The 144,179-nt window shown below is 31.5% G+C and overlaps 10 protein-coding genes, 1 long non-coding RNA gene and 1 pseudogene across 17 annotated transcripts in view; 6 read left to right on the top strand and 6 right to left on the bottom strand.

Moving 5' to 3' along the window:
* The window catches only part of LOC103500287 (homeobox-leucine zipper protein HOX11-like), a 2,621-nt gene extending 1,942 nt beyond the window's left edge, over positions 1-679 (top strand). The window contains exon 4 of the mRNA XM_008463538.3: positions 158-679. Coding sequence (XP_008461760.2) covers positions 158-365 — 208 coding nt within the window. The 3' untranslated portion in view covers positions 366-679. The remainder of the gene's footprint in view (positions 1-157) is intronic.
* Positions 680-12,369: 11,690 nt separating this feature from the next.
* On the top strand, positions 12,370-17,689 carry LOC103500288 (metal transporter Nramp6-like). The gene is made up of 13 exons (XM_051083128.1): positions 12,370-12,554; positions 12,764-12,842; positions 12,956-12,996; positions 13,429-13,507; positions 13,623-13,727; positions 14,430-14,539; positions 14,687-14,868; positions 14,958-15,027; positions 15,238-15,411; positions 15,524-15,628; positions 15,880-16,011; positions 16,394-16,489; positions 16,936-17,689. The coding sequence occupies exons 1-13, from the start codon at positions 12,435-12,437 to the stop codon at positions 17,278-17,280; spliced, it is 1,638 nt and encodes a 545-aa protein (XP_050939085.1). The 5' UTR covers positions 12,370-12,434; the 3' UTR covers positions 17,281-17,689.
* Positions 17,690-33,981: 16,292 nt separating this feature from the next.
* LOC103500289 (cinnamoyl-CoA reductase 1-like) lies at positions 33,982-42,871 on the bottom strand. 2 transcript variants are annotated; one of them, XM_008463540.3, is made up of 5 exons: positions 42,814-42,871; positions 42,284-42,561; positions 41,806-41,988; positions 41,332-41,684; positions 40,996-41,234 (listed from the first exon to the last, which is right to left on the bottom strand). In XM_008463540.3, the coding sequence occupies exons 1-5, from the start codon at positions 42,854-42,856 to the stop codon at positions 41,069-41,071; spliced, it is 1,023 nt and encodes a 340-aa protein (XP_008461762.2). In that variant the 5' UTR covers positions 42,857-42,871; the 3' UTR covers positions 40,996-41,068. The 2 variants fall into 2 exon arrangements, with proteins under 2 accessions (XP_050939235.1, XP_008461762.2); XM_051083278.1 differs by lacking the exons at positions 40,996-41,234; positions 42,814-42,871 and adding an exon at positions 33,982-34,151 and having other exon boundaries at positions 42,284-42,711.
* On the bottom strand, positions 34,261-35,332 carry LOC103500290 (cinnamoyl-CoA reductase 1-like; annotated as a pseudogene).
* Positions 42,872-56,777: 13,906 nt separating the features above from the next.
* On the bottom strand, positions 56,778-62,221 carry LOC103500291 (uncharacterized). Of its 3 annotated transcripts, XM_008463542.3 has the most exons (7): positions 61,515-62,217; positions 60,973-61,022; positions 60,850-60,889; positions 60,222-60,299; positions 58,120-58,236; positions 57,390-57,469; positions 56,778-57,195 (listed from the first exon to the last, which is right to left on the bottom strand). In XM_008463542.3, the coding sequence occupies exons 1-7, from the start codon at positions 62,112-62,114 to the stop codon at positions 57,087-57,089; spliced, it is 1,074 nt and encodes a 357-aa protein (XP_008461764.2). In that variant the 5' UTR covers positions 62,115-62,217; the 3' UTR covers positions 56,778-57,086. The 3 variants fall into 3 exon arrangements, with proteins under 3 accessions (XP_008461764.2, XP_008461766.2, XP_050939228.1); XM_008463544.3 differs by lacking the exon at positions 60,222-60,299 and having other exon boundaries at positions 61,515-62,219; XM_051083271.1 differs by lacking the exon at positions 57,390-57,469 and having other exon boundaries at positions 57,017-57,195; positions 61,515-62,221.
* A 2,005-nt stretch (positions 62,222-64,226) lies between these two features.
* On the top strand, positions 64,227-67,945 carry LOC103500294 (protein N-terminal asparagine amidohydrolase). 2 transcript variants are annotated; one of them, XM_008463547.3, is made up of 9 exons: positions 64,227-64,448; positions 65,098-65,283; positions 65,952-66,016; positions 66,122-66,221; positions 66,313-66,351; positions 66,447-66,638; positions 67,052-67,230; positions 67,356-67,475; positions 67,673-67,945. In XM_008463547.3, exons 1-9 carry the CDS (start codon positions 64,395-64,397, stop codon positions 67,782-67,784), a joined length of 1,047 nt encoding a protein of 348 aa, XP_008461769.2. In that variant the 5' UTR covers positions 64,227-64,394; the 3' UTR covers positions 67,785-67,945. The 2 variants fall into 2 exon arrangements, with proteins under 2 accessions (XP_008461769.2, XP_008461770.2); XM_008463548.3 differs by lacking the exon at positions 65,098-65,283 and having other exon boundaries at positions 64,251-64,448.
* Positions 67,946-73,302: 5,357 nt separating this feature from the next.
* On the top strand, positions 73,303-74,226 carry LOC103500380 (uncharacterized). Its single transcript, XM_008463666.2, has one exon. It carries the CDS (start codon positions 73,303-73,305, stop codon positions 74,224-74,226), a length of 924 nt encoding a protein of 307 aa, XP_008461888.2.
* A 493-nt stretch (positions 74,227-74,719) lies between these two features.
* Positions 74,720-77,500, top strand: LOC103500293 (myb family transcription factor PHL5-like). Of its 2 annotated transcripts, none has more exons than XM_051083036.1 (7): positions 74,720-75,069; positions 75,511-75,607; positions 75,690-75,766; positions 75,861-75,900; positions 76,001-76,058; positions 76,137-76,206; positions 77,347-77,500. In XM_051083036.1, the coding sequence occupies exons 1-7, from the start codon at positions 74,782-74,784 to the stop codon at positions 77,443-77,445; spliced, it is 729 nt and encodes a 242-aa protein (XP_050938993.1). In that variant the 5' UTR covers positions 74,720-74,781; the 3' UTR covers positions 77,446-77,500. The 2 variants fall into 2 exon arrangements, with proteins under 2 accessions (XP_050938993.1, XP_050938994.1); XM_051083037.1 differs by having other exon boundaries at positions 74,723-75,069; positions 76,004-76,058.
* Positions 77,501-77,702: 202 nt separating this feature from the next.
* Positions 77,703-82,234, bottom strand: LOC103500292 (uncharacterized). The gene is made up of 8 exons (XM_008463546.3): positions 82,016-82,234; positions 80,935-81,420; positions 80,321-80,486; positions 80,175-80,225; positions 79,633-79,815; positions 79,404-79,497; positions 78,426-79,138; positions 77,703-78,315 (listed from the first exon to the last, which is right to left on the bottom strand). Exons 2-8 carry the CDS (start codon positions 81,396-81,398, stop codon positions 77,989-77,991), a joined length of 1,998 nt encoding a protein of 665 aa, XP_008461768.2. The 5' UTR covers positions 81,399-81,420; positions 82,016-82,234; the 3' UTR covers positions 77,703-77,988.
* Positions 82,235-86,532: 4,298 nt separating this feature from the next.
* On the bottom strand, positions 86,533-87,939 carry LOC127148875 (uncharacterized). The gene is made up of 3 exons (XR_007820069.1): positions 87,879-87,939; positions 87,561-87,657; positions 86,533-86,801 (listed from the first exon to the last, which is right to left on the bottom strand). It is a non-coding gene; the product is annotated as an uncharacterized LOC127148875 (long non-coding RNA).
* A 21-nt stretch (positions 87,940-87,960) lies between these two features.
* On the bottom strand, positions 87,961-90,853 carry LOC103500295 (cell division cycle 20.2, cofactor of APC complex-like). 2 transcript variants are annotated; one of them, XM_051083264.1, is made up of 6 exons: positions 90,370-90,853; positions 89,963-90,235; positions 89,574-89,843; positions 88,903-89,484; positions 88,569-88,716; positions 87,961-88,008 (listed from the first exon to the last, which is right to left on the bottom strand). In XM_051083264.1, the coding sequence occupies exons 1-5, from the start codon at positions 90,460-90,462 to the stop codon at positions 88,573-88,575; spliced, it is 1,362 nt and encodes a 453-aa protein (XP_050939221.1). In that variant the 5' UTR covers positions 90,463-90,853; the 3' UTR covers positions 87,961-88,008; positions 88,569-88,572. The 2 variants fall into 2 exon arrangements, with proteins under 2 accessions (XP_050939221.1, XP_008461771.2); XM_008463549.3 differs by lacking the exon at positions 87,961-88,008 and having other exon boundaries at positions 88,304-88,716; positions 90,370-90,852.
* A 16,620-nt stretch (positions 90,854-107,473) lies between these two features.
* LOC103500296 (O-fucosyltransferase 20) lies at positions 107,474-111,313 on the top strand. Its single transcript, XM_008463550.3, has 6 exons — positions 107,474-108,375; positions 108,516-108,684; positions 109,425-109,514; positions 109,767-110,050; positions 110,135-110,393; positions 110,509-111,313. Exons 1-6 carry the CDS (start codon positions 107,696-107,698, stop codon positions 110,743-110,745), a joined length of 1,719 nt encoding a protein of 572 aa, XP_008461772.1. The 5' UTR covers positions 107,474-107,695; the 3' UTR covers positions 110,746-111,313.
* The last annotated feature ends 32,866 nt before the right edge of the window (positions 111,314-144,179 follow it).

The following is a 144,179-nucleotide window of genomic DNA, read 5'->3' as shown; positions in this document are numbered from 1 at the left end:
CCACAACTATTTGTTCTTTCTCGGTGTTCATTCTAGCTAAGATACCGACAGAAATAAAAAAAAGGTGACAGGTCTTTTTTTTAGAAAAAAAAAAAAAAAAAAGAAGTTATTTGTGTTGTTTTCTTATTAGGATTTGTGTTTGATATTTGACACACAGAACGAAGTTGAAACAAAATGAAGTAGAATGTGAATACTTGAAGAAATGTTGTGCAACACTTACTCAACAAAACACGAAGCTTCAAAAGGAACTTCAAGACTTGAGAGCTCTCAAAACTACTCATTCTCTCTTCATCAACTCTCCCCCTACTACTCTCACCTTGTGCGCCTCTTGTGAACGCGCCGTCGCAACCCCAATCTCCCGCTGAACAACAATTATAATCATAATACTCCATCCCCCTCCCCCCTCTTCCATTTTCACTATTTAATTCATTACTATCCCATTTTCAATTTTTTTTTCCATATTATAATTTCTCTAAGCTCTAAATTAATCCCAAGGAAGGAAGGTTTGATTCTTTTTCTTTTTTCTTTTAAAAAAATTATTAGGTACTTTTTAGTTTAATGTCAAGGGAGAATGAGAAATTGTAATTTTTCAAGAGATTTTACCTTCCCACGTCAGGTGGCCATGTTGTTTGTTTTCCTATGAGCCCTCGGAAAGTAATAAGAAAGGTTAGCAAACTAATCCCACTTCCAGTAAACCAATCCCATTCCTCCAAACATTTATAAAATCAATCTTAGTATACGTTTTTTAAAACGTTAAGAACAGTAATATTTGACAATATAAAAACGTCCAGAGAGTTTTTCTTTTGGTAAATACATATTTAATCTCTTACACCATCTTTCAAAAACTAGCAAGTTTTCCTTTAGACGATTAAGAGGCACGAATAAATAATTTTTTTTGATGACAAGTGCTTTTTATGATGACTATTTCTTTCTTATCCCTATTAGGGGTGACCATTAATATTGGTGGGTCATAATCAATTTTCTAATCTAATCAATTATGATCGATTTAAATGTTTGAATCGATTCTAACCATGAAGAAATACAAACCGGTCATCACTTGGTCAATTTAAGTGGGTTTAAGCCTTTGATTTCTTTTTAGAAATTGTTTTTAAAAATATGTTCAGTTTGGATTTTTAAATTTTTATCTTAGGTGTTAAATTTTTGTCTTCGGTGTTAAAGAACTTCTGGTTCTTAATTTCGACTAGAGGGCAATGTGTTTTAGATTTGAAATTTATTGAGAGTTTGTATGACTAAAACTAAAACATTAGAAATTAATCAAAATCAAATGATAACATAGGAAGAAAATATTACAAGGTGGCAATATATCTGCTACAATTTCCAAGTAATGTCTTAGAATTTCATCATTTTGCCCCTTTGAGAACATGCAATTTATGCAAAAAGGGTACCATATGATTCATGGTTATTAATGTATTGTCAAATAGTACAAACAATTATTCACTATACACATAGCCCTACTCATTTTGATATTTTCTTGCTAAACCTTGGAAGAATTGAACATTTTGCTATTCCATTTCAACGAAAATAAAAGAATCTATCATAATTTAGATTTGTCTTAAAAAGTACACGTTGTGATAGAAAACTCATTCAAACTAAATCTACTCTCTTTTTTCTTTTTCTAAGTTCAATTATTACAATATTACAAGATTCAACCAAACCAATCTTTTAAGATGGCAATTAATACCTTTGTTGATAAGCTTTTTCAATATGAGAAATACACATATATGTTTGTTTGAGTCTTTTAAAACTAAATATAAAATTTTAAAAAGTAAAATTATAAAATTTATCCATTCTATCCATTTTTTTTTTAGTATAACAATATATAGTTGAGAATGAACAATAATATTTATTTAGATTTGGACATTTAAAATTAAAACTAGAGATGATGTTAATGTTGGAAACGTAATAGACCCTTACAATACAAATCAAGAAACAAGAGAAGAAGATTGTTCTCTTATTCACACAATTGAGAAGAAAGAACTTGAATAATATTTCTTAAACTTGAATTTCTTACTTTCTTTCTTATTTACAAATGAGAAACCTTACACATATTTATACTAGTAGAAAAGTATATTAACAATAAATATCAATACATGTGACTATTCATATATCAATGTATTTAGTGATTATTAACTATTCCATGTATCTCACATATTCATGCATATTTAATAATGCAAATTCATGTATTAAGTTTAGATTAATTTAACTTCAACATCCTCCCTTAATCTAAACTTGAGCAACTCCAAGTTTTCCTCTGAATTTAACAAATAAGTCAAACTTGAGCGCCTTTGTAAAAATATCAGCCACTTGATCTTGAGTCTTGCAATATTTTACTATCACTTCTCCATCTTTAACCAAGTCTCTGATAAAATGATATTTGATTCTAATATGCTTGCTTCTTCCATGGAAAACTGGATTCTTTGATAATGCTATGGCAGATCCATTATCACAAAATAAAACAGTTTCACATTTTTGAATACACTTCAATTCTTTTAACATCCACCGAAGCCATAAAGCTTGACATCCAGCTGCAGCTAACGAGATATATTCTGCTTCGGTTGTAGAAAGGGCAACAACAAATTGTTTCTTTGAAGTCCATGAAAAAACACCTGAACCCATACTAAAAACATAACCAGATGTACTTTTATGATCATCCACATTACCACCCCAGTCACTATCACAAAAACCAAACATCACTGATTCTGAAACTTTCTTGTAATAAATTCCAAAATTAATGGTGCCAAGAATATAACGAAGAACTCTTTTTCCTGCTTCCCAATGACTTCTTTTCGGGTTTGTCATAAATCTGCTTAACATACTTACGGCAAATAAAATATCAGGTCTTGTTGCTGTCAAATACATTAAGCTTCCAACTAAGCTTCGATATAAACTTGGATCGACTGCTTCTCCAATATCATCCTTGCACAATTTCAAATTTGCATCCATGGGAGTGTTGCAAGGTGAAGCATTTTCCATCCGAAATTTTTTTAGTAAATCATGAGCATACTTTTGCTGTGAAATGACAATTTCTCCTTCATTTTGATTAACTTCAATTCCGAGAAAGTAATGGATGAGACCCATATCACTCATCTCGAATTCATTTTTCATGGAATTCTTAAAATCATCACACAAAAATTTATCATTTCCAGTAAAAAGTAAATCATCAACGTAAAGAGAAACGATGAGAAATTTGCCATACTTGTCTTCTTTGACATAGAGTGCATGCTCATATGGACACCTTCGAAATCCTGTCTTTAGAAAAAAACTGTCAATACGACTGTACCAAGCTCGCGGAGCTTGCTTCAATCCATACAAAGCTTTTTTCAACTTGTACACTTTTTCTTCTTCTCCCCTTTGCACATAGCCCAAAGGTTGTGCAACAAATATCTCTTCCTTCAAGTGTCCATTCAAAAAAGCGGATTTTACATCCATTTGATAAACTTTCCATCCATTTTGAGCAGCTAATGACAAAATCAATCGAATGGTCTCAATTCTTGTCACAGGGGCAAATATTTCTTCATAATCCACACCATATTCCTGCTTGTAGCCTTTTACAACAAGTCTTGCCTTGTATTTTTCAACATTACCATCTGACTTCAACTTTGTTCTGTACACCCATTTTACTCCAAGAGCTTGTTTGTTTGTCGGAAGCTCCATCAACTCCCATGTTTCATTTCTTCTTATCGCATCAATCTCTTGATCCATTGCAATCTTCCATTTCTCATCTTGGATGGCTTCATCAAAAGTTACAGGATCAACACCAGCAAATAATGCAAAATTAGCAAAATGATCATCATTAATCCTGTTAGTGGTATTATAAATTTCTTGAATACTCCTCATTCTCCTTGGTGAGATTTCATCATTACTTGTGGAAGATGACGTTGAGGACGAAGATGACTCCATCGCTTGAATTTCTGCTTGCTCTAATTCTTGAGCAACTTCATTTTCATCAATATTAACATGAAATGGACTTTTAGCTTCATCAACGTCGTCATTCCAGTTCCATGATTCATCTTCACTGAAAATCACATCTCTGCTGATAATAATTTTTCTTGACACAGGATTATACAATCGATAAGCTTTAGAATTTTCACTATAACCTACCATAATGCATTTTTCAGATTTATCATCAAGCTTGCCTCTTAGCTGATTTGGAATATGAGAATAAGCTATACTCCCAAACACTCTCAAATGACTAACAGATGGTTTCTCACCACCCCATGCTTCATAAGGAGTCATACCTGGAACACTCTTTGTTGGAGCTCGATTTAAAATGTAAACAGTACATGCAACAGCATCTCCCCAAAATTCGTTTGGCAGATTTTTTGCTTTTAGCATACTTCTCGCCATTTCCATGATTGTTCTATTTTTTCTCTCTGCAACTCCATTTTGCTGTGGAGTCATTCGAGCTGTCATTTGATGATGAATTCCTTGCTCCTTGAAAAAATTACCAAAAGCTATATATTCTCCACCACGGTCAGATCTTAAAGTTTTTATCTTGTAACCACTTTGATTTTCAGTAAAAGCTTTGAAGGATTTAAAACATACAAGTGCTTCACTCTTTTCTTTCAAAAAATAAATCCACAACTTTCTACTGAAATCATCGATGAAGGTTATGAAATATCGATTACCTCCATTTATTGTTGTTCGCATAGGACCACACAAATCTGTATGAATCAACTCGAGAGGTTTAGAGGCTCTCCAAGCTTTCCCAGTTGGAAATGAATCTCGATGATGTTTTGCAAGAATACACACTTCACAAATATTTGTCTCATGGTTGATATTTTGTATACCTCTCACCATATGATTTTTGCACAAATAAGATAGTGATTTGAAGTTTAAGTGACCATATCTAAAATGCCAAAGCCAGGATGGATCCTTCAATATGCTGCTGAAGCAAGATATTTGACCATATGTAAAGTTAAGAGGAAACATCTTATTAGCAGTCATTTTTACCTTGGCAATAAGAACACCGGCCTGATCTTTGATTGCACATATGTCACCTTCAAATGAAACTTTTAAACCTCGTTGAAGCAGTTGGCCAATACTCAAAAGATTATGCTTTAGACCTGGAACATAGAACACATTTGTAACTCGTTTTGTCCCTTTCTTTGTCTTCACAAGAATATCACCTTGGCCTTTGACTTGTAGTCTGGTATTATCACCAGTCTTCACTTCACTTTGGAAAGATTCATCCAAAGTAACAAATATACTTCTATTTCCTGTCATGTGGTTGCTACAACCACTATCAAGATACCATGTAGGCTCTACAACATTGTCTTGAACACTACATGCGAGGAATAGAATGCCTTCATCAATTTTCTTTTGTTCTTTATGCATATTCATGGTGGTATTTCCAACTCCATTTTTTAGTGCCCAACAATTTGCTTGAAAATGACCATACTTTCCGCAATTAAAGCATTGAATTTGAGAGAAATTACCACGACCACCTCCTTGGTTTCTGCCAAAGCCTCTTCCTCTTCCGCTTCCTCTTCCTCGAGATAAAGAAGAGCTTTCTTGTGAATTTTCAGAATTTGCACCGCTTCTATTATCATAGTTTCTTCCACCTCCTCGTCTTCCATGACCACCACGTCTTCCACGTGAACCGCCTCTAAATGAAGTTTGCATTTGAAAAGCTTCCTCGGGGTTATCATCAAATTGTTTTAATCTTAGCTCATGGGATTGAAGAGAACCCATCAAGCTATTTATAGACAACGTAGATAAGTCTTTCGATTCTTCAATTGCAACGACGATATGCTCAAATTTTCTTGGCATACTTCTAAGAATCTTTTCAACAACTCTTTGATCGCCTACTTCTTCACCATTTGATCTTAAACTATTGACAATTACAAGAATACGATTGAAAAATTCTTCAATAGTTTCAGTTTCTTTCATTTTAATGCAATCAAATTCGGATCTGAGAGCTTGTAACCTTATCATCTTTACCTTATCTTCTCCTTGATAGGTAGATCTTAGAATATCCCAAGCCGCCTTTGCAGAAGTAGCTGTTGAAATTCTCTCGAAAATAAATTCATCAACAGCTTGATAAATGAAGAATAAAGCCTTTTTGTCTTTCTTACGATTTTCTCTTAACTCAACAAGTTGTTGATTTGTGAGCTCACTCTGATTCTCAACTTCAGTGTATCCTCTTTCAACAATATCCCACAATTCTTGAGAGCCATATAACACTTTCATTTGAATACTCCATTGATTAAAATTCTTTCCGCTGAACCTTGGAAGTTGGGGTTGCAACATGTTACCATTCGAAGCCATATCTAACCGGAGCTCTGATACCACTTGTTGGAAACGTAATAGACCCTTACAATACAAATCAAGAAACAAGAGAAGAAGATTGTTCTCTTATTCACACAATTGAGAAGAAAGAACTTGAATAATATTTCTTAAACTTGAATTTCTTACTTTCTTTCTTATTTACAAATGAGAAACCTTACACATATTTATACTAGTAGAAAAGTATATTAACAATAAATATCAATACATGTGACTATTCATATATCAATGTATTTAGTGATTATTAACTATTCCATGTATCTCACATATTCATGCATATTTAATAATGCAAATTCATGTATTAAGTTTAGATTAATTTAACTTCAACAGTTAAATGAAACTTTTGACAACATGAGTTGAACTACAAGGAAATCTATAATGAAGATGTGGAATCAATTGTACAACTAAATGATTGCCAACAATAGAAAACCTTTCAATTTTGAAGAAGACATCAAATCAAAAGAACATGCTTCTTACCAATATGATTTTGCATTTATAGATGTCCGAGCTTAATCCAAGAGTGCAAACTAGTACTAATTTGGCACTGTAATTTTTATTCATTAATTTGTTTGGTTTCAAAACCAAAATTTAAATAATCTGAACAAAAACCAACCTTTATCTTCCTCATCAACTTCTTCTTTGACAATTTCCTTCTTCTGTGATGGAGCAGCACCAGCCACAACGACGGGCAGTGGTCTCAGAAGTGACCTCAAAAAGCTTCCATACTGTGGCTGCCAATAGAAAAAATTATCAGCAAGCATTTTAAAAATAGAATAGAACCGCAAGCGTACGTTCCTTTGGGTGAATATAATACTAAGAGCAACACCGGGAAAAGGAGGAAATATCTTTTCAACTAATACTGCCTTTTAAGAAGGGAAAATAGGAGGGGTGTAATAAAAATAGAAGTGTAGCTTGTAAGGAGGAAAGGTTTTAAAGTTTGTTCGATGGTGTTGTTTCAGTTTCCAATTCAATCTCTAGCATAGCATCGACATAAAAAGTTGTAAACGTAAGAGAAGTATGCAATCTCTGAGCCTCCCTTCTTTAACATCCAATACTCATTTGCCCTCCATGTTTTCTCATTCCAAGTAATGGTCATATTAGTCCGGTAGTAAAAAGATTAAAAGATTAAGAGTTCAATCCATAGTGACCATACCGACTTAAGAAATTAATTTTTTAGGAGTTTTTTCACACCTAAATGTTATAAAATACGGATTGTCTCGTGAGATTAGTCAAAATATGTGCAAGTTAATTAGATATTCACGGTTTAAATACCAGTCACCATTTCTCACTTTTTTACTCCAGGAGGTGGATACACCTACTCTCAAATATATTCGTACTTTTTAGTAATTATTACTATTGTTATTAACATTGCTTTATTTTTGGCTTGTTTTTCCAAAATATTTACTCATCTTTTATCTTTTATTGGGACAAATTAGGTTTTTTTAATTATGAGTGTAATAAGTCTAATTTTAGTACTAGTCTAATGAATTCTAAGTTTGATAACCATATATATCTAATAGTTGCGTTGATTTAGTTTAATGTACTCTAAAACTATTGAACGAGTTATTAAACTATAGTTAAAGAGAAATAATTTAACGAGTGAGATCAATAATTTATGAGATAAATTTAGGAGAGATTTTAAAAAGTGAACCATTCTTATGGGTGAATAAGAAAACATACCAAAAGTGCTAATATTTTGATTTTAAGACATTATTTTGTACCTATATATAAAAAAATTTCATAAGATTAGTTGCAAAATGAGCCACCCAGGTTATTATTATTAGATTTGCAGTTGAAACTTTTTTATTTTTAAAAAATAGCAAAAGAAAAAAAAAAAAAAAAAAAAAACAAGTCTAACTCAAGATTTAAAATAGGAGGTGTAGAAAACGTATGGATACATATGTTCCATATGTATACTACTTGATGATCTCAATAACGTACAAGATATACATTTGATATGATACACATTTAGATTACAAATATATATATATAAAGGAGTTATTCTTCACAGCAACAAATCCTCTCCCAACATCACTCTTTCACAACAATGCTCCTACACATGATCTGTCTCTGGCCACTACTTCACCTCTTAACCAATTAACTCTATCGATCGCCCCTGCTCAATCCATAATCGTGGCCCCTTGTTCACAACTTTTTTTCTCTCACTTTTTAATTTTTTTTCCGTCAACATCTCTCTACACCAATCAGTACTATTCCACCATCTCTTGTTGGCCACTGCTCCACCTTCTGACACTTATCATTGTTGATCGTCATGCATCTGTTCCTCCATCGTCACTTTTCTTTTTCCATATTCATTTCTCTCTATCAATTGATTGTTCAAGCAAGTACTTATAGATCTTGAAATTTTTGTCATATTTATAAAAAATATCAAATATAAGTGACACACCTACAAAATAGCATATTCAAATTGCTACTTGTTGTAACTCCCCACCCTCCTAAAAATATATTTCAAGAATTGATGAAAGGAAAAAAAAAAAAAAAAAAGAAATGCAAACTATAAATTTTAAAAATCCATTATAATATTCTCTTTGATCTCACAACTCCCTTTTCACCCTTTTATTAGGCTGTTTTTCACTCTAGCTATAGAAAGTTAGGGTTAAATTTTTACATGATATTGTATTAATTAGTAACCAAAATCAAGGATGGATGTGTGTCTAATTGTTTTGAGATTATGTTTATGATTCATCTCTCCAATGCGGCATTGGATACCTTTAAATTGGTTTTGTATATTTTAATTATTATGAATTCTCTAATATTTGATTTTTTTTTTTTAAAAAAAAAAGGCAACTCCAGAGGCACAAATTTCACAAATCGAGTCAACCTTATAACTCACTTGACTTTTTTCTTTCTTTGCATAATGTCAAATAAAAGAAGTAGAGAAACCATTAAATCCACTATCAACTCTTCATATAATATCAAAAAACGTGTAACAAATCTTTAATCTTAGAACATTCGATCAATAACTTCCAGTAAGAATGAGAATAAAAATTTGGATTTCGGTAACACTTCAACATTCCTTTTCAATCCGTCAAAATCCCAACCAATAGATTTCAAATATTTAAAACAATTAGTTGAAAACAAATCACAGTATGTAACGACCCAACTCTTTATACTAAGCTGAGGTCATTAATAAAAATAAACAATAACAATAGATACTTCCTTGAAACGAAGGAAACTAAATTTTCATTAAAAACAGAATATTAAAACACCATAGAGGCGGAAGCAAAACTAAGTCCCATATGGCATATCACGGATCCTTTTCTGTCACTCGCCAGCTTTCCTCTACTTTTACATTTGCCTAAAATATTAAACACAGAAAGAGTGAGTATAAACATATGGACCTACTTCTAATTCCGCTAGGTGTCTGTTAACTTCACATTAGAGTCCTGTAAAAAAAGTATCCCTGAACTGGCACGTTCCCGAACACTCTGTGATCCCGTAGGAACATATCTAGTCTTCACTGAACCCAAAGGAACAGCTAGGACAATCTGGTTTTTAGTGTATCCGAAGGAAACACTAAGACAATCGAGCTGCAAATGACCCCGTTGAATCACTCGTAATCATGTCTATGTCAATGTCAATGTCATAATGGACTAGTAATCCCGTCAGACTACACGATCATAAAAAAGATGGTGATCGCGAGGGACACCCATGTGGGTACGACTCTAATAGACAAAGTTAACAGAACGTCCATCCATAACATGTAACATATTATAAACATAATAAACAAGACATGAATATTAATCTGAACGTCCTTAATCATGTGATTAATATATCATGCATCAACATCAACATCAACATAATATCAGTCATCGTCATCAATCATTCATATAATGACAGTCATTATCAATAGCATCAAGTTATGCATTTTAGCTACCATCAATGCATAATCATAATTACATGCGGTCTCTTAAATTCAGTTCGAAGGTCTAATAGAAGAATCTCTTAACCGTATTTTAGACAAACAAATTACTCCCTAGCTGATGGTAAAAATTCTTCAATTAACTTGATCCTAATCATAAAAGAAAAATTCAGTATCTTAATTAATAAAATTAACAATTGGCTAACATCCAAAATTCTCCCAAATTAATTAACTTTCTAAAAATTAGAGTTAAAACCTGATTGAAAAAATGCAAGATTTAAATCTTAAAAAAATTGACCAATTACAAATAGACCCAAAGTTAAATTAATAAAATATTGATTTAATTTCATTGTCTTATCAAGTTACTCGTAGGTTGAAAAATACTCTTATCTTTGGTAAAATTCATCACTTTAAATCCTCAAGCTACAAAGAGATCAATCTTAACTAAAACTAATGAGGTGGTAGCGACAGAGGAGAAGAAAAGGAATAACTTTTTTCGTTTTCTTTTCTTTTCAACTTAAACATATGATATTTATAAACCCAAATAATAATAATAATATTTATTATTATTATTTTCTTTTCCTTTTAGAATATATATATAATACCAAAAATATACGTATATCTTTATTCTCATTATCTTTCTTCAATAAATACCAAAATTAGGCATTTATAACCATTAATAATAATAATAATAATACTTCTTTATTATTATTATTTTTCTCTCACCAAAATCTACGATAAACATATATATTTATTTAATCCATCATTCTCTCTTTTAAATAAATATATATATTTTTTCGTCCAATCAAATCAATCATCTCTCCTCGTAGATTATCTTCTTTTTCGAATAAATATAACTATATTTCATCGTATAATTAACTTCACTTTTTCAAATTATTAATTAAATATATATATCCATAAATATATACTTAATTAAATCCATTTCCACCAAAACCAACTTTTCCCTCCAAAATTTCAAATTAACTTAAATCCTCAATTAATTTAATCAATCAAATCTTTTCCAATAAATCATTAACTTCCAATTATCTTAACCCAACCATAACAATTTCACTCAATAATCAAAATTTATCTTTCTTCCAAGATAATTAATTATCTTCCACAATAACTAATTATTATTTATCTTTCCCAAAATAATTAATTATCTTCTACAATAATTAATTATTATTTATCCTTTTCCGAAATAATTAATTATCCTCCCAACAATTAATTATTATTTATCTTTCTCCAAAGTAATTAATTATCTCTCTTTAAATAATTATATTTCAACAAATATAATTATCTTTTTCTTTAACATAATAATTATATATACATATTTCTACGTATACATATAATTATCAAATCTCCAACCAACTTTCTATCCACAATTCAAACTTTCCACCCACAATTTAATTAAATAACATTCATAATTATTTAATTTAATTCAACTTAAACAACACAAAAAATCTATCTTAATTAATTAAAATAAAGTTAAGATAATTAATTCCAAAATTATCTATCTTAATTTTTGGACGTGTAATTTGGACGTTACACGGTATATACAATTAACCTTAATTTTTTCCAACCTGATTGACCGACGGATGGACCATTCTATATATTATTCAATTCCAATTACATGGATTACATCAACCAATTACTCCCCTATCTTTTTCTTTTTCTTGGTATGAAGAGACATATGAGTTGTTACCAAAACTAATATTAATTAACCATCATAACTAATGATTAACAGATAGAGATAAATTTGGAATATAATGTATAATTTATGTAACAAAGTAGAGTAAAGTTTTGAGGGGAGAGATGGTGGTGAAGAGGAAAAAGGGAGGAGAGAGAAGTTTGAAAGAGTAAGCAAAGCGGGAGCTCTGACCACCGTCTTATGGAATCTGTTAAGAGAATAAAGGAAAATGTGATAATGCAGCCCACGTCAGCAAATAGTGCCAAGCCGCCGGATCTAAGTCAATTAATATCCCTCACCTTTGAAGAAAGTTTGTTATTACGAATACTGGTTAACCCAATTATTCTTGGCCATCTGTCTCTCGTCATACAAAATAATGAAACGCTTTAATTCTTTGTTTTTTATTTGCATTCCCAAAATTAGTGACTGTATCTCTATAAATTCACCAACGGCTCTTCTTTAATGGCAAACGGGTTGTGTTTGTTTGTTTACTTAGAGTATCTAACCTTTTTGGATTTAACTAAACAAGGGAAAAATAAGAGCAACCATAAAATGGCTGCTGGAGGATCTGGTTCTGGGCAGCCACAATTCCTTGTGAGGGCTGGGGATGAGAATTTTTCACATGCTTCGTTGATCGAGAACCCGGAAACTGATCAGATTATTGTTCCTGATGTGAGGCCTTTTAGTCTCTTTTTAATGTTTTGATGGTTAATCCTTGTGAGTTTTCAAATGATAGGATAATTAGTCATTAAATTGCATTTTGAATGAGATTATGTTACAGTTTAAGCAACTTGTGTAAGCTATATAAGGACTATTTGGTATGGACAAAAGTGTTGAAAGAATTTTTTTGATTGAGAGCTACTGTTGTGTGTTATGTGCAGAAGGAAAGCTGGAAGAACCTTTTTGCATACATGGGCCCGGGATTTCTTGTTTCTATTGCATATATTGATCCTGGGAATTGTAAGATTTCTAGTTTATCTCTTTTGTACACTACTTTTTGATCAGTGGTTTGCCTCTTTTATTCCATTGTTAATGGGATTCTGAAGATTTTGTTTTTGTTTGGTTATTCCCAGTTGAGACTGATCTACAATCTGGTGCACAGTACAAGTATGGGGTACGTGGCTGGTCCTTTAGATATAGTTGCTTTACTTTTAACAATCATCAAACACATGATTTTGTGGTCATAGGCTAAAGTTTATTATCATCTTTCAGTCTCTTATCCCCACACCCTTCTATGTGGATGGAAGTAATAAAATAAGTATACTGCGAGCTGACATGACCCATTCACCATAGGCCTCTTCGTTTATAAACATATGTATGGTGCTGCCCTCCAACCTCCAGCCTAATCATAAATCGACTCAAGACAAGTTTCAGAACTAGAAATTTTTTACAAGTTTTCAATTATGTAATGTACTGAACGTTTTGAATAGACTCCTATTTTATTTATATTTATCTTTTCTTGTTGAAGCTAGTAAGTCCTGACACATATCACTAGAATTTACTTGCTTGTTATATTCCTAGTGGACCTGACAATTAATACCTACAGTTGCTTTGGATCATATTAGTGGCTTCCTTTGCTGCACTTATCATTCAGTCTTTAGCAGCCAATCTAGGTGTTGTCACTGGTAAATGACTTCTGCATAAGGTTTTTTCTTTTTTTGACTTATCAAAGTTGTGATATTTTCATAGTTTCAAGTGTTGTTTGACATCTTTGTCTTCTTGTTTTTATGGTATGTGTAGGAAAACATTTAGCAGAGCACTGTAAAGCTGAGTACCCTAAGGCGCAAAATTTCATCCTCTGGGTCCTTGCTGAAATTGCGATTGTTGCGTGTGATATTCCTGAAGGTAAAGTGAAGTAATTCCATTCATTAGAAACTTAATCGTTGAGTGAAATATACTCTTGGTCATAGAAGAAGTAAGCACAATTATTGCATGTTTAGTCTTTTGCATTCGGTGTACTCATGTCGGATGGCTCGTTTAAAACGAGATTTGTACGAATAAAAGTTATCCAATTGAAAAGTTTGTGCGTGGACATTTATAGTAGTTGCTAATAGGCCCATACGAATGCATTGTTAAAGCTATAGTATTTTAAGCTGATTAGATGTCCACTGACCAACTGTAGTGTTTGACATTTCTATGATCAGTGTACAAACCATACCAAAAGCATATTTCCAGTTAAGCTAAATTACAAATTCAGTTCCCGAAGATGTTTGGGACCGATTAGAGAAAAAATTGAATGTTCAGCAACCTATTATACTCAAAATTGAAAATTTAGTGACCTATTAAACATATTTGAAAATTCATAAATCAAATAAAGACAAATTTCAAAGTTTAAGGGACTAAACATGTAGTTAACATTCTGAGTTAAAATATGTAAACACAGGATCGTGACTTCCATGAGGAGAATAAAATTATCATTATTATTATTATTTTTCTCTGTAATATTAGCTTTCAGATTGTATTATGTATTTGCTACACGATTTCCATTGCTATATAGTTCTTGTTTACTGTTGAAGTCATTCTTATATTTCCTCCTTTTCGTTCCAGTTATAGGAACTGCTTTTGCATTGAATATGCTCTTCCGCATTCCTGTTTGGTGTGGCGTTCTTCTGACAGGGCTTAGTACACTATTACTTCTTGCACTGCAGCAATATGGGGTATTTTGAGATTTTTTTTTTTGGGATTTTCCTTATCTTGCATCAAATAATTCTCCCGTTTATCCTTGTATAGTCAATGGGATAGCATAATTTTAGAGCTGAACTTTAGCTATGCTCTCCATGACTGAGTTTCAATCCAAAATGCAGATTAGAAAGCTTGAATTCTTGATTGCCTTTCTTGTGTTGACAATTGCGGTTTGCTTCTTCCTGGAGCTGGGCTATGCAAAGCCGGACGTTGGAGAAATTTTTTATGGGCTGTTTGTCCCTCAATTGAAAGGAAGTGGTGCTACTGGTCTTGCAATTTCACTTCTTGGTGCTATGGTTATGCCGTATGTCGTTGATATCCTTTAATAACATTCATAGACCTTTATTCCTTATACTTGTCAATATTCTAAGTCCAATTTTTTACCTTCTGCAGACACAATCTCTTTCTTCATTCAGCACTGGTGCTCTCTAGGAAAATACCCCGTTCCCTTTCTGGCATCAAGGTGATGTTTTGTCTTCATCAATGTTAACCTTTGTTCTCCTTATTGCCTAAAAGTATCCAGGTTTGGTTATAATCTATTTAATAATTTACCCAATATGTTAGTATCTCATAGGTTCACGCAAGCATGCATCAGCTTTGGTTGCTGCTTCATCATTTAAATTGAAAGTCTACATTCTATCATACTAACATTAGACTTTTTTTTTTTTTACAGGAAGCTTGCAGATTTTATATGATCGAGAGTGGCTTTGCTCTTATGGTGGCCTTCCTCATTAATGTGTCAGTCATTTCAGTTAGTGGTGCAGTTTGCAATTCCCCAGATCTAAATAAGGAGGACCAAATGAGCTGTAATGACTTGGACTTGAATAAAGCTTCATTTTTATTGAGAGTATGTATGATCTAGCAACTCTTTCCTGTATCCTTTTTGTTTACCTCGTGGGATTTTGTTTCTAGTTAAGGGTGCTCCAGTTTTATTTAGAAGTCTTCTATACTTTTTTCAGAATGTATTGGGTAAATGGAGTTCAAAACTTTTTGCTATTGCTTTGTTGGCATCGGGGCAGAGTTCTACCATAACAGGAACCTACGCAGGACAGTATGTTATGCAGGTATTGTTCTGGTTCTTTTTCCATGTTAAAGATCTGCTTCTTTTCAATTTTCTGAATTCTGGCTCTCATCCATAGACATTATTTTCTGAAATAAATTGGTAATAACATGTTAGAGGTTTCATAATTTTCTGAATGGTCATGGTCATAAAACCGCTACCTGTGGGTACTTCATAAATCTTAATTTCAAGTAACCTCTTCATACTTGTGTTTCTTTGAACTTTGCTCCTTTTTTGACACATTCGTGTTTGTAGGGGTTTCTCGATTTGAAACTGACGCCATGGATCAGAAACTTTTTAACTCGGAGCTTAGCAATTGTTCCTAGTTTGATTGTTGCAATCATTGGTGGGTCTTCTGGGGCTGGGAAGCTGATCATTATTGCGTCGGTAAGAGATATAGTTTCCATATGCTTCCGGCAAGTGTAATTAAGGACTAACTGCCAATCAGCTATGCATTGCCCATACCTCTTGTCTTTGTTCTAAACATGCTATCGAACAAATTCAATTAAGGTAGAAGTTAGCAAATAGTCGTTGTAGAATTCACTTTGAAACATGCACCGTTGTTTGTTGAAGCGGTAGACCTTAACCGGTCAACAACCCTAGGATTGATTTCTTATTTCACATGCTTCAGATTGAATGTTGATCCACCATTTTTATTCACTGGGGGGCCCAAGTTTCCTAGCATAGTTGAATTGTAGTGTGCTGACCAACCCTCTTAAGATTGAAGGCCAAATAATTTTTGACTCCTTGCAATGTTCTTTTTTGGCAGATGATTTTGTCATTTGAACTCCCTTTTGCTCTAGTCCCCCTTCTGAAGTTTACAAGCAGTAAGGCCAAGATGGGACCACATGTCAACTCTACTGCGGTAAGATATATAGCACGACTCCCATTTTTTTCTCAAGGAACGTTCAAGTTGTTAGCCATGTTTCAAAAACAAAAACACTTTTCTTAATATGTGACCCTTTTCTTTTTAGTGTACGTAATCGATTTGTAGTTTGAAAACTTTTCTAAAATCTAGATCAACGAAACAAAGAAAACCATATATGAAAGTACATTACCCACCAACATCATGAAAAAAATAGCTGCTGAAGTGGTTCTCATCTTGAATGGTACTCATTGTAGAGTTGAATATGAAGCTTTTTGTAATTTTACCTCTTTTATTATACCAAAAATGAATGGCTGATTAGCCTTTTAGTTTTTATCTCAAGGATGAACTGATGAATGCTATGAAATAGTTCTCACACTCTTGAAAACTCCAAGCCGATCATCATAATTTTCTGACATTCTTCGTTAAATATTTTTGAAATGCAGATTACAGTTTTGACATGGATTATTGGATTGCTCATCATGGCTATCAATATATACTACCTCATGAGCCGTTTTATCCACGTGCTCCTTCATAACGATCTCCATCTTGCAGCAGTCGTCTCCATAGGGATACTTGGATTTTCAGGCGTGGCACTATATTTATCTGGAATTGCTTATCTAGTTTTCAGAAAGACCAAGGAGATAAGTCATCTCTTAGCACTAACAACAGTAGATAATCGAAGACTGAGCAACGAGCCGAGTAACAGATCAAGATATGATCCCCCGAACGAAGATACAGTAAGTATGCAGTTGCCTCAAAGAATTAGAAGTACCAATGATGTAAACTGACAGAGTACATTATAATTAAAAACTTGAACCCCATAGAAGGAAGGTAGATCCTTGGGTGCTGGTTTCATTTTTTTGTTTTGGAAATGGAACAAACAGATGAAACTTAAAAGCACAGAAAAATGGAAAAGAAAGAGTTTATAAAAATCAGCAGTAAAGGGAAGAACAAGGTGACTAATGGCAAGAAGGATGGGCAGGCAAACCATGGGACCCGAGCAGCTACCGCATTTAGAGGCATTTTTACTAGAATTTAACTTTAGGTTCCTTGTTTAGTTTTTATTTCTTTTAAATTGATTTCTTTAGATTTTATTTAAATTTTGGTAGGGTACCCCAAACGAAATCCAATCATTTTAATGTTTGATTTATTATTTCATTAAATGAATTTTACAAATTTTTATTTTATTAGAAAAAATCAACTATATTTCTTTTCAGTAGTTCATCTTGTGGCAGCATGTTGGAAATGTTTAGAATTTCTCAATTTATATGTTAATGTTCAACAATTTAACTCAGAAGCTTTAACGTGTAATAATAGTTTAAACCTATCTAATGATATCATCTCAGTTGCTTTTCATTTAAGTAATAATGATATTTTTTAGGGTTAGACAAGTTATTACATAAAATTAGTTGAGGTACACATAAGTTAGCCTCTGGACTTACGAATACAAAAAGAAAATTACTAAACTATGAATCCAGAAAACTAGTAGTAGGATAACTTTATTTTTTAATTGATCTTTTATACAAATATTTACTCAATGCTTCAAACAACCCTAATATTTATGTATCTGATGTTTAAGGAGTATCTAGTGCAATTTTTTGAATTTTAAATAATCTTTTTTTATACCTATTTTTGTTTTTAATTTTTTGTTAATAATTCTATTCTTTGCTTAAATAAAATATTGATTGCATTTTTAAATGGGATCTTTTCAAAAATATAAAAAAACAGCGAAGCCCGAAAATGAAAAAAGTCTAGAGGCCCAGCGTGTAAAATATCAAAAATGTCCGTCACTTGCAAATTTTTAGATTTTTTTTTTCCAAATTTGGTATAGTCTGGATTTGGATTTTTTTTCAAAATTTGATATAGCCAAATCTAAACGATTTTTTTTTTTCAAAATTTGGTATAAACTATTTTTTTGAATATTCTTTATACACAATCTTTTAGTTTTTGTTACCCTAATTTAAATTTAAATAGGTAACCAATTTTTTTAGATTCTTTTTACACCTTTAGTTACCTAAAAAAAGAAAAGAAGAAAGACATAAAATGCATCAATGAAAAAAGAAAAGAAGAAAGACATGCACGCATCTAAAAAAGAGAAAAAAAAAACGATAAAAAGAAATAGATTTAGTTACCCAAATCTAAAAAAAAAAAATCGCTTCTAAAAAAACTTTACGAGCTTGCAGTAAATATTTGAATATTGTTATATTTAGGAAAGTTTCCCTTTTTTAATTTTCATTTGTTTTTTTCTTTTTTTTCTTGGTAATACCCGCTGCACTTTTTGAACGTAAATAAATAAAATTTAAAACAAAAGAGATAAAAACTTTTGATTCCTAATTTTGCTCCCAGAATTTCATCCTTTCTTCCTTCTCATGATAACTAAAATGCCACTACATTTATTCAACAATTCTACATTCAATACCTCCAATTTGATGCATACTAAAAAAAATTATTATTTAAAATAGTTAAGTTGGGTTAGTCCTACTAAGCAAGCACATATAATACATTTCATTAATTATATGGTGATGTTAGGAAACAATCGATCTTCTAGAAGCTTGTGACGGATAAGTCTATAAAGGATAACTTGATCATCCTTAGACATAAAAAATGACCACGAAGCATTATAAACAAATCATTTCAACTTTATGTTTAAAAGCACTTCTGCTAGCCAAGTTCTTTTTTCTTTTTATGTATGAGTTAGTTGATGAAAATGAACAATAAAGTTGATGGTTGGAGTTAGTTGCACAGGCCGTCAAATGTGATCGTTGTTGAAGTTGACCGTTAAGGGTAGTCTTTGTCGTTCTTGGTTGCCTATAGGTGATTGTCACTTAGCTAAGGTGATGTAGGTATTGATTGTTAGAGGTGATTGTCACTTGTCATTGAAGTTGATGGTCAAAGGTGATTTTCGTTGAAGTTTATCGTAGAGGTAGTTGTTAGAGCTTGAAGTTGAAGGTGGTTGTCAAAGTTGATTAACAAAGGTGATTTTCACTAAAGTTTGTAATCGTAGGTGGTTGTTGGAGACAGAAGTTGATTGTACGAAAGTGATTTTGGAGTTGGTTGCAAGAGTTTGTTGTTAGAGCTTAGAATTCATCGTGCGAAGGTGATCATTGATGTTGATTTTCGTCGAAAATCAGAGGTGGTTACCAAAGTCCAAAATTGGTTGTCCAAGTTGGTCACACAACAAAGGTGGTTGCCAAAGTTTGTTGTTTGAGGTGGTTAATTGCTAGAGTCTACACTACAAGAAATCTGGCCTTTAATGTCACTTGGCAACCGACATCTTTGCGAGCGTTATTAAAGGGCTTTAATGTCGGTTGGGCTTCAATGTCAGTTTATAACCGACATCTTTGAAGGTGTTATTGAAGGCATTTAATGTCGGTTCATCTTTAATGTCGGTGGATAACCGACATTAAATATGTCTTTAATGTCACTTATGATACATCTTTAATGTCATTTTTCCACCGACATTAAAGATGTCTTTAATTTTTTTTAACCGACATTAAAGCTGTCTTTAATATCGTTTTTTCAAATTTATTTTTATTAAATCCTTGCATTATTGTTCATTTTGTATGACACCAAATAGTTAAAGATGAAATCTTTTACTTGTACATATACAAAATGAAATCTTAATAATGTGTACATTTATATACAACTTGGCTCCAAACACAAAGAAATTATGAAGCTTAATTATTATACACTGATCATCCTTTGGAAAAAAAGAAAGAAAGAAAGAAAAAGAATATATTGAGAGAGCAATAACTAAAACTGCAACTAATAGCAAACTAGAACGCTTCACAAATGACCATCTTCAAGATCTTGTCACAAAGATGAGGGTCTGGCTAATTGTACTCACTTGTAACCATTTCTTCTATTGCAGTCATTTGTTTGGTGATGGCTCCCTGTAAAAGACATCAAGATGGTTGAATTGATAAGCACTTGGATGATGGAACCCATAAATTTGAACTACCAGTGTCAAAAACAACAGTAACTTCCCATGAACAAATTCTCCTTTAGTTACTTGAAAAATATAAGTGCATAAAAAAATCCAAGCATCTAATAAGTGACCACATCTACATTTCTTGTTTTGTTATCAACTTTCTATTCATGTTTTTCAAAAACCAAGTCAAGTTTTGAGAAATAGTCACCACCATAATAGTCTTTTCATTGTCAAACAAAAGAACCAAACATAAAGTCACCACCAAAATAGTTTTTTCTTCACATAATTAAACTTCCCGCTTTTCTAAATTGTTAAACTAAGTATTAGAAACAACACCACCAAAAAAAATTTCTAAACCAAGTGCAACCACATAACAGTCTTACTAAGATAATATTGTAACTTGTTCATTCAAGTCCTCCTAAAAAACAAATTGAGAAACATGGTAAGATAAACTTTTTTGTATAATACCTTCAATTCCAAATAGTTGACTGAAGCTTGAACTTGAACCATCAATTTCCTACATATTATTTGGTGCTTGTGATTTGCTTGATTACACAAATAAGAGAACAATATATCTCTTGGTTGTTCTTATGGCTAAACAACAATTATTACAATAGAACCATAAAAAATAAGAATCTGATTTGAACATGCAAATCACATTTCCTATCATCTTAACACTTTGGTTCTTTACTAGTGATTATCAATATGGCTCCATGAGTTTATGGAAATTGATATTTCATTGTGGGGTGAGGGGAGGGGGCGTATATTTCCAAAATAAAGAATACAAGATTCATCATACTTGTACATAAAGCCCTGAAATTTTTTGCAGAGAAGAACACAGGTCAGAATTTAAACAAAAATCCGATCATAATGTCATAGAAACATATTGCAAGTTTAGTAACATATGGAAGTTATATTATCTAATTGCTAGAATCAGATACGATAGAGGAATAGCATAAATTCGCTTCATTCTCTAAGATAATAGGAAGGAATTCCTAAACAAGATGTGCGTCATTCTTGTTGTGTCTGAACTTCACTCATAACAAAACTATACATTCAGGGGTAGTAGTTGGCAGAGGACATTGTCATCACCCTGAAGAAGGAAGGACAACCAATACATAGCGAAAGGTTGGAAGAAGGAACACACCCCCACCCTAGTATATAGAAGCATCCTTGTAATTCAAAGAACTAGCACTCAAATTTGTGGAGAGATGAAAATAAAGATAAGGCCATTCCATTTCAACAAGAGAATCACACTCAAGTTCCATAGCTCTGGGTCTATATCGTCACTATCATCTATAAACATCAAAGTCAACTAGTTACAAGTTTGAGAAGCTCTTGACAACCAAAGAATACTAAATACAGCTTATGAAGAACAAAAGAATACTAAATACAGCTTATGAAGGTGTAACGTAATAAGCTAGACCAGTCAAACAGCATAATCTATCCCTTCACAAATTAAACACTAACGCATCAAACCCAAAACGAGATCCCCTGTCAAGCTCTATACATTACAAGCACAGAAAACAGATCAAAATTTCATAAACAAGGCCACGACATTGACTCATTCAAACTCTTACAAACAGAATCACATAACATAATATTTCTCCATAGAAACTCAACAAAATGTCTTGCCCTTCTATACAATGACTCGAAGCTAACATAATTATCAAGCCTCCCAATGCATGTCGTACCGTCAAATCTTTCTACACACCAGATAAAAAGTCAACTAAGTTCAAATCATTTGTTCCAAACAGTCGATAGTCAAACAGAACCGATCTTACAATCGAAGAACTTCAATTAGAAGTAAAGAGAAAATCAAGATATTAAAAAGAAAAAAAGATAGAAATACCATTGGTTCGTTTGGAGAAATCATCCCACCAATCTATAGTGTCATCCTTTTCAGAAGAATCAGAAGCAGTACCATTGGAATCGAGCTTCCTCTCTAATTTCTTCTTCTTTCTCAAACCTCTGATTGGACCCATTAGCCACAACGAGTGAGTGATTAAAACCCAAAAATAAAGAAAATATTATTGATGAAGAGGATACATAATATTCCACAAAATCGCACACAGATTCTTTAAATTTTGGTAAAAACAGGAATTGAGTTTTTTAGAACATGCAGTGGAGAAAGATCAGGGGCCGCCCTTTGAAACATAACGTTTAAATAAATGAAACATAAGTTTTTCTTTGATAATTTTATGGACTAGGACAAAAAATCGGTGTGGGGATAAAAGCACGCAAAATAAAACATCCCTTCTTATTTGTTACTAAAGATGGTTTCCACGTAAGAAACGCACTCTCCCTCCACTTTCCTTTTGTTAATCGTTCAACATAAGCCTTTGCAAACATAATAGCTATAAGTGAAAGTAACTAACCTCATGTTTGTTGTACTCTTTTAGGACTAGCAAAAGCAATTCATCTGCCTTCGAGTTCTCCCGCCCAAACTTTTTTCAACATAATCTGCAGCATATGAAGCAAGTTTAGTAGGGGGTTATTCAATTTTCTTAAGTATATTGTAGATCTGGCTCGCCGATGTAGTAAAGTGCAAAAAACATCATATATCAAAAGTTGAATTTTTTTTGTGTTTTGATCAGATGGAATTTTTTTTGTGTTTCTCTTCTGATGTTGATGTCGTTAGTGTGTGAAGATGATACTATAACAAAAGTTGCAATCCAAAAAATGAAGGCAGATCTCGATACTTCCTTCCACATTATTAAATCCACTAACCAAAACGTAAAAAAAAAAATTGAGTGAGGAATTTTTGAACACCTATAAGCTTACCCCTAAACAGTATTCAAGCCTGGCTACTTTTGCCACCCATCAAAAGAATTCCCATGGTAGGAAAGAACTATATCTTAAAAGAATCGCCGAACAACAGCTAATTGACGCTTCTACAACAGATCTGGCCACAGCCAACCAGATCGGAGCTTGTGAGATAGACACAGACGTGCGACGGTGGTGGCGAGGGTTGGACATGAACATGATTGAACAAAAAGACTCTCGACGGTGGTGGCAAGCATAACAGTGTTTGAAGAAAGGGAGGAGTGACGACGGTGGTGGCGGGCACGGGCTGGGTAGGAGGAATGATGGTGGTGGTGGTGGCAGCGACTATTCAGAGAAGAAAGGGAAGATTGTTAGATGAGAATGAGGAGTGAAGAAGAAATTAGAAGGAAGAAATCGTGTGGGTGATTGAGAAAGAGTAAAGTAAGAGAGAGAAAGTCATTTTTTTACAAAATTAAAATTAAAAAGGAGCTTTAATGTCGCTTTTCAAAACAAGGATGTTTAATGTCAGTTTTAAACCGACATTAAAGCTCCTTTTTTAATGTCGGTTTAAAACCGACATTAAACATCCGCCTTTTCAAAAACGACATTAAAGCTCATTTTTCATTTTTTCCAACCGACATTAAAGGCCAGATTTGTTCTAGCTAGAATTGATTGTTGGAGCTAGACGTGTGAAAGTGGTCATTGAAGTTGATTTCAGAGTGACAATGATAATCGTCAATGGTGGTTGATGGGTAAACTCATTGGAAACATTGGAGAGGAGGGAGAGTTGGAGTGAGTTGGTATAATATACTAACTCAACTCCACCTGCATGGAAAGTTGGTAGGACAAATCAATGAGTTGACATCTCTTGTTGGTGTGTCAAACACCTCCTTAGTTCTTTTTTAATATCCATAAGTATTTAAATCAACCTACACTTTGACCACTTAATTTTTTTTTTTCAAACACAAATCTTTGATTTTTATAACCCATGGACAAAAATCTTATACAAATCAAAGCTTCCTAGCTAACCTTTAAACTTGTTAGTTAATTAAAGGAGGGCATATGATTAGCTGTCCATAATGGAAACAACACACACAGATATCTATTAGCTGTCCATAACCAATTTTTATAACCCATTATTCCACAAAGGGATAAATATATATACTCTTATAACAATATTTATGTTGATAGTCATAAAATGTTCTATTATTAAAATCCTCAAAATACTAATAATAAAATATGCATTTAGATCTGACCAGTTTCTCATAATGGGTCGAGAAAAGCAATCAAAAGGAACTAACTTTAATTTGAACCAGCTTCTAGCAAAAGCTATATATATATATATCTTATTCATTATTCTATGAAACACTTGATCATCGTGTTACAAATCTACTAAACATTATTATTTAATATAGACTATAGTATAAGTGTTGTGGATTTGTAAATTATAAAACTTGGATGTTTAAAACAACTTATCCACAATTAAGTTTGTGGGAAGAAACCTAATAATAAATAAGGTTTTATTTGCATCACTACACTACTAGAAAAAGACACTTTCTTGACGGTTGATTTTTTCTTTTCTTGACGGTTTCTTGAAAAACCGTCCAGAAAGGGGCGGTTTAATGAAAAAACCGTCAAGAATTTTGATTAAAAGACGGAAGGGAGGCAATTTACAGAATTCTTGACGGTTTTGAAACGTCAAGTAATATGCAATTTTTTCTTGACGTTTTGGGACCGTCAAGTTTTTTATTTTACATTCTTGACATTTTTAAAACGTCAAGAATATTTATGAGTTCGATATTCTTGACGTTTTTTAAAACGTCAAATGTATATATTTATCCTTGACGTTTTAAAACTGTCAAGAAATGTCGATAAATTCTTGACGTTTTAAAACGTCAAAAATTTTCATTTTCAAATTTATTGACGTTTCTTGACGTTTTAAAAACATCAAGAATGTTTTATAAAAAAAAACCTTTTTTAAAAAAATATATTATTATTTTTTATTTTTTTTATTGTTTTATTATTATTATTAAAATTTCTTCTTGAAAAAAAAACCCTAAAATTTCATCTCACAGCCGCACGCCTCTCGCATCTTCTTCTTCTTCTTCCTCAACCAATTGCCGCCACCTCACCCCATCTCCTCACTTCTCCACCGAATGTCGTCGTCAGCCCCTCATCTTCGACGACCACCCACCGCAGCCAATCGTGCGTTCTAGTCGTTCGTCGACAGCCACCGAATGCGCCGCACCGACGGCCACCCACCATTTGCCTAAGCCGAGCGTCGAGCATCGCATCATTCTTCTCCCTGTGTGTCGTCTGACGAAGCCCAGCCACTGCCACTGCAGTTCTTCAAGTCACACACCAAACCTCAGCCAACCCGAGCCGAGATCTCTGTTGTCCAAGCTGATTTTCTGTCTTCTTCAGCTGCGTGCATCGAGCTACCTCCCAAGCCGAGCCGCTCGCGAGCCACCCTTCCTTGCAGCTACTTGAGCCAGTGAAGAGAGAAAATTTGATCCTTGTAGTTGTTTCCTTAGCCGATTTCAATATTATTGTTGGAATAAATTGTCGGATTGATTGGGTTCATGACCAATGATTTTTCTTGATGGGTTAATTTCTTATTATTGCTTTGAAAACTATCACCCAAAACTTTACCTTTCGTTATATTTTTGTGCATATATTTTTTACACTACATTCATTAAATGATATCTATAAATCTACAAAAATACATTTATTTAATATCACCACCTTGCAATTATTAGATAGAAAAACATACCACTCTAATGAATTCATGTGGCAGTTTTGTATGCATTTTTATGTGACTTTTAGCCATTTCCAATAAGCCCACCATTGACATGTGCTCTAAAGTTGTCTATATTTTAGGGAAAATTTATAATACTTTTGCTTAAGAAAACTTTGTATACCTTTTTATTTTCTTAAGGTCCCTCTCTCTATGTTTAATTGTAGAGAAGGGCCTTCATTTAAAGGGATAAAATAGTTGGTAATGAGGACCAATGACAATGTTACAAGTTGATATTAGCAAAAATAACAAGGTTGAAAGTAACTTAAACCTTATAGTATCCCAAACTTTCTTTGTCACTTTTTTTTCCCTTTTTGTGTTGCCATCAAATTTTCTAAGTTGATTCAACCATCCATAGACTTAGGCAAGGAGATTGAGGGGATATGAAGTTTCTTGATGTTGGAGATTTAGTGTTCACTTTAACCCACTGTGTGTATTGGCCAATACGACTTTGTTATTGTATTATTTTCAATTAAGTTTATAGGGGAAATCATGGACCACCAAGCTTTTCTATTTGGGATATATTGAAGTTATCTTATATTGAAGTACTCACTAGAAACATTTAGGAATTGTTTTGAATGTACTTTATAGTTGATTTCATCCACTTAAAAAACCTAAAAAACCAATCAAAATAAGCACTTATAGTATGTATTTTGATATTCCTTTGTGAAGAAGGTAGAGTACCCATTTAGACTTTGTTTTAATAATTGCATTTGTTTGCATGCAAGTTCTTATTCCTTTGTATTTTGATTGTTGGATTTTAATGTTATAGATTTTGTTATGGCCTCTAGTAACTTGTATTCTTTTTGTTAGTAGGAGTTGCTAAAATCTTGTATTTCTTTTATTCTTTCATATGAATTTCTTTCATATTATGAATTTCTTGTATTCTTTCATATATTATAATTCAAATTGATAACCATTACTCAATAAATTCTCTTAGGACTTACACTTATGGATAGATCATGGATAGGAATTTATTTTCTTTATATGGTTAGTTAGTGGAAAGTTAGTCTTATTAAGCGAATGTTTGTTCAATATCCATATTTCTTTTCTCTTTTTATTATCTCAACAAGACTTTTTGAACTAATTTAATTTACTTTATTTGTCAATAGATTTACAATTATGGATAAATCATGGATGCATAAAAGTAGATTATCCAAAGAATATGAGTTGGGTGTGGAAAATTTCATCAAATTTGGATTTTCGAATACAAGTACCTCTTACATTCGTTGTCCTTGTTTGAAATGTGGGAATTGTGAAAAGCATAGTAGAAAGGATGTTAGAGATCATTTATATGTTAATGGTATTGATGAAAGTTATAAAATTTGGTTTTGGCATGGTGAAGCATTTCCTAACTCATCTTTCTATGGAGAATGTTCAAAGTTTGACACACATACATGTGAAGAGAATGATGTTGGAAGTGTAAAAGAAATGATTGAAGTTGCTCACGAGGAGTATTCAAAAGACCCAAATGGATTTGAGAAGTTGCTTATTGATGCTGAAAAACCATTGTATGAAGGATGTAAAAAGTACACCAAGTTGTCTACTCTAGTTAAATTGTATAATTTAAAAGTTAGATATGGATGGAGTGATATCAGTTTTTCAGAATTACTTAAAACTTTGAAGGAAATTCTGCCAACTACCAATGAACTCCCAAATTCATTGTACGAAGCAAAGAAAATATTAGGTGCATTAGGAATGGAATATGAAAAGATTCATGCATGTTCTAATAATTGTTGTCTCTATAGGAAAGAATTTGCTAATGCAACAGAATGTCCTAAATGTGGTCAATCGAGGTGGAAAAACGTTAAGGATAGAAATGAAGAGAGAAAGCAAATTCCCTCAAAAGTGATATGGTACTTCCCACCCATTCCACGATTCAAAAGGCTATTTAGAAGTATTGAATGTGCTGAAAACCTAACTTGGCATGCTAGTGAAAGAATTGAGGATGGTAAGTTACGACATCCAGCGGACTCTCCAGCATGGAAGTTAAAGTCTTTCATAGGGTCTGCAACCCATTATCATGTCCCTATCACATATACGCCTTGGAAAAGTGTGCCTGCAGAACTGAAAGATAAGATATTCACTACATTTGAGGTATATATAACTTTAATCCTTGTTATATTTGATAATGTTCTTGTTGTATGAACACTTGATTAAGTACTTTTAATTATTTAGGCTGCATTCGTCATTGATCCAAGATCTAGGAAAAACGTTCTCTAAACTGTAGGTATTTCGTTTCGTCAGTTTAAGAACTGGCCAACAACGAAATACATCATCCCGCATAAAGATGAACCACAATTGCTTCAAGTTCCACCTGAAAAGTATTCCTTCATTGAGCAAAATCACTGGGAAGAGTTTGTAAGGTCAAGGTTATCAGAGACCTTTCAGGTATGAATAACTTTTATACATGAAAATCATTCGGAATAATATTTGCTACTTTCTCATTAACAAATAAATTTGGATATAGGAAAAAAGAAAATTACAACAAGATAGACGATCGAAGAACAAATACAATCATAGAATCTCAAGGAAAGGGTATGCCAATCTTAAGGAGGAAATGGTAAGATGTTTAGATGTCTAAGGAGGAAACTCACATTTTTGTAGTTTGTTCTTTCTTTGTTGCCGAAGAAACCTTATAGAATTTGGGATGTCTGGTTTGATATCTGGTGTAATGCTCCTCTTTGCTTGTGTGGTGTAAGTTTGTTTGTTTCTTGTAAAGGGTTGCATAAAAAGTTGTAAGTATGATTATTATATGACTTTGTCATTTGGGGGGAGAGGGGGGTTGCATAAAAAGTTGTAAGTAGGATTTTTCTAAAGCTTTGTCATTGGGGGGGGGGGGGGGGGGGGGGGGGGGGGGGGGAGGGTTGTTTGTTTCTTGTAAAGGGTTGCATAAAAAGTTGTAAGTTTGTTGTTTGTTTCTTGTAAATGGTTGCATAAAAAGTTGTAAGTAGGATTATTGTATGACTTTGCAATTTGGGGGGGGAGGGGGGGTAGTTTGTTTCTTGTAAATGGTTGCATAAAAAGTTGTAAGTTTGTTGTTTGTTTCTTGTAAAGGGTTGCATAAAAAGTTGTAAGTAGGAATATTGTTTGACTTTGTCATTTTGGAGGGGGGTGTTGCATAAAAAGTTGTAAGTAGGATTCTTCTAAAGCTTTGTCATTTGGAGGGGGGGTTGTTTGTTTCTTGTAAATGGTTGCATAAAAAGTTGTAACTACGATTATTGTATGACTTTGTCATTGAGGGGGGGGGGGGGGGTTGTTTGTTTCTTGTAAGTTTGCTTTATACCAAAAATGGAATACAAGCTAATATGTTTACCACTTGAACTCCATGTTCTCGAATGAAGAAGGAGGGTTCAAATGAAGTTTATGTTGATCGAGCTAAAATGTGGAAGAAAGCTCGAGTTAACAAATAAGGACAGTACGACAACGACGACATTCAGCAAGTCATCCATAAAATAGTAAGTCATTACATGTAAATCACACATTTCAATTATCCATTACATAAGCAATCATTTCTATAACTTACATTAATTTTGCTATCTTTTTAGGATGAGATATCAATGAATACAGATTCATCGTCTGTGAATAGACACTGTTCGAATGATGTATTAACCCAATCATTGGGTACAAAAGAGCACAATGGTCGTGTGCGTGGGGTTGGTGGATACGTTACTCCAACAACGTACTTTCATATTTAGTTAAGAAAACATCAAAAGATGAGGCGAACATTCTAGTTGAGAATGAAGAACTCCGTAGGCGAGTTAGTGAATTAGAGGCACAAATTCGCTCAAACTTATCTACACCATTGTCTGCACACGGGAGTTGTTCAAGGCCGATAGTGTTAGAGGGGATTGAAGAGAAGGGTAAGAGAATAGAAGTGGAATCGTTGGACAAACCAAAGCAGAAGGAAAAGAAAGGGAAGGAGGTGATGAAGATTAATGAACCAGAGTTAGACGTCTTGAAGGTATGTAATCCACATTAAACTCGAATGTCTAATATTGTACGTCTTACTGAATTTGGATGTTCTTGAATTAGGAGAAGGACTTAATAAAAATGCCTACAAAAAAGGAAGTTGTATGTGAATCGACATCAACTTTGCCATTAGCATTGAAGTCGATTCTTAGATATGCTGAGAAGGTAATGGAGAAAGATTCCAGCATCACTTTTTCACTACCCGCTGACCTTTTTGGCGTTAGTCGAAAGACTTCTGTGCTTCGAGAGGATATCGTTGATCTTTGTAACATGAACGAAGTGAAAACATTTACATTGGTGGCCTATATGATGTAAGTCAATTTCATTCCTTTGCATCTAAATTTATGTATCTTCTTTACGAGTTTATATATTTTGTAGGTACTTGTATTCATCTGTTAGTGGTTCAAAAGAAAATATGCAGTATGTCTTTGTAGATCCGTCCCTAATCTCTTCTGGAAACACACAAGAATCTCGAATTCGAAACTTGTGTAGTAGATTGATGGTGTCCAAACCCGACCAAGTAGTTCTTGCTCCTTTTAATCCCAAGTAAGTTTAGTTAGGGTATTGGTTGCATTGACAATAAAATAGTACTTACATTTTTGTATAATTAGGGGTCATTGGGCACTGCTTGCTATAAATGCGTATGAGGATACAGTGTTTTACCTTGACTCGCTAAGGACGACATCAAAAGCAACTACACAATATGTAACCGACACGTAAGTTTAATCTTTTATATCATGTAGTGCTCTTAATTCTAATGCATGTACAATATTCTAAGATATGTGCAATCTTATCTTGGCAAAACAGAGCAATAGCGATATTTCACTCGCAAAAGAACATTAATAATAGCAGGAAACAAACTTTATGGCGAACAGTAAAGGCAAGTATAAATATTTAAATTCAATTGTATTTTGTAGATTACTAGCAATTAAGACTAGTCCGTTATTCTAATTTATTGTTTTTATAGTGTCCACTACAAGTCGGGAGCACTACGTGTGGATACTATGTCATGAAGTATATGAGAGAAATTGTAAATAGGGGAAGCATTGTCATCTCGGATTTGGTATGTTATATATCAAACTATTTCTTTTGTACGTATATAATTTTTATGAATACTAATTCATTTATTTTGCATGTCTACAGATTGATACATGAAAATCATACTCACAAGCCGAGTTAGATGAGGTACGCGTTGAGTTGGTAGAGTTTTTGGGTTCGTACATATGATTTAGGACTTATGGCGTCATCTCTGAAAAAGCAAATTAACTTTATTTTTTGTGGCTGATTTTTTGAAATGTTCATATGGAGGGGAGGGGTTGATTGATATACTTTTGAGACTTTGGAGGATTAGAGTTTAGGTGAATTGTTGATAGGTGAACTGTTCATATGTAGGGGGTTGCCATTATGAAAGTTTATGTATTGGGGACGATATACTTTTGGGCTAGGTTAGTTAATTAGATGATGTTTAGTTCAATTCTTGGAAATCTGTTGAAATTGTTTATATATATATTGGTTTTGTAAATGATATATGAATATGATGCAAAGTTTTGGAAATGATATTGAATGGATGATGTTTAGTTGCCATTTGATGTATATTTGTCGTTTATATGTAGTTGAATTTTTGGACCAATGAGAGCATAATACAGGAAGAATAATATAAAATAAATTACAATTAAAAAAATGAAAAATTGCTTGACGGTTTTGAAATGTCATTAACAATACATTTCTTGATTGTTTGCAAACGTCATAAATAACAAAATTCTTGACGGTTCTAAAATGTCATTAAAAAGCACTCTTGACGATTTCCAAATGTCATGAAAAAGAGTACTCTTGACGGTTATTAAATGTCATGAAAAATGAACTCTTGACGGTTTGTAAATGTCATGAAAAATGCACTCTTGACGGTTTTAAAATGTCATGAAAAATACACTCTTGACGGTTTTAAAATGTCATGAATAGTCGTATTCTTGACGGTTTTCGGACTTCATCATCTCATTCTTGACGGTTCTAAACGGTCATAAAAACGTATCCTCTTGACGGTTCTCATGAAAGTGTCAACGATACCAATTCTTGACATTTTTTACAATCATCAAGAAAATGGCCTTTCTTGATACTGGATTCAACGACGGTTTTGAAACCGTCAAGAATACTGTTTAAAACCGTCAAGAGAGTCAGTTTTTGTAGTAGTGCTATTTGATTTTTTCTAAGTTTAATATTATGATCGTTTTTCAACATTTTTCATTTTAAATCAATTTATTTTCAGATTATATCTCTTTTTTTAGTTTTTTTTTTTTTTACTTTTCTAAAAAAGAACTCAATTAATACGAATTCTTTTAGAGAATTATACCTAGAGTCTATTAAAGGAAATTATCGTAAAAGATAACAATTTCATATATTTTAAATATAGTAAAATTTCAGATTTTATCATCGATAAATATATAGAAAGTAAAATTTTGCTATATTTTATAAATAAATTACCTCAATATACTATATTTAAAAACACGGTTACAAATTAAGATAAATAATTCATATAAAAATTAAAACTAAAACGTATATTTAAAATACTCCAATAGAAATTTCACGTCTAAAACCACTATTAATTCATTTGATTGATATACATCTCATAAAACCATCCATGTTTTACTTGTTGAGTCTAAGCAAATGACTAATTTGGTTGTTTTACCCATTTGTTTTCTTAGTTGTGTTAGTCTCATCTGGACCAAATAATAGATCACATAAGAACAAAATATAAAAATAAAATGAAGGAAGATAATAGTAGATGAATGAACAAAACAGTTAAACCAAAGTTGAGGCACAATGTAAAGGCAGGCACACAGCTTATGTAAGATTTACTTCAAGATATATCCATTTGGAGAGGGAAAAAAAACCTAGAAAGTATAATATATTATCCATCCACTATGGCTTTAACTTCAATGGTGGAATATAAAATTAAAAAGGAAAACGGGGCCAAATAAAATTGGAACTTAGAACGTATAGGACACTATGAATTAATAATAATATAATTATTAAACAAGGTGGTAAAATTACAAATAGTTTTTAAATTATTGTGATTATATTATTTTTATTCTCCAATGTTTGGTTGACAATCACATTAAAATTGACACACTTGTGTCTTAAGAAATATATACACACCACAAAACGAAGCAATGATTTTTCAAAACGACCGATACTAAAAGTTAAAGTACAATAGCTTCTTAGATATGCACACAGTAGAATAGGAGAAAATAAAAACCCAAAGAAGGAAATTTTTCAAATGATATCCTAAAAGACATGTCAATAGGACAAGTTAAAAAACATTTCCAAGAGACAATTGTCACAACACCCTTAAATTATTATTTTTTTTTTCTTGCCAATACTTCAAAACATATATGCATTATTATTCATTTAGGAGGGTATGTCTTTATTTTTTATGCAATACTAGAAAAAGAGTTGGATTTTAAAAGTAAATTTTCGATTATAAAAATAGAAGTCAATTTCTTTGTTGGGTGATGGATTATTGTGTCTTATTGGGATTTTCTTTACAAGTCAAAAATGTCGCAACACAATATTTCAAAGAAATTTTATTTTTTCTTTATTTGGGTCAAAATAATACAACCCTATATGAACCAATACTATAATGTCTAGGAATTTCCCACTAAAATATAAATTTTTTTTTTATTTTACTTTATTTTTAATGTGTAATTAAAAGATGAGTTAAATCCAAATAACTAAATAAGGTTAGTTAACATATTCTTACAATTTTTAAAATACTTTTTAAGTTTGAGAGAGAATAAAGTAGGAATAATTAATATTTTTTTAAAGCATATGTAAGGTGGGTAAATCAAACTTTTAGGTTTGATACTACAAACTTCTAGAGCTACATGTTGTTCATTTTAATTCAAAATAATATGTTAATATGTACCTATAAGGTTAACTATCATATAATTTGTTTAAGGAATGACATGAGTTTGAAAGCAATTAAATATTTCAAAAAATTACAAATCAAAGAGTGGGGATACAATAATTAATGTTGAATTTGGGAGGTGGGAAGTGGAAGATGGCCCTTTTCTTGCAGGCTCTTCACAGTTTCATAAATACATTGTTTAATTGGTGTGAATTCCATTCCCAATGACTTCACCTTCTCAACTGTGTATTTGTAAGGTTTCTTTCTTGGGTTTACCTCATCAGAACACCTTTATATATATATATATCAAAATTAACTCAATCAAATTAAATAAAACTCATTATTATAATTAATTATCCACATGTGTATATATATATATATAATTGGAATAATGAAACTTACTTGGTAGGAAGAGGATATTGAGGGAAGAAATCAGCAAGAATATCCAACTAATTCACCACGATGAAGCATACTTTCAACACAAATATATCTTCCTGAGGCTGAGGAAGTTTCATAGACCAAAAGATGAGCTTTAGCAACATCCTTAACATCAACATAACCTTGTACTGCATTTACATATGTCTTTGTTGATCCTGTCAAATATTTCATTATATGAACAACACTTGCATTCACTCCTTCCTGCAACATTGGTCCCAATACCAACATTGGATTCACTACTACAAGATCGATTCCTCTTTCTTTTGCTACTTCCCATGCTGCTTGTTCTGCCTTTGTCTTTGCATAGCAATACCAATTCTGTACATATTTAAGTTCCATAATTTAGGGTCATGTCTCTAAGTTAGACTATCCGTTCATTAGTTGCAACAAAATATCTCGAAAACTTATGTTATTATATATACCTTTGTGTTTTTGCAAAACTCAAGGTCACTCCAACAAGACTCGTCCACCACCATGTCCGGACTACGATTAGGGTTCATATAGACGGTGCCGATCGATGACGTGAACACCACTCGTCGAACATTTGCTTCAGCAGCGGCGATCATGACATTCTTTGTCCCAATTATGGCTTGTTCCACCTTTTCCTGTAAATTGTAGTGTGAATTAGTTAATTATTTTTGTCTTCCATGAAAAAAATGAAAAAGTAATTTTACCATATAAACTCATCAACTTAATATTAAAGCTTAAGAAAAAAAAAAGAAAATAACGAAATAACGTTCTCACGGGATCATCGGTGACAGGAGACGCGGTGTGGAAAACACCATGACAACCCATAATGGCTGCTTTAAGGCTTTCAAAATCAAGAAGATCAGCACTAAACAAAGAAAGTCTCTCTTTGGCTCCTTGTAAGTTTCTCAAATGAGCATTCTTTTGGTCACGTGGGTTTCTAACAGTTCCTCTAACAATGTATCCTTTCTCAAGAAGGAGCTTTACAAGCCATGAAGCAATGAATCCTCCGGCGCCGGTGACACACACAATTTGACCTGAAACTGCAGTTGTATCGATCGGCATAGTAGTGGATAGGATAAAAAAGGATTTTATTTTTGTGAGGGATTATATTTAAATTTGGAAGAGAAAGGGAATGTGAGAATTAAGTTGAAAGAAGAGAATGTAGGTTTGGATAGAAGTTTGGAGTGATTATATAATGAAGAGGAATTGAAAAAATTATGAGGACATGGGGTTATTAATGTTGAGTTAATTTAATTTAAAGAGCAGTTAATATATATGTATATATAAGTATGTATATGTAAATATGTATATAGAGAGTTAGTATATTTATTTGGTTGGGTCAAAGTGAGACCTCAACAACACTACCATATGGATTGTTCTGACCAAAGTTAGCTTAATTTTATCATTTTTCTCTTAACCTCATCTTCCCCGAATATTCTGTCTCCTGCAGCCGACCCATCCACTGCCTGCCCTACTCTTTATTTTCTTATATTCATTAATATGATAATAAGTTTATAAGTATAGATCTAAACAATGTTTTTCTTTTTTAAAATTTTTAACCTACACTGTTGCTTCTGTTTGTTGTCATCTGGATTTTTTTATTAAAATATTTTATAGTTTTGTAAATGATTTTGGGTTTAGTTACTTTTTGTCTCATGTTTTTTAATCAACTGAGATTTATCCCTTGTTATTTGTGTTGTGATCTATTAAGTTTTGGGTTATTGTTTAAATTTTCCATTTTGTACTCTTTTTTTCTAATTTATGTTTCATTTTTGGACTTTTAAGTATTTGATTTTTTAAAAAAAAAAATGGCTTGATATGGAAATGCTTAGTTGGATTATCTTTTGTAAAAAATTAATTTGGATTTTATTTGATCTATTTTGGACTATTCTTTAGATTTCTTTTTAGAGTTTTTACAATGAGTTATTTTTTTTGGCTTTAATTTTAGATGAAAAATACATGGTCCCTTTTGACGATGGTCTTCTCCTCAATCTCTAATATCATCTTCTTCATTCTCTCAAACCTAGACAATTTTCTCTTTTTTTCATGATTCGTCCTCTCTCTTTTCTTTTTGTGATTTTGTCTCCGTCTCCAACTAGTCAATTTTTCATTTAATTCTCTCCTCCAACCATTCGTCTTACGTTCAACAATTTTGGGTGTTCTAACAATTTTCGGTATTCAACAATTTTTCATTTGCTTCTACTTGAATTTTGATATCAATTTTATTGGTATGTAATCAAATTTTCTTTTTAAAAAACTTAAATTTGTTTCTTAGTTTTTCATCCAATTTATGTTAATCATCTCAATTTCATATTTGTTTTCAAATGTGATTTGTCCCTAAATTTTTCATTTGACTTCATCCCATTATTTTTACAATTCGATTTTCATCTCCGTAGGTTGATTTTGTTCAATTCAATTTGATGATTTTACTAGAATTTTATAGAAAAAAAATGTGTTTATTTTTCTTGCGTGGGACTTCGTCGAAATTGAGCATATTATGAATTTTTCTATCAATTTTACGTTTTTAGGTTAAAAGAAATTGAGTTTTTTTTTATATTTTCTAAAATCTATCATATGGGCATAGTGATATTAGTCTATCAGTGATAGACTTGTATCCTAGTCCATCACTGATATGAGTCAATCAGTGATAGTCTCTATCTTCTATTAATGCTATGAGTGTAACACTAGGATGATAACTTATGAGTTAACCAGTGATAGTCTCTATCTTCTATCAATGCTATGAGTGTAACACTAGGATGATAATTGTATATTTTTCTTTTGAGTAATTCAGAATTATGATTAATCAATGTTATAATTGTAACAGTAAATGTCAAAATGGAGTTTAATTTTTAGCTGATAGTTTTTATCGAATATTGACTTTACTATGAAGTTTATCGTTGATAGCTTCTATCACTTATATTAGTCAACCATTGTCGATAGCTACTGTCAATGATAGACTTTACATGTATATTAACATAACTTTTTTCTCAATAAAATGCACCAATTAATCTAATTTGCAATTATTCAACATGTATAATACTAACTTCTCAATGGAAACACAAAAGCACATAACTAAATGTGAAGAGGTAATGTCACCATGAAGTTTTTCACCGTTATCATTAATAAACTTCAACATATATTGAAGAGTCACGACTATTTAAGAATACAAAGGGGAATAATGTGCAATATTCAACCTGTGGTCCAACACTTTTCTGTATCAATAGAACAAAATCAAATAAAATGTGAAGTCTATCATTGATCTTTTCTATTATGAAATATCCACAAAACTAATATAGTACACTATAAATTTACTCAATGAGAGTTGCAAATCAAAACTAGGGACAAATCAATTAGTCTCTTGCAATATTCTAGTCTTTTGCGTTCTCCAACATTTTTTTTGATCGGTTAAGTTGTCTCTTTGGCCTAACATTTTTAACATTCTTCGCTATTCCCATCGTTTTCACTTTGTTTCTTTTTTTGAACAACCTGAAATGAAAATATTGAATTAGACTTTATAAAAAGTGCATATTAAACTAAAACATCTAATAACAATCCAACACAAACAAGTAAAACATCCTTCAAGTTGATAGAAACATATCATTTATAGAACATAAACAACATCACATAAAAATATACATTAAACTAAATTATCTACTAACATCCCAATGCAAACAAACTAAACACCCCTCAAGACTATCAATGATACAAACATATCACTAATAGACTCTAACCCTAAGCACTAACACACAAAACCTAAAACAGATCAGCATGCCAAACAAACAAGTTAAACATCCCAACATAAACCAGTTAAACATCCTCCAAATTTGTCAATAAGTGATAGAAACATATCACTGATATACCCTAAGCAACATAACACATAAAATCCAAATTAAACTAGAGCTTCTACTAACTTCCCAAGTCAAACGAGCTAAACATCTTCCAAGACTATCAAGGATTGAAACATATCATCGATAGACCCTAGGCAACAACATATAAAAAGTGCACATTAAACTAAAATATCTAATAACAGTCAAACATAAACAAGTAAAACATCCTTCAAGTTGATAAAAGCATACCACTGATAGAACATAAACAACATCACATAAAAATATACATTAAACTAGATTATCTACTAACATCCTAATGCAAAGAAACTAAATAATCATCAAGACTATCAACGATACAAACATATCACTGATAGACCCTAACCCTAAGCAACACACAAACCTTATATAGATCAACATGCCAAAAAAACAAGTTAAACATCCCAACATAAACCAGTTAAATAGATCAGTGATATATAAACATATTATTGATAGACCTTAACCCTAAGTAACAACACACAAATTGAAAAACAAAGCACAACCAAATAGAAAATGAAGGAATTAATTTCAAACAAATAGAAAAAGAAGAAATTCTACTTCAAACAGCGACCAAACGAAAACAAAGATACCTTACGAAAGTAAACTTATTATTTCAAACGAAAAGCAAATAACTTATGATTGTACAGATGGAGTGGAGAACATAGTGAAGCGGAGAACATAGCGAAGTGGAGAACGTAGCGAAGTGGAGAACGTAGCAAAGTGGAGAACGTAGCGAAGTGAATAACGCAAAGCAAAGAAGTCTGTAAGATGAAGTGGAGAACGTAGCGCAACGAAAGACACCGGTATCCGCACTGGAAACCAAAATGGAATATGAAGAAAGTAGAAAATGGAAGGAAAACATGAAGAAGTCTGCTTGAAATCGGAATACAAAGCGGAAAAAGTTTAAAGTGTATATGTAGGGACATTTTCGTCTTTATTGTTAAAATTTACCATATTTGCAAATTTCTTTTATTTGGACAAATTTTAGATTGGTATCTTTTAACAGTTTACTTTTGGAATCTGGTCTGATATTAAGTAACATGAAAAATGAGTAACCTTCAAACATATTCATACAAATAAACTAGAAAATTAGGAATTCAATTTATTGTAAATGAAACATGAGTCGGTACCAACTCATTCCTTAACTGCTTCTTGAAGGTTATGGATGAATAATTTCAATGTTATTAAAATTGGTTAATTAGTGACCATTTTTTTTCTCTTTTGTTATTGTAATGGCTTTTCTCAATAGTGATGTGTAACTATTTTTATTTATTTACTTATTTATTTATTTATTTATTTATTATTCAGTGTAGTGGAAAACTTTTGTTTTGCTAATTAATTTACTGAATTTTGTTAATTATGATAATACTGACTTCCTTCTAATATATGGTTTTCCAAATTTTATTTGATTTCATTATTTCATTTGGTAGTTCTAAGGAATTCAATTCGATTTGATCTTAAATGATTTTTTTAAATGGAAATTTGATTTTTTTTTCTAATTTGAAGCTAAAAAACATGCATTTCAATTTAACTTTAATTTGATTTTTTCCGAAATAAAGTTGTAACTTATTGAATCTCAATTTTCATTCAATTTTTTCACTTTAATTTATAAAATGAATTGCATTTTTATTTATTCATAAAAATTAATTTACGAAAAAATTATTTTAAATGATAAAATTGTTAAAAATATTTACAAATATAACAAAAATTTACTTCCTATAACTATTATAATAAACAAGCATTCATCAATGTATATCACTAATATGATATTAAATTGTCTAATCTTATAAAGACTATCTAGGTCTATCATGGATAAAAATTAAAATCATATTGCTATATTTGTAAATAATATGATATATTTGAAAACATGCACTAATTCATGTTTTATTTCTAAAATATGATTTGATCGATGTGAGTTTTCTTTTAAAATCACGTAAATCATTTGACTGTGTTTAAGATTTTCTTCTATCGATCTACAATTTTCGAAGTAAATATCAACAACATGATAATAAATATGTAAGGAGTGAAATTCAGTGAGAAATGATTAGAATTAAAATTTGACATTTAGATGGTAATTAAGTTTTAAGACAATTAGAACAAAATTGATGACAATGAATTGTGTTTATATTTTATTTAATATGATGAAGAATTTGTTTGAATAAACATTTTGGGATTAAATTAACTTTTTTTTGGTTTACAAATAAAGATCATTTTTAATAAATAAATAAATAAAATATTTTCAAACCGATATTGTAGGGTTTGCTAATACTTTTTTTACATTTCAACAACTTCCAAATCTAACTTTTTTGGTTAAGTAGAGACTACAGTTATCTTTCTTTTAAAATATGTCACCAATCACATCCACCAAAACATTGAAATTTTCTTGATAATGTTGATTATTCATAAACTCTCAGTAAGTTCACTGTTGAATTAAGATAATAAGTTATCATATGACAAAGATCAATGTGAATATATCTCCAAAATTGATCATATTTAGTTTGATGAGTTTGAGAGTAAAACGGATACTTAGACATATTTTTAGGTTGTTTTGAGAATCAAAATGCTAACCAAATAGTTTTTAGTGTTTTTAGAGTCAAAGTGTCACACTAGACCTCAAATTGAATGAGTACAATATATATGTATAAGCCACCTATTTCTTCTTTTTGGTTCGATATAATACGTACATATATCATTCTATATTACCTTTTAATCCATGAATTATTATTGTAAGATTCCACGCACAACGCACAAGTATTTTATATTATCTACAGAGAAATTCCTTAATATTTTCACCATTTTTTTTGTCATGATTTCGATACCCTCTTTGTTTCTATAAATTTAAAATCAAGAAGAATCCCAAACTTTGGAATATAATTATTTTTTTCATTACCCAAATAATACTGTGAGCACATAAAAAAAGTAGAGTGGAATAAAATTAATGTTGGAGTTGGGAAGGAAGTGGAAGATGACCCTTTTCTTGTAGGCTCTTCACGGTTTCATAAATGCATTGTTTGATTGGTGCGAATTCCATTCCCAATGACTTTAGCTTCTCAACTGTGTATTTGTAAGGTTTCTTCCTTGGGTTTACTTCATCTGAACACCTATATATCAAAATTCATTTCATTAGATTAAATAAAACTCATTATATATTATAATTTAATATACTTGAATCAATATAATTTATTATATGAAACTTACTTGGTGGGAAGCGGATATTGAGGGAAGAAATTGGCAAGAATTTCAACCAATTCACCACGATGAAGCATACTCTCAACGCAAATATATCTTCCTGAGGCTGAGGGAGTTTCATAGACCAAAAGATGAGCTTTAGCAACATCCTTAACATCAACATAACCTTGTACTGCATTCACATATGTCTTTGCTGATCCTGTCAAATATTTCATTATATGAACAACACTTGCATTCACTCCTTCTTGCAACATTGGTCCCAATACCAACATTGGGTTCACCACCACAAGATCAATTCCTCTTTCTTTCGCCACTTCCCATGCTGCTTGTTCTGCCTTTGTCTTTGCATAACAATACCAATTCTGTATGCATATAAACTAATTTAATCTCCACACCTTCAATATTCCTTTCACTTATGTTCCTAAAGTATGTCATAGATCATTAGTAGATATATCAAAGCATCTCAAAGTGTTGTGTTGTTACCTTTGTGTTCTTGCAAAACTCAAGGTCACTCCAACAAGACTCGTCCACCACCGTGTCCGGGCTTCTGTTTGGGTTCATGTAGACAGTGCCAATCGACGACGTGAACACAACTCGTCGAATGTTTGCTTCAGCAGCGGCGGTCATGACGTTCTTTGTTCCGATTATGGCTTGTTCCACCTTGTCCTGTAAAACATTGATCCAAGCTATTAATATAGCATTATTTTGGGCATCAAATAAAAAGTTAGAAAAGTAATAAAACATTGATCCAAACTATTAATAAAACATTGCTCCAACAAGTGACGGTTTTAGAAATTTGGTTGAAATACATTATAACTCTGTAAAAAGTAATATGAAAGAAAAATTTAAGGAGTAGGCTTGAACCTTGTTTGGAGGAGTATATTTTGCAAGGTAGCTTTGAAGGGAGAAAAAAAAACACAACAAAAAAACAGAGCATAGATTATTGGTAAGAAGTTCTTACAGGATCATCGGTGACCGGAGATGCGGTGTGGAAAACGCCATGACAACCCATGATGGCTGCTTGAAGGCTTTCAAAATCAAGAAGATCAGCACTAAACAAATAAAGCCTCTCTTTGGCTCCTTGTAAGTTTCTCAAATGAGCATTCTTTTGGTCATCTGGGTTTCTAACAGTTCCTCTAACCATGTATCCCTTTTCAAGAAGAAGCTTTACAAGCCAGGAAGCAATGAAACCTCCGGCTCCGGTGACACACACAATTTGGCCGGAAACTGCAGAGGTATCTATCGGCATAGTGGTAAAATATAATAAGGAAAGGATGGGGGGAAGAAATTAGAAGAGGAAAGTTTGAAGAAGAAAAAAGTGAAATATGATGAGTGGCCATTTGGGGCTGCTTTTATAGGAAAGGCAAAAGGCCAGCTTGCCACTAACCTTATAAAATTTTAATGAATGAATAGATAAAGAAACTTAATTAATTTTGGGTACAGATGAGAACAACTTTGATTACTATAAGCTTCAACAAGGAAGATTCGTACCTACCTTCAACGAAAGTGTGAACTCACTTTCTCTCTCTCTCATCTTTGTGATTAGTGAAAGAGATGATATCTTAAAGATTATCCCAAGTCATCGGTGTTTTGATGTAGAGACAAAATAAGAGGTAGAGATAACAGAAAATCCATCTAAACTTTGCTAGAAACAGTGGAAAATGGTATTTCATTCCCAAGGTATCAAAAACTTCCATCCATTTTGGTGTACAAAGTGGATCATGGGCTAAGAAAGCAAAATAAGGCCCTCAAAACAAACAACTAAACAAAATGGAATCCAAAAAGTATCAACCCTATCTTATCTTAGATCTTCATGTGTTTGGATTATTATTACGAAATTTGTTTGTGGGTAGCTTTCTTGAAATACTATGTACTGTCTCGCACATTCTTGTTATGTTGTAAATTTAAAAATATCTAAAATTTTATATAGAGTCAGAAGATAATCAAATAAATTATCATAATTTGACAGAACAAAAGGTTATAATCATACAACAATCAAATATTAATCATAGTCATATAATAATCAGATGACAATCTATATCGTATAGATAATTAATATCGGATAGTAATAAAAGAAAAATTAAATAGTATTGTAAATATAATGATATATTATAAATGTAGATATCTATAACCTACATACGTTACAATTTTCATATTACTCTCACATTCAATTTCGTATTGTAACATCCATCCCATTGAATTCCATAATGTAACCTATACCATAATATGTCCTATAAATAGAGGAGTGTGGTGCCTTTGTAAGACATACCACAATTGAGTTCAATTGTCTTCTCTTCTTCCTCTCTTCTCTATTCTTCTCTTTGTTCGTTTCATTATCCTTTATTTCATAACACGTTATCAGCACGACACTCTACAATTTTATTATTTGCAAAAGGTAGATTATAATATTAGTTTGTTTTTATGGTATTTGTGAATATTGCATGAAACAATCAATGTATACATCATGCATAGTTTAAATGTTTGAGAATGTAATATTTTATACCTATTGCATGTTGTAATTTTACAATTATGTTTACATGGTTATTGTTTGTTAAAAAATATTTTTAGTTCATGATAAGATTATGATTTAGTTCATATTTAATTTTTTTATGATTTATGTGATTGTTTATGTTTGGTTCTTATATCAATTATTTTAAGATCTATGTATAGTTTATGGGTTCTTTATAATTTGTGTTTATAATTTAGTTGTTTTGTAATTGTTTTTATGATCTAAATGCTTTTATCAATTTACTTAAGTATGTTGTAAAATTAACATTTTTGGTGTGTATTGTTGTTAATTTTCCATAATATGTATATGTAATTTTACATTAACATGCCTGTTTTGAATTATTATATATGGGTTCCATTGATTTTTGTATCATGTGCATAGTATGATATTTATCTAAGTTGTCTTAGAATGCATGTTTGACATGTTTATTAAATTTCTAATATAAGTTAGTTTCTTTGTTCTTTGTTATAGTTTTACTATGTCAAGTCTTTCCAAATTAGAATTTCTAGTTCTTGATATCAATAGTGATAATTATTTATCATGGGTGCTTGATGGTGAAATTCATTTGGATGTCATGAATCTTGGAGAAACGATTAAAGAAGGAAACACGACTTCAAGTCAAGAAAAGGCAAAAGTCGTGATTTTCCTTTGACATCATCTTCATGAGGGACTAAAAATTGAATACCGTACGATAAAAGATCCTTATGAACTATGGAAAAGTTTAAAAAAAAGGTATGATCATCAAAAAAATGTGATTCTTCCTAAAGCTCGATATGATTGGATGCACTTAAGGTTGCAAGATTTTAAATCAGTAAGTGATTATAATTCCGCATTATTTAAAATTTGTTCAAAATTATTGTTATGCGGAGAAAAAGTTACTAATGAAAATATGTTAGAGAAAATATTTTCAACATTTCATGTCTCGAATATGCTTCTGCAGCAGCAATATCGAGAAAGAAGTTTTAAAAAGTATTCCGAACTCATATCATGTCTTCTTGTGGCTGAACAAAATAATGAGTTATTAATGAAAAACCATGAATCTCGACCAACTGGAGCAACACCATTCCCTGAAGCGAATGTTGTATTTTTAAATAATATTAATGGTCGAGGTCGTGGTCATAATCGTGACCGAGGTCGTGACCGTGGTAGAGGAAGAAATAATTATACTTTATGTGATAATAATCATTTAGATTTCGAGAAAACTACAAATGATGATCATAGAAGGAAGACTCCACAAAATAAGAAAATTAAAAGTGGTGAAAATCAATGCTTCCGTTGTGGTATTAATGGTCATTGGACTCGTACTTGTTGTAATCCAAGCACTTAGTCGACCTCTATCAAGCCTCATTGAAGGAAAAAGGGAAGAATATGGAAGTAAACTTTGCCTATTAAGATGATGTATTTGACCCTTCCAACATGACCCATTTGGATGTGGCGAACTTCTTTGAGTCTCCTGAAGAGAAAAATGATGTTAATGAAACTTATTGAGTTTAAAAGATATACGTCAAAATAGTTATCGTGTTGAAACTAACAAAAAAAATAATATAGAATATCTTTATATTACATTTATTGTTTCACATGAGAAGCGTATATTGGAAACATTGTATGCCTTTTCTTCTAGATTATATTATACTCATATACAAGTAATTGAAACATATGCCACCATGAACCCGAAGTTCATGAATTTAAATATGTTTACTGTTTGGCATGATCGATTGGGTCATCCCGGGTCAATAATGATGAGAAGAATTATTAAAAATTCTCACGGACATCCAATAAAGAACCAGAAGATTCTTCAATCCAAAGAATTAACATGTATTGCTTGCTCTCAAGCAAAATTAATTATTAGGCCATCACCAGCCAAAGTGGGAGTTGAGTCACCTACATTTTTAGAATGGTGACATATATGGACCAATCAATCCGCCAAGTGGACCATTTAGATATTTCATGGTTTTAATTGACGCATCAAGTAGATGGTCACGTGTGTGTTTATTATCAAGTCGAAACCTTGCATTTGCACAATTACTTGCTCAAATAATCAAATTAAGAGCACAGTTTTTGGATTATATAATAAAAAAAACATTCGACTTAACAATGTTGGTGAATTTACATCCCAAGCATTTAATAATTATTGCATGTCAATTGGGATAAATATTGAACATTCTGTAGCTCATGTTCATACACAAAATGGTATGGCAGAATCATTTATTACGCATTTACAATCGATTGCCAGACCATTACTTATGAGAGCAAAACTTCCATTATCTATATGAGGTCATGTTATTTTGCATGCAGCGTCACTTATACGCATAAGACCGACATCTTATCATAAGTATTCCTCAACACAATTAGCTTATGGCCAGGAACCAAATATTTCTCATTTGCGAATTTTTGGTTGTGCAGTATATGTTCCAATTTTCCCACCACAACGTACTAAAATGGGACCTCAAAGAAGGTTAGAAATATATGTCGGATTTGAATCCCCATCAATTATTAGATATCTTGAACCCTTGATGGGAGATGTATTTACTGCACGATTCGCTGATTGTTATTTTAATGAGACAAATTTTCCAACATTAAAGGGAGGAACTAAGAAGTTGGAAAATGAAATTGCCTGGAATGTATCGTTATTGTCTCATTTAGATCCTCGTACAAAGTAATGTGAACTAGAAGTTCAAAAGATAATTCATTTATAAGCAAACCAAATGCCAGATGCATTTACAGATACTAAGAATGTGACCAAGTCATATATTCTAGCTACAAATGCTCCATCTAGAATTGAAATCCCAACTCAGCAAGTTGATACAATTAATGAATCAGCGCTGCGCCAAAAGCGTGGTAAACCGATGGGTTCAAAGGATAAAATTTCTCGAAAAAGAAAAGTGACCAATAGTCGAAATGACTTAATTGACAATAGAAACATTCAAAAAAAAGTCATGGACACGACTAGTGGTAAAAATGTAGAAGAGACTCAAGTATATGAAGATAACTATGAGATCTCGATAAATTATACCATGACAGGAGAAAGGTGAAATAGAATTAATGTAGTTGTGGACAACATTTTTGTGTATAATGTTGCACATAATATCATTCATGAAAATGAGGATTATGAACCTAAATCTGTTGACGAATGTCGTAATAGAAAGGATTGGCCCAAGTAGAAAGAAGACATCTAAGCAGAACTAAACTCATTCACGAAACATGAAGTTTTTGGATCTGTAGTTTATACACCTAAAGGTGTAAAACCTGTGGGATTTAAATGGGTATTTGTGCGTAAACGAAATGAAAATAATGAGGTCACTAGATATAAAGCACGACTTGTTGCACAAGGATTTTCTCAAAGACCAGACATTGATTATGAGAAAACATATTCTCTTGTGGTAGATGCTATTACATTAAGATATTTAATTAGTTTGACTGTATGATTTTCATCTTATGGATGTAGTTACAACATACTTGTATGGATCTTTGGAAAATGAAATCTATATGAAAATCCCTGAAGGATTTAAGATACCTGAATCATATAATTCAAACTCTAGAGAATTATGTTCAATCAAATTACAAAGATCATTATATGGATTGAAACAATCAGAACGAATGTGGTACAATCGCTTAAGTGAATATTTATTGAAAGAAGGTTATCAAAATAATTCAATTTGTCCATTTGTTTTTATTAAGAAATCACAGTCAGGATTTGTGATTATAACTGTATATATGTTGATGATTTAAATATAATTGAAACTCCTGAAGAGCTTTCAAAGGCAATAGAATATCTCAAAAAGGAATTTGAAATGAAAGATTTTGGTAAGACAAAATTTTGCCTTGGCTTACAAATCGAGCATTTAGCCGGTGGAATTTTTATTCATCAATCGACATATACAGAAAAGATTTTAAAAAGATTCTACATGGACAAAGCACACCCATTGAACATTCCAATGGTGGTTCGATCACATGTACTTCGTTATCTTCGAGGGACAATTGATATGAGTTTGTTTTATTCAAATAAATCAAATTTTGATCTAGTTGGTTATGCGGATGCTGGATATTTATCTGATCCACACAAAGTAAGTCTCAAACAGATTATCTGTTTACATGTGGAGGAACTGCCATATCTTGGCGGTTTGTAAAGCAAACCATGACGGCCACTTCATCGAATCACGCAGAAATTTTTGCAATTCATAAAGCTAGTAGAGAATGTGCATGGTTGAGGTCAATGACTCATCATATTCGAGAAACATGTGGTTTGTCTTTCAGTAAAAATTACCAACAATATTATTTGAAGATAATACTACATGTATAACACAAATCAAAGGAGAGTATATAAAAGGAGATAGAACAAAGCATATCTCACCAAAACTCTTCTATACACATGACAAACCACATCAACATTTGAAAAGCTAGTGCACAACATTGGAATGCGACGACTCAGAGAACTTAAGTGATGTATCCATAAGAGAGAGTAGAAATATTGTCCTCAAGGAATAAGAGTACTACACTTTTTTCCTTGACTATGATTTTTCTCATTGAATTTTCCTAGCAAGGATTTTAATGAGGCAGTTATTAATGTATAAAAATGATGTACTCTTTTTACTTCATTAGGATTTTTTTTCCATCGGGTTTTTTCCTAGTAAGGTTTTAACTAGGCATTTATTTTTATATAATATGGATATCTAAGGGGGAGTATTGTAAATATAATGATATATTATAAATGTAGATATCCATAACCTACATAGGTTACAATTTTCATATAACTCTCACATTCAATTTCATATTGTAACATCCATCACATTGAATTCCATAATGTAACCTGTACCATAATATGTCTTATAAATAGAGGAGTGTGGTGCCTTTGTAAGACTCACCACAATTGAGTTCAATTGTCTTCTCTTCTTCCTCTCTTCTCTATTCTTCTCTTTGTTTGTTTCATTATCCTTTATTTCATAACAGATAGCAATTTGTTTCATTAACAACCAATATTAGATAAGTCCCCTAACAACAATTAGACAATAACTAGTATTATTGGCGATCGAATAATAACCAATATCAAATAGTAATAAAACAACATTTAGATAGCAAATTAATATCATTATCAATTATATTATAATAAATATCAAATAACAATTACTGAATATTTATCAAATAAGAATCAATATCATTTGATAATCCATTTTAATTAGATATCAATAAAACAACAATCATATTATAATAATAAGTATAAGATAATTATTGGTATCATTGATTAATAGTAATTAGACAATAATTGGTATCATTAACAATCAATTGGCTAGCAATCAAGCAATAATTAGATAAAAATTAGTATAATGGAGAATTATATGGTAATCAGATAATAATCTTTGGATGGTAAAATATTGCAAAACTACCCTCGTCTCTTCAAATGTGAAAAACTCCTAAAACATATCCATATTTTGGTTAAAGTAATGTGCTTTTTCATGATCTTATTCGACATTCTCCAAGTTTCTGCCACCAACTACTTCCATATTCACCCAATAATCTCCAAAGTTCTTCGATTTTCTTCACGATTTGAAGTTAAAAGATTTCTTTTGACGCTCAACTTTTTTTTCTTTTTTTTTTTCTTTTTTTGGTTTTATTGATTTGTTTAGCTGAAGATTTCTTAAAACAATGGTTTTTGTTCATTTTCTGTTTGAATTTCATCCTCAACAATGGTTTTTATTTTTTTTTTATATATTAGAATTTTACTGGTTTTAATTTCGTCAACAAAGTTAAAAATAGAAAAGAAAGAGAAATGGAGAAGAATGAAGAGGAAGAGAATTTGGCAAGAGAAAACTCTAGCTTCCATTATATTTTTTGTATTCTACAAATCTCAAATATATAAAGGGAAGCTGAGACTAAAAACTCTTACCTACTCACACACACATCATATAATTCCTCATATAACAAACTGTTTCTAGAATATGTAATTAGGCCATAATACAGTGGGCCAAAAGGGAAAATAATTAGTGGGCTATCTTAACACCCCCCCTGCAAACCAATGGTTGTTGAATCAATGACAGTAAGTTTATTCTTCAGCGTGTGAAAACTTTGAGCAGACAATGGTTTGGTGAGTATATCTGCAATTTGTTCAGTTGCGGGAAGATGTCTGATAGCTAATTTTCCCTTTTGTATAAGATCTCTAACAAAGTAGATGTCAAATTCAACACACTTTGTCTTGGAATGTAATATAGGATTTGCACTAAGATGCACTGCACTTAGATTATCACACCACAAAATAGGAGGAAAAGGTAGATCAATATATAAGTCATTCAAGAGAGAACAAATCCATACCAGTTCAGTTGCCAAAAGAGCAAGGCAACGATATTCAGCTTCAGTACTAGATCTGGAAATAATAGAATGTTTCTTGGAACCCCAAGGTACTAAGTTATTTCCAAAATAAACACAGAAACCAGAAGTAGACTTCCTATCATCTGGATCAGAAGCCCAATCCGCATCAGCAAAACCAACTAAGGACATATTATCAGACTTACGAAACCATAAACCATGATATAGTACACCTTTAAGATATCTTAGAATTCTCTTCACAAGTTGCCAATGTGTATGTTTTGGAGTATGCATAAATTGACAAGCTTTATTAACACTATAGGATATCTCAGGATGAGTAAGTGTGGCATACTGTAATGCACCAACAACACTTCTATACAGATGCACATCATGAAATGGTTCCCCTTGAAAAGCAGAAAGTAACGGACCACTTACCATAGGTGTAGAAATAGGTTTAGCTTCCAGCATTTTTGTTCTCTGTAATAAATCAGTAATATACTTTGATTGAGATAAAAACAAACCTCCATTAGTTGGGTATGACACCTCAACTCCAAGAAAGTAGCTCAGCTTTCCCAAATCCTTAAGTGCAAATTGACTGTTTAAAGAATGAACTAAAGAATTCACATCTTTCTCAGAGCTGTCCATGATAATCAAGTCATCAACGCAAATCAAGACATAGCAACAAGGTGTAGGAGTAACATGTATTAATAAAGATGTATCAGCTTTAGAAGTTCTAAATCCAAGGGAATGTAAACTTGAGCTCAACTTTTCATACCATGCTCGAGGGGCTTGTTTAAGACCATACAGAGCCTTTTTCAAATGACAAACCATAGGATAAGAACTTTTAACTTCAAAACCAAATGGTTGTTTCATGTAAACATTTTCATCTAAATTTCCATGAAGAAAAGCATTATTAACATCTAATTGACGTATACTCCATCCTTTCATAATTGCTATAGTTAAGTGCATGCGAATAGTAACGGGTTTCACAACAGGGCTAAATGTTTCATTGTAATCAATATTAGGTGTTTGATGAAACCCTTTAGCAACTAAGCGTGCTTTATATCTACTAATAGACCCATCTGAATTCCTTTTTATCTTAAAAACCCATTTGCAACCAACAATTTTCTGATTAGGATTTTGTGGAGTAAGGCTCCAAGTGCCATTTTTTTGTAAGGCTTCAAACTCTTCTTCCATGACCTTTTTCCAATGAGGATGGTTAAAAGCTTCCTTGGCATTGCAAGGTTCAGTTTGAGTATAATCAATCAAGAATACTTTTGGTTTAAAAATACCAGCTTACTCCGTGTTATCATGGGATGAATAGAGGTAGATTGAAGTTGAGTATTCATACCAGAATCAGTTTGATGCAGTGGTTCCATAGGACTTGGAGATTGAGTAATACCACCACTGTTACCATCATCCCTAGGGCTCTCTTGAGTACCTGTCTCTAAAGGATACACAATAGTAGGGTTTAGATGATCAGTGTTATCAAAAACTGTGTCAGTGTGTCGCCTATCCTCATTATGGTTCATAAGAGATGATGGAATTATTGAGTGAAGTGGTGGGGATAGAACATTATTGGATTTGGGTATGCTAGAATGAGATGCAAATGATGCATATGGAAATGAATTTTCATCAAACAATACATGTCTAGAAATGAAAAGACGCCCATCTGAAGCTAGACATTTGTACCCTTTATGGGAGGTACTGTATCCTAGGAAAGTACATGGTGTGGATCGGAGAGATAGTTTATGTGATTGGTAGGGTCGAAGGTAGGGATAACACTTGCAACCAAAAACTCTAAGAGAAGGAAAGTTAGGTTTCCGGCAAAATAGCTTCTCCAACGGGCTTATATTATCAAGAACTGGGGTAGGCAAACGATTTATGAGATAGACACTAGTGGAGAAGGCTTCATCCCAGAATGATAGAGGTAAAGTGGCTTGAGATAGCAATGTAAGACCCATTTCCATGATATGCCTATGTTTTCTCTCAACTATGCCATTCTGCTTTGAAGTGTAAGGACATGTTATCCTATGTTCAATGCCATGTTGATCAAGAAAAGGTTTGAATGGTTTAAATTCAGTACCACCATCAGTTTGAAGACTTTTAATTGATTGACCAAGAGACTTTTCAACACAGGTTTTGAATTTTTGAAAAGCTAAAAAGGCATCAGACTTGAAATTTAAGAAATATATCCAGGTGTATCTACTATAGGCATCAACAAAACTTATGTAATATCTAAAACCATTATGAGATACATTTACGGCAGGACCCCATAAATCACAAGTAATAAGTTGTAAAGGATGTGTATAAAGAGTAAGGGAGTGAGAGAAAGGAAGGGCATGATGTTTGCCCAATGCACATGCTTCACAAAAATTCAGTTTATTTATAGTACCAGAAGAATGGTCAATGTGATTCAAAAAAGCTTTAACAATAGGTAAATGGGGATGACCTAGTCTTCTATGCCATAAATCAAGTAAGGGAGTATTAGATTTAGGTACGACGGTATTGAAAACAGACTTGGTGTTGGAGTCAGAATGGTGAAGTCTTTTATGTGATGGTTGAATGGTAAATTTGTAGAGCCCATCATTAAGTAGTCCTTGAAGAAGTACTTGGCCAGTATCCAGATCCTTCACATAACACAAAGTGGGGTGAAATTCAAAGAAAACATGATTATCTTTGGCAAATTGTGAAACACTGATTAAGTTTTTGGTAATAGATGGAACTTAGAGTAAGTTATTGAGTGTAAATGATTTAAATGGTAATGTAGAGGAGTTAAATGACATGGAACCATAATGAGTGATTGGCAAACCTGACCCATTTGCTGCATATATTTGATTTCCTCCCCCGTACTAAAATCCAGTAGATAGGTTGCTCAAGCTATGAGTTAAATGATTTGTAGCTCCCGAATCAAGATACCAATTGCTGTCAATATTCAGGTCGGGGGCAGCCACCATAGCAGACATCTATGGATGATTATTCATATTAGTATATGAAGTATTATGTGAGTTCGGTGAGTAACCTGATGAATTTGATCTTAGAGTATATCGAAAGAAGCAGCGATCAGCACTATGTCCAAGCTTTGTACAGATTTGGCATTGTGGTTTATTACGATTTCCTCTTCCTCCCCTGTTTGATCTTCCATTGCCACGGCCACCCCTTTGATTGTAGGAATGATTGTTGTGATAGTTGTTTTGGTTGGTCCTTATGTAAGATTCTGCTCCTTTTTCAGTTGTTTGGGTGACAATATTAACAGAAGGTAGAGCAGTTTCGCTGATTAATTTGCTCTCATTTTGAGATTCCTGAGTAAGTAATAAAGACATAACTTCTTGTACAGAAGGAGAGTTAGTTCTGGCGGAAATAACAGATATCATGGATTGATAATCAGATCCTAAACCAGCCAATATGTACAGAATATGATCATCAGATGAAACTGGTTTGTTAATTGAAGCCAAGGCATCAACACACTGCAGTATTTTGAGAAAGTATTCTTTTAATGGCATGGATTCTTTCTTTATATTGTGAAGTTTGTTTTTGAATTGCATAGCTTGTGCCAAGTAACGGGAAGAGAAAATACCTTGAAGAGTTCCCCAAATTTCTTTTGCAGATTTGCAATGAAGCATCTGATTCAATATTTCTTCACTCATAGATCCTAAAAGCCATGAGGAGATAAGGCGATCTTGGCGTTTCCATACCTTATATGCCGGATTTGGTGTTCTAGTAGCGGATGCTGATGAACTCCCAGTGGATATGAGATATTTTGATGGTGGTTTTGATTCAGATTCAAGAAAATTTTCCAGATCATAAGCTTCTAATGCTGTAAGAATTTGGAACTTCCATAAGAGAAAATTATCATCGCTGAGCTTCACTAACGATATTTTGTTGCCCGATCCAAATATTTGATTAATCGGTGAAGATGCTTCAGTGTTCTCAACACCGAGTAGGGATGAGGTTGAACTCATTTTGTGAGTGATTTTGTTGTTGAAGTCTTATGCTCAATGAAAAAAATAATAATAAAGGAGGACAGAACTTACTCTGTACGTTCTGTGAGATGAAGATGGTGAGAAAAAAATTGATGAAGACGTTGATGAGATGAAGATGGTGAAGAAAACAAAAAAAAAAGAGAATTAATAATGATGGGATGGGTTACTGTGTAGACATGAGTTTAAAAAAAAAAGAAGATGGGATGGGTTGCTTAGAAAAGAAGATGGGTTGGGTTGTTGCAAAAGAAGGGAAAGAAGGAAAAAAAAAATAAGATGATATGATGTGCTACTGCCGTATGGAAGGAGAGTAGGTTGAAAAGAAAAAAAAATTAAAAGTATATTGGTCACCGTATGGAAGGAGAGAAGGTTGAAAAGAAAAAAAAATTGCAAATATATTGGTCAGTTAGACTCTCATAGCTCTGATACCAAGTTAAAAATAGAAAAGAAAGAGAAATGGAGAAGAATGAAGAGGAAGAGAATTTGGCAAGAGAAAACTCTAGCTTCCATTATATTTTTGATATTCTACAAATCTCAAATATATAAAGGGAAGCTGAGACTAAAAACTCTTACCTACTCACACACACATCATATAATTCCTCATATAACAAACTGTTTCTAGAATATGTAATTGGGTCATAATACAGTGGGCCAAAAGGGAAAATAATTAGTGGGCTATCTTAACAAACAACAGACCGATTTCTTTGTTTGCAATTGTAAGTATGTTCGATTTTGCTCGAACTTTGTCCTCGTCTTCGATTTCTATCTTTTTTTTCTTTTGGAGAGTTTTTTAGTTTCATTTTGTTCCTTGCAAGTGAGATTGAAAGTGAATATACCAACAACAAAAGACAAAACTAAAGAGTTCAGACATATCCCAAACCACAACATTTCTTTCCAGGCTAATAAATGCCTATATTTTATACTTTATATCAGCATATCTTTTAAACATGTTAGACACGTCTTATCTTTTAAACATGTTCAAAACGTCTTAATGAATCCATCAACGTAACTTTTATATATATCAATGGTTTAGACTATTAGATACGAGACAATTCATGTAGTCCATCTACATGTCCTTTTATTAGTCAAGAAATGAAATAATTAACCGTCCTCAATCGACATCTCTTGGATGGTTCACTCAAGGCAACAAGACCGGTAAGGTCTAACCATATGGTTTGGGTGAATTGTTTTGAAGGTAGGTTTGGTGCTTAAAAATAGAAACTACACCCATTTAAATACTTTATCGAGGAGTTGTTTGGATGTCCACCTGGTTTTTTTTTTTTTTTTAGTTTCTAATTTTAAAAAAAAAAACTTTTTTTTTGTTTTATATGTTTTACAATTTGAACGGATGGTTTTAAAATTGTTAAGCACGTTGAAAATCAAGAAAAACAAATCGTTGATTTTAAACACGATTGCTGTCTAAAGTTTCAAAAGTAGTGGCTTTAGTGTTATTTTTATATTTATTTTAATTTAAAAACCTTTCATATTTCTCAACAATGACATTATCATAAATTTAGCATCATTGTGGTGCTCCAAAACTACGGTTTTTTTAGCAAAGTATACGATCTCTTAATTAATTGAAAAGTTTTTCTCTAGCTTTATTTGTTTGTATTGAATGTTGTATTTGAGCTTCTCTCTAGATCTCATTTTTATATTGTTGTTTTTCTATCAAGACAATACTTTTGATCTTGGAACATAATGAGAACGTAAAGATGTATCAACTTTAGTTGAGAAAAGTAAAGCTAAATAGCACATTTTCAGTGCTACCAGCCAAATATTACAATGAGTATACTAGAAAGATGAACCAAATTAAAGGCAATTGTAGAGGGACTACAGTCTTTGAAAAGTTTTGATCTACGAGTCCCGCAGCCCCAAGCGAGTGGAGATATCTTCCCAAAAAAGTTGGGTAGTACTATTGAATGTGTCCTTGAAAGTGTGATTGATCCACCGTTTGTCCATAATACAACAATCAAGGTGTTGAAAAGAATGATATTTTTCGAGAAAAAAAATTATCCATAAATAAAATTAATAAAAATACACAAATTATGTTTTGAGACTCATGCTTAGCCACCTAAAGCGAATAACATATTCAAGACATTCTAATATTATTTTAAGTGTCCAATAAATCTGTCAGAGCTTTCAATCTTGTGATGTGATATAATCAACTTTTTAATTTCAATCTAATACAATTTTTTGATCTCTTTAATATTTTAAAATATTTATAAACCTATTTTAGATAAAAATACAAAACAAAAGTTTAATACGTCCTTGGTAGGTCATTTAGTTTTAGTTTTTAATCCTTCAAAATTAATTCAATGAACACTTGTTTTACAACCTTTATACTCTCTAGGTTTTGATATACTTTTTTTAAATTTTTTACAATGGTTTTAAAAAATCAGGTCAACCTTTCGAAAATTAAAAGAAAAAAGTAATTCTTAATTTTTAATTTTTTTTTTTTTTAGATCTCAGCTAAGTGTCTAATTTTTTTTAGATGAAGATGCAAATTATTGAAAAATTAAGATAGAAATAAGCTTGAAATCAAAATTATTAGTAGATAATTAATATATATTATTAAACACATCAGACAGTTTTATATTTATTAGTTTGGTTAATTTAATAGATCACAACAAATAACAAGAAAAAGCAAAGGAGATATGTACAAAAACAAGAAAAGAAAGGAAAAATATGTGATTTACTTCTCAATGTTTTCCATTTCTAACCTCAGTAAATGGCTTCATTTTTTTTTTTTTTTCTTAACCTGATTCATAGCATATTATACAATTACAAACTGTCAAAAAGGAACTGATAGGAAGACAAGAATTACCAATATCTAATCAAATATATATCTATCTGGTGCATCTACATATAATCCTCGGCGCTTCCGTTGAATGTTTCTCGAGCTCATCTGTAGTTGGGGAAGAATGGTTTGGACAGAAGTCCACAGTGAATTTTAAGGGCGAGGATTTCGGTATGCGTATTCAGCTTCCAGTAACGTTATCTGTCCTCAACTGCTCAATTGGAGGAGGGAGGAGAAGAGCGAGCCTCGTTTTGTATCTCTCAATGCGTTGCAACCGTTCTTCTCTCAATCTGGATGAATACAAACAGAAAGCAACAAATTAATATTCGAAGTTAGAATGTACAGATAACCAACATCATAGTTGACTAAGAGACCAAGAGGATATCAATTAACCAAACGGTTGTTAAAACCAAATGTCAATCGGATTTGCTGAACTACAAAGATGAAAGAACTATAGAAATTAAACTGGGAAAAGAAAACGCACCGTGATCGGACTTTCTTTGCGCGTCTAACATGTCTTTTTAATAACTCTTGCGTTGACAAGTGCTCAATGGATCCCTCATCCTAAAAAGCAGAAACACAAGTAAAGGTATGCCCAATAGTTCTTGCAGAACAACCTTATGGACAAGAAACACTTCTGAGAAGAATTCAGTTTGTTGATAAACTAAAGAACTGGTTAAGAGTGCAAACAAGAAATAACCCAGAGAAGAAACCAATAACAAATGTCAATATTTAAGTTTGATTTAGGTCGAGGGTTTGAGGTCATACATTTATGCTACCAAGCAAGCACACCCACCCCTCTCGACAAGGGTACAAAGTGGATGTGGGCTTTCTCCTTTCAACAAAATGTACGGATCTTCTAGTAAATATGTTGCATTGCATCAAATTCATTGTCCAAGAAAGAATTATCGAAATTTATCAAAACCTTATTGCGTCACCTCGGCCTCCATCATATCCAAATCTATAAATCTATAATGAAGATCTGGAATCAATTATACAACTAAATGATTGCCAACAATAGAAAACCTTTCAATTTTGAAGAAGGCATCAAATGAAAAGGACAAGCTTCTCATCAATATGATTTTGCATTTATAGATGTCCGAGCTTAATCCATGAGTGCAAACTATACTGTACTAATTTGGCACTGTAATTTTTATTCATTAATTTGTTTTGATTTCCAAACCAAATTTTAAATAATCTGAACAAAAACCAACCTTATCTTCCTCATCAACTTCTTCTTTGACAACTTCCTTTTTCTGTGATGGAGCAGCACCAGCCACGGCGATGGGCAGTGGTCTCGGAAGTGACCTCAAAAAGCTTCCATATTGTGGCTGCCAATAGAAAAAATTATCAGCAAGCATTTTAAAAATAGAATAGGACAGCAAGCATACATTCCTTCGGGTGAATATATTACAAAGACCAACAGCGGGAAAAGGAGATGATATCTGATCAGCTAATATTGCCTTTTAAGAATTGAAAATAGGAGAGTGTATACAGAAAAGAGTAATAGCAATGATTTTTAAAATACTTAAAATTTCTATTGGAATGGGAAGTCTCCACAAAAAGGAAATGCACCATATGATAAAGAAAGGAACTTTGCCTAGCAGAAAAGAATGTATTTAAGCATACTAGTTAAGCAGGAGTAGCTTAAGTAACCATTGAAAGTAAGGGGACAAAATAGACATGGGACTTGATGAATAAGTTTGCATGCATGAAACTAATGAAAGAATAAGGGAAAAAGACCAAAGCAGTGCTGATGTACACTCTTCACCAAGATTGAATTGCCTTTCAAAACCAAAGATAAAGTTTCCTAGTTTACATTTATTCAAGTTATTGGTTTATACCGGCGGTGATAAAGTGTTTTTTCTTTTTTTTTTTTTTTCTTTTGGGGGGGAGGGGGAAGGGGGGATAAAAGACCAACTTTCATTGATAAAAAAAGAATTATGATACGGAAGAACAAAAAACAAGCGCACGAAAGGGAGCACTCAATCAAGCAACACATGTACAAAAGGAACTCGTCATCGACCTCTAAGGAAGAGGTTAGATCTCAGAAGGGGCCATACATCAAAAGATTCCCTCTCAATCCCCAAACTCTATTATCCTTCGTAACGGCAGATGGAGAAACTCCTGAACATAGCATTAAAAAATTTGTGATAAGCTATCTCAAGGCTAAACATGCTGAAGAAGTGGTCTCAAACGGACTGGGCATAGTCACAACTCCAAAATAAAAGATCTAGATCTTCCTCAACCCTCCAACACAAGATACAATAGAAAGGCCTAACCAAAGATGGTAACTTCCTCAATATTCTATCTGAAGTACATGAATAATCTGCCAGACAATTTACTTTACCTTTTTTGGGATTTTCATCTTCCAAAGACATAAAAGAAAAAAAAACAAGAATAAAAAAAAAAGACACCCCCTGGAAAGGGAGTGGTCTGCCAAATAAAAAAGGATCCGCAAGAAAAGCCCTTGGAGGTGCTAAGACTACATAGTTGAAGGTCCCTTCTCCCCTTCCTAAATTCAAAATCATCCAATAGAGAAAGGAGATCCACAATCTCCATCGGACAATGGAGCTTGAACAAATGAGTGAATGAGCTTTGTGACCGAATCATAACATCAGGAACATAACAATTTTTTGTAGCATATAAATGGTAAATGTTAGGGAACATGCTGCACATCGGTCCCGGAACCACCTACCTTCCCAAAAGAGAGTACCATTTACATCACCCATCACACACTGAATCAGATAAAAAAGAATCGAAGCTTAATAGAAATTTCTTTCTACATGTTTATGGGTATGCCTTTAACCCCACTTGAAATCCAGTCAAAAGGATGAGATCGTACATGCTCATGATAATCCTATACCACATGGAGGAAGGAGCGAGTGAAAAGCATCATAACCATTTTGCCCATAATGCTTTGTTATGAGAACTTAAATTCTGTAAATCCAATCCTCCCAAGTACACAGTCTTCCCAAGAATTGCTCAACGCACAAAATGTGCACCTTTACCTTCCTCCACTCCCCAAGGGAAGTCCCTTATAAGTTTCTCCAATCTTTTACACACCAAACACAGGGCTTAAAGAATTTAAATAAACCACATTTTGCATCAATCATGATGAAGAATCCAATATTGATATGTACAAAATATGAATGAGAAAGATACAACAGAAAGACCAATCTGCTGTAGTGCTGACACTTAATCAAAAATCTAATCCTATAAGGATCTAACAAATAGTGTGGTGTTAAAACAACAGGACCAAAGTGCAGTTAAAATCCACCAAAGGAAAGATGTTGAAATCAGAACTAACAAAGACCTGGCTTTCTTCTTGAGAACCATTCCTCAACCATGATCGACAAAGCGCATAAAGAGAAGCCCCATCAGTTATCCGAACCTAACAATAGTTACTATATTAGTATGTCATAAAATGGTATTTGCTACATTTATAAAAACAAAGTACTCATCCTAAGCAAGTATTTATTAAACAGAATTGAAAATCTGATCCCACAGAGTGCAAAGGCATCGTTCAGCAATAAAGGACGTGAATATTAAATAAAAACGAAGAAGACACCCTTCATTTATCCAAAAGACATAAAACATCTAAGACCACAGTCAATTTGATCCATCCCTCCGTTTGTAAGTCACGTATTCCCTAACTCATAAGTCAAATGAATCACTAGGTTCTTGGTAGAAGAACAAACATGTCACAATTTTCAATTTTATAAACAGAAGGGCAAACTATTTTGCACATCATACTCGAAATGTAAGTTCAAGAACCTGAAATTTGCAGTAAAACAAGGGGTGGAAAATTTGCAAATATCAAAATTGCATATATAAGTGAATCAGTGATCATCATTCAAACAGAAAGGGATCTAGGAACTTTTCCATGCCAGAAATCTTCTAAAGAAAAGAAAAGGGCACAAACTTCAGAATTTAGAGCTTACTTTTCGATCTCTAACCACACAAAGAGTGTCGTCTCTAACTCTGTCCCCAGACAAAAAAACACAATGTCACAAGTTTAGAAAAATCATGAATGAAATATATGTAACATAAGGAGCAACAATTACCTCATTTCTTTACACCCATTGGACTCGCAGATTGTTGATGGAGGAAAAGCCTAGAAAGAGTGGTAAAGTCAATTTAAACTATGCAAGAAAATCTAGGAAAGAGCGTGGGGGACATAACAAACTCATGGGGTTCAATAAAAGGGCAACAGGATTAGTTAAAAGAGACTTGGGAATTCAAAAAATGATATGAAAGAACCGACCAATTGAAAAAAACAGTAACTCCACAAAGCATAATTGACAAACCACATGTTGGTTAAACTAATAACATGTAATTACTATCCCAATCGTTAGAACAGAAACAAGTCTACAACTATAAGCATCCAACGGTCACACAAACTCAGGTTCAAATGTTAACTCAGGTGGTCAAGACTTCAAGTCACTATTGAGCAAAAGAAATGGAATTTTTTGGGTAAAAGCCAAAGAACCAACTCACAATCAGACATCAATCTTGCAATTCTTGTAACTAAGGAGCGAAAACCTGAACTCTTTTAACCCATCAAACTAACGCCTCAAGAACTAAATCAAATTACTACCCAACTAACCTTTGGATCAGAGGAATTGGGGGCACCTTTAATCGAGCCCGAAATGGAAGACCCAGAAAAGGGAATAAGCTGCTGCTGCAAATTGGGAGGTCGAGTCATATGCATTGGATGGCTCATGGAGTCCAAATGAGGCGACCCAATCGGGCGATGGGGGAAAGTGACAAGGGGGCGATGTGGGTAGCCGCCAGGGTTAGCTAGGGTGACGGCCTGATCGACGGGAAGAGGACGAATGGGGCGAGGAACGAAGCCGCGGCCAGAGGAGGCGACAGGGTAAAGAATTGCCTGAGATGCATCCTGATGAAGCTTGGGCAATTGGGTGTTGGGAGTTCGAACGGGGATGGACTGAGGCTGGTAGAGGGCTTGAGAAGGGTAATGGAGATGGTGGGTTTGAGGAATTGAAGAAATGGGTCTGGATGGTGCTTGATTCGCAAGCGGACGAGCAATGGCGGCAGTGGCAGCGGCGGCGGTAGTGGGGGCGGTAGCAGCTGCAGTTAGAGTGAAGGAAATAGGAGTGACGGTGGTAGTGGTGGTGGTGGTGGTAAGGGCGGAGGTGGCGGCGGAGGTGGTGTTGGTGGGGATGAGGGGAGAGTCGACGGGCATGGTGGCGGGGAATTTGGGAGTTTGTGGTTTGATTTGTTTGAATATCAAATTTGCAAAATAAAAACTTGAATTTCTATGAATTGACAGGATTGGGGCTTTGGACCCCGGGGGGGTGAGGGGGGCCGTTGAACTTTGAAATGAATCATCTTCCATTTTTTTTTTATTTTTTATTATTATTATCTTTTCTTTTCAACCTATTTTTATTTTCATAATTTCAAATATATACTTTTTGGGTTTTGTACTTTATTATTGCTTTAATTCTTTTCTTTTCTGAAATTTGTATTTTAGTTTATGTATATTGTGATTTTGTGTTTAGGAAAGACAAAGACTTGAAGAAGGTATTTATTTTTAATGCTTTATCTTTGTTGGTACATTTGTGATGGAAATTTTGTTGGTTCATAAGTAAGTATAGAGGAGTTTAGTGGATATTTTCTTTATCTTGTTTTTCCTTTTTCCAATTAAGGTATTACTTCTTTTTTTTCCTTTTCCATTTATCAAGGAAAGGAGTGATTAAGGGTGTTAGAGATATCTCAAATGATAGTAAAGTTCTTATTATTGATTTAAATTATAATATTGAAAATGATGAATCCATGGTAGAAACTTTTTTAACTAAATTTTTATATATAAAATATAAATAATGGTTTTTCGAGGTATATTTAATGATTCAATATAAAACAAGATAGAAATTGATAATATGTACTAGTTTAATTATACTAGATGTGAAATAACAAGAAAGAGAAATCTAAAAGGCAAGAATAATGAAAATTTAAGACATCATGGGTTGCTTATATATGTATTGAAAAAGAGATGTGAGTGACAAGAAATTCTTGGTTTATTTTTTGAATCCAAATAGATACAAAAATGGAACAGATATTTCTACAAGAGGAAAAAAGTTAGAAAATAATTAGAAGTTTTGTGTAAAAATTTAAAATTAAGCCATAGATATTGTTGATAAGATGGAAATTAAGTTGTAGACATGAAATAATTTAATTGAAGATTTTAGAGTTTGGGATAAGAGGGAATGGTGAAACATAGTTGAAGGTAAAAGAAGCATATAAGTTGAGTTGTGATATAAAGAATAGAGTTGAGATGTTTATATTTCCATCGAAAGGTCATCACCACCACATATTATGTGGAGCAACATCCTTCAAAATCAAAGGCCAAAACTCTAATTTTAGAGTACACTATCAAAGACATTTTAACCAAGTAAAATAGGTTGATGGAGTGATGTTAAAAAAAAATGTACTAATGACCCATTTAACCTTTGCTCATTTTTTTCCATTTCCATCTTTATAACATTTGCTCGGGTCATCACAAAGTGAAATTACAAAATTGATTTATTGTATACATGTGTTTATTTTCAGCCTTTACTCGCTTTTGTTACTCATTATCGTCACTAGTTGAGTTTTTTTCGTTGCGTTTTTTAAGTTTATTTCTTCAAATGTAGGACGATAATTAGGTATATTATTGGTTGTAACTATCTTCATATAGTCCCATTGTATACAATAGCAATAGGATGACAAGAAAATAATAATTTTAACTTTTTTGTTGCATAACAAATTTTAATTACACAATTAATAAGGTTATATCCAAATATTATTTTAAAAGGTATTGATAATATGGTTAAAAAAGAAAAGGTTGAAGTAAGATAAAACTATACTAATGAAGCAGAAAAGGAGAAAAATAAAATTAAAAAACAAGAAGTAGTGAGTAAAAGGAATGGAGAGCGAGCGGTGTGTACGTGAAGGCCAATTCTATAATTTTCTGTTTCATAATGATGTAAACAAAAGACTAGTCACAAACTTACATATCGAATTTCCTTTGTAATTGATTGCACTGATGTTATTCTTTTAACAATAAATGAAAAGAAATCGAAATTCAAACCTCAACGTTGATGCTACGTTTTTCTTTTCTTTTTTTTTTTTTTTAAGAAAAGGTAGATAGTCAAATTAACACTTGACATAGGGATTTTGCATTTTCCTGGTGATGTTAATTTGTGTTTTTGAGTCATAATTTTATTAGTTATTTATGTTTGGGTCTAAGATGAAACTATAATTTTAATGCAAAATTTGGACAGATTCTCCTTTGCTATAATATGAACATGAATAAAGAAAAGAAAAACCCCATGAAAACCCGTTTTTTTTCCTCAAACAATTCATTACAAAGTTTCCACTGATTGGTTCTTTCTCCTTGCACAAATTTCTTCTCTTCTTCTCTTCTTCCCTCTCCCATTTGTTCTTCCTTCGTCTATCATCTCCTTCAAGCTTCCATACCAGAACCATGATTTTCGTCGATGGCGCACCCTTCACCCTCCAATCATCTTCGTCAAATAAGGTATTTTCCCGCCCCGAATCTTCCCAATTTTTACTTGAAACCTCCATTTCAAACGTTCTAATGAACCCCTCTAGCTTATCTTTAAAGTCTCCTCCCGTTTTTCTATCTCAATGTTTGGTTTTTTGTGAAAAAGATTCAGATTTCCACCCACTTTCTTGTTTAAAGATGTGGGTGTTTTCAATCTCCTCATTGGAAAATCCCATTAGCAAAAGAAAACGAGTTTGGATGGATTTTGAGTTGTGAAATAATAGAAGTTTATTATTGTCTTTTCTTGATTGTATTTTCCATGATCAAGTCTTTGTACTCATTGTTTGACTGTCGGTAGATTGTTATGATTCATATGGTAATATTTGAACTTATCTTGAGGAAAATTCTTGAAACTTAAAAGTTTGTTTGCTCTTGATCATTATGATTGTTCTTGATCTTTTGACCTTGTAAACGGCATTGTTTACTGATTAATTTTCTGGATACTACTATATGAGTAGCTTAGAGTAGAAATATATATGTGACACATTAGCATTTGATGGGAAATTTTTTCGAATAATTAAATTAGATCAGAAGTGTTTAGGTATCCGATATCCCATGCTTGGAAAAAGCTATATGTCTTTGTTTGATCATTCAGAAAGAAATGTCCTTTTTTCCTGAACAGGGCGCTGATGTCTTGTATGCTTTAATGGAGTGCCCTTATCTTGTTGATGCGACAAATTTGTTCAAGGGTACTCCTGAGATAAGGTTCACAGTTTCTGAAGAGTCTGGTGTCGAGAGATCAACTATGAGTAAATGGGTTTATGTATTTCAGAAAGAATATGCCACTGTAGATCCTGCATTAGTGGATGTAATCTTTCCCCTCTCCCTTTCTTTCTTTGGTTAAGCTGCTCACTTATGAATTTTAATGATGTCCTTTGCTAATTCTCTTACTGGATAAGTGATATGAATAGCTGCAGAGTGACTAAAATATCTTTCAACAGCTATACTGAAGTTAGCTATTGGATTAAAGAGCTCAAAGATTGAATAATCTGTTTTCCTGTATTTCAATGCTTCAAAAAGTAGTTGTCTTTCCAAGACTTCGTGGTGGCCAAATTCTAATTGCTCGTGTCATAACCACGACCTTGCTTTAACAAGATCAACTTTATAGATTGTAAACTGTGTCCTTGAGTTCTAAATATATAATGCTTATGTGTCCCGTGAGATGTCAATAATACTCTTTAAGGTTAAGTTTTTGAGATCATGGATGTCCTCTAAAAGATGCCAAAAGATTATGATATTTATCCTTAGGACTTCAACAAAGAACCAAAAGCAAGTTTTTCCCTTATTCAACCATAAGTATGTTGCAGTTGCATTCTGAACAAAATTTTATGCTTAGCCGAGTAGAAAGGTATTAGACCCTCGTGAAATGTACACTTCCTAATGAATCTATTAAAGTAAATAGTCTGCTTCTCTAAGATGCAGATTGCTGTTCTTTTCTAACTTTGTGTCTTTATACCCCATAATGCATAACTAAAGTTTGTTGGCACTGATGAAGCAACAACTTGTGTGGGCATAGCTATTCGGAATCGAAAAAATGGAATGTAAGAATTAATTCTGAAAAGTTATGTATATTGCTTCTGCAAATCATGCCATTAGGTTACACTTATTGTCAACTTATGCACCTGACCTCATTTCCTGGATTTCAGGACATCTGTTGCACATATGGATTTCCCAGACATCATCAATATTGCCCTCTCACAGATGTTATCCCTAGTTGTCGATCCCACTGCTGATGCTGAGTTAGATGTAACTTCATGATGTCACTCCCCCTTATCTTACAAACTAATTGCTCTAAACAAATGCTTGAGGACTGATTTTGAATCTGTTACCAGTACAGGTTCATTTAGTTGGAGGTTTTGAAGATGTTCTACTCAAAGTCTGGCCCAGGACCCCTTACTTTGTGATTGCTTTCCAAGGATGCTATCCACAAAATCAGAATAGTTGAATTGAATAAATTGGGGTTTGATGCAGGAAAATAATAATATTACTCGGACAGGAGATCGTAAAAAGATGGAGGGCTATTCGTTACCGCTGTGTAATAAAATTATAAGGAGTTTGTGGACAAGACCCGAGAAATTTCATCTTCAGACTCTTTGTATTCTTCTGCATAACACTCGGAGAGACTCTCACGGAAATTCTTACCCTATCTTTAATGGATTCGCGGTCAGCCTTCACTTCATCCAGTTTCATGTTCTGTTTATTTCTGTTACTCTTTTCAGATTCAGTTTTCATTATCGTCGCAATTTATGAGCAGATTTACAAACTATACTATTAACATCAAACATGCCAAGAAAATCACCATTGTTTGAGCGTGTTTGGGAAAACAATTTTCTACCTTTAGAATAAAAATTTAATCAAAATATGCTCGAGTAACTACAACTATGTTTTATTTCTTTTATACTGTTTTACTGATTATTTTTCTTCGTTCCAAAATATTGTGATTGTGAATAGTCATTTCAAGTCATCTTTGAGATGAAAACTGTACTCTTGTGGATATAATGCAGAAAGTGATTGTTATTCTTATCCTAGTGCTACATTTTATTTTGCATAATCTAGTTTTCTTTTTGCTAATTCAGGTGAAAACATCTGACGGATCTGTGTTCCCCGCTAGCTTTGATAGTACTTCAAGATGCCCAGATGAAGTTGTTCGGAGAATTCGACTGTCTTCATCATGTGAAGATCCAAGTTGGGAGGGCAGACTGTTGGAGACATACGAAACTCAAACTGATCAGTTCAAAATTGAACCATGCCGCTGGTAAGCTGTCAAACTTTAAAGTGCAAATCCTCCCCATGATCTCTTTTTCCCTTTTCAAATTTCCAATATATTGTTACAATTTACTCCACTCGACGACAAATGATGTTCTTGTGATATAATAACAGGACGCCATGGAAACAACACATGGCCCTGTCTCTACAACGCCTTTCCGACTCTGAAATCCTCCAGTCGTGTTCTACTTCTCCTTCTGTAGAAGGACCAGACTTCGTGGAGAATTCTAGAAGGTATCAAATGTCAAATACACTGCGAATAAGATTATATTTACTCGCTCTATCATCTGAATTTCAAAACGTTCTTCCACCTAACTATTTGTGTCCCCTGTCCCTCAAGAATGTTACATGAAAAATTGTTACGTACAACTCAATCCATTATATCCAAATGCCAGGCGTGACATATTGAATGTTCTCTCCCTCTATAACAGGCAGTGGGCTTATTTAGTGGAACACCCAGATTGGAGGGAGACCTTCCCAAAGAAGAAGGCAAGAATTTTTAGAAGGGCTGCTAATGGAAAATGGGAAAGGAGCTTTAACTGACTTCTTCTGTTCTGGTATCTTTGTATGAATCCCTTATAGTTCTGTTATCTTTGAATGATCTTTACCATTGGTGAATGTATTTCTATTCCTTGAACCATTTTAAATAATGAGAGAATACATTGTTATCTTCACCCAATTAAATTTGTGTTTATGATTGGCTATGTGTCCGATGAGTTTTTAGCCCATTATTTTTCTTAACTAACCAAATAAATTTGGTTCAATCAGAATTGTCGATAATTGTAGAGTGGACAAAATATTTGAGTTTTTATATTTTTTTTTGGTCAAGAATGATGAATAATTTTATTATTATTCTTTAAAAAAAAAAAAAAAAAAAAAAACTATGGTGATTGCCTTAAAAGAATATATTTTTCCTTTTTCTTAGATTTAAGGAAATAAAAAGGGTAGGTTATTGTAAATATAGTAATATATTATAAATGTAGATATCCATAACCTACATAGGTTACAATTTTCATATAACTCTCATTTGATTTCATATTGTAATATTTATTCCATTAAATTTCATAACGCAACTTATACCATAATATGTCCTATAAATAGAGGTGTATGGTGCCTTTGTAATACACAGTTGAGTTCAATTATCATCTACTTCCTCTCTTCTCTATTCTTTTTTGTGTTGTTGCATTGTTTTTATTTAGTTTCTTTGTTATTTATTTCGTAACAGGTAGGTTATAAGGTTAGTTTTTTCTTTTGGTATTTGTGAACATTACATGCAATAATCCATGTATACATCATGCATAGTTTAAATATTTGAGAAGGTAATGACTATTGCATGTTGTAACTCTACATATTTACATGATTATTGTTTGTTAAAAATATTATTAATTCATAATAAGATCATGGTTTAATTCATCTTAATTTCATTATGATTTATGTGATTGTTTATGTTTGGTTCTTATTTCAATTATTTTAAGATCTATGTATAGTTTATGGCTTCTTTATGATCTGTTTCTATAATTTAGTTGTTTACTTTCTATTAGTATAAGTTTTGTAATTATTTTTATGGTCTAAATATTTTTATCAATTTACCTAACTATGTTATTTTAACATATTATGTATAAGTATGTTGTAAAATTAACGTTTTTGGTGTGTATTGTTATTAATTTTTCATAATATGTATATATAGTTTTTATTTACAATTTTAATTATTGTACATTAACATGCATGTTTTGAATTATTATATATGAGTTCTATTGATTTTTGTATCATGTGCTTAATATGAAATTTGTTTTGACATGTTTATTAAATTTCTAATAGAAATTAGTTTCTTTGTTTTTTGTTATAGTTTTATCATGTCAAGTCTTTACCAAATAAGAATTTTTTGCTCTTGATATCAATGATGATAATTATTTACCATAGATGTTTGACGCTGAAATTCATTTGGATGTCATGAATCTTGGAGAAACGATTAAAGAAGGAAACATGACTTTAAGTTAAGAAAAGACGAAAGTCATGATTTTCCTTCAACATCATCTTCATGAGGGATTAAAGATTGAATATCTTACGATAAAAAATCTTTATAAACTATGACAAAGTTTAAAAGAAATGTATGATAATAAAAAATATGTAATTCTTCCTAAAGCTCGATATGGTTGAATGCACTTAAGGTTGCAAGATTTTAAATCAGTAAGTGATTATAATTCCACATTATTTAAAATTTGTTCAAAATTATTGTTATGCGGAGAAAAAGTGACTGATGAAGATATGTTAGAGAAAATATTTTCAACATTTCATGTCTCGAATATGTTCCTGCAATAGCAATATCGAAAAAAAGGTTTTAATAAGTATTTTGAACTCATATCATGTCTTCTTGTGGTTGCACAAAATAATGAGATATTTATAATGAAAAACCATGAATCTCGACCAACTTGAGCAACACTATTCCCTGGAGCAAATGTTGTATTTTCAAATAATATTAATGGTCAAGGTCGAGATCTTGGTCATAGTCGTGGGCGAGGTCGTAATCGTAGTAGAGGAATAAGTAATTATACTTTACGGGGTAATAATCATTTAGATGTCAAGAAAACCACAAATGATGATCATATAAAGAATACTCCACAAAATAAGAAAATTAAAAGTGATGAAAATCAATGCTTCCGTTGTGGTATAAATGATCATTGGACTACTACTTGTCGTACATCCAAGCACTTAGTCAACCTCTATCAAGCCTCATTGAAGGAAAAAGGGAAGAATGTTGAAGTAAACTTTGTCTATCAAGATATACCTTCCAACATGACCCATTTGGATGTGACATACTTTTTTGAGTCTCTAAAGAGAAAATGATGTTAATTAAGAGTAGCAAAAACTTCCTTTAATTATGATAATGTCCAAAACTAATATTTACATTATGTTTTAGTATTTTCTCCATTTAACATTTACTAGTTTATTTACATTATTTATATTTTAATGTTAGTTTTTTTCTTTTTACCAAGAGACTTATTGTAATTGTTTTTTTTTTAATGAAGAGTTATAGACAATTCTTATATTTTAGCTAACTCAAAGATAAATAATGAAGGCTTATGTTTGACAGATAGTTGAACTACGCACACAATATTTAAAAGTAAAAAATATTTTTCTACATTGACAATGCTTGAAACAAACGTCAATACAGTATCAGGTTCTACAGGATTGAAGGTTTTGGTAAAACAAACTTTATTTTGCTTAGAGGAACAAAATTCACAATTAGTAATAAGTTGTTCTCTAATAAGTCAAAAAGAAACTTATTGAGTTTCAAAGATATACGTCAAAATGGTTATCATGTTGAAACTAACAATAAAAATAATATATAATATATTTATATTACATTTATTGTTTCACATAAGAAGCGTATATTGGAAACACTACCTGCTTTTTCTTTTAGATTATATTATACTCATGCAAATTGATTGGGTCATCTTGGGTCAATAATGATGAAAAGAATTATTGAAAATTCTCATGAACATCCACTGAATTATCATGTATTGCTTGCACTCTAGGAAAATTAATTATTAGGTCATCACCAGCCAAAGTGAGAGTTGAGTCACCTACATTTTTTGAATGGATTCATGGTGACATATGTGGACCCATCAATCCATTAAGTGGACCATTTAGATACTTCATGATTTTAATTGACGTATCAAGTAGATGGTCACATGTGTGTTTATTATCAAGTTGAAGTCTTTCACTTGTAAAATTACTTGCTCAAATAATCAAATTAAGAGTACACTTTCTTGATTATACAATAAAAAACATTCGACTTGATAATGCTGGTGAATTTACATCCCAAACATTTAATAATTATTGTATGTCAATTGGGATAAATATTGAACATCCTATAGCTCATGTTCATACACAAAATGGTTAGGCATAATCATTTATTAAGTGTTTACAATTGATTGCCAGACCATTACTTATGAGAGCAAAACTTCCATTATCTATATGGGGTCATGCTATTCTGCAGTACAATTAGCTTATGGTCAGGAGCTGAATATTTCTCATTTGCGAATTTTTGGTTGTGCAGTATATATTTTAATTTTCCCACCACAACGTACTAAAATGGAACCTCAAAGAATGTTAGAAATATATGTCGGATTTAAATCTCCATCAATTATTAGATATCTTGAACCCCTGACGGGGATGTATTTACTACACGATTCGTTGATTGTCATTTTAACGAGACAATTTTTCCAACAGGGGAGGAATTAAGAAGTTGAAAAATGAAATTGTCTGGAATGTATCATTGTTGTCTCATTTAGATCCTCGTACAAAGCAATGTGAAATAGAAGTTCAAAAGATAATTCATTTACAAAGAGCAGCAAACCAAATGCTAGATGCATTTACAAATACCAAGAAAGTGACCAAGTCATATACTCCAGCTGCAAATACTCCTTTTAAAATTGAAATCCTAACTCAACAAGTTGATACAATTAATAAATTAACACTGCACCAAAAGGGTGGTAGACCGATAGGTTCAAAGAATAAAAATCCTCGAAAAAGAAAAGTAACCAATAGTTGAAATGACTTAATTGACGATATAAACATTCAAGAAAAAATCCTGAACACGACTAATGGTAAAAATGTTGAAGCAACTTTATATGAAGATAATAATAAGATCTCAATAAATTATACAATGACAGGAAAAATATGAAACATAATTAATGTACTTGTAGACAACATTTTTGTTGCATATAATATCATTCATGGTATAGATTACATTATGACAAAAACCTATTAACGAATGTTGTAATAGAACGAATTAGTCCAAGTGGAAAGAAGTCATCCAAGCATAATTAAACTTACTCACGAAACGTGAAGTTTTTGGACCAGTAGTTCATACACTTAAAAGTGTAAAACTTGTGGAATTTAAATGGGTATTTGTGCGCAAACGAAATGAAAATAATGAGGTCACTAGATATAAAGCACGATTTATTGCACAAGGATTTTCTCAAAGAATAGACATTGATTACGAGGAAACATATTCTTCTGTGGTTAATGCTATTACATTAAGATATTTAATTAGTTTGACTGTATGTGAAAATCTTGATATGCATGCATCTTATGGATATAGTTATAGCATACTTGTATGAATCTTTGGAAAATGAAATCTATATGAAAATTCTTGAAGGATTTAAGATACCTGAATTATAAAATTCAAACTCTAGAGAATGATGTTCAATCAAATTACAAAGATCATTATATGGATTGAAACAATTAGGACGAATGTAGTATAATCGCTTAAGTGAATATTTATTGAAAGAAGTTTATTAAAATAATTCAATTTGCCCATGTGTTTTGATTAAGAAATCACAGTCAGTTTGAAGTTACGGATATATCCGTGTTAAACAGGCAAAACCCAAATCCATTTGAGTGGACCAAAAGGGTAATATCCTCCGTTTCAAATGTTTTCATCATTATTTAAACTTTTTGCTTGAATAATCCACTTTAAATTTTAAAATAGTAATTTGTTTTAGGAAAAGTTTAAAATACTAATTAAAAATTGAGAAAGAGAAAATGAAAATGTGTGTCAGATCGACCATATTCCATAATGGGATATTTGTTTTCTTTTATTAAGACAAGACAAAAAAAATTGAATTAATGTGTAGGATGTTTGATAGTTGAATTATGCTCTTCTTTTATATGTATGTAGTATTCATTTTTGTGAATAGTTAGAAATTAATATGACTAATAACTCAAAAAACTTTCAATAGCAAATAAATTAAAATTGTTGAAGATCTAGGAAATGAAATCAATCGTCGATCAATTCAGTGTCTGGAAGCTAGGTTTGAAAGGCATGCTCGACGACATCAAAGAAAACTTCCTAAATCTAACACCGACAACCACCACCACCACCATCACCATCATGTTGTTGTTTTTCATCTTCCATTTGTGTGCCCAAATAGCTGAAGATGTTAAAGCTCTACCAACTGAGGTATAAATCAGCTGATTTGTGCATTTGTTGAATCAAACGAATGCAATCGCTTGATTTTCAATTCCAATTTTCCAAATATTTCATCACATTACTATGAAAGCTTCCATCATCTTCCGTGAAGATCAAAACCTTACTTTCACAGCCAAAATCCCTCTTTGTTTCTTCGGTTTACCCTTCCGCTCCGCCATTTATCTTCCAGATTCCGACAATCTCTCCTTCACCTTCGCCACTTTCTTCCGATCCGGCCCTTCCTTCAACCTCTCTTACCGTCCCAATCATGCTCTCAACCCCTTCTCTCTCGCCCTCAAGGCCGGAATCGGACTCTTCGGTTCACCCATTGACTCTCCCATGACTTTCGCCGCCGAATTCAACCTTCCAGGTAATCAACCCCCTCGCTTCTTCCTTCACTTCAGACCTCAACTCGGCGATTTCACTCTCCGTAGATCTGTCCAATCGGGCATTGCGATTTTCAATTTTCCCTACCGAAACTTGATTTCGCAAGTCGATGATGATGCTTCTGCTTTGAGTAGAGGTAAATCCATCGATGGCCCCGAAACTCCTGACCTAGGGCTTGGAAATCCGGTCTTATCCAGTCAGAGAACCGATTGCTCTGAGGTATTCAATCGTGTCGATGATGTGTTCTCGACTATGGAGATTAATGCGAGATCGACGTTCAAGGTTGGAGACTCAACGGCGGTGAAATTCCGATGGAGCATGTGGTTTCCGACGAGCATGAAGAAGGATGAGTTCACGGCTAAGGCTCCACTCTCCAAAATGCCATATCTAGCATTAGGAAAGATCAAAATCGAACGCGCAGCTGCAAGTGAGGGCGAACGAGAAAGCAATGGGGCCGGTGGAGCAGGAGAGTTTTCAGGTATGAAGAAGCATTTGGAGGATTTATGGAAAGAAAGCCGATGGTTGAAGAAGAATGTAGAGCAACTTCAGTCGGAGATCGGTGAACAGAAGGCTGGACCGACGACTCCGCCGGTTGAAACAAGGAAGAAGAAAGGAGGTTGAAAAAAGTGTAAACAGAGTCCATCTTTTTTGTGGGCTAAAAGAGGAAGACACGTGATATGGCCGAGGCCCGTGATTGTTGGCCCATTGGGCTTTCCAAGGGTGATAATGAGGCCCGTGACCTGTGAGGGACTGTGTTCAGCAATAATCGAAGTGGGAAAGGGTGGAGTTGCAAATTCCTATTTGTGGAAAATAAAAATAAAAATTATCATGTTTGCTTTTGTTTTGTTTAATTCTATTTAACATTCAAATCTTGAACTCTATTTGTAACTCTTTTTGAGGGGACTTATATAAAACTTTGTGCTGATTTTCTTTTTAAAGAAAAATAAAGTGTTAACCTTGCACTACCTGTACTTACTAGTTGTTCCTATAATCAAAAGACAAAAACTTTATACTCTGAGGAAAAGAAACAATAAGAAAGAAGAATAAAATGCTTCATGACAACATTATGTCCTTACCATTACAAGAAAGTGGATCAAACAGCCACAATTATTCCTACATATAACATTACAATTTGTTGCTTCTATTCATTCCTTCCTTCCTTCCTATGATTATGCTATGAAGTTGATGATGAATGAGTACAATGAGTTTTGTCCACTCTCCTATTTGGATTCCCCATTTCATGATTTTTATGTCTTTGAAGGATGTCGAACTTTTTCAGAGGTTGATTCTTCATTTGCACCCTCCAACATTAATGATCATCAGCATCACTTTCATATCTCGTCTTCTTCTTTTCATTCACCAAATCCTCAAGCAGCTCAACATCAATCAAGCTGTTCCCAAGAGTTTGATGGTGAGCATTGTTCTTGGTCATGTGAGGAGTTGAGGCCAAATCACAACAAAAAGGTCGGTCTATAAAAGTACTTAGCTTCTTCTTGATTTTCATTCCAAAAAGGTGTGTTGATAAAGCTGATTTTTTTTTTTTTCTTTTAGTTTAACTTACTTTGTTTTTGTACTTTTAGCTACGTACAAAATGTTCGTTTTGATTTACTTACGTAAAAAGATGACCATTTTGATTTCTATATTGAAATGAATATAAAAATGAATGGACTAAAATAGTCACTTTTCAAAAGTACACATGAACGCACGCACTGTACTTTCAAAAAGTCGATTTTGGTTTATGTATGTTAAAAAGGAACCATTTTGGTTCCACTTTGAAACAATTAAAGAAAAATAAGATGAAAACAGGAATAAATCAGCAAAAGTACAAAGATAGAAGTAAGGGTAAGAGTACTAAAGCCAACTAAAGTAGTATTTACAGTTATTTTTGTTCTTGTTCACGTGCAGTTAAAATCGAGTATGGTTTCTAAGACACGAATTAAATGGACAGAACAACTTCACCAAAAGTTCATCAATTGCGTCGATCAGCTCGGAGGCGCACAAAGTAAGTAACGTAATTGTAAACGATCAAAAGATGTTTTGGCCATCTGAGAATTAGTAACCCAGTGTTTGTTGCAAAAGTGCAGAAGCCACACCAAAGCAACTCCTTCACTTAATGAAAACTAAAGGATTGACTCTCATCCATATAAAAAGCCACTTACAGGTTTGCTATGCACTAAAAGTTAACAACATTTCACTCTCAGTTTGTCATTCTTTTGACTTGGATTTTGATCGAATCTTTTTTTTTTCCTTTTCAGAAATATCGAATTTCCCAGCAGATTCAAGAACTTTCAAAAGGTGTATGTTCTTGTTCTAATCCTAAACTCTATCAAACTAGAAATGTAAACTTAACTAAAACTCTCAACAAAACCAAACAAATAATGATGTGTTTGTGAAGCAGGAAAATCTGAGAGACAAATTAACAAGAAAGAACCGATGCATGGTAGCCAGAACATGTAAGTTCGTGTACTTGGTTTGCATTTACATTAATCACAATAAGAAAATGTTACAAACTTTGATTATTTTCCAAGCAGAGGGAAGCAGCTGATGGAAGCAGTGACACAACTTCTTCATGCTCAAAGTAGTTTGAATGAACAATTGGAGGTTTGATAATGCCATCTTAGAACTTATTGGATTATCATAGAACTTATTGATTGCAATGCTCTTTTGTAAGTTAAGTGTCTTGTCTTCCTAAATTCTTTAAGAAAAAAAAGAAAATTGAGGGCATCGTCTTTTATCTCTGTAAGGAGGCTTTTGAGGTGAGAAGTGGAGTTATGAACCCAAGAAGTGTTGTGAAGTTTTAGAGAGTTATGATTCACTTGAGACCTACGGGAGAAAGAGTTGTCGAGATATAAACTCGATATTACTTGATCATGAGACTTATAAAACTCTACCAAAACAATAAGTGAGTTCATGAACTCTTTGACCGACTTCTTAGATCAAACACCTTCTAAAGTTAATTGAGCGAATTTTAACTTCAAAGCGTATTTAATCCTTAGATTCAGAAAGCTTGTATTTGTCATTTAGGAATGTCTTGGTTCGTTAGGGGTTTATATTAGATTGTGCGAAGAAATTAGTTAAGATTTTTAGAAACCAATTTAGCTTGTGTCTGGTTTATAGGTTTAAATTCATAAAAGGTTGTTAAATAACTTAAGAGCTTCACATGTTAAAGTTTACAAAATATAAATTTCATGTTATTCGTAGTTAGAGTGATTACAAAAATATAAATTTCATGTTATTCGTAGTTAGAGTGATCAAGATCGATTATATGTATCCTAACCATGTAAGTATTTTTAGGAGACAAATCCTAATCCTTCCATATGTAGCTATCAAGGAAACTATTTAGATAATAAATCCTATATATATGGCTATTATAGTCTGAGAACTAATTTCACTCTATAGGTTTTATGCAATTGAAACTAAAAAATTCGTGAACTAAGAAATTAGTCTTCTAGAGCTTACATGCGTGTGTGTGTAAACATAAAGGTTTATATTTGGGTTTATTACATTTGACTTTTTTTAGTTAGAAATCCCTAATTATTACTATTTAAAAGAATAATGAAAAAAATAAACTGCAGCTTCAGAAAAGGTGCCAGAGGACTTTTTAAAATATTGCGTAGGATAACTTAACTCGTACATCCAAAGACATTTGAAAGTGTTAATTTCATCTGATTCGTCCTTGAACATAAAAATAATATTGAGGTTTAAGATATACTGCCGTTGATTGTTGCTTTTTGGGTACAGGTTCAGAAGAAATTGATCTCAGCCATTGAAGAACAAATGAAGCAACTGAGAGGAGTTTTAAAACTAAGAAGGAAAACTATTGTATTTAGAAAAGACTAAGAGAAAATAAAATGGACTTCGCTTTGATCAGAAAAGTGTGTTCTGTTCCTGGCAATATCTCTTCAGCCTGATTTTGCATCACACCAAATCTTAAGCAGAATCTGTTTATATATGTCCTTCCATTTTGCATCTTAAACAAAAATAACTCACATTTAAGTACACAAAAGAAAGGGGTATAACAGAGATTCAAACAGAAATTCATGAGATATGATATGATCACACAGAGATGGTATACAAAAACGATTTCAAGTCTGATATTTGGTAAAAATGGCAACTTATTATATCATATTAGACCAGAAACAAGTAACAGATGCAAAGGTACCACCATGCAACTTGATCTAATAAACCACATCCAACCACAAATACACACACACACACACACACATATATATATATATATATATTGGATTTAAATGAAAATATCCCTACCAGAATTACTCATCTTTCAAGCCGACCACAAATTTGTATCCTTCTTAGAAAGTATCGCCACGAAACAAGGAACTCCATTCAAAGATCACGTTCAGCTCCCTACCATGACTGGAACTAGAAACCAGCCCATCCAGCAGGTTGTGAAGATACCTCATTGCTTTTGGGTTCACCACCACCAGTACGTTGTGAACTATTCCTTTCACCCGTTAATCCAGATTTGTTGGAGCTTCCAGCAGACACAGCTGAGAAACTCTCGGCTCCAAATCCCCAGCTTTCGAAACCAGTGTTTTCTGGAGAAGCCTGCTTTTTCTGGAGGCTTCTAGTTCTCATAGATTTGACACCCTTCTCAGGCGTAACAGACTGCTGGTTGGGGGATTCTTCTGCGAAAGCCTGCCATGCCTTCGCATCAGGGCTGGGAGTAGTCACATCAGCCTTTTGTAGCTGAAAGGTTTTAACCAAAATCATTTTACATTACATAATAGTGGTGGTTTTCCTTGTAAATATAATGCAGAAAACGAGTCCACAGGACCAAAAAGAAAGTGAGGGAATACCCGAGGCATGGCTGAAGGTTGAGCTTCTCGTGAATTATGATTTTTCATTTCAAGTTTGTTTGGCGATGGACTCCTAGCAGCAAGTGCTTGCTTGAGCTCCTGTATCTCTTGCCTCTGAGAACGGCAGATAGCTGACAGCTTTTCGAATTTGGATGTGATTTCAGATTTCTCAACATTTGCTTGCTTCAGTTGCTCCTTCAACTTCTCCACCTCAGCCTCTAATGCTACTTCCTTTCCTGGTTTGTTGTTAGTGACGTCAGAACTGACTTTGACGGTATCGAACTCAGCAACAAAATTGTTAAAAGCTTTGTCCTGGAAATTCGCACTCTCAGTTTTTTCCATTTCATTCTGGAAAAACGATAATTCAAAGTCTCTGAATGAACCACCATCTGTCACTGTCTTGTTTCCCCTTTGGTTTACATCCCCAGGATTAGCATTCTTGTGTGTAGAATGGTTATTTGGACTATTCCGATCATGTTTTGACGTACTACGTGAAGTTGATTCTTCATCAAACCTAATTCTGTTTGTATCCTCATTGACTGTGTCACTGGCATGTTGAGTAGACCAGAAGGCACCCAGTGGTCCTCCACCTCCCCCTCCCCCTGCTGGCTTAGACATATGTGACGTTGCTTGTGACGAACTTTTGACCGATGGAGGTGGGGGTGGACTTCTACGAGGCATAGGAGACAACTTGTTCACAGGGTTTGAAGTGCCTGGTAAGATATCATTCATATCAACAAAATTCAATGGAAAATCATAATTTAAACCCTTTGCACGCGTCCAACTAGAAATGTAAAGTAAACAACTTCTTTTTCCTCAACAAACTAAAAAGAAGAAACATAAAACATGTAAATGCGCCCAAAAAGTAAGATTTTATTTGATGCAATCATGTATCCTATCTGAGATATCCATTAAAAGTTTTTTTGGGGAAAGGGATCTAATCATACTAGTGCACACCAAAGCCACCCTCAACCTCACCTTCATGTTTGTCTGTAGAGGGCATGTCAGGTGGCTGATCCGGTAATGACTTCTGTGATCCAGCAGGTAGCAGGTTATTAGCACGAAACCAGACCTGTCACAGCACAAGTAAACCCCAAAGTTAGGAAAAAGTTATGAGAATCTTGACACCTACTATTGTCATGGACATGAGCAATCTAAACTAACCTAAATTCATGGAGATGAATGGCCAATCAAGCAAAGCGCTTGCCTGCGTGATGTCTGGTCTGTCATTTGGGGAAGCTTGGAGCATGTCTCTGATTAGGTCTGTAACCGATGAGCTATATTTAGGCAACTCCGGAATCCGATAGTTCCCATTTAAAATTTGAAGTTTTGACTCTCCATCAAAAGCACTTTTGAAGTAACATATGCGGAAAAGGAGACAACCAAGAGCCTGTAATGTAATAAAATTAAAATCTCAATTGCGAAAGGAACGTCAAACATTTAAATGTGACTAGAATGTTTGGGATAGATTAATTATTCAAAATGTGGATAAATTCTAATCTTGAGCAATTTGTTAGAACTTTTCAGAGTAGATGTCTTTTGCAAAAATAGTATGCACTGTCTATCTCCTCACTTCAAGATCAATAGCTAACATGGTGAACCACCTTGAATCATGGAAAATCCAAGTTGACCTAATGCGTGAAGGAGAGTGCTAAGAATTAACATAAGTGCAGACAAACTCTATATCACAATTTAAAAATATCAGAACTGCAAATTGATGTTTTGAATAAAGAGGAAGACTTCACATACCCATATGTCAACTTTCTCATTTATAAGTTCTCTCCGGAATAGATCCCACATCTGTTCCATAATAGTAAATAGATAAAAATGACTGACATAATGACAACCAGATATCGCAACTGCAAATTGTTTCTAGGATACGGATTCTTTAATACCTCAGGAGCTCTATAGGCAGGAGTAGTGTACTTCCTGATGTTATCTTCTTCAATTCCCATTTCCTCAGGCTTCTCAAAACGCTTGTGATTTGTAGAAGTGCTTCCAAAATCACATAACTTCCAGAGGCCATCTGAGCCTAACAAAAGATTTTCAGCTTTCAAATCTCTGAAATTTGCACAAGGGAAATTCATTAATTAATAACGCTATAAAAGAACAACAATAAAAAAAATAATCAAATAATAATTTTTTAAAAAAACCAAGATTTTAGTTGCATAATTAGACTCATTAACAACAAAAAAAAAAAAAGAACGCAGATCATGACATCATTAGACAAAATCCATACACCAGTGACAACTGTTTTCAAACATGATTGAATTAGATCAACCAAAACCATATACCACAAAAAATAGTGTAGACGTGAATTTAAAGCTATTGAATAGAGATCCTTTTTTTTTCCCTGAATTACAGTGCTTCAAATTAACATCCAACCTACTAGCTGAGTAAATCATTAACTCTAGTCATGGAAAAAGGCAATCAAGACTTTGAAAACTAATATAGCTTACTACAAGATCATCATATTACTGGGATATAGATAACTAGCTACTATTTTTACCTGTGAGCAATTGGTGGGGAATGACAATGCATTGCAAATACAGCATTACAAATGTCTCTGAAAATTAAGAGAACTTGATTTTCATCAAAGTATCCAGCTCCTCTACTCTCCAGGACATTGACCAAAGACTTCTCACAAAATTCCATCGCAAGTAGAGCTTCCTTGGTGCGTCCCATATCTATGATAGTATGAGCATAAAGCGTAACAACATTTGGGTGGCCTCGGAGTGATTTCATAACAGAAACCTCCTTCATCACCAATTCAAGAGATTCCTCATCATTGCATATAATGTGCTTCAAGGCATACTGCTTTGAAATGTGTACAGCATCCTTGGCTAAGTATACACAAGAGAATCCTCCTTCAGCAATAACATTTCTTACATGAATCTTGAGGTTGCCAACATCGATTGAGCGACCCTCAAGACCAGATGGTTCTTTGTGCATGAAAGGCTTGAACCTCCACATGGTTTATAAATATACAAATAAACTGCAAAGGAAACATACAAATGAAAGCATTAAAAATATTACAATACAAAAAGCCCCTCTTTTTCTAGCAGATTTAAAAGGAGAAATTGGAGCTAAATAACGTAGAAACCCTTCTGAAAGAATAACAAAAAACCATTCACAATCGATTCCTCCATCACGCTGTAAACTAAACCCTAAAATCTCAATTCCAATCATTTCCAAGAAAAATAGCATTCACATTCACTCATATAAAGCAGATCCAATAGTAGTTAACGAATACCAATGCCATTACTTTATGGATCTTAAGTTACAAAACAAAAATATGCATAATAACTGAAAATCCAATCCAATCCAAACAGGCTAAAGATCACACTAGGCAACTCCAATCCAACAACGCAACAAAACCCTGGGATCTGGGAGTGCAAGACGGTACCCAATAACCATAGGGCCGGCAAATAAAAACTAAAACCTAGTTCCAACCTCAAACATCACTAGAACGGGAAAACAACAACAACCCAATTCGATTACATGAGAGAGAAAAAATTACAAGGAAAGATAACAATCTGTAATTACCGAAACTTGGAAACAACAGGTGGGGATGGGGAAGCTTAGCTTACCTTGAAAGTTGAAGATGGGAGTTGGGGAAGAACAAGGAAGAGATCAGAAACCAATGGAATTTAAGAAGGTGGAGGAGATGGGTGGCGATTGAGATCTGGGAGTTTGCTTGTGGATCCAGGAAAATGAAGAGATGAAATCTGAAGGTATATCTCACCACCCGACGCAGACAGAGGAAAATGAAAAAGAGTGGGTGAAAAAAAAGATGGAAAGCCCTCTCTCAAGATTGTTTAAATGTTTATATACTAATTTATTAGTATTATTTTAGTTTCAATGATTTAAAGGCCATATTTGTTGTTTATTTCCCCTAACCCATCAATGCTAATCATAGCTTCCTTTGATGGATATGGTTGCTTACCCTCACAATTGAATTTGATTTGTGAAGCTAAAACATACGTGCAACTTTCTATAACCTTTTTTTTTTTTTTATTTTTTTTTTATGAATATGTCACAATTAGCTATTGATATCAATACACCCTTAACAATGACGAATACTAATATGTTTAAGTAAATGTTATCCAAAGTAATCCAATTATGTTTGCAATTGAGGCTCGTATGAATTGATATACTAATGGAATCAAAACATTACAATTACACCAATTGTTATTACGAATTGGAAAACATGCTTAAGTTCCAGGTTAAGAAAATAGTTTATATGTTTCTTTTTCTCAAGTACAATAGGGTTAAAAAGCATTTAAACTACAAATCTCTTGGTCGTCGATACATATTGTAAGTCATGTACATTGATCTTGTTTTGATTTGATGATTGTTTGAATGAAATGATACATTTAAAATAAAATATACTTTTAAGAGATAGAGTTTTTGAAAGTGAGATGTTTTACTTTAAATATCGAAATATGGTTATAAATAATCACAAAGTTGATTTGATGAAAGAAAATATTTGTTAGCAATTAAGTAGGTTTTTTTAGTGGATGATGGAGACTAGAATCTCCAACCTCAAACCAGAGTGCTTTCCTTCAAATTCAACATGCCACTAAATGATAAAACTATTTTATTAAAATGACTCTCACACGGTCTTAAGTGCTTTTTTTTTATGCTAAACAATCAATTTGTTACTCTCTTGTATGAAAAATAGTGATACTAAAGAAACATTATGCTCGATTTGATTTGGCATGAAGTGGAAATTTTACTAATTTAATTTATACTTGAGCAACACTTAATTCTCATCACACACAAAGAAAAAAACGAAATACATAAAGAAGTTACTTCGTAACAAACTATGATTAAACAATTTGATAGAGTTCACGCATGAATTAGTCTAAAATATACTTAATTTTTTATTTAAGGGGTAGTTGCATAAATGGCAAAAAAAAAAACTAAAATAATAGCATATATAACACAAGAATAAAATTAGAGATGTCCACAGGACCGGGGATGTCACTCCCCGTCTCCTGTCCCCACCTCCTATCCCATTGCCCATCCCCACTAATTTCTCTGCGGAGAACAGGGCGGGAATTCCCTGCGGGAAAATATTCTCCATTTTTTAAAGTTTAATCTAATTTTCCAATCCACGTCTACTAAAATGTATATACATTTCCAATGTTGTTTTTGATAGAAAACCCACTAGAGGCATGCTGCAGCGGAAGATATAGATCATGTTTTACTCTATATGTATTTAAACGATTTAGAAGCTAACATGTACATGCTATGCGATGGTCCTAAGCGAGAAGCCAAAAAGGTAAACGAAGAATTTACCTTTTATAGTTTTTGGGCTTTTTCTTTGAATTCTTTTCCTTCTCTGCCTGAAAATCACGAACAAGGACAACCACCAAGCTGACCTACTATGCTCAAGACCAAGAACGGAGTTGTGGACTCGGTTTTGTGAAGTGAAATATAGAGAGAGATGGGGAGTGTATCATTTAGGTGTTCTTTTCTAGAGATATCATCATCCTCTTCTCATTCAGTAATGAGAAGTTTTATATGAAATTTACATGCAATTTGCATATAAATTATTTCATATATAATCAACACCTAATCAAATCATTAACTCTAACATTTAGTAATTAAGTAATTAGTCAAAGGGACATTTTGGTCATTTGACCAATTAAGTTAAAGTCAAACTTTGATTTTTCTTAGTCAAAGTTCACAACATAAAAATGAAATTAGGCAAAAATAAATAAATAAATGGAATAGAGAAAAGAAGGAAAGAAAAAAAATATCAAAATAAGTTTTTTTTACTCTTTTACATATTATCAAATAAGTAAATAAATAAATATTTTATATTTATATTTAATTATATATATTTATATTTAATTATATTTTTGTTCGGGGTTGGGCTAGGGTCGGGGAATGTATTCCTCGACCCTGACCCAATGTTGCCAACAGGAAAAAGAATTTTTCCACTCCTTCCCCCATTCCCCGCCCTGTCCCCATGGGTTAAATGAACATCTATAGATAAAATAATTGCATATATAGCATAAAAAGTGGTAAAAAACTAAAATATAATTGCATATATAGCATAAAAATGGTAAAAAACTAAAATATTCATGTTCAACCACCATTTTGGGCGTTTCTTTCCAAATTTCTCAAATTAAAGATTGTCAATGATATATAATCCGTGATAACAACTATCACCGATAACATATCACGAATAACATCTATCAGTGATAATTGCTATCAATGATGTTGATAGCTTCATCACTGATCGCTATCAATTTGAGAAATGATTATTTCACTCATTTCTTCTTTATTTTTTTCATGTTGAAAGCTATCACTAATAGCTACAATTAGTGAATATCACTGATAGCTACTAACAGTGATAACTTGTCACCATACGAGTACTTTTTTTTTTTTCTAGTTTTCTCAAGTTGAAAACTATCATTGATGGAAATTGATAGTTGTTGTGTGTTGTTATCACTAATAGATGTTATCAATGATAGCTTTTGATTTGAGAAATATGTTATCAGTCCATATAATTGATAATGACTATCAACGATAGCTTTTATCAATTATAACCACCGAAAGGTAGAATAACTTTCAATTTGAGAAATATAGTATTAATTATTATAGTTAGATGCTACTGTTGATAATTGTTATTAGTGATAACTTTCAACTTAAGTAATGTGATATCAGTTCCTATCACTGATCTTTTATCAGTGATGTCGCTAACAATTGATATTATTGCTGATAGCTACTATAAGTGATTTTTCTATATTGCTATCAACATAAAATGATATCACTAACATTATCTATCAATGATTGCATTAGAGGATATCGTTGATAGCAACTTTAAGTGATATCATTAGAAGGATATTTTTCATAAGTGATATCTTCTTGGTAAAACATATCAATTTTGAACTGATGAGGTTTAATTAGGTTATCAATTGATATTTTTTATGGCTACTTTCAATGATATTCTTTTATTGCTATCACTAGTAATACCAATCAATGATAACAATAGAATGATATTACTAATAGCATCTATAAATAATATTCCTAATAGACTACTATATATCAATGATATCAAGATACTGCTACAATAAAGTAATATTGTAATTGTTTGTTTTTGGCATAAATGGACAAGAAAAGATATCAATATAAATGGACAAGAAAAGAGACCAGTATAAATAAAAAGGATGTAGTTGCAACTTTTAAAAGTTCAAAATTCAAATTATCGGTGATAAATTCAAACATATTAACGTATTAATCATGTTGTCATTGAGAAATTATCATTGATAGATCAGTGATAGAAATCATCACTGATAGCATGAGAGAAAGAAAATCGAAGGATAAAATTGACATTTTTAAAAAGTTACCATATAACCCGTAAAAAATTGATAGTTTTGCAAATATTGTTTCCTTTTATTATATATTATATTTATTTTCTAATTGGGGGACATTTGGTGCAATTTTCCCTCATTCTTTATTACTTTTTTAAACATTATATGACTTTTACTTTAGGTTGCTTTTACTTTCTTCATCCTTTTCACTTTCTTCTTTCCACTTTATCTCTCTCCCATGCCAGTTTTTTTCTTTTTAGAAAAATTTATAATTTTAAAGAAAATCGTTATAAATTGCATAACTAATAGAAATACATATGAATATATAAAAGTTTGTTGTAATTTTATTGATAGATATGTATCAGTATTTATCTCGATGAGCTATCAATGTCGATCAACATCTATGAGAGATAAAATTTTGCCATACTTATAAATATGTTGTGTTGCTAACTCAACTTAGTTTTTCTTTTTTTTTTTTTTTTACTTTCAAATTAATCAAATTTTAAAACACTAGCTTCTTCCAGAAATTGGAACCCTAGCCTTTTTTTTGTTTCTATTTATCTCTTCCTCGATCAACAACCAAGAATGGAAAGGGTAACAAAGTCTCTATCCAAATCTTCTACATTTTATATCTGATATATTCAAATTTATAATTTACTTTTCAAATACTGTTTTCCTTTCCTATTCAATCAAAACCCGATTTAATTAGAACTTGAAAAACAAAATATGTAGGGATGTGAGAGTAATGGAGGTTGTCTAGTAGGGTTTTAACCGACTACTGAAAACATCCTTTAAACACTAACATGTTATTAAAAGAGGTTAGCATTTTTACATATAAGAAATAAACAAAATTCAAAAATGAACTTTGTCTAGTTTTCAAAATTTAAGAATTTTGACATCATGCTTACATCATCATCAAAGCAACTCTACAAAATTACCCCTTAGCACTTCTTTCTTCGCCATTTCTTTCCCTTCTTTACAAGGACTGTGTACCACTATCATGATCCGTCACTCGATTGTTGCTTTAAATCTTAGCTGCTTCATTTCTCTACAAGGTTGTTGATCAGAAAGTTGAAATAATAAGAAAAATATTAGAATCTCAATCTTGTGAATAAATTATAGTTAAAAATCAGTTCTCAAATTACGAAAAATTTGGATCATGCTGTATAGAAAGCTTAGCTCTTTCACATATATGGACACTAAGAAGAAAAAACACTAAATTGGTTTTTAATTGCTTATAGAATTACTAGCATTGTGTTTAACTTCTTCTAAAGATAATAATTATCAAAGAGAGTTGATGAATAGGTGTTGTTTAAGTCATGTTGTTTGGGGTTTAGGGACTTCTCACTTTTTAATCAGGCTATGTTGGCTACACAAAGCTGGCGCTTGTGTAGAAATGAAGATAGCCTTTTGGGGATAAGCGAGTTATTAGGGTTTAGGGTTTGTGACTTCTAATTTCATAGGAGACAGACCAAGATAAAAGATCCCTGTTATTTATTGTATACATTTCCTATCAGCTACCAACGCAAAATTCACAGCCAGAAACTTAAGAAGCAATGTGGTTTCATGGTCTTGTGTTGTTGAAGAACTGGGCTATAGACAGAAAACAGTAAACGTTACGTGTGATAACCACCAAGGTGCGTTCATCTCACACTTCCAGCGAGAACAAAGCATTTACGGAGATAAAATGAACATAGCAAAATCAACTTATCATACAGCAGATTTTTTCACTAAGGCAGTGGTGCGTTCTAAATTTGAACACTGCTTAGATTCTACCCAAACTAGTCGGTTTTTTAGGAGAAATTACCTTGAATGAAGACGATCAAGCCAAGGAGAATTTGATTTAAAGGTGGAGATTGTTGAATTTGCTGGAGTTGTTACAACTTCTTATTGTAGGATTTAAACTGTTATATAGAGAAAACCAAATATGTTCAAATCTTTAACTAACTCATTTGAATGTTCTTCTGTGAATAAAGTATATGGAGTGTGAATGTATGAAACAATTCTGAAAAAGAAAGTCAGTGTTTGTAATATGAGAGAATATTAATCTTGGCTACCTTGTAGAGGTTGATGTAAAGGGTATATCCATTGATTGAATATGAGAAAATATTATAATCTTGGCTACCTTGTAGAGTTGAGTCCGTGGCAATGCTCAACGATAATCCAGGGTGTAACATTTTCTCCCTTTTCTTCTTCTCTGTGATGGCCTTCCTCTTCCGTTCGCATTTTCGAGATGTGCAAGAAGGATTCTGGAACTGTTCAAAAGAAAAGGAAAATGCGTATTAATTCTCGCGAAACGTGGTTTGGCTAGGTGCACTATGGAACTCCTTCCACACTTCGGTAAAATTTACTCATATTTTGTTATCAATCTGTAAAAATTCAAAACGTGTATAAATCCTTTATTTATTGAATTTTATCCTTTTAATCCTTTCATGGGATCTCTAACTCCCAATGGCTTTGACAGTTATATAAAGTGACATTTGCTAGTTTCAGGTGTGCCAAAGTTTGCCAATTTTCAGAAAGTTCGCCCAAAGCTTACACAACATGAAATGAATATCCAGTAAATGTAATATACATCAAAGAATTAGCTACACAGATTAATATACATCCTCATCACAAATGATTCAGAGAAGTTTTTACATACATGGACCTTTTTAATTTCAAATGATCCCAACTCTAATGAACTCTCAACAAACAACAAAACGTTGTAGCGATAATTCTTTATCAATACAACAACATCTCCTTCGCCAGTTGTATAACTATAACAATGTTACACTGAAAACAAAACAAAACAAAAATAGAGATATACACACACAAGTTTATCGAATGCGATTGAGGTGAGCAAAGGGCTCTGTAACAGATGATTTTGGAGCAGGTTTAGCCACTTCTGGAGTCCCAAACACATTCCAGAATCTCAATGTTTCATCTGCTGCTGCTGAAGCCACAGTGCATCCATCTGGACTCTGCAGAAACGTCACAGCAACACAAAGCAATCAGGAAAAGTTCTTCAAACTTAAGTGCTAACCTTAGAAATAATATGAAACTCGACAAGAAACTGTCAATATTATCAAGAGAATCTACATAAAATCTCATGCTCACATTAAGGTTTAGTATTTTAATGTTAGCATACGATAAGATCTTACAAGTACCTGAGCCATAAAGAGGACCCTTGATGTATGGCCATTGAGCTCTCCCATCTTCACCATTGAAGGGTATTTCCAAAGAGTGAGCTGGTTCTGGGAGAAACCATGAGAGCTAAGCAACTCTCTCTCATTTTTATTCCACAGTAGAGCACAAACTTGAGAACCAGTGTCAACAGAATTCAAACATGCCCCAGTGTGGGTGTTCCAAAACTTAATGTTGCGATCCCCAGCACCTCCTCCAGTTGCAAGCAAGTTGCCCTGGAATGGACACCATGCAAGGGCCTTGACTGCAGAAGTGTGCTCCTCAAGTCTGTGAAGCCACTGAGTTGCTGAGTTCGAAGATGCCATTGATCTGTCCCAGATATGGAGGACATTGTCATTCCCTCCACTCGCTAACTGTTGCCCTGATAATGACCACTTTAGACCACAGACCTCTTGATCATGGCCTCTGTAAGTTTCCACTATATGATCTCTAATTCTCACATCATTGTTCAGAATCTTCCCATCCATTCCTCCAGTGGTGAGAATATGATTGTTCCATGCCAGAGAGCCAACTCGCATCCTATGCCCACCTCTCAGAGTTCTTAGCTGCATTGAATCATCGCCCGTTAGCAAATCCTGTCCTATTGAATGAATATACAAAATTTAGTTTAAAAATGCAAGACTAATATACAGACCTGTCTATTTGCGGTCGAATCCCACAACTGTACTTCTGAGTTGTTTAACCCAATAGCAATATGTCTACCATCAGGTGCCCAACTTACACTTGTTACGGGACCAACTTCGTCGTCAACCGTAACGAGCTCTGAAGTAGAGCCATCAGTTGCATTCCACAAATACACGGTGTTGCCAAGAGCTATAGCAAGCACGTTGCCACTGCCCCAGTCCAACAAGTTTAAGTAGTAATCATCAACAAGGTCAGGAGCATCCAATGTCCTTTCAGAGGTCTGCCATAAATAAAATCCAAATATCAGAAGATTACCCAATTGATAGTTTCTTGACAAAAAGTCATTCATCTTCTCATCGAGGAAAATTATCAAACACCTACACCTAAACTGCAACCCACCTGGGGGATATGGCGGCGGGCCTTTACAGGTTTATCATGAGAAACAGAGGAGAAGAATTCCTTTGGGATCAACTCAACCGGCGCAGGAGGCTTGTTCTTGAACGCAAGAATCCGAGTTCGATTCATGTTGAATGTCTCAGCTAAACGCTTCTGATAAGCCTCCCTAGAAGGCGAACTAAAAGAAGGGTTTTCCTTACCTTTCCTTCCTTCAGTCACCATGTAGTGCGCATAATCAAAATCCATTGCTGATCGATTCGGAATAAATCTATCCAACTGTGATTACAAAGAAAAGAATCCAAAAAGGGGCAGAAGTCAAAACCCTGATCCATCGATTCCTAACATAAAAACTAATTCACTTTCAGATAATTATTGGATTCCGGTTTCTACAATTACAACCAAACGCTTACATTTTCTCGAGATTGCTTTCTCTGGAGATGCTGTTCTTGCAGGGGACAGCGTGAGTGATTGGCATTAGAAGCACTCAAAGATCCTGCATCCATAGCGTTAATTTTCCAAAAACAAAAAAAAAAGGCGGTATTGACCAACAGAACAAATAAAAAAGAGAGACAAAACTGATTGATAATGCAGCACAAAAATGAAAACCCTTGAGAGTCGATTCAAAAACGAATTTCTTAGAAATATACCAGATAAATTGGAAAGATTCACAAATATAGTATACCAGATAGCAAGACTCAAAAACTAAATATCATAAAAAGAATAGTAACAACAATAATAAGAAAAACACTTGAGAGTCGATTGATGAATATAGAGAGGAGCGTTTGTCCGTTCGAGAGAGATCAGAGAGAGAGAGAGAGACGAATCGTGATTGTGTTGATTCGTAATCGTGAGATTATATAATTGCGATTGGGAGTAAAATAAAGCGAAAAGAAAAAGGAAAAAGAACATATAATTCGCTTACTATGGAAACTAGTAACGGCTATATTTGATTTAGCCGTTCAAATACACTCTGACTAATATACCCTTCCCTTCAATTTAGATTTTTAATTTATTTTAGATTTAACCTTTTTTTTATTTAAGAAATATGAAAACTGAGGTAAAAAAAAAAAAAATGGATAAAAAAACCAAGCATAACCCTAAAATAAAAAACAAGACAATAACCAAAGATTTTTCAATATTGTTTTCTGTCTTGAAATAGAGTCTAGTTAAAGTTTGGTGAGCAAGTTTTACGGTGACTTTTTAAGTACTAACATTCTTCAATATTTACATTTGCTTTTTTTTTTTTTTTTTAAGTAGATTTTTTGGTGATTTTATTTTAAATATCTACGGTAACATTGATATCAAAGAGGTTATCTTTGTCCATAAAAAAATAAAATAAAATAAATTATACTACAATTAGACAAAAAAAAAAAAAAAAAAAAAAAAAAAAACTTTGGGGCACCCGCGGGTGTGCATTCTACCCACATAGCTTAACATTAGGTATTCTACAACAAAAAAAAAAAAAAAAAAAAAAAAAAAAAAAAAAAAACATGTAGAAATTGTCTTACTCATTCAGGACAGAGTAATTGCTGAAATTGTCTTAGGAAGCCAATCATTAGAAAGGTTTCTATCATGATAATAATAGTCTATCTAGTTTATAAAAAGAATTACATTTTTAAATATTTCTTTAAAAGTTTTATCGTTTAAAACAATTTTTCCGAAGCCATTACTGTCCTATCGACTTTATTTTAATGGAAAAAAGGATTATAAATCATTGGAAAACGTGATTCCAAGTTATTTCTTGGAAAATATGACAATCTAACGAACACTTTTATGTTGGGATAGTAGTAAATGTAGTAATTGTATTCAAAATAGTTAAGTATATAGCAATATTTTTAAAAAATTGCAAATATAGCAAAATCTGTCAAAATCTATCAATGATAATAGTCTATTACTGATAGACCATATAGCAAATGTTGGTCTATCACTGATAAATCATAAGAGTTTATTAATGATAGAAGTCTACCACCAATAGACTTTGCAATATTTACAATTTTTTTAAAATACTAATACATACTTAATAATTATTCTAAAAATGGCTACCTATGTTTCATTTTAAAGTCGACAAATCTCATAAATCTTCTGGCCCATTAGTTCTCACTACTTCCTTAGGCCCACGGCCCATGATTAGTATTCTCTCTTTTTTTTTAATTTTTTTGAAAACAATTACTACATTATTTGTCTTTTGAAAATAATAATTACAACACAGTTTTTGAACTCACATATAAATTTGATTACACACTATATGTAACTTTGGACGGAAAGAATTTAAGTTCAATAAGTAAAGAGAGAAGGGAAGTCTAATCTAGGCCAAGACATAATGAATAGGCTAAGGAAAGGGAGTTGGCCATTTGGGCTAACCCCCCCCCCCCCCCCCCCCCCCCCAAGGAACCCAACTAACAACATATGGATGCCTAGTTAGGTCTTTTGGTCAACCCATCCCTTCACTCGTCCTTGGCCATTACGGTTGAGAAATCCAATTAGTATACGAGATTTATCCGACATGCTCCAGTATAACAAAATCGCAAATTAACTTGCATATCATTATAACTTCCAAATACATAACTTGAATCTTACTCTTAAGTTAACTTCCCAACTTCCACACTCGTTTACTCTCTGAACTAAATATTGGTGTATGTAGCACACACTTCGTATTGGTATGCAGGTTTTCTTTTTATAGACCACAATTTTCTTCCTACAAAAAAATTGATGTTGATGTCAATTTGCTTGTTTCTACGACGCAGATTTTAACATCAACACATATATAATTTGAGTTAGAAGTAATTTGAATTAGTTGCTAGAAAGATATTTAAAAAAATGCAAGGGGTCAATAATTTGAAACATCAACTAATTATTTTCCATATAAAAGCATTATTATGATTCAATTATTATCCATCTCTTTTTTTCATCACTATTTAAAAACATTATTGAGTAATAGAAATTTTGAAAGAAAAAATAAAAACAAACTTTTAATTTAGATTGAGATGGTTAGACATCTACCATACAATATCTCCATCCTGGTGATTAAATTTTCAAAACTTATTTTCCATTTTAGTTTCTAAAATTTGTATGCATTAAGCTTTTTCAAAATGTCTATTTTAATAAATAACTTTTTATGAATCAACATTTTTATATATTACCATCAATACACTTGTAATGATTTAATAAATGGATGGTATGACGTTTAATCCATAGATGTGAAAGTTTATTAGAGTCAATAATCCAATTTATTATGTAATTAAATAAGGATTATTTTGAATAAAATTTGGATAGAATCTTAAAATGCAAAAAGTTGAAAAACAAATGTGGAAGGAAAACTAAAATGAAAAGATAAAGAAAAGGAGAAAAGAAACAAAAACTTTGGTGGATACTAAGTAGAGGTAAGACAAATGAGAAACCAACAAAAACAAATAGAAACCTCAATGCCCTCCTTTCCTTTTTACAATAATTTTGAAGTGAATTAACTTTATGTGAATGACAAATCAAAGTTAATAAAAGAAAGAAAGAAAGAAAGAAAGAAAGAAAGAAAGAAAGAAAGAAAGAAAGAAAGAAAGAAAGAAAGAAAGAAAAGGTGAGAAAATGAGGCTGACTTGAGCAAAATAAATGCACATGGCAAAGGGGGACAATCCTCACATGATACAAACATGGTTTCTTCTCATTTGCTTCCCAAATTCATAGCATTTTCTGTTTGTTTCCTCACAAATATTTCAACCTCTCTCCTTTTTTCTTTATCCTCTCAAATCATACAATAATTTCAATGATTTTATCGTAATTATACCACTTATGAATCTACAAAACTTTTATTAGATTTTGTTTGTTCCTTTTAATTGAATTAGTATATATCTTAGTAAGGATATAATTTTTAATTTTGTATTACATACGTAAAAAATAATAATAATTTTTTTTTAAAAAAAAAAATGATAAGTGAATTGTCAGTAGAATTATTATTGGTCATGTGTTTTTGTTCAACGGTCTCGGTCTCTTTCGCTACAATATTATCCATTTTTCACTTTTGGGGAATGAGAACAGTTGAATAGCATATATATCTTTGGTTTGGATAATTGACCTCTCTTGCCCTTACCCTTGAAGTTATACAATTTTAATTGGGAAAAAAAATTGTGGGTTTGATGGTAATTTTAGTCCCAAAATCTGTGCCCTTCATGTAACCAAAAAAGTGACCAACAAAAAAGACCCACATAAGCATGTTCTTTTTCTTTGCTTTCTTTTGCTATCATAGAAAATAGTCCAATACAGTTGTGGCTTATGATTTGCTATTAATTGAGCTACCTACAAACTATGCATCAAATAACTAACCATTAATTATTTTAGCCACAAAAAATAATAATAATTAATAATAATAATAATTAATAATAATAATAATAAAAAAAAAAAAAGAATTTTATTGTTTGCCTACCTTATAGGATTCAAGTGGGGTTTCAATTAAAACACCCAAATTATAACTATTTTGTATCATTCCTATGGTGAAATGGATATGAGTTTGGTATTATCCGCCTCGAAATTGAAGGTACAATACTTTACTTCATATATCATAAAAAATAGTTATTAATTCATTAACAATACTTTACTTCATATATCATAAAAAATAGTTAATAACTTTGATAAAATTATTGATTCAATAAAATTAATTTTCCCATAGATTTTCTCTAAATTTTCATATGTTAATAATTTTGGGCACAAAAATAACATAGTTTTATAACATGCATGATATAACCTATCATCCCTAATAAAAAATTGACCTTTCAAAGCCATCATATGAATCAAGTGTCTTTATTAATTATTTTTGGACAACACGCAATTATCAATTAGTGGCTTTTTATAGTTGTGATCTATCCATTTATATTTTATTTGGTAATCGATAACAAAGTATACATTATCGTGTAAGTTATTAGTTTAAGTAAATAATGATATTTGTTGAAGAAAACTTAACTTAATGATAATTGACATGACTTCCATTTCAAAAGTGAGAGGTTTTAATCCCTCTTAATCTCTCATTGTTGTGCAAAAAAATATAATTAATATAATATTTGGTATTCACTTCTTTTAAATTTTGACAGTGTCTGCCACAAAATTCTTCAAAAAAAAAAAAACAGTGAATTTATCGTCATGCCAAGAAAAGCATAGAAAAAATTAAATTTAAGAGAAAAAACATATTGAAAGGATATGCTTTGGTGATTATTGATTATGTTTCTTGAGATTAACCCTTTCACCTTTAAAATGAAACGTCATATCAATTTTATTGTTAAATTAAGCTTAGCTATAAATTAGAATGTCAAACAACACTCTTGTGATGTGGGCAAAATTTTATTACTTCAAAATGGCTTTGCATGTGATGTGGGCAAAATTTTAGGGTACATTTAATAGATCACATTTCAAATATATGTTGAGTTTCTTTTGCTACACACCAATATAATTAAGGGTAAGGGTAAGGTTTAATTGGATAATGTGCATTATTATGAGGATTTGTAGTTTTTAATTAATCATTGAATCTTACAAACACAGCCATCATCTTAACAAACATCATTCATGAACAAGGGACCTATTTTTATATTATTGTTTCATATTTTCTTTTTTAATTCTTTTGTCTATGTATGTCATTGTACTTCTATCCTTTGCTCCCTCCCTCTCTCTTCTCTTATTTTCTTTTAGAGATAAGAATGAGAGAATGGTTTTAGAGTGGGAGAGAGAATGGTTTTAGAGTGGGAGAGAGAATGGTTCTAGAAAAAAAAAAAAAGTATATATATATTTATGGTTAATTTGATTTATTTTTGGTAAAATAACCGATAAACTTGTAAATTTTACATAGACTAAGTAGTACATAAATGTATGTTCGTTGAGCTTTCAAATTTTAAAGTTGTTTTATACTATATACGAAATGAATCATAGATAATTTAAAATATATATTAATTCGTATAATTTGAACGAAATCTCAAAGTTATGAAAAAGATAAAATACATTGTTTAGAATTTATTTATAATCTAAGGAAAAGATTGGGTTATATTTTAAATTTAGGATTTTGAATATCACATCCTTTAATTTATATCAACACATGGAATGGATCTCCCCTGCATGTGCTATATTAAATATATCGATTTCTTTCTCAATGTTTATTAGTGTTTACCCACAACTTTTTCTTTTTTTCTTTTTTGAAAAATAGTACTGTTTATATGACTTTCAATTTCTTTTAAGATGGTTAAATAAATATAATTCAACCACTCATCATTCAAAATTTTCCACCCACATGAAAATTGTCTCTGATGCATTCATACCCATTTTTTCTTTTAAATTATTGCTCTATGAAAGGTGGGGTTTTTTCATCTCTTATCCACAGGGTATTGTTCCCAAAAACCTTTTTTTTTTTTTTTTTTTTTTTTTAATTTCTTCCCTTCTTAATGATAGAAAAATTGTTCCTTTGAAATGTTCATTTAAGGAAAAAAAAAAAAAGCAGTGAGAAAGAGAGATTAAAAAATATTTTTCTTAGAAAAATGTGGCTAAGAATTCTTATTCAATTCTAATTAAAATAAAATGAAAATCATAGAAAATGAAGAAAAATATAATTATTTTTTAAAAGTGAGGTATGACTATCCAAATTAAAATATGAAACTTCTAATTTTTAACGCATCTTTTAAATGTAACTTTTAAAATTTAAAAGTTTGAAATAAAATAGTTAATTTTAAAAGTTTGAAATAAAAATAGTTTCCAAAATAGCATTGATGTATAATTTCATTGAATAATCAATTAAGTTTTATATTTTTAATTAATGTAAAAAAAAAAAAAAAAGTTGATATTGTAAATGAAAGAAAAAATCTTTTTAATATCCTCAATGGGATATATTTTCATTGTTCCACAAAAATTTGTGACAGCAACAACAATTACTTAAAATTAATCAATGTTACATCACCATAACCACAAAGAAATTTCACAAAATCACAATGAGTGTTGTTAATTTGAATTTGTTGTGTTTTTCTTTTTGTAATGAAGCATGAGTGGTTCAACTGATTTTTTTCTTTTTCTCACTTTGATATGAACCATCCAACTACCATGCTGATTCCCCAAGAAACCAATAGGGTTATTATCATAACACCAATTTCCTATATCTTAATATTTTTGTCTTCATTATAATTTAAAGGCATTGAAAATTTGAGAACAAATAATAATAACAAAAAGAAAAAAAAAATCCCATTATGCCAAATGGTGGTTAATACTTAATTACATATAATATTCTGGTTTTAACTTTGTTTGTTTGTTCTTGAACGTTTGTTAACACTTTTTATTCTGATACTCCGATGTTTAATAAACTCTTAATTTTAATCATCCACCTTTTATTAAAGTTTGTATATGTATTGTTGTTACAGAGTAATTTATAATTTGTTATAAATATTTAAAAGTACAATAACTAAATTATTACTTATTAAAGTTAAAAATTATGGGACGGAAAATCAAATCGTTAACTTTTTATGACGGTAATTGGTGTTTTATCTATTTAACTATATTAGTTTTTTGCACGTACGTAGTAAGTGGATGTACGTATTTTTTAAAATATAAAATTAATAATATAAGTTATAATAGTATTCGATTAATAATTATATTTTCATATTTTTATAAAAAAAGTTATCTAATTCAGAGTTACATCTCATCATTTTTTACTATTATTTAGAATTAATATTTTATTAATAATTATAATTAATAATAGAGATGTTTCAAAATTAATTTATATTAAATAGTGAATGCAAACTTTTTTTTAGCCTCTTTATTTTTATTTTAAGTTTAGTTATGAATTAAAATATGATAATATTTCATTTACTTTTTAAAAAAATTAATATTGTATCTCTAAATTATAGAATTAATATTATTGAAGATTATTGAAAGAAGTAAAAGTTATATATATATATATATATATATATATATAAGAGTTAAATAATATAATAATAATACTAATTTTTAAATTTAAAAAACACATTCTCCAAAAGAAAGAAAAATTTTAGAATGTTGATTTAGAAAACATAAGTTCTTGTGTCATTTTACTTTCTCATTTTAATTAGAAAAATAAAATAACAAATAATATGGATGAAAATTTTTCATTTACTCATTTATATAACTAAAAGATAACAAAAAAACAAAAAGATAATATTTACAAAGAAATGAAAAAAAAAATATTTATATAGATCTCCAACATCGAAAAAATAAAAATTGTCTTCTTACATTTTTCTCTCTTCCTAATTGAAGCTGCGATTTTCTAGATTCACTATTTATCTTATCTTCTCATATTTCTTCTCGTTCCCTCTCCATTTTTGTTGCTATAAGGAAGCAAAGGGTACCATATATTTATATTGAATAAATTGATGAAAAAGTAGGTTAGATGATTCTAAAATGCTTATTTGAATTTATTATCATGCTTATACAAATTCTTCCACTACCATGAGGTTAATTAGGGTCATAAATATTTTTGAATTAAATATTGAAATGGTTAAAGAAATAGAGAGAAATAGTTAAAGATTCACCCACTATCCATACTTGAAGTTGAATGACAAAATTGTCATCAAGCAAACATTAAGAATACTTATAACCAAAAGGGTAAAATGGACTAAAAAAAATTCTTCCTATAGGAACCTATAAATAGATATTTATAGGATAGGTGAATAATTTGATAATGTAAGGAAGTTAAAAATGTAATATGACATATAAATAATATGAAATAATGCTTTCAATCATGGTAGGTAGGATTAAGAAGTTAGATGAAGATTGAAAAATCAAGAAACTATGGGTAAGAATTAAAGTCCCAAACTTGAAATAGGTAACAAGAGTTAATTAATTGGTTGTTCGTGGAAAATGAAAAGATGAAGAAAGGAAACAAACATTATTCATAAGAAAAGAAAAATCAAAAGAATGAATTGATATCAAAGAAAGAGGCAAAAGGAGAAGGCCAGCTATTGGGTTGAGTACACCAACCATTAATTAGGAGAAGCACCAAATTTATATGTATATATATATATATATATTCTCTTTTTCAAAAAATGAAATTAAAATTAAAGTGGTTATAATGTATTTGCAAAGTTTGGTAATATATTGTGGAATTAATCATCCCAACCAACCCAATAATAACTCAATAAAACCCCTTCTAATTATTCAACTTTTGATTCATCACTTAACAGTTGTTAATAAATTAATATTAAGAACCTTCTTTTATTGATCAATCATCACTCAATTTCATATTCACTTTGAGACACACAACTTATAATTAAAAATTGACAAATTTAGTATAAATTAAATGGTGAAATTGTTAAAAGTATTTGCAATTACCTACTATCATTTTCAAAATGAAAAACAATGGTGGGGGAAGAGAGGGACAATCCTATCATTAAAAATTGAAAATCTTTGTTTAGGCATTTTCTTTGGGGATTTTGTTTTGTTCTTGATCACATAGAAAAGGGTTAAAATAATAATAATAATAAATAATAATAATAATAATAATAATAATAATAATAATAATAATAATAATAATAATAATAATAATAATAATGGAAATGGAATCAAGCTTTGACCATGATTTTTCAACTATTTAATTATTACTCAAAATGATAAAACCCCTGGTTTAGTTTTCATTATCTCTTAAATGAGATTAATTAAGTTCGAAAAATACTTGTCTTCTTAATAATATCACATCAATTTAGTTCCATTTCCCTAACTTTGTAATTTTTTTTCAAAATAATAATAATTAATAAGAGAAATTACCAAAAATAGTTTGTCAATTTTTTTAAAAATCCCTAATAATAATGTGATTATAATTAAGTTGGTAGTTAACAAATATGTATATGTATATATATTTATGATGATGATGATGATGATGATGAGATGGACGGCAAATTAAAAGTCGATAGACTGAATTATTTAAATAATTGAGAATTAAAACCGTATGGAATAATATTGTTTATAGATCAAAACAAAATACAATCACATGATTTAATCTTGCTTTATATATTTAATTGCCTTTTGTAGGTTTCCAATGTTGTACGTAATTTTAAAAATAATATATCTCACAATTGGTGAAAAGAGAGATTATATATTGAAAATTTAGAAAAACTATTTAATTTTTCGATATACTAATATGGGTTGAGTTACTATGAATGTGTATATTTATTATTGTTAACATTATTAAACTAATGATGATCATAATAATTTTGGTCATTCCATTATTATTTATTTCTAAGCATAAGTTACGATTGATTATTTGCCTCAGTTTACAAATCATGTTCACATATGTATTGAAAATGGTTTTGAATACTCCTGATTTCCAAAAATTGTCATACTCCTAAATATTAATTCTCAATTATCACCTTATATAATTAATTGATACAAATGATTCATTTTTTAGAAAAAAAAAATTATATCGATTTATATCATATATTTAAGAATTTCTACCATCGTACCTCTAAACTAAATAACCAAGTGTTGATTTAAATCATAAATTTTTGTAAATGTATCAACTTACAAATTTAATAATATAATATATACTTTATTTTAAAAAACAGGTTATATGAGATTGTATTAATTAAGTTTCTAAAGTTTGACAATTGAATCAATTTGATTTATGTTTTTTTTTTAAAATATTTGTCTATTTAATAAAATCGATATTTGAGAAAAAAAATCTAAAAATACAATGATGGTTTTCAAATGTAATTGTAACGAATGAAATATGGAAGGTAGTGTATTTTATTTTAAAAACAAGATGGTGTAAATTCATACTCTTAAAAAAAAAAAAAAAGTTGATTTAAATCAAAATAATTCGTGCTTTAAAAGTATAAATTGATATATATATATGTATATATATATTAGTTTTCTCTTATTAGGGATGACATGTTAAAATTTTAATGGAATTAGGATCCTATCTCAAATAATAAAATGAGAATACAATTAGAAAAATGAAAGAATTACCTAAATCAAAATGTAAGCTTAAATACTATTTTGGCGGTTGCAATTTGAAATTTTAGAATTTCATTTTTAATTGTCCAAAGTTACTATTTCATACTCAAAATAAATTTCAATTTTAGAATTAATGTAGTGTTGGATATGTGTGTGTATATATATATATATATATATGCATCTAAATTTGTATCATTATATTTATTACCATCACGTGAATTAACACTTCTTCTTGAGGGTTAATCTATCGGTAGAAGATGAAAAGAAAAAAAAAAAACATTTTAATTCTACTATATTTAAAATCTCATACCATCCTATTTGATTTCAATTTAAAATTTAAAATTTTGAATTCAAAATTTTAACAATAAATCATTTTTGATTGGTTTTAGAAATAAGTGCACCAAACTTTTCTTTATAAAAACATAAAAAGCAAAAAATGAAACAACTCTTCCCATGCTTTAAGTTAAAAATATTTTGAAACCATTCATTGAATATGAACTAAGAAAATTATTTATAAAACACTAATATATATATATATATATATATATATATATATATATATATATATAATTAAGAATAATTATATAACGCGATGTTAAAATTTACATTTTGAAGCAATTTATTAAATTTTATTTTTCTTGTGGTTGGTCAAACATATGATTTTGTATGTTATAAAAGCATGTGAATGTAGTTAGATGACCAAATAGTTGAATAAAAAAAAAGTAGGTCACTATCATTATTTAGTGTCATGCCTAGGACAAGTATTAAAAATATGTATAAACTTCTTTGGTATACTTTCACTTCTTTGGCATATGATTGTGATCAAGACGAATAATATTAATTTAGTTTAAGCCTCCCTTCAATTATTATCTTTTTTTTCTATTAAATTTATGTTTTGAGAAGAGCTAGCTCTCTTCCAATATTAATAAATTAATGGGTTATGAAATTAATAGTTGAGGAAGATCACCTAATTACCATTTTTGAATAATAATAATAATAATAATAATAAAAATCATATGATTTTAAGTCTAATATAAGATGATGTCATGCATGTCTGATATATCTCTTTAAAAAATTAGAAAATAAATGAGAGGAAGCTTCTTACAAATCCACCAGATGTCACTTTTTATAGACAACTTGGTAAGTAAGATGTGATATTACATGAGCCTCAGAGGCTATGTTTGTTTTACACATTATGGATGATGGAATGGACATCTATATTTCACCTTAATATTTATAATAGGTTGGTTACTATTTTTTTCTCTTTACTAAAGTAAACACATTTCCTTTTTAAGTCTTTCTTACAATGATTTGCATATTTATTAAAGACAATGGTTGAATTTTTATCCAATTTTTCAAAAAAGTTCAAATTTTGGCTTGATTTTTAAGTCGTTGGTAAAATGCCAACAACAAAGTAAAAAATTTGAAAATAAAAGTAATGTTTATAAGTATAAGTTTAAAAAAAATTAGAAAAACAAAATAATTACCTAAGTTATTAGACACAAAGTTAAAATTTTAAAATATAAGTCGACACAAAACATAAATTTATATCTAATAAAATAATAGAAAATATTTAAAATTTGAGTTGAGAGATTTAAAAGATGTTTTAAAAAGTTGAGGTACCAAATAGGAAATGTACTAGGGAAAGTTATTGAGTATGGAACTTAAATTTGAAAGATGGAAAACTAAAATATTTTTCTTTTTTAAGAAACAGATGTATAAAGAAAGTGTGATAATTACATGGATGGATGGATGGAAGAAGCAACCAATGAAGTCCAGAAATGCCAACTATTATATTTCAATTTACTTGGCTTCCCAAATACAAGAAATTTACAAAGTCCTTTTCAAAATAAAATCAATTTCTTCTATGGGTTTGGTTTGGTTTAATGCTTCAAACTTTGGGAACCCTTGTTTTGGACTTAGTCACCAATCAAATCAATTTTGCACTAACTAAAATATTATTATTTCCCATCACTTTCGAAACCCCTTCATAAATCATATTATATATTATTTTAACTATTTTAATATTACCATACTATATTTGTAGCAGCCCCATTTGTACATTATTTACATATATATATATATATATATATATATATAAAGAAACTCTAAAATGCTTTACATGTGTCACACTTACTTTTTTTTTATATATATATATATATATATATATATATAGTTGATATAGGATAATTGTTTTGAATAGAAAAATATGCTGAAAATACAATTTTAAATATAACAAAACATTGTAGTCCAACAATGTTTATCAATATCTATCATAACATTTTACTATATTTTAAAATATTTTGGTTTCGTTACAGTAATTTTTTTGTTTGATTTTAATTTTTAGTTTGGTTGAGTGTGGGCCCAAGTCACCATTATACGAGGAATTGAAAAGGGAGAGTGGAGGGGGAAAAAATAGTGGGATGAGTTTTTATGGGGTGGCCTAGGAAAGTCTAACAAAATAGTAAAATACAAGTTGGAGCGCTCGCTTTGATTAAGGGATCGAACGATCATCATCGATAGGTTTTGGGGAGGGGGTCCTTTTCCTCCTGTGATCGTGGGGTTTTATTATATAGTAAAGTCATATTTACTTGTCGTGATTATAATTCTAATTTGTCTGAGCTTACAGATATGTGGATGAGGTTGCATCTTTGGTTGTTTTGCTCGTATGCTATATTTACTTTGAATCTAATAGTTAGATTTGCAAGTCCTTATTAGTTTTGTTTATAGAATACAACCATTTGTAAAAAGAGAATTAAAGTTTTCTAAAAGAAAATTATGTGATTTGAGGTTCCGAAAAAAAAAAATATGATTAGGTCTATTATAAGATTTCAAATAAAGTAATGTAACTTTGAGATAATAAATAATAAAATAGACAATGATCTGTCAGTTAGATTTACTTTGCTTTTGGATAAAATACACTTTTAATCTATAAATTTGAGTTTAGTCTTTGAATCGTTCATAAAAATTGAGATTGAATTTGTTTCCATTTGAAAGTTTAAGAAATATGATGATTGATCATCAAATTTTAAATTGGTTTAAAAATGGGCTCTTAATAAGGGTGAATGTTAGTTGATCTAACAAAATGATTGCATATTAATAGCTAACAAAACTTTACTAGGTATCAATTTTAAATAAATTTGAAAATTTATTTTATATACTTAATGTCAATTAGTAATTGTGTCATTTTTGAAAAAAAATTGTAGAATTGGACAAGTTTTTTTTTTTTTTTTTTTTTTTTTTGATTGAAAAAGAAAATTGTTGTACAAAAGGATTTGGGGGCAATGGAATGGAATAATAGAAGGGAAAAGCCAAACACATCACAAGTTTTAGAGTTTTGGCAAAGCAAACAGCTGTAGCCTTGTAGGCTCAAAGGGACCCCAATGGATTGGGTTGGAACTTGTCAATCATTCATATATCATATTTGACTTTACCCCCATCCATCAGCTCTTTCAATTATTAGTCTTCTATGTTACTTAATTTTAATTTGCCTCAATTTTTTTCCCTTTTGCTTAAATCCCTCTTTCATAATAATAATCACTGCAAACTTCATTTTGTTTGATGTATTAATCTTTGGTTTATATACATCATCCATTGACTTTTTATTGAGTTCATATTCTCATCTAACTAATTTTGTATCTACTTTTTAAATAGTTATGAAAATTTACCATTCATAAGAATAAATAGAAAAAAAAAAAACACACACACACACAGACACAGACACACATAAAAGTTACAAGGACAGGACTAAATAAACTAGCAAAAACTTATCTATCAAACTTGCAAAAAGAAAAGAAAACTGATCAAGAGAATATATTCCAATGGGACGAAATGTGCATATAAATCCTGTTAATAGAAACACAAAGTCAAGTACAAAAAAAAAAATGAATATAATACCTAACAATCTCAAATACCAAACCTAACGACCCAACAAATATTAGTTTTAGCATGGGAAGGAAAGGAAACTACTCATTTTCAACATTCCTTATTAGTGTGGGTATATATATGTAATAAAAAGAGAACGGAGGATAGTCTTGCTTGTAGGCAATTACAAAAAGTTTGTTACTTTTGAATACATTGTCCCATGGTTGTGTTCTAAACTAAACTTTTATTTAATGATTCCTTCATATTAGTTCAATTAATAATTTTTTAATATATACACACACATATATATATATATATATATATAAAAGTCAGAAAGACATGAAAGAAAAAGAAAGAAAAAAAAAGGCGTTGGGTTGTTTTTCATTTTCGAAATTATTTGTTAATAATAAAAAAGGAAAAAGGAAATAAGTTGAAAAGAAAAGTAAGCTACTAACCTGAATGATAGTTTTATATTTATTTATGGTGGAAAATGGGAAAATAGGGAGGGGTGTTGCTGCTGAGGTGTACACCTCGTACTTGAAGGTGATGGATGGACGTGGCAAGAGAACGCCAGCATGGAGAGTAAATGGGAGCCAGCTGGCAAGGGGGAGATGAAAATTTGATTGGATGAGAGTGGCATATTAGGACAGGGAAAGGACAGGCTGTCTGGGAATGGCGGCAGCATAATCACATGCCCTTTATTTTTCCTTTCTTTCCTTTTTTTCTGTTATATTAAAATATACTCCGTATTTATATTTTCAAAAAATAAAGAAGGAGTGACAGCTGGCCAGATACGCAACGCGACACGCAACCATCCTGACGGAGTTAGACATTTCGTTTTCCTTTTCCTTTTCCTTTTCCTTTTTTCTTTTTTTTTTCTTCCACTTCTTTCTCTATATCTTCCTCTTTCGTTTGTTCCATTGGAATCTCCCCTCCCTCTCTCCCTCTCCTTCAATCATTTCATTTTTTCCTAACATTAAAACCAATATTATTAGGGTTTCTATAAATTCAATAATTTCCCAAACCTAGTCGAGTAAAAACAATTTGGTTTTTTTGGAAAATTCACTATACAACAAAATAATGTCTAATAGCTATCAATAAATGTTTAAAAATGTGAGGAGTGGTTAGGTTAGCTCTTAAGAAATCTTTAATATCTATTAAAAGTTTCATATGTTTAAACACTTTAAAAATGTAACCATTTTTTTTCTTTTTTTTAGGATAGAGAATATTTAAGCAATGCTACCAAAAGCAAATTCTTATTGAATTGTGTATTTAAATTAGAAATTAATAAACTTGAACTCCAAGAAACAATAATTTTTTTTTTTTTTTTTTAAAAAAAAGATAGATATAAAACTAATAGATTATATTGATTTTGATGTGAGAAATTTTCTCGCAAATAAATGACCTCTTTGATGTTGCAATGTGAATAGACATGTAATTGAAATTCATTAAAACTCTTTAATTTGCACAATAATGTTGCATTTAAATAATAAACCTACAGTCATGATTTAATATTTGACTTTTTTTTTTTAAAAAAATAAAACTATAGTCATATAAATTTTAAATTAAAATGCATGCAAAATGTCTAAAGTGGTGATATATATACACACACTCATATATATATATATATATATATTATTCAACTAATGAAGATACTAGTAAATCTTAAAGGGCTCTTTTATATTTAAGTCCTTATCTGTTTGTTTGAACTAAAATTAAAATAAGAAGAAGAAGAAGAAGAAGAAGAAGAAGAAGAAGAAGAAGAAGAAAAGAGAATATTTGAACAAGTTATTAAAAATGTTTATGTTACAATAATCTTTAGAAGCTAGGTAGTACGTATATATATGTCACACTTGTAATTTTACATTTACAAATAAAGAGAAAGTATAAAGTATTTATCACTTTTAATTTATCCACGTAAGCAAAAAATTCATCTTAGTCAACAACTTTTCTTATACCAAACACAATTTAATATTTTTAATTAAGCATATAGTTGAGCATGATGAACTGTCCCCCAATTCAATTGATTCAAAATTTGAATATATATATATATATATATATATATATATATATATATATATATATTTAAAAAATATATATGAGCTTTTAAAAGTCAAAATTGATAGAATAAGAAGTACTTACTTTATTTTATATATTATGGATAATTTTTTGGTACTACAAGTAGTTAAGGTAATTTGTTAAACTATAAAATAACAACTCAAGAATAAAATGATTTCCAACTTGAATACAAAAGTTTTATTAAACTATAAATTAAGGTCGGATCAACATTTTCAAAATGCTATATTATGGAAAACAAAAAGTTTGTGGTAAGAAAATAAAGATGGTTAATATATTTTAGAAAATTAAGAATAAGATGAAGATAATTAAGAAAAAGTAGAGAGATATTTGAAAATTGAAGTTGAAAATAGTTACGGAAGCTAAAGGAAAAGTTTGAAGCAATAAATAGTCATAATTGTCGTTTCAGAACTCACACGTCTCAAAAATATAATAACAAATATCCTCTTTAAATTCTATAGATTTATAGGTTCGAGTAATTTCATTTTTTTAAAAATAAATAAATAAATAAATAAATAAATAAATAAATAAATAAATAAAACTTAAGGGGGCATTGTTGTAATTGCTCACATATATATGTTTGATTAAAATATTTAATCTTAATTAACGAGTGATTAAAACACAATATAAATTAGCTTCAGCTTCCTTTCAAACGAAGTTCATCTTTGAAATCTCCCGTTCTAACACGGCCACTTTTGGTCAGCAACGCGTAATTATTTATAATCACGAAAATTCCTTCTCTCTTCTTCCCGCCGCTCCATATTTTTTTTCCTCTCTCTAATGATATTGAGATTCATAATCTGAAACACCAAGTGGGTTAGTGAGAAAGCTTGTAAATTCTGCTCTCTGGTTTTGTCTATGGCGAAGAAGAACAGTAATTCCAAGAAGCAAGCTTACATTTCGGTTCCATCTCAAATTATAAACTCTTTATCTTCATCTTCTCTTCAATCCCTTCTTGATTCGCCTAAGAAATCTTCGAAAAACTACAATAAATTTTTTAGTCTTTCTACTTACAGAAGCTCCAATAAGCTATGGCTTCTTGCTATTTTTCTCTTTGGTCTTTTCGGGATGTTGAAGCTTACTTTTAATCCCAACCCCTTATTCCCTTATGTGTCCTACCCTTGTTTCACGTCTCAATGGCAATCGCAGGGTTTAGTCTCAAATGGGGTTTTGAAATCCGGTTTAATCGATAGAGATAGAGAAAATGCTTTGAAGGATGAGGTTACGAGTGATTCTTTCCAATCGCTACGCCGGATTTCTACTGGGGTTTTGAAATCGGATGAAGGAAATGAACAGGGGGAGTTCTGGAAACAACCTGATGGATTGGGGTATAAACCGTGTTTAGATTTCAGCGAAGAATATAAAAAATCAACCACTGGAATCGTTAGTGAGAGGACTAAGTATTTGATGGTGGTGGTTTCTGGTGGGATGAATCAACAGAGAAATCAGATCGTTGATGCTGTTGTGATTGCTAGAATTCTTGGGGCTGCTTTGGTTGTTCCAATCTTGCAAGTGAACGTTATCTGGGGGGATGAAAGGTATAAGAACAGTAGAAATCCATTTTTTTTTCCTATTTGATTGACGAAGTCTCTGATTTATGAGAACTTAAATATACTCTGTGTTTTCTTATATATCAGTTGCTAAGTTTGTTTTTCTGTGTTTTGTTTGATGGTTGCAGTGAGTTTTCTGATATATTTGATTTGGAGCATTTCAAGAATGTTCTGGCGGATGACGTTCATATAGTGTCATCTTTGCCATCTACGCATCTGATGACTCGGCCAGTGGAGGAAAAATCCCCTCCCCATCACGTCTCGCCGAGTTGGATTCGGTCGCGTTACCTCAGGAAGGTGAGGATGATCAAACGAATATTGTTGTTTGTTCTTTAAGCTGTCATGGCTTCTCTTTAAAGCTTACTTCTAAAAAAAATGGTTGGCTTCTTGATTGAAAGGAAAGGAATCTGTTGATAACTGCCATGCTAGTTTTCATTATATCCTTACCAAATAATTATTTACTCTTGCTTGCTCATCACAAAGCATCTTTGAAGATTGATTTTGAATGTGTCGCACAACACATTTGAACTAAATAATAAAACATTTTTATGTTTGTACTTTGTAGTAGAAGAGAATGAGATTGTCCTCGTTGCCATAATGCATAGATGAATATTGATTGACAAAGCTTAAATTGTTCGGTTAAAATTTACTTACTATTTTTATGTGTGGGCTCAGATGTTAATTTGATTGACAAATCGGACAAGCTAACTATTAATATAGAGTGGAGGAGATATCATGTAACTACTATACTCGAAAACAATAAACTTTTAGGTTAGTGGTAATTTTACGATGAATATTTGCTAGAGCAGTTGGTTCATCGATACGTTGAACTATAAATGTAAGCTTGTCTGTTAATGTTCATACATATATGGCCTGTCTGTTAAGGTTGACCAAACAGCTACGTATTACCAACTAAAAAGCTTTTGTGGCATTTTGCTGTCGTTCTGTTTTTTGACATATTTTTTATGTTCTTCCCCACACAAAATGTTTCGGTTTGTATTTTTACAATAATAAGTAGCATGTGTTGAATTTTGCAGCTTAGAAGAGAAGGGGTACTCCTGCTGCGCGGCTTGGACTCGAGGCTTTCTAAGGATCTTCCTTCTGACCTTCAAAAGCTCAGATGCAAGGTATTATAACTTTTTTCTTCTTGTTATAACTCTGTTTGATTTCTTGATTAGTTGTTTGTTACTTGGAATCTATCACAGTGTATCCAGTGTCTTATTACCTTCAGCACATATTCTATACCATTTCGAGTAGTACTAATACGTACTGAGTTCTTTTGCTGCTACTTTATGATTATTCCTTTTGACATTATTAACTCTGATGAAATGGTTGGATATCAGTGTTAATTGTTGTTCTTTTTCCTCTTGGGGATTTAGGTTGCTTTTCATGCTTTGAGGTTTGCTCCACCAATTGTGGAACTTGGTAACAAGCTCACTGAGAGAATGCGGAGCAAAGGACCATACCTTGCTCTTCATTTAAGAATGGAGAAGGACGTATGGGTGAGAACTGGTTGTCTACCTGGGTTGAGCCCTGAATATGATGAGATGATAAATAACGAAAGAATTCGAAGACCTGAACTCTTAACTGCTAGATCGAACATGAGCTACCACGATAGAAAACTGGCAGGCCTTTGTCCCCTGAATGCCTATGAGGTTATGAGGTAAAATTTTTTTAACCATATGTTTGCCATTGTCAATCATTTACATTTACAATTCTGCTTGACTAAATTTTTGAACTTGCTCAGGTTACTGAAAGCTCTCGGAGCTCCGAGGGACACAAGGATTTACTGGGCTGGAGGTCAACCACTCGGAGGAAAAGAAGCCCTGCAACCATTAACAGGGGAGTTCCCAAATTTCTACAACAAGGAAGATCTTGCTTTACCAAGTGAACTCGAGCCTTTTGCGAAAAAAGCTTCCATTATGGCTGCTATTGACTATATTGTTTGTGAGAGTAGTGATGTTTTCATGCCTTCTCATGGAGGAAATATGGGCCATGCCATTCAGGTACGGATTCTCCTTCAGCTTGTGAATCTAGCTGATTCTCATCATCGTGTTTCAACTATTGCTTTTCGAGTCCGATCATAAGATCATAACGAGTCGATTGTTCGTTTTATTACAGGGACATAGGGCTTATGCTGGACATAAGAAGTACATAACACCAAACAAAAGGCACATGCTTCCCCTTTTCTTAGACTCCTCGCTTCCTGAAGCAGAGTTTAACAAGATCATCAGGGAGCTGCATCAGGACTCCCTCGGACAGCCCGAACTTCGAACCAGCAAAGTCGGACGAGATGTTACCAAGTACCCTATTCCTGAATGCATGTGCAACAACAGCTCCGATGCTCATGCCATATAATAAGTCAAACAACTTACCAGTGGTGCCAACATAGCAAAAAGCCTCAATGAACCAAAAGTCTAAATCGATAAAACTTTGGAGATCCCAACTCTGATCATTGAAGTCGAGCCTCTTTAGAACCAAGAGTTGGTGTTTTTCTCGGGACAACAAAGTTCTGCAGGAAGAACATTCCGAAAGAGTTACTACACGCAGCAATTAAATCAAATATGGAGTAGTAATCTGAAGAAATGCAGCCTTAGGTTATGTGTAAATGAGTGAGAAAGATGCCTTAATATATATAATTTATATTATAAGAGAAATAAAAGGAACAGCACAACATTGTATAATTCTTTGATTCTTTACAGAATAAGTTCTTGTAGTTAAATATTTTTTATTGTAAAGACCATTTTTTTTTGTAAGAAAAATGAAAGATTCATTCTTGTAAAGATTTCTTTCATCTACAAATATTCCTTCCCCTTAATGCTTAAATGCAAGCGCTCTGTTTGGTTTGGTTGGACTTTGTCTGGTATCCATTAATGCTTCAACTCATTACAATATGGATAGAAATAATAGTAATAAGGTTAAATTACTTTCTCCTCTTTTAGTTTTAACAGTGTTATATAAGTCTAAATTTTCCATTTATTATAACAACAGTTTTATAAAAGTTGTTATATTTATAAATGTTTTTAATAGTTTTTTCATTTCAAATTATTTTCCTAAACTTTTATCAATTTAAAGTTGATAGTTTATCTCTATAACCTTTGGTATAAAATATTAAGTATATGTCAATTTATTAAACAATTTGTAAATATAGTAAATATTTGTTTTTTTAAAAATATATTACAATATTGCCCTAGTTTTAAAAAGGAAATTGGCATGATTTTCTCCTTCTCCACTTTCACCGTCATTCCTCTTCTCCACGATTTTCTCCCTTCTCCATCTTTACCATCGTTTCTGTGATTTTCTCCACGTTAAGAACACCACCTTCCGCCTCCAACCACACCTTCTTCCGCCTCCATCCAGTCGTCATCTTATTGTCTATGATTTTCTCCTACTTTGGTTAAATCATCTGGTATGTAATCATATATTCTTTAAAGATTTTAGATTTGATCTTTCTTTTTAGTTGTTTCCTCTTATTTTAGTTTTTTTCGTTTGAATCTTGGTAATCTTTGTTTTTATTTGTTTCCTCTAATTTTAATAATTTTCCAGTTTGAATCTTTGTAGAATATTTTTTTGTCGATTTCATGTTTTTAGGTTAAAACAATTACATGTCTATTAATGATAGTGATAGACTTGTATCCTAGTGTATAACTGATATAAGTCTATCACTGATAGACATTTTGTCTTCTATCAATGCTTCAATGTAATACTAGGATGATAACTATTTTTTTTAATTCTGCAGTAATTTGGAATTATGATTAAGCTTCCAATAGTAGTATTTCATAGTGGATAGTGGGATGATACAAATAGTTACTTGAATTACAAGACTATAGGCGTATTGGTTGATGAGATGGTGTGTTTTGACAATTTAATGAGTTTGATATTAAGAGAAGTTCGATTTGATGCATCTCCTTCTTCAATACAATTGTCAATCTTATTGGATTATGGTATCACTGATATTCAAACTGTGGTCCAAATTTACGAAGATAAAGATGTTACTTGGTTTCTAAGTTTAGTTAAAGGGCAAATTACAAGACATCCATTAGTTGCCCATGCTATTGCTCATGTCTCTAATATGGATTTATAATGGTCTAGTGTTGTTGACAGTGGGATGGATAATTTGTGTTCTTTGCTGCCTTCTTCTTCCATTGGTGATGATTTTCAAATTCTTACCGATATTCATGTTAGTAGCTTGTCTTCTACATTCGATTTGAAAGAAAAGGATATGTTTGCTAGCAAGGAACTACTATCAAAGTCATTTTACTACATTGCTATAAAGAACAACTTTGAGTTCAAGACTGTGAGATCAAATTCTAAATCTATTGAGTTTAAGTGCTCCCAAGATAATTGTCCATGGTATGTCCGTGCATCTCGTTACAAGGGTGGGGAATTATGGCGACTAAGGAAGTATATTGCTAATCACAATTGCTCAATAAATGTTATTCAAACTACTCATAAACAAGCATCTTCATCATTGATTAGTGATTGTATTGTAAAAGACTTTAGTTTTTTTTTACCGTTCGAGTCCAAATGATATTATGATTCACATGCGTACTAAACTTGGTGTAAATGTTAGCTACTATAAAGCGTGGAGGGCAAAGGAAACTTGTTATGAATTCTTTGAATGGTGAAGCAAAAGAATCTTATGCCTTGATTCTAAACTTTTTTATGAAATTAAAAGAAATTAACCCAGGTATGTTTTTATTCTTACAATTTATATATCATCAATCAAGCTTTCAATGATATGGTCTATCACTAATAAGTTCTATCAGTGATAGGCCTTATAGTAAATGAGCATATCATCAGACGACTGATGTTATGGTGGTTTACTATAGGGTCTATCAGTGATAGACCGTATCCATGGTAAACCATATTAGTGACAAACTTATAGTAAAAGAACATGATATTTGTCTTTAATGTGTGTGTGTATATATATATATATATTATTTTTTTTATTTCAGGTTCATTCACTGCTTATGAAACTAATATAGAGGGACATTTTAAGTACTGTTTTATGGCTATTGGAGCATGCATTGAAGGATGGAAATATTGTAGGCCCAACATATCAGTTGACGGTACATTTTTGAAATCTAAATATGGTGGAACTCTTTTGACAGCCTCAACAATGGATGGTAATAATCAAAATTTTTCATTGGCTTTTAGTATTTAGTATTGTAGATTCTGAAAATGATGCATCTTGGAGATGATTTTTTGAGAATATAAAGAATAGTTTAGGGGATCGGGAAGATTTAGTTATAATATCTAATCGACATTTAAGTATTCCAAAAAGTGTTAAAAATGTTTTTCCAAATGCTGAATATTTCGTTTGTTTGCAACACCTTCTAAAAAGTTTAAGTTGATATATAAGGACCCTATAATTGGTAAGCTCTTTTTTAGATGTGAAAAAGCATATACACTTGTTGATTTTGAGACTAATATGAGATGGATAGAGTCTATGTATCCAGACTATCTTAGTAAGGTTGGTTTTGAAAAGTGGGCTCGAGCATACTGTACAAGAAAAAGATATCAAATGATGACTACAAACATTTCAGAAAGATTAAATGCAGTTCTAAAAGATTCTATCAGACAAATACTTCAAAATTGGTTTTATGATCGGAGAAAAGTTGTATGTTGTGTGAGAACTGTTTTAACTAGTGGGCTGAGGGATAATTACGAATACAACATCAAAACTCAAGAAACTTCACGGTAAGTTTTTGTGTTTCAATGTTTATTTATTTAATTAGTGAGTAATAAAACAAGACCTATTAATGATAGACTCTATCGCTGATAGATTCTTATTAGTGATTGTCTATATCAGTGATAAACCATATATGTTGACTAAGTTTTTTTTTCCCTTTTTTCAGGTTAATGCTATTAATGATGTTGAATTTCAAGTGATTGATGAAAGAAAATAATTTATTGTACAATTAGATTGCAAATCATGTACTTGTCGCGTTTGGGATCTTGATGAAATTCCATGCGCCCACACACTTGCTGTTCTTCGTGGGCATAATATGAATACTTACTCTTTTGTTTCCAAGTATTTTTTGTCAAGTACCTTGATTTCAACTTATACTGGATCAGTTCGTCCGGTTGGGAACCATTCTAATTGGAAGTCTATTGGGATTGACATAAACATATTACCTCCAACTTTCAAGCGTCGAGCAGGACGACTGCGAAAATAAAGAATACTATCAATTGGCGAGAAGAAAAGTCACTCAAGATGCAACCATTGTCATCGTGCTAGTCATAATCATAGAAATTGCAGATTTCCACCATTTTTACAGTGACGTAATATTATGTTTTTTATAATAATCTTTTAGCTTGAGCATATAGAACATTTATTTTGTGTGTGCAGTAAATACTTTCTATTTGTTTGACTCAAATCGTTCAATAATAATCTACCTTTTTTCTCAAGACTATAAAAATAAAAGTGACTTTATTGTAAAGTCTATCACAGATAGTTTCTATCAATGATAGATTTTATTGTGTAGTCATCACCAATAGTTTCTATTAGTGATAGAAACCAATATACAATTGAAGAAACCAGAAGGGATAATTGATGAAAGGAATGGTTCAAACCTTTCAATAATAATCTACCTTTTTCTCAAGACTATATTGTAAAGTAGTAATATGAAGTAATCCACTATAAAGTCTATCGCAGATAGTTTCTATCAATGATAGACTTTATTGTGTAGTCATCACCAATAGTTTCTATTAGTGATAAAAACTAGTATACAACTCAAAGGAACTAGAAGGGATAATTGATGAAAGGAATGGTTCAATAAATACTAATCTCAATGCAAACAAAGACAAAAACTCGTAATGTTTCAACTTGTAATCCAACATTTTTCTTCGTAAAATCAACTAACAGCATATGTACTACCACTAGTACAAATTTGGATTTTAACGACACTAGTAATCAAAATATTGTGTCGTTAAAAATAAAAAAGGGGGGTGGAAGTAAAATGTGTCATTAAAAAAAAAACAAATGTGAAATTTTTAATGACACAGTTTTTGCGTCGTTGTTTAATTTTTCTTAGACATAAATTTTGCGTCAATAAACTCCAACAATTTTTTTTTGATCCAATGGAAGAGTAATCTTTTAAGAGGTAAGAGGGCAATGAGTATTCAATTTGTTTGAAAGTTTCTTCCCTTTATTTCTATTTTTTGTTTGTGAATTAAATTTGCATCTAAAAATCAACCTGTTTTGATTCTGGTTACAAATTATCTTGATATTCTCTACATATTCTTTTATGTTTTATTTTTTCTACTAACCACTTTACTTTCAAAATTCATTAATCCAACTCCAACTTTTACTAAAATTCTCTCTAAATTTCATTTTGGGCAAAATTCTTCCATTTCCATTCTACAATTTTTCTCCCAAAAACTCCGGCAATCTTTTTTAATCCAATGGGGACTTAATCTTCGAAAAGGTTGTAGATGCAACATTTTATCCTGTATTTAATTTTATGTATTTTTTTATTTTATTTATTTACTTTATTTTATTTTGAAAGTTGGATTTCAATTTGAATTTAACATTTTCTTTTTTAAAAAATGAATATTAGTCTTCTTCCTGTCTTTCATCAACTCACCCAATTTCCTCCTTCACGATTTTTTCCTCCTTCACGACTCTCCCACCTTCTTCACTCTCAAAACACGATCCTGCCCTCACTGCCTTATTTCACTACTCTATAAAAACAAAGGAGTATTTTTTAGAGGATATGTTAGATTGAGATCAATTGGAAGGGTTAAAAAAAAAGCTAAGGAAACTATTTTGTCAAATTGGTCTTCAAAGGTAACTTTTTTTTTTTAATTTCCTCTCTTTCCTTTCCCTTTTGAGACTGTGAACGGTGTATTTTTTTCAAATTTATTTTTGTTGAAATTTGATTAATTGATTTTATGGTGACTTTAATTTTGTTATGGGTTAGGGTTAGGCCACTTGGGTTTATTGTGGTTTTATTGTTGCTTCAAATTTAGCACCAATTAATCAAAATATTGTGTCGTTAAAAATAAAAAAGGTGGAGTTGAAGTAAAATGTGTCGTTAAAGTGTTGTAAGAATAAACTCCAGCAATTTTTTTTGATCCAATGGAGGTATAATCTTCTAAGAGGTCGTAGAGATAACATTTTTTTCTTTATTTATTATTTATTTATTTACTTTTTTATTTTATTTATCTACTTTATTTTATTTTACTTTACTTTATTTTTATTTTATTTTGAAACTTGGATTTGAATTTAAATTTAACCATTTGTTTTTTAAAAAAAAAACAAAAAAATGAATATCACATCTCCTTCCACTTATTTTCCATCAACTCACCTAATTTTCTCTCTTAAGATTTTTTCCCTTTCCCTCTTTAGACTCTTCCACCTTTTCCACTCTCAAAACACAATACTCTCTTTACGACAAATGAGAGTATCTTTTCGAGAGGGTATGTTAGATTGAGATCAATTGGAAGGGTTGAAAAAAAAGCTAAGGAAACTATTATCTCAAATTGGTCTTCAAAGGTAACTTTTTTTTTCTCTCTTTCCTTTGTGATCAATTATAACGGTGTGTTTTTCCAAATTTATTTTTGTTGGAATTATGTTAATTGATTTTATGGTGAATTCAATTTTGTTAGGGTTAGGTCTATTAGGGTTAGTCCAATTGAGTTTAATGTGCTTTTATTGATGCTTCAAATTTAACACCAATTGATTTTCATATACTTCAAATTTGTTAGATTTAGGTCATTTGAGTTTATCTTTACTATACTTTAATTTTGTTAGGTTTAGGCCGCAGACCAATTGATTTCAATGAATTTGTTGTATTTAGCTTATTTGAGGAAATTTAGACCAATTGATTTCAATGTGCTTCAAATTTGTTAGATTCAGGTCATTTGAGTTTATTATGCTATTCTTTAAATTTTTTAAACCAATTGATTTAAATTTGTTAGATTTAGGGCTTAATTTGATTGTTATTAATTTTTTTTGTTTATTGTTTATTAAATATATTACATGTTTGAAATTAATCGATTAGAGTTGTGAAAGACAGAACAGTTTGTTAGGTCTGATAATTATTTCAAAACCTGCATATTACACTTTGTATTTATTTCCCAAACTTGTATTATTTCTCGGTATATTATTTCCAATATACTAATTTATATTATTTTCAATATACTATTTTATATTATTTCCAATATATCATTTTCAATATTTTATTTCCAATATTTTATTTTCAATATTTTATTTCCAATATATTATTTTCAATATTTTATTTTCAATATTTTATTTCCAAATATTATTTTATACTATTTTTATATTATTTTATACTATTTTGAATATATTATTTTATATTATTTATAATATATTATTTTATATTGTTTTCAATATATTTATTCTCAATCTATATATTATTTTCAATATATTATTTCTCAATCGGTATATTATTTCTAATATATTATTTTCCAACCTGAACATTATTTCCAACCTGTATTATTTTTCAAATGTATTGTTTGCTGTATTATTTGCCAAATCATTTGCCAACTGTTTTATATGTCAACCTGTATTATTTTCCAGCATGTATTTGTTATATTTCACATTGTTTTGCTAATGATAATAATAATAATAATATTATTATTTATATATTAATTTTTATAATTGTAAAATGTATAAAAAAATTCATTTGTTTTTTTGTCATATGGATATAAAACTTTGAGATGGAAAAGAAGTGATGTTCATTTATGGTTTATATGATTTAAATTCCATAAATACACTAATATATACTTTGTTGTGTTGACTATTCTGCAGTTGTGGTAGTCATTGAAAAGTTATTTTATTCAATCCGCTGAGGCTTATGTTATAGGAATCATGTTGTTTTGTAATTACTTTGAAGGAGGGGAAGCTAGGGTAAGTTTATGCTAAGTTTCAACTTGATGCAAACTAGAACATTGCTTGGTCTGTAAAGATTGAATTGAAACTTACATTATTTGCAACATTTATATACTATGCTTATGCCTATGCTTATATAGTCGATGTTTTTTTTTTAATTTTTTGTGTTCCTTATGGGTCTTTTATTAAAAACCTTGGTTGTATGAACTTTGGGCACTTATTTTGAAAAGTTTATTGGTCTGCTTATTAAGAAGGTGATTTCTGTTTGTATTTAATGTTTATGCTTATGCTTATGCTTATGCATTTTCCGTAGTGAATGTTGGCTAAGGTTCATTTTCTTCAAATTTGCAGCTAGTTGAAAAATCCATGGACCATAGTATCGATCAAGTTCTCATTTATGCATCAGTTTGATTAGATTAGGTCACACATACATGAAATATTACAGTAAATTTATCTTTTGGATTATTGTAAAATCTTTACCGATAATGTAAGTTATATTTTTTTATTATCAATATAAATATATTTCCAAACATATGTGGGTAATGTTGAAATTGAGTATTTAATTTTTTTGAAAGAAGAAATATATGACAGAAAAATATGTGTTGCGAAAATGAAGAATAACAAGACCAAACATGTGTCGACATATAAGCCTTTATTAAACAGAAAATATATATTACTTGACAACAATTTTGTGTAACGAAACATTTACAACGACAACATATATTAGTGTCGAGTAATATTGAAAGGTGACACTCTTAAAGCGTCGTTATAAGAGTATTAATGACAATATATTGGTGTCGGGTGATAGATAACGGTGACACATTTAAATTGTCAATGTAATAGTATTATTAAAGACAATATATATATGTCGTGCGACAGATTATGGTGACACATTTAAAGTGTCAATGTAAGGGTATTAATGACAATATATTTGTGTCAAGGTATAGATTACGGTGACACATTTAAAGTGTCAATGTAAGGGTATTAATGACAATATATTTGTGTCAAGGTATAGATTACGGTGACACATTTAAAGCGTCAATGTAAGAGTATTATTGACAATATATTAATGTCAAGGTATAGATAACAATGACAAATGATTTGCGTCAATGTAAGGGTATTGATGACAATATATTGGTATTGAGTTATAGATAACGATGACATATATTGCATCAAGGTAAAGGTATTAATGACACAATTTTGGTGTCATCTAAGCATATTTAATGACATGTTTTCCAATGTGTCGTTAAATAGCCTTTCTTGACAGTGACTTCAATGACGCGAAAATTATGTCGTTGAAAGTCTTTATGACACAAAATTTGCGTCGTTAAAGCCCAAATTTGTAGAAGTGTACAAACATCCACAAAACAACTAATGCACTACAATATCCATCTACTCAATATTGAGAGATTTGTACATCAAAACAATGTGAATTCTATCACAAATATCAACAAAACTACTACACTACAATATCCATCTACTTATAATCGAGAGATTTGCAAATCAAAACTAGGTGCAAGATCCTTTATTCTAAGAGAATGCCTTTTGGTTTTGGAGAATCATTCTTCTTGCCTCTTGCATTCTTTTGCTCTTTCACATCCTCCAACACTTTCTTTGATGGTTTAGGACCTTAGGTTGTCTCTTCGGCCTAGCATTGTTAATATTCTTCGCTATTTCCATAATTTTCACTTTTGCCTTTTCTCGAACAACTTGAAAAATTAATATTGAATTAGAGTTTATACATATACACATTAAGTCTATCATAAAACAACAAAATGTGATTATTATAATACCTTCACTTTGTTTGATGTCTCATGCACCATTTTTGACTTATTTTCACGATGATTATCATCTTCCTCGGTTGCCTCGTTATCTTCAATCTTTTACAGATATTAATATTAGTACTGCAACGAAGAGAATTATAGAAACTGTCAATATCCTATCATTGATAGACTTTTGAATCACAATTGAGATATAAGAATAGTCTATCACTGATAAAACTCTATCATTAATAGACTTAAATCATAGAATGAACAGTCTATCATTGATACCATTCTACCATTGATAGATTTTTCACTCAGAAACATAATAGTCTTGGAAAAAAATAAAAGTACAAGAACTAGAAGCTTTAATAGTTTTACCTATTTCTCTTTATCAACATCAACATCAATCATTTCTAAACTTATTGATGGAGGAGGATTCTTTTCCAAGGGCTTTTCTTGAGATTGTTTTTCACTTTCACATTTGTGCGGAAGTCTTTGGTTTACAACTTCTGTTAGTGAAAGTAACAAACGAACAATCTCCTCTTGTCCCTTCTTCAAGCAGTTTAAATCTTCTTTGTGCTGTTTTTTTAAATCTTCAATATCTTCATGTAAAGAAGATATTCTTTCTGCCATATTTTTGTTCTTCATAACACATGCTTCTTCATCCAACCTATCATTTTCTAATTCCAAAAAATATATAAAGTACTCAGGTTTCATTTCTTCTTCTGATGCAACAATGAGGACCACAGATAGCTAAAAAACAAAATATTTAATCAGTATTAAACAAAAAAGAAACTATCATTGATATGGATCTATCACTGTCATTGATATGGATCTATCACTGATATGAATCTATCACTGATATGGATCTATCACTTAGTACCAACAAATTTAGAAAATACTAAAAAAGAAAACAAATGAAACTTACATTTTTTTTCAAAAAGATGTTATCTTCAAGATCTTGCCAATCGAGTTGTTCACTAGATTCCCAATTTAATATTCTTGGACACCCTTTCCCTATTCTTGTCACATACCCGCTAGCAAGTTGAGAAAGTATTTCGTATGCCCAGTAAGCTAGAACCATAGGGAAGCCTTGTAGAAAGGCACACGCTTTAGATTCTGTTTTTGAGTTCTTAGACTTTCTTTTGGATCTCACTACATTTTGAATAAATTGTTTTGTAAGACTAAAGCACTACCTTCCACAAGGATAATTCCTAAACATCTATTTATCATCCAACATTTTTACATGTTTCAAATCCAACATATTGTGATTTTGTCTAGGAATTAAAACATTTTACAAGAAGTAAAAGGTTGGCTAATTTTACCAGTTCTTCTTCATCAGTGCAGGATTTACAGTGATAGTTAAAAGCAGTCTTCAATTCTTGTCTACTAATGGAAGTGTTATTTCTAAAAAAAAATTGTTTAACCATAGACTCATTTTCTTCCGTTGCATCTAAAACATCTTCTATAGGATATTCACCACAATTTAACCATGTAATCAAACAAAAATCTCGCAGTCCAAACTCCACAATGTTACCTTCGATGTTGAAAAGAAGAACATTGTTGTCTGTCGAGACACATTGTCTTCTAATCAAGTGTGCTAATAGTTGTAAAGGTATTTTTGTCATTTTTAAATTTAACAAGTGTCCAAATGGTCCTTTTTTAAACAAGTCTAGACAACTAGGTGATAAACTTTCGATAATATGGTTAGAAGTTTGTAGATTACAGGACACAGTCATTCTCAAAGTTGACTTCCACATTTCTTTGGGAATAATTAATTGTTTTCCCTGTTTAGAGCAAAATAATTGTTACAAATATGCAACATACTAACTTAGAAACAAAACAATATATATATATAATGGAATACCTTCTCTTTTTTAATCTTCTTTTTGCTTGATGAAGTTTCATGTGTTGAGGCTCTTTTTGCACCTTTTTCATTTGATTCGCTTTCCATAATATCTTTTTTCTTATCCATTTATTAAAATTACAACAAACACATCAACCCAATGAACTAAACATTCCCCAAATCTATCAGTGATACAAACATATCAGTGATACAAACATATAATAACAATCCAACACAAACAAAGTAAAACATCCTTCAAGCTGATAGAAACATATCACTGATAGAACATAAAAAACATCACATATAAAAATATACATTAAACTAAATTATCTACTAACATCCCAATGCGAATAAATTAAACATCTCTTAAGACTATCAATGATACAAATATATCACTGATAGACCCTAACCCTATACACTAACACACACATCCAGAACAGATCAGCATGTTAAACATTCCAACATAAACCAGTTAAACATCCTCCAAATTCGTCAATCAGTGATAGAAACATATCACTGATAGACCCTAAGCAACATAATACACAAAATCCAAATTAAACTAGAGCTTCTACTAACTTCCCAAGTCAAACAGGCTAAACATCTTCCAAGACTATCAGGGATTGAAAAATATCAACGATAGACCCTAGGCAACAACATATAAGAAGTGCACATTAAACTAAAATATCTAATAGCAATTCAACACAAACAAGTAAAACATCCTTCAAGTTGATAGAAACATATCACTGATAGAACATAAACAACATCACATAAAAATATATATACATTAAACTAAATTATCTACTTACATCCCAATGCAAATAAACTACACATCCCTCAAGATTATCAGTGATACAAATATATCACAGATAGACCCTAACCCTATACACTAACACACAAACCTAAAACAGATCAGCATGTTAAACATTTCAACATAAACAAGTTAAACATCATCTAAATCTATCAATCAGTAATAGAAACACATCACTGATAGAAACACATCACTGATAGAAACACAAACTGAAAAACAGAGCACAACCAAACAGAAAATGAAGGAATCAATTTCAAACAAATAGAAAAAGAAGAAAATCTTCTTCAAATAGGTTACGACCAAATGAAAACAAAGATACCTTACGAAAATAACTTACTATTTCAAACAAAAAGCAAATAACTTACGATTGTAAGGTGGAGTGGAGAACGTAGCGAAGTGGAGAGTGTAGCGAAGTGAATAACGCAAAGCAAAGAAATCTGTAAGATGAAGTGGAGAACGTAGAACGTAGCGCGACGGAAGGAAAACAAAATAACGCAAACCAGTATCGGCATCGGAAAACTAAACCAGAGTACGAAGAAAGTAGAAGAAGATAGAAAATAGGAGGAAAACGTGAAGAAGTTTGCTTGAAATCGTATTCTAGAAGCTTAATGTGTATCTGTAGGGGCAATTTCATCTTTGTTGTTAAAAATTGTCATATTTGCAATTCTTTTTTAACTTTTACTATATTCTTAATTAATTTAGGGTGCAATGCTATATCCCACTCACCCCTTTGTACTAATAATATTGTGTGAGATTTATATGTCCCACAAACCTCAAAATTTAGATTAAAGGTTAAAATTTGACATCCTAATAAATAATATACACTTCCATTTAAAAAAATTTCATCTACGTCCAATTTAAGTTTAGATCTAGATTTAAATCAAGACTAAATTACAATTCCGTTATAGGTATATGTTACTTAAAAAATGTTCAATAAATTCTTAAGGTTGGTTTGGTTACTTTTTTTTTTCTGAAAATTTATTTTTTTTTTAAAAAAATTGGTAACTAATTTATTTTTTGTTTTTTTTAAACTTGCTTTAAAATTATGAAAGACAATTAAAAATGAAAAAAGAGAATATTTTAAAGAAATATATTTGTTTTAAAAAAATAAAATAAAATCAGTTACCAAATCAAAATCAATATGGTTTTTATTTTTAATAAGCAAAATTTTAAAAACATTAAAAACAGAAAAAAAAATGATTGAAACGGATATCAATTGAGGCTTTAAATTTTCATTTTTGTTTTTAATAGAATTTTGACTTTTTTAATATATATATATATATATATATATATATATATATATATATTTGAATAAAAATTAACAATTCTATTATACATAACTTTTGGTTTTATGTCTAACTACGCCTTAAACTTTTTAGTTTTATATCTAATAGATTTGTAGTTGAAAGTTTAAGGTAAAATTAAACTAAACTATGTAAAGGTTTTTTTTTTTTTTTTTTTTAATATTAAGCCTATTTCTTAATGATTTGCTAATATTTTTAGAACACTGATTGAAATTTTTAACAAATTTTAAAAATAAAAATAAGCATTTAAACTCTATATTTTGAGTGTTCAAATTTTGGCTCAATTTTTGAAACCATAGTAAAAAATAGATACGAAAAAGAGAAAGTCGGGGTCGACAAAGTGTCCTTAAGCTTAAATTTAAAAAAAAAAATGGTTATCAAATAAAACCAAAGTTTATTTATATCACATTTGATAACAGTTCGAATTTTGGTTTTTGAATTTTGAAAATTAAGATTACAAACACTATTTCTATACATAAATTTTCATGTTTTTAAAAATCAAACCAAGTTTTAAAAACTTAAAAAAAAAATTAATATTTAGGTATTTGAATTTATAAGAAATTTCAAATGAACTTTGTTTGTTATCATTAAAAAAAAATGATTTGAGAATTGAAGTGATTTTAAGTCTTACTTTTACTTTAAACAACTCTTTTGGCTAAATATATGGAAACTCATTTTACCAAATATCTCAACGATTTTTTTTTTATTTAAAATTTTGTTTTTTATATTTGAAAATGATCTTGAACTAAATAATAAAAAAAATATTTATTGAAAACAAAAAATCATGATTTAAAAAAATATAAAAGAAAAAATTGCTGGAAAGAAAAGAAAGAAGAGGGAAAGAAAAAGAAAAATTGGAAGAAGAAAGAGAAAAAAAGAATTCGGAAGAGAAGGACAAAACTAAAAAATGATGGACTTGTAAATATTTTAATAATTAACCTAATTAATATCTATTTAGAAATAGGAGTGGAAATTCAATAAGAAATGAGAAGGCGAGAAAGATAGAAAACCACGTGACCGTTTGTTAGTTATTCGAATAAAGGGCACATCCGTAATTTCTACATAAAGTCAATGTTTATTGGCAAATTCATGTTAGTGGTCAACCTTATAATTTTCCCCCCTCATTTCACTTCCCTCCATTGACCGCTGATTCTTCCAGATCTGAGCAGAACAATAATGCCGCTGAAGGTAGTGGACGCCACCGTCTCCAACGTCAATGCTGACCAACTCCGATCAGAATTCCAAAACAACTCCCCCAAAGTTGTAGAGTTTAGAAGCCTCAAAAGTGCCTCTCTTGGTTTTGATCCATTCTAGGTAGTAGGTCGATTACAATGTTGTAAGATTATACGAGTAAAACATGTGGTGACTTTTACTCATATCAATTTATATGATGTTATGCCTACCGTAAAAGGTTCCAAAGGTAAAATAGGTATTATCACCATGCTTCTATCAAATCATAGGAACTAAGTTCTAGTTCTAAACTATTGGAAATTAAATACTAACTTTCTCTAAAATTATGTTGGACTAAACTTTTTATTTAACAAAATAATATTAACAATGTTAGATTAACTTCAAGAGTGTTTAATGATTAAATTTTTTGTTTCGCGTTTGATTTTACCTGTATTTTTAGTAAATTTATGAATTTCTTTTAAGAGAAAAATGAAGAGCTCAAAAATAAATTTATAATTTTTGAAGTTTAGTAAATACAAATTTAAAAAAGTAAGTTCTTTTTCCTTTTAAATTACGAGGCGAGAAATTAAATTACATTCTTCAAAGTTGATACAACGATACTATTTAATACTGATCATGTTGATTACTAACTTTAAAGTTTTGAACCGAATTTTCGAATTTTACTTCATTTTTAATATCTATGTCAATTTTGTTTATGCTCCTTCAACTCTAAACCTGGAGTTAGATAAATATGAAATCATAAGTTAGATTTTAAACTTTTATATTTATGTTTAATGGGTGTCCAACATTTATAACTTAATTATTAAGTTTTTGAAATTTTTAGAATTAAGTTGTACAATCTATGGAACAAACTTTGTTCAAAGTAAGGTCATAAGTTTTTAAACTTTTTATTTAAAAATATTAAAAATTCTATTAAACAAAAATTTTAATTTTTTTTGTCTATAAGAGATTAAACTTTAAGTTTTATATCCAATAACTTAAGTCATATTTGATAGTCATTTGGTTTTTAACAATTAAGCTTATAAACACTATCTTCATAGATGAGTTTTCATGTTTTTTTGTTGTTGAGTTTCTAGTCATGTATTTTTTAAAGAAACAAACCAAATTTAAAAAACCTAAAAGGAAAAATAATGTTTTCAAAAAATATTTGTATTTTAAGAATTTAATTAAGGAATCTATATATTGTTTCATTTTAAGGAGGAGAAAAATACAAAAAGAGAATTAAGAGAAAATAAACATAAATTTCTAAAATTAAAAATTAAAAATGGAAGTGTTACCACAAACAACTTTGCAAACTCAAGATCTTAAGAGATTTCAAATGCTACTTTAACACACACACCCAAAAAAAACTTTCTAAAATGGTTAGATCTCCCAATACTTTATATAATTAATCACTAAAAATATGAAAGTTTAAGATAAAATTAAGACATTTAAACTGGTAAAGTTGCTTTAATTTTTGTAATATTTAATAACAAGTTAGGTTTTAGTTTTAAAATATTGAAAACTAAGATTATAAAAAACCTTTTTTTTTTTTTTTTTTTATGTTTTAATTGAATTTTTACTCATGTTTTGAAACCAAACCAAATTTCAAGAAGTTGGAAAAAAAATATTCTTGAAGAAATAAGTATTTGCTTTTAGTATATAATTAGGAATAAGAAAGACATGAATAGAAATGAGGAAGTGGTTAAAGGGAATTTGAAGAAACACCTGAATTAACGTATATGATTGATCCTGTAGACATTGGAGATGATGTGGGAGGAAAGTGAGTGGTGGGGTCTAAGTTCCATGTCCTTTTGTTCAAAACCATAACACCCTCCACCTAGAGACATACATGACAGCTTAACTTTGATGCGCCACCTGCAACGTAACTTTGATATATTCTCATGTTGGGGTGGAGTGATTCATGATCATTCAAGACGAGTTTGTCTACTTGACCACACTCTATATTTTCTTTTCTCATGTTATTTGACTAACATCTTTTGTATTTTACTTTTATTTGTATTGATTGATATTAAGATAGTTAAAGATATTGAATATACTGATATTACATAATAATATTTGAAGATACTTTATATTCTGAAGATATTTCCTTTGTTGAAGTAGATTGAAGATATTAAAGTTTTATAGTCTTGTTCATCTTTAGTTCCAAAACGTAGATTGTTTGGTGTTGAACACCTTGAGAATTACTTTATTAAGAATATTTGTGTGAGTTAGGGAGAGCCTAACATTAAAAGATATCTCGAGGAAAAGCATAAATATTGAGTTACAAGGGTGAATAGGACAACAGATGATTTAGGGGAACATTTAAAAGATAAATTCAAATATAACAAAGTCGTTGATTTCAGTTGATACACCAATATTTGAAATATAATCTATCAGTACTATACTTTATATCATATAGGTTTTACCATATTTGCAAACATAATCCTTCAAGTTAACACTATAGAACAAAATTCTCGAAGCCCAAGCCATTTGTGAGGGGCTTGTTAAAGCACCTGCATCCAAGTTGCAACCCATCCAAATCGAATTTAATTGTCTAGAAGTAAATGAGTTTGATTTAAGGGGTTTTTTCAAAAATATAAAAAAACGGCAAAATATTTACACTTTATAGAACAATTCCAAAAACGAAAAAAACCCAGAAGCCTACCGTGTAAAATACCAAAAGTGCCCCGTTAACCACGCCGTCAATAACGCGCGCGTAATTTATTTGCGATCGTTTAGATTTGGTTATTGTTTTATACGCAATCGTTTAGGTATGGCTACAATTTATACGCGATCGTTTAGATATGGTTCAATATATACGCAATCGTTCAGATATGACTATAATGCGATTGTTTAGATATGACTATAATGTATACGCGATCGTTTAGATATAACTATAGTTTATACGCGATCGTTTTGATATGGCTACAACGCGATTGTTTAGATATGGCTACAATTTATATGCGATCGTTTAGATATGACTATAATTTATACACGATCGTTTAGATATGGCTACAATTTATTTTTTCAATTCTATCGTTTAATTTTGTTATACGATCGTTTAGATTTGGGGACTCAAATCTAAATGATTTTTTTTAAATTTTGGTACACGATTTTTTTAATTCTTTTAGTACATGATCGTTTAAATTTATTTACACGATCGTTTACTTTTTTTACACAATCGTTTACATTTGGCTACTCCAATTCAAATGATTTTTTTTTCAAGATTTTTTATACATGATCATTTATTTTTTTTACACGATCGTTTACATTTCGCCACTCCAATTTAAATAATTTTTTTTTCAAGATTCTTTATACACAATTAAAAAGCAATGTGAGAGATAATCAATTAATCCTTCAGTTAATACTAAAGTTAATAACTTTCATAACAACTTGAGGGGCAGCAGGAGAGAATAACACACAATACTTTGGTAACCCAGTTCGGCCAATGTTGCCTACGTGTGGGGGGCTACGTATAGCCCTGATGAGTAATTTTTATTAATATTCACTTAAGTCAAGATACATCAATACAACATATAAATTCAGTTTAATTATATGACTTAGTAGCATGTATCTCGGCTTCAGACTCCAGGCTCCCCCTGAATGCATGAATCACTTTTCTTCATGATGTCTGACTTCAAGCTCCCCCTGAACGCATGAGTGAATATCTCTGACGATATCTTTATACTCTACTACAGATCGCAGTAACCACACATATCACTGTCTCGTCTTTTACGTTACTCATTGACGGACACAACTTAGATCAACATATTGACCTTATAGTCATAAGATCATAATACCTTTTTAGTTCCAGCAACTTCTGTGAATCGTTCTTCGAAAACCTTCAGTCGTATATCATTTACTTCTAATTTTTTTCAACACCGAATAATGCATATCAACGGCCTATTTATACATGTAATATTGGGAAACTTACATAAATGTAACAAAACTGTAAACTATTTACAGTCCGTGTAACAAGCCCATTAAGGTAAATTATTTTTTCAGAATTCCTTATTTGTCCTCAATCTTTTATAACGATCTTTCAAATCTGATTATCTTTTTCTTGTCGATTTTTTCACGATCAACGTTTCCGAGTTATTCATCTCGTCTTTTATATATCTTTCATATGGATCATTCGCGCTATTTCGAGTTATTTTTCGTAATTTTCTACAACATTCGCTCTAATATCCATTCTCTTTGATAACATCATTTCTCTTCTTGTCATCTTGGACAATCAAGATCGTGTATACTGCTCTGTTGATATCATCTTAGTTTTTCTGGTTTCGGTGAGTATTCTAAATATCGTTTTCTTTGAACTATTTAGTTGATTATAAAATTTCGTTCAGAATTATATATTTCAGCGTGAAGATAGAACATTTAGTATATGTTGGTATTACTGTAAGATATCCTGTATTTGGTTATGAAGATCGTTGAAGATTTTGATTACTGTTTACGTTGATTTAAGAATTTATATTTCAGTATGAATGTCGTTTGAGTTTTTTTGTTGTTTGTAAGAATTTAAGGTTTTTTATTTCGTTTTGAACTTTTAAGAATCACTGTAAGATGTGAAATCATTATGAAGATCGATAGTTTGATGTTTTTCAGGATAATTTTCATTGAAATACTTGATCGTTTACCTCTATCAACATGATCGTTTAACAATATACAGACGATCGTTTTGTTATATGAACACGATCGTTCATCTTTATGAACACGATCGTTCATCTTTATGAACACAAAAATTTTCAATATTTTGTATGATTCGCATCTTTAAACGATTTTGTATCAAATTCAATATGATTGTTTAAACGATGAGCGTCTAAAAATGATCGTATATCAATTTTAATAAGATGGTTTAAACGAACAGTATCTTTAAATGATGATGTATCAAATTGGATATGATGGTTTAAACATAAACGATCGTTTAATTTATTATATATGATCGTGTATTTGTGTTAAACGATCGTTTAGTATTTATTAACTTATTTGCACGATGTGATCAGCTTCTTTAAACGATCTTGTGTTGGTGTTAAACGATCGTTTAGTATTTATTAACTTTTTTGCACGATGGTTTAAACGATCGTTCAATTTATTGTATGTGATCATGTATTGGTGTTAAATGATCGTTTAGTATTTATTAACTTCTTTGCACGATCGTTTAATATTCTCTTATTACATCTAAATACTTAATTATATTTTTTTTTCCATATTAGAATGTCTATTCCTATTGTTGTTTTTTATGAAGATCAATGGAATGACTGCAATGTTTATGAGAATTACTCAGTGTCTGGAATTTTGGTAGATATGCGAGTCAGCTTTAATTCTTTGGTTTCTTTGATATGTGAACAACTTGAATTGGATAAGGTCTTAGGATCAGGTCCAGGGGCATCAGAGGTCGTTAATACAGCAGCATTTAAATGCAAAAGTAAACCAGAAAAGAACCTCGGTAGAGCAATCAGAATCTCGAACCCAAATGAACCAACATGACTTAACAATTAATTATATAAAAGTGCATCAGTGTCACCCTGTCATCATTGCAAATTCTATACAAGAAAGTCCCTAAGGCAGCAGAAACACTAGAGGCATGTGACGAGGGAAACCAATTTGCAATACCAATCTTATGTAGGATGACATACTTAACACTAAGAGCAACTGCAGGTATGCCATTTACTGGCCAAGAAGATAATGTCCCACCAGATAATATAGAGGCCAAAATATCAGTTGAAGAGGATGATGGAGAAAAGTCAAGCGCAACAACATTTCCCAGAAAACCATTTATCACAGCAGGACAGTTTGATAATCCAGCCTACTTGGGTCATTAAATTCAGCAGGCAAGTTCACAATAAATTCTCTAATAAGCTGGGGATAAAAGGGGCCCATATCGGAAATAGTTTTGGATAAACCAGCCTTCTCAATAAGATTCATGATACTAAAACAAGAATGGTGTTTGTCTGAGATATTTACCTCGTCAGCTATTCTTCGTTGCACGACATATTTCCAATGTTGTATGTTTTCTTCGAGATGAAATGATATACCATCAATTGGAACTGATGGAATATTAGGCAGAACCTTCTTCCTACCAGTCTTGGTAGTAATGTTATGCCAATTCTGCTGAACCCTCTTTCTTGCTTGCCTAGATTCCTCATAAACTGGTTGAGTCTCTAGTAGAGATATAAACATGGATTAAGTTCGAGTAAATAGTTTAAATAGTCTATAGTATATGATTAAAGGTTGGGCGCTTTATTCAGAGATACTATGGATGCGACCCACTTTGTAAATAATACAAACGATGTAATCCTGAATTGTTCATGTAGAGACATAAAAGAGGGGGCATCCTATGTAAAAGATTTACATAAAATAGAACCATGAAATAGTCACTTTTACGTAATAACGTCGTTTACTGTTTAAAACTTACTATCTCGTTTTTTAATGACCTAGGTAAGTTAATCTTAATCTTGAGCTAACTATGAACTCTTGTTCACACGAGATTATCCTTAGATCTGCATAGGTGAATGCAACTCATTAGCGTTGGCCCAATAAGCCTCACATTTCAGGGATAAGATCGAGTGAATAGTTGGGAACATATGGTGCAAGACGGAATTCACTCCTACCCGTTTTAGGGTTAGTAGATAGGTTGTTCCCTTAAGAACTGAATCCCAACCTCTCATTGGCTTGAGAGGGATTCGGTTTATAGGTTGGACCTTAAACCAAATGTTCAATAGTGGTTCAGTGGGACTTAAGGAACAAGATGTAGTCTTAGGGGTAAAAACGGTATTTTGACCTAGCCGAGGTTATGAACAACCTGTGAAGGATTAACTTACTGATCATGGTTATATCAGATGGACATAAATATATCTATAGTGAGGGGAGTGCAGCTACGAGACTTTAGTGGAATGACTCGTTAGTTAACGAATGTTGATTAACATGGTCTAAAAGGGTTTAGCCAGTTAATCTCGGATGGTTGGAGCCCATGATCTATAGGTCCATTAGGTTTCTCTGCTAGCTCATACGGAATTAACTTAGAACAATATATTGAAATAAATGAAATTGTTTGAAAATTAATATATATTAAACTAATTAATTAATTTAATTAATTTAATAATTAATTAAATCATATTTAATTAATATTTTCATTTAAGTCATATTTAAATGAATATCTCTCGCATAACCTATAGTTTTAATTTAATTAATTTAATTAAATCAAATTTAATTAAATCAAATTAAACTAAACTATTAATTAATTTTCCAATTAATTAATTTCTAAATTAAATATCTTATATTTAATTTAATCCATAATTTAAATCATATTCAAATATAAATTTCTCTCATAATCTATAGTTTTAATATGTATCATATACACATTAAATTTTAACTTATAGTTTTAATATGAATCTAATTCAAATTAAACTAATATTTGAACTTATTCAAATATTTTATTCTCTCGTAATTTAATTTTGAATAATATCCAAAATTAAATTTATATAATAAAGTCTAATTAAAATATAAACTTTATATTATATGTATCAATATACATTATATTAATTCTCAAAGTAAATTTGAACATTTCAAATTACAACCAATATAAATAAATCTCATTACTCTTTATGAGCTAGGAAGGGGACCTAATAGACCTACAGATCAGAAGCTACAACGATATGAGATTAATTAGCTAAACTCATTAACTACATTAATCAATATTCGTTAATTGTGTGTACACTCCACTAAAGACTCATAGCTGAACTCTTCTCACTGTAGATATATTTCTATGTCCATGGATATAGACCAATACCAGTAAGTTAGTCCTTCACAAGTGTTCGTAACACCAGCTGGGTCAAATTACCGTTTTACCCCTAGGTTACCTCTAGTCCTTAAATACCAGTGCTCCTCTAATGAACAACCTGTTTATGGTCCAACCACTAAACAGAAACCCCACTCGTGCCATAGAGAGGGTAGGACCCTTTGTTCAAGTCTCGGAGGCACCATTTAAGGGAACACTTATCTACTTACACTAAAGGTGGGAATGAGTGAATTCCATCTTGTGTGATTATGTTCCCAGCCCCCCACTCGGTCTTGTCCCCAAAATGATAAGCATATTGAGTCGGTAATTTGGCCACTCTCACCCGTACAAATTAAAGGATAATCCCTCGCAAACATGAGTTCATAATACACTCAGGATTAAGACTAAGTCACCTAGGTCATCCTAATGAAATAAAAATCCAACTAGTTAACGGAGTTACATATAGTGATTACTATTTCGTGGTCTAGTCTTATGCAAACTCATTGCATAGGATACCCTCATTCGCATGTCGCATACATGAACACATTGGATCAATGTGTTTGTATCAAATACAAAGTGTGTCGTATCCATAGTGTTAACAGGATAAGGTACCCAACTTTAACCCTATACTATAGACCCTTTAAGCTGATCTTGAACATTGATCCACGTATGTTTCTACATACTGTTCAAGACTCATCAAACAGCTTAGGGTGTTAGTTTATTGGATTTAGATTATTAAGACAAAACTAATAATATAATCAATAACACTTATTAAAATTATAATAATAAAACACTTTATAAATAGAAGTCAATTAATTATATTTACTATCTACGAGTTTTAGGACATAAAACTCAACACATACCACACTCTAGGAGCTTGCTTTAGCCCATACAGAGCTTTATTTAGCTTGTAAACATGTTGAGGAAATTTAGAATCAACAAACCCTTTAGGTTGTGCTACATAGACTTCCTCATTCAAGTATCCATTCAGGAAGGCGCTCTTGACATCCATTTGATACAATTTAAATTTGTGGATACAAGATATACAGAGCAGAAGGCGAATAGCTTCAAGTCTGGCAATAGGTGCAAAAGTTTGATCAAAATCAACTCCTTCTATTTGGGCATAACCTTAAGCCACCAAACGAGCTTTGTTCCTTGTTACACACCCTGATTCATCAGTCTTATTTTTAAAAATCCACTTGGTTTCTATAATATTTGCCCCGTCAGGTTTAGGAACCAAGGTCCATACATTGTTACGCTTAAATTGAAGTAACTCTTCTTGCATGGCCTTTATCTAATATTCATCCTTAAGTGCAGCCTCAACAGAAGTGGGTTCAATTGTTGAAGTATAACATAAATCAACAATCATTTTCGAATAATCTACTTTGTCCTTCTTCCTAATGGTGATTCCAACAGAAGGATCACCAATAATTGAGCTTAACGGATGATTTTTTCGAACATGTGATGAAAGAATTGATAAAGTTCCTTCAATTACTACTTCCTTAGGTGTAGATTTAGAGCATAAGTCAGAATTAGTTGCCTCGGTAGCAGTTTTGGATACATTAGCAGGTGTAGAAGTTGGAGCTAGAGTCACCTTAGGTGTTTCGTCTTCTTCACCATCAATTTGCTTATTAGTATATTTAGAATCCTTGACCACAATATTAATTGTTTCCATAACTGTTTTAATTCTATTGTTGAAAACTCTATAGGCTCTGTTGTTTTGTGAATATCAAAGAAATAAACCATGTTCTGATTTAGCATCCCACTTTCGATGATATTCTCTATCAGCAAGAATATAACAAGTGCTTCCAAAAATATGAAAATATTTAACATTAGGCTTTCTGCCCTTCCACAGCTCATATAAGGTTACATTAGTTCCAGATCGAGTAGTAATTCTATTGTGAATGTGGCAAGCTGTGTTAATAGCTTCTGCCAAAAAATGCAGGGGTAAATTTTTGGCATGTATCATGACTCTGACCATCTCCTGTAATGTTCTATTTTTTCTTTTGACAACTCCATTCTGTTGAGGAGTTATAGGAGCAGAGTATTCATGGTTTATTCCTTCAGAATCACAGAAATTATTGAGATCTTCATTTTTAAATTTTTTTGCCATGATCACTTCTGATTTTAACAATTTTCACTCCTTTTTCTCGCTGCAAAATCAGACACAAGCTGATGCAAACTTTGGGAGTATCAGACTTGCCTTTCAAAAATCGAATCCATGTGAATCGAGAAAAATCATTTACAGCTACAAGCACGTATTTCTTTCCACCAAGACTTTCAGTCTGCATTGGCCCCATAATATCTATATGTAGAAGTTCAAGGACTCTATTTGTGGAACATCCCTTTAGGCTTTTGTGAGATGCTTTAGTTTACTTCTAAATTAGACAATCTCTACAAACAAATTTGCTATTTACATCAATATTGGGAACACCTATCACAAGATCATTTCTTACAACCCTGTCTATGCTTTTCAAGTTGATATGTCCTAACTCTTTATGCCACAACCAGGTTTGATCTTCTTTAGTCGAATTACAAACTTCTGAATTATTGGAGATCCAGTGATAGCAGTTATCTGCTTGCCAACTACCATTCATAAGAATCTGATTATCCTTATTAATTACCACACAACTGTCTTTACTAAAGTTTACATTGTAGCCTTGATCACATAGTTGACTTACACAAATCAGATTTGCTTTTAAGCCATCCACATATCTAACATCATTCAGACATAGAAGATTATCTTTGGCAATGTTTTCTTTTGCTATGATTCGTCCTCTTGCTCCATCTTCAAATGTAACATGGCCAGAAGTACACTCCTATAGTTTAGATAAGAAAGATCTGTTTCCTGTCATATGTCTAGAACAACCACTGTCAAAATACCAAGCATCAGTCGTGACTTGAACAGATGTGAATGCAATATTACATTGTCCAAACTGTTTAACTCTTCAAACCATACGACTTCTTTTTCTCTTATTTTGTTTTGTAGGACTTGCTTTATACTTTCAATTGCTGTGTTTTGCCTTCTACTGATACAATATATCTCCCTGTAGATTATAGAGAAAAGGTCTAATATGGCCTTTCTGACCACAATAGTGACAGATCCATTTAGTAGTTTTAGCTGAAGGGCTAACTACTTTCGTTGTTGTGACTGTGTCTGTCTTGTCATTAACTGATGTAGGTACAAACTTTATTTCAGTTGTAGTATTGATCTTTCTTGCAGATGCATTAAATCCAAGACCATATTAATTTGTTTGAACCATTCTGTCCTGAATTTAGTATTATATCTAAATTCTCAGTTCCTGAATTTAGCATCTTTACAGACTTTAATGTCTGGTCATATTCACATTGAACTTCCTTTAGCTTTAGCTTTAGAGAAGATATGACAGACATTAATCGTTCATTTTCTTCCATAAGATCTTGAATTCTTTGTTTTTGTATTGCTCTAGCTTCAGAATCTTCTTTCCATAGGACTTTGAGCTCTTCAAATGTCAAGTTTTTATCACAAATCTCCATAGAACATTCACTTTCATCTCCAGAGTCAGTTTCTGTAATACAAACTGTAAATGCATTCATGTTGTTATCTTCTTCGCTATCATCAGTTTCTTCATCTGACAAGGTAGCATGAAAGTTTTTCTTTTGTCTTCTTAAAAATGTGGGACATTCGGCCTAATAATGACCAATCCCCCTACATTCTCTACATCTAAAGACTCTTCCTTCTCCTTCCTTTTTCTTGCTATAATCACTCTCTCTCATGTTTGAGACTTCATTAAATCTTTTAGTATAATTTTCACCATCTTTCCTTTGATAGTTGGTTGGATTTTGAGCACTTGATCTTGTAGTGTTCAGGTTTTTGAATTTTTTGACCATCTTAGAGAACGGCTTTGTCAAAAGGGCTATTGACTCGTTCATGTGAGTTTCATCATCCACCTGGTCTCCCATTGACTCATCTTCATATATTGACTTGAAAGCGACACCCTTGCCTTTCTTGTTTTCTCTGTGAGATATAGTCATCTCAAAAGTAAGCAAAGACCCAATTAACTCATCCAATTTCAATTTGGTTATATCATGTGCTTTATCTATGGCGGTGACCATGTCAAATTTTCCTGGTAGTGAACGTAGAACCTTTCGCATTATCTTAGACTCAGGAATTTTCTCTCCAAGCAACAGTGATTCATTAGCGATTTCCAGAAGTCTTTCATTATAATTTGATACAGATTCATCATCAGACATTTTTAAGGCTTCAAAATTTGATGTTACCAGTTGCGATCTTGATATCTTTACTTTCGAAGGAAGATACATAACTTCCAATATTCTCCAAGCTTCTTTGGCTGTAGTACAAAAGTTTATAAGCTTGAACACATTTAAATCAACACCGTTAAATATAGCATTCAAGGCTCTAACATTCCCAACCAATGCTTGTTCTTCAGCATCAGTCCATTCAACTTCGGGTTTCGGAACCGATACCCCATCCACGGTACTCATCGGAGGATCATATCCAGCCACGAGAGCTCTCCATACTCTCCCATCTAAAGTTTTAATGAAAAATATCATGCGATGCTTCTAGTATAAGTAATTTTTTCCATCCAGTACTAGAGGTCGTGAAGCTGACGGTCCCTTTCTGATTGTCTCCATGATCTTACAACCCATTCTGATACCAATTGAAAAAGCAATATGAGAGATAATCAATTAACCCTTCAATTAATACTAAAGTTAATGACTTTTGTAACAGCTTCAGGGACAACAGAAGAGAATAACACACGATACTTTGGTAACCCAGTTCAGCCTGTTGCCTATGTCTGGGGGGCTGCGCACAACCCTAATAAGTAATTTTTATTAACATTCACTTAAGTCAAGATACATCAATACAGCATATAAACTCAGTTTAATTATATGACTTAGTAGCATGTGTCTCGGCTTCAGACTCCAAGCTCCCTCTGAATGCATGAATCATTTTTCTTCATGATGTCTGACCTCAGGCTCCCCCTGAACGCATGAGTGAATATCTCCGACGATATCTTTATACTCTACTAAAGATCGCAGTAACCTCACATACCACTGTCTCGTTTTTTACGTTACTCATCGACGGACACAACTTAGATCAACATATTGATCTTATAGTCATAAGATCATAATACCTTTTCAGTTCCAGCAGTTTCTATGAATCGTTCTTGAAAAACCTTCAGCCGTAGATCATTCACTTCTAATCTTTTTCAACACTGAATAATGTATATCAACGACCTATTTATACATATAATATTCGTATGTATAAATCCCTTTTTTTTTTAAAGATAATTAGTAAGATTCCTAAGATAATGGAAAATCTTTTATCCTTTAAATATCTTTATCTCTTTTAAAAATAATTAATCCATTAATTTAAAAGATATTCTCATAAGTCTTTTAGATAAAATCTCCAACACAAAATCTTTTATTTTTTTACATTTACATTTGGTTACTCCAATCTAAATGATTTTTTTTTCAGGATTCTTTATACACGATCTTTTAGATTTTGATATTTTGTTGTACACAATCTTATACACCGTCGTTTAGATTTGGTTACCCAAATGTAAACGCGTAAAAAAAAAAAGAAAAGAAGAAAGACGATGGAAAGAAATTGCAGCAAAAAAATAAGAGGAAAAGTAGAAAGGCGATGGAAAGAAATCGAAGCGAAAAAAAACGAAGAGGAAAAGAAGAAAAACGATGGAAAGATTAAACGACATAAATAAAGAATTGAAAAATAAGAAAGATGATGGAAAGAAATCGCAGAAAAGAAAAAGAGAAAAGAAGAAAGACGAAATCGCAGAAGAACACGGGGAAGACGAAATAACAAGAGGAAGACGAATCGCGAGGAAAAAAAGAAAGATGAAAGGGCAAAACTGGAATATTTAACAAATGGCTAACTTTATGGGCTTTGTTATACGGGCCGTAAATAGTTTACAATTTTGTTACATTTATGTAAGTTTCTCTTGATTTAACTTAAGTTCTTTTTTTTATTAATCAAAAAAGTTAAAGATCTGGAGCAGGTTTTGAGGGATGTTTCTTTTTTCCATATTCTATTGTCTCATCTAGCAATCAAGGTATAAAACATTGATGGTGATAGAAATATCAAGATCTTAATTTACTGAAATGTCATAAAAATATCGATTTTCGATCGATATCTTTAGGAAAATTATAAAAACAACAAATAAATTGAAAATAGTAAATAGACATTTTATGACTCTTAAAATAAGTAAACATATCTATTATTTATATTATATATATATATATATATACAAAATATGAAAAAAAATTATAAAAAGCAAAAAAATGAATTTAATTTAAATTAGTATATAAACATTTTCCTGCCTTTTAAACAAGTTAGCATGTTTATTAATGACTGTGATACTTCTTTTTTAATGTTTCATGGATTTTTTAAACATAATACAAATATCTTATATCATATCATGTCAAACCCATGAAAATTTGTAAATATCACGTCAATCGATCCAAAAATATCAATAAGTCAATCAATCCAGAAATATCAATACGTAATCGATCTAGAAACATCAATATGTCAACCGATCGAGTACATCAATCAATCCAGAAATATCGTCAATTGATCGAGAAACAATTTAAATCTTTGGTTATATTTGGTGAGGTTGTCTTGCAGTTTCCAACCTTCTTATTCTAATTTGTTTTTTTAAAAAGACAAAGAGAAAGGGCACATCTGTAATTTCCATACGGAGTCAATGTTTAATGGAAAATTGAAGTAAGGGGTCAACCGTATAATTTTCCCCTGCCATTTCACCTCCGTCCATTGACCGGTCACTGTTTGAGATCTGAGAAGAAAATAATGGCGCTGAATGCAGTGGACGTCACCGTATTATGATTACGATCAGAACTCCCAAACAACAAACCTAATTTCATCCTCTTCTTGGCCGACAAAGACCCTTCTGCCTCTCTCAGCTTGTGTCCCGGTATGTTCAATTTCTTTTTTCCACCCAGTTATGAGCAACATTTAGTTTCGTTATTTGATTGATCAAATACTTTAGGTCTGCGAGAGTATGAATTTCTTGTAGTTTGGAATTTCTTAGACCGTCTCTAGTTCATACTTTGAGCTTTACATCTATAATGAAATGTCTAGCTAGATGGAAAAATCACCATAGTATTTGGTGCATTGTGAGTTTTTAGGAAGCAGTACCCTTGCTAGATTTCTCCTTCTACTGTTAATTATCCTTTTTCAGGAGATGAAGCTTCTGCTTAGTGGTCGGAATAACTCACTTGGAATTTTTCTATATACATACATAGCTGGTCTGGGATCTTTTTTCCTTCATTACGCACTTGTATTATAGGATCAAATACTTTTGGAAATGAGCATAACTATAAGTAAGGACATGCTTAATCCTCTAGCACTAGTAATATTTCTGTTGGCTTCTGTTTGTCGTCTGAATGGAACATGGTTGGGCATTTGGGTAGACCACAAGTTTATCCATTATGAAGTTGAAGATGGAATAGTTGATAAAAGTATATCATTTTTTATCACATGGTCCATTAGAATTTTGGCTACTTTTCTTATTCTTCATTGTTCCTTAGATCCCCTGTTGGCACAGGAGCTCTGTTATGTAGAATGATGACTTCATCAATGTTGATAAAAATCTTGAATATTTATTCAAATCTTCAAAGGAAACGTTGAAGACTAATATGCCTCGTTTGAATGCTTATGAAGACCCGAGGTTCAATAGATCTGAAAGTAGAAACTTCTTGGTTCAATCCTGTAGTTCTTTTATACCTGGTGATGTATATCCTTCAACATTCTATTCCATACCTGAACGGAGAAAATTTTCAAAGGAAGAATGGAAAATGTTCACCAAGGACTCAACTAAAAAGGCTCTAGAAGGACTAGCTTTTTCACCAGATTTTACTAGGTGGTTTGTTGATAATGCAGATGGAATCTAACATAACTCCCCGTGCAATAGAGTTGAGAAGTATCAAAAAATGACCCTCTTGGTTCTGATCATTTGTGAGCCAAAGTAAGCACCCAGTGATATTGGCATGAATAAAAAAAAGAGACCTTGTAAAGTTGGAGGTTAAAAAAAAAACTATAGGATATTGACATATCTCTCCAAACAACGTAATTCCCCAGGCAATTACATTAGCACGACCTTCATTCTTAAAATCAAAGGTTCATTTATCCATCTACAATTGTTGTACTATAAAAAACTATCTTTCTCTGAATTATATTTACTAAATTTGCAATTTAACCAAATAATAATAATAACGTTAAATTGCATCTCCAATCTTTTAAAATTGCTTGTATCTATTTAATACCTATTAATTAGTTTTAAAATTTTTTAATTTGTGTTTAATTTAACTTATTTATTTAATAGATATGCAGTTATTTAAAAGGAAAAAGATTTAAGAGTTGAAGATTAAATTTGTAAATTTTAAAGTTAAAAAGGATCCTTAAGATAACCACCTTTTGTTTAGATTGCAAAATCAAACCACATACTTCAAAGTTTACGATAAAAATTAAAGAATGTTGATGTTGGCAACTAACTTTAACGTTTTAAATTGAAATTTCAAATTTCTCAAAAGTAAATAAATAAACTGAAATTTCAAATGTCACTTCCTCTGTAATATACATGTCAATTTTTGTCTATTCTCTCATTCAACACTAAATGGATATAAATACCTCCAAAATAACCAATTTAAATAAATATTAAATATACAAGTTAGTTTTTTCTTTTAACTTTTGTGTTCAACAGTGGTGTGTCACGTATTTAAAAATGAAGTATAATCTTAAGTATAGCAATTAAATTTAAAATATTATTATATACAATAATATTTTTAAAAAATTGTAAGTATATCTAAATTTGTTAAAATTTATCGATAATAAAAGTCTATCATTGATAGACTATATTGTAAATATTGGTTTATCATTAATAGATCATAAATAGTCTATAGACTATGTTGCAAATCTTAATATATCACTGATATACTTTAAGAGTCTATCATCGATATGATTTTTTTTAAATGTCGCTATTTTAGTTGTTATTCTTAAAATTGTTATTCATTATAATTATACCAAAAATTATTTAATAAGGTTTGAAATTAATTTTGTGTTTAATAGATATTGAATGTTTTTAAATTTTTTTTAAATATTAACAATTCTATTAGACATAAAATTTAAATTCGTGTCTAATAAAGCATTAAACTTTTAGTTGCATGTCCAATAGCTTAGGTCAAATTTAATAGCCATTGGACATTTTTAACACTCTTTTTGTTAACAATTTTATTCTACAAACCTTTAAATTTTTGTATAATAAGACTAAACTTTGAGACAGTGATGGGACGGTTGTATTGCAGTAGATTTATAATGTAATATAATCTAAAACTTATGTTTTGATCGATCATTTTATGTCCGATTTGTAATACTAATCTCATGTAGTTTCTATCATTTTCAACACAACTTTGTTTTTTTTTTTTTTTTTCCGCTTTTACATTTAATGAACTTAATTTACGGCAACGATATGATGTAATTTGTAGGTGCAATTGGATCGAATAATAAGAATTCATCAATTAGTTTGTGTCTCTTAATTACTTGTTTCATATGTTAATACAGATGGCAAATAAACAATACCAAAAGTGATCAAATGAGATCTACTTCTTTCTTTCATTACTATTGATTTATGGGTTTCTTGCATGTCCGTCAAAATAAATTTTAAAAAATTAGGCACATAGTGACTTATTTACTTTTACAAAAATGACACATACGTAATTTCAATAAAATAGTCAATGTTTTGTTGATTGACATTTTTATGAAAGGAGTCAATCCTATAATTTTCCCCCGCCATTTCACTTCCGTCCATTGACTACTGATTGCTGCAGATCTGAGAAGAAGAAGAAATGGATCTGAAGGTCGCCAACTTCAATGCTGGTATCTTCAATTTCTTTCTTTCTTTCTTCCCCAGCTTTTCCTTTTACTTCTAAATTTATTTTCCATAGCAACATTTAGTTTTGTTATATTGATCCATGAAATAATTTTGATATGCGAGAGTATGACTTTTTGTAGTTTGAAATTTTTCAGATCATCCGTAGTTCTTACTTTGAGCTTTACATGTTTGATGAAATGTTTAGATGGAAAAATCACCATAGTATTTGGTACCTTGTGAGTTTTGGATTTAAGAATGCTCATTTTGTAGATAAATCAAATAACTAACTGTCCTACTTTTCTGCTTCGTCAAGTCAAAAAGAGCTTCGGTTTTGTCCTTCGATCCAGAAAAAGCATGATCCACTCAACGCTGTTTCGAGCTTCTACTTGCCTTGTATTTCTTTCATTGTTCTTCGCTTCAGCCTACTCCACTGCTGATCCTGAAGAGCTTCGTCTTCTTGTGTCTCTGAACCCACAACTATACAACTATTTCGTTACTTGCCCGTGAAAAATTCTTCAAGTTCCAGGCTTGGAACTGTGACGCTTTATGAAAGAATACACATCCAAGGATTGCGGAGGTTTCAAAATCTTAAGAAGGTTGCACACACAGTGACAGTGAAGGTTTCAATGAAAAGTTCAAGTTCCAAGATATCAAATTTTGATGTTTGTTTTCACAAGAATACATCACTTGGGATAGGAATGTGTCCTCAAAGTCAATGGGAGAAAGTTTTCAAAGGTTCTTGGGCTCAATTCATGTCACCATTTGACCACAAGATTGTAGATATTAGAACATCTGGCTTATCTATAGAAAGTTTTGAAGTATCAATTGAAGAAGAATTCTTTCAATATCGCATAATCTTTTTGGTCCTAGGTGTAGTGTTATGAGTTCAGCATCCATACTAAGCAAGTTGTTGGTATTCTATTTGGGCAGTGGTTGGCTAATTAGATTTCTCCTTCTACTGTTAATGATCCTTTCACAGAGAATGAAGCTTCTTTCTCGAGGTGGGAAGAATTCACTTGGAATATTTCTATATGCGTACGCATCTGTAGTTGGTTTGGGATCTTTTTTCCTTCATTATGTTCTTGAACTATTGAATCAAATGCTTTTGGAAATGGGTATAAGTGTAAGTAAGGACATGTTTAATCCTCTAGCACTTGTAGTATTCCTGTTAGCTATTATTTTACCGATTGGAACGTGGTTGGGCTTTTGGGTAGTCCACAAATTTGTGGATCATGAAAATGGATTAATTGATAAAAACATATCACATTTCGTCGTATCGACATCTATTCAAATTTTGGCTACTTTTCTTATTCTCAAGTGTTCATTGGATCCCATTTTAGCAACAGGA

The sequence above is a fragment of the Cucumis melo genome, chromosome 4 (assembly GCF_025177605.1).
Source record: "Cucumis melo cultivar AY chromosome 4, USDA_Cmelo_AY_1.0, whole genome shotgun sequence".
NCBI lineage: Eukaryota > Viridiplantae > Streptophyta > Magnoliopsida > Cucurbitales > Cucurbitaceae > Cucumis > Cucumis melo.
This window is presented reverse-complemented; position numbering and strand designations above follow the sequence as displayed.

What these genes read in the sequence shown, in the direction of transcription:
- LOC103500288 (XM_051083128.1), top strand. Translation starts at nt 12,435, where the DNA reads ATGGCTGCTGGAGGATCTGGTTCTGGGCAGCCACAATTCCTTGTGAGG. An exon ending in ATCAGATTATTGTTCCTGAT is followed by an intron (nt 12,555 to 12,763) that starts GTGAGGCCTTTT and finishes TGTTATGTGCAG; the next exon opens with AAGGAAAGCTGGAAGAACCT. An exon ending in CACATGTCAACTCTACTGCG is followed by an intron (nt 16,490 to 16,935) that starts GTAAGATATATA and finishes TTTGAAATGCAG; the next exon opens with ATTACAGTTTTGACATGGAT.
- LOC103500289 (XM_008463540.3), bottom strand. Translation starts at nt 42,856, where the DNA reads ATGAGAGAGAGAGAAAGTGAGTTCACACTTTCGTTGAAGGTAG. An exon ending in CACACTTTCGTTGAAGGTAG is followed by an intron (nt 42,562 to 42,813) that starts GTACGAATCTTC and finishes CTATGCCGATAG; the next exon opens with ATACCTCTGCAGTTTCCGGC. An exon ending in CTCCGGTCACCGATGATCCT is followed by an intron (nt 41,989 to 42,283) that starts GTAAGAACTTCT and finishes AATGTTTTACAG; the next exon opens with GACAAGGTGGAACAAGCCAT.
- LOC103500291 (XM_008463542.3), bottom strand. Translation starts at nt 62,114, where the DNA reads ATGCCCGTCGACTCTCCCCTCATCCCCACCAACACCACCTCCGCCGCC. An exon ending in CCAATTCCTCTGATCCAAAG is followed by an intron (nt 61,023 to 61,514) that starts GTTAGTTGGGTA and finishes CACTCTTTCTAG; the next exon opens with GCTTTTCCTCCATCAACAAT. An exon ending in AAGTTGATGAGGAAGATAAG is followed by an intron (nt 57,470 to 58,119) that starts GTTGGTTTTTGT and finishes TCTGCTTTTTAG; the next exon opens with GATGAGGGATCCATTGAGCA.
- LOC103500294 (XM_008463547.3), top strand. Translation starts at nt 64,395, where the DNA reads ATGATTTTCGTCGATGGCGCACCCTTCACCCTCCAATCATCTTCGTCA. An exon ending in AATCATCTTCGTCAAATAAG is followed by an intron (nt 64,449 to 65,097) that starts GTATTTTCCCGC and finishes TTTCCTGAACAG; the next exon opens with GGCGCTGATGTCTTGTATGC. An exon ending in CGGAATCGAAAAAATGGAAT is followed by an intron (nt 66,017 to 66,121) that starts GTAAGAATTAAT and finishes CCTGGATTTCAG; the next exon opens with GACATCTGTTGCACATATGG.
- LOC103500380 (XM_008463666.2), top strand. Translation starts at nt 73,303, where the DNA reads ATGAAAGCTTCCATCATCTTCCGTGAAGATCAAAACCTTACTTTCACA.
- LOC103500293 (XM_051083036.1), top strand. Translation starts at nt 74,782, where the DNA reads ATGAAGTTGATGATGAATGAGTACAATGAGTTTTGTCCACTCTCCTAT. An exon ending in TCAGCTCGGAGGCGCACAAA is followed by an intron (nt 75,608 to 75,689) that starts GTAAGTAACGTA and finishes GCAAAAGTGCAG; the next exon opens with AAGCCACACCAAAGCAACTC. An exon ending in GATTCAAGAACTTTCAAAAG is followed by an intron (nt 75,901 to 76,000) that starts GTGTATGTTCTT and finishes GTGTTTGTGAAG; the next exon opens with CAGGAAAATCTGAGAGACAA.
- LOC103500292 (XM_008463546.3), bottom strand. Translation starts at nt 81,398, where the DNA reads ATGTGGAGGTTCAAGCCTTTCATGCACAAAGAACCATCTGGTCTTGAG. An exon ending in ACAGACCAGACATCACGCAG is followed by an intron (nt 79,498 to 79,632) that starts GCAAGCGCTTTG and finishes GTGCTGTGACAG; the next exon opens with GTCTGGTTTCGTGCTAATAA. An exon ending in CTCTACAGACAAACATGAAG is followed by an intron (nt 79,139 to 79,403) that starts GTGAGGTTGAGG and finishes ATATCTTACCAG; the next exon opens with GCACTTCAAACCCTGTGAAC.
- LOC103500295 (XM_051083264.1), bottom strand. Translation starts at nt 90,462, where the DNA reads ATGGATGCAGGATCTTTGAGTGCTTCTAATGCCAATCACTCACGCTGT. An exon ending in GAAAGCAATCTCGAGAAAAT is followed by an intron (nt 90,236 to 90,369) that starts GTAAGCGTTTGG and finishes TTGTAATCACAG; the next exon opens with TTGGATAGATTTATTCCGAA. An exon ending in CCCGCCGCCATATCCCCCAG is followed by an intron (nt 89,844 to 89,962) that starts GTGGGTTGCAGT and finishes TATTTATGGCAG; the next exon opens with ACCTCTGAAAGGACATTGGA.
- LOC103500296 (XM_008463550.3), top strand. Translation starts at nt 107,696, where the DNA reads ATGGCGAAGAAGAACAGTAATTCCAAGAAGCAAGCTTACATTTCGGTT. An exon ending in GTTATCTGGGGGGATGAAAG is followed by an intron (nt 108,376 to 108,515) that starts GTATAAGAACAG and finishes TGATGGTTGCAG; the next exon opens with TGAGTTTTCTGATATATTTG. An exon ending in TTCAAAAGCTCAGATGCAAG is followed by an intron (nt 109,515 to 109,766) that starts GTATTATAACTT and finishes TTGGGGATTTAG; the next exon opens with GTTGCTTTTCATGCTTTGAG.